At 59.5% G+C, this 104384-nt stretch overlaps 2 protein-coding genes and 1 long non-coding RNA gene across 8 annotated transcripts; all 3 read right to left on the reverse strand.

Annotated features, from left to right (window-relative positions):
• Positions 1–2951: 2951 nt before the first annotated feature.
• On the reverse strand, positions 2952–8919 carry LOC120615980 (uncharacterized). 4 transcript variants are annotated; one of them, XR_005656409.1, is made up of 6 exons: positions 8394–8919; positions 5623–5699; positions 5265–5469; positions 4922–5010; positions 3116–3298; positions 2974–2994 (listed from the first exon to the last, which is right to left on the reverse strand). It is a non-coding gene; the product is annotated as an uncharacterized LOC120615980 (long non-coding RNA). The 4 variants fall into 4 exon arrangements; XR_005656408.1 differs by having other exon boundaries at positions 2952–3298; positions 8394–8918; XR_005656410.1 differs by lacking the exons at positions 2974–2994; positions 3116–3298 and adding an exon at positions 4335–4553 and having other exon boundaries at positions 8394–8918.
• A 2341-nt stretch (positions 8920–11260) lies between these two features.
• MMP17 (matrix metallopeptidase 17) lies at positions 11261–28661 on the reverse strand. Its single transcript, XM_039879484.1, has 10 exons — positions 28539–28661; positions 21428–21560; positions 20636–20765; positions 20108–20391; positions 19246–19422; positions 18514–18604; positions 17297–17379; positions 17057–17209; positions 13886–14143; positions 11261–13278 (listed from the first exon to the last, which is right to left on the reverse strand). The coding sequence occupies exons 1-10, from the start codon at positions 28659–28661 to the stop codon at positions 12953–12955; spliced, it is 1758 nt and encodes a 585-aa protein (XP_039735418.1). The 3' UTR covers positions 11261–12952.
• A 9895-nt stretch (positions 28662–38556) lies between these two features.
• Positions 38557–89755, reverse strand: SFSWAP (splicing factor SWAP). 3 transcript variants are annotated; one of them, XM_039879208.1, is made up of 18 exons: positions 89386–89755; positions 86869–87038; positions 86156–86287; positions 82270–82355; positions 78397–78622; positions 77303–77415; positions 76261–76396; positions 63836–64079; positions 62943–63074; positions 62295–62388; positions 61182–61353; positions 59999–60229; positions 58826–59016; positions 49462–49727; positions 46165–46290; positions 39938–40099; positions 39071–39143; positions 38557–38861 (listed from the first exon to the last, which is right to left on the reverse strand). In XM_039879208.1, exons 1-18 carry the CDS (start codon positions 89601–89603, stop codon positions 38796–38798), a joined length of 2838 nt encoding a protein of 945 aa, XP_039735142.1. In that variant the 5' UTR covers positions 89604–89755; the 3' UTR covers positions 38557–38795. The 3 variants fall into 3 exon arrangements, with proteins under 3 accessions (XP_039735142.1, XP_039735141.1, XP_039735143.1); XM_039879207.1 differs by having other exon boundaries at positions 39938–40102; XM_039879209.1 differs by having other exon boundaries at positions 39938–40102; positions 86916–87038; positions 89386–89754.
• Positions 89756–104384: the final 14629 nt, after the last annotated feature.

A 104384-nucleotide genomic window follows, 5' to 3' on the forward strand; every position in this document is an offset into this window, starting at 1 on the left:
TTGGGGTTGGGGCGGGGCCCGTAGCGCGCCCTCCGGGCGGAGGTGGGGAGCAGGGAGAGCCCTGAGTCCCTTAGGGTCTGCGCATCCGGGGACGCACATTTGCCACCACTAATACCTGGGACGTGGCATGGATGCCCCAGGGCTGGGGACTGGAGAGAATATATTCTTAGGAAGAGAACAGCTGTATTAGAGATCATGCATCTAAGATTGTGTTCCATAGTAATAAATTGTCTGCCACATTGCACCGAAACCTAGGAAATAGCCCACAGGTCCCTCAGAGAGGAAAGGTCAGATAATCACGGTGCTTCCTTTCTACGGAATAATACACAGCGGATCCTCACATGCGGAGTTAGCTATTATACGCGTGCTTGGATGGGAACCACTCCAAAACTTATAATTAAGTGACAACAAAATGCACAACGGTGAGCTGGGCTACTATTTGTCACTTAGAAAGTCACTAGAGAGGGGCGTGTATAACACCTACATGTGTGTATAGTTTCTCACGTGTGTATACATTTGTATGGTACATAGTACGATGATATATAGGCGTATGTCGCATATGATGTAACGGCTAATCCGCTGCTCGCCGTGTGCCAGGCACGGGTCTTTCCATGTATTAACTCATTTATTCCTCACAGTGAGTCCAGGAGGCACTTGCTGTTACATCCCCGCTCACAGGTACGAAAACGGGTCCAGAGAGGCTAGGTAAAGTGCCCGAAGTCACACAGCTGGCAAAAGAAAGAGCCTGGGTACCCCTCACACGAGCACTCCCGGGCCGTGATTGGTTTGGAAGCGTCTGCTCTTTCCACCTTACACCTTGAGTACTGATGTAAATGGTTCTGGCCACGGTCAAGCATTGCTGTTGCAAATGCAGGATGCTGACCGGTCCTGCCACCGCCAGCCTTCAGCGACAATCCTGGATGGCGCACCAGCCTTCAGGACAGGCTGCCTGGCCAGGGCCCAGCCAACGCACTGCCCTCTAGGAGGGACCGGAAGCCCTTCGCCTGCCCGGTCCCTCCTCTGGACTGGGGCCAGAGGCCATCAGAGCCAGAAGGGACAAGGGGTCTCTTGGCCCTCTACCCTTGGGTTCTGAGTTGGTGGCTGACCATGGCTGGCCATACACCCTCACATCTGCATCTTCCTTTCTTCCTTTAACCTGGAGTTGCTTCAGGGAGAAAAAAGGAAGCACCACCCCCCCCCCAAGCTTCCAGTGCGGTGTAAGGTGGGGGCGCGATGGTGGTACTGGCACAGAAGGCCCTAAAATTACAACCGAGGGTAGTGCGGGGAAGCAGAGGGCAGGCAGGTGGTGGGGCCGGGACTTCTGGGGGGGGTGCCTGGTTCCCAGAAACCCTCCTGCAGAACCCAGCCCCACCCAGAAGGAACCCGCACCCTAAGCTCAAGGGCAGGGCGGCCTTGGAGGCGAAGGAGATGGGATTTGCGTTTGGGAATGTCACTGGGCCTGGCAGGGAGGGGCAGGCAGGAGGCCCAACCCCATGCCCTTGGGCCCTGCCAGGTCCACCCCAGGTCTCCCGCCCTCTGGGGACTGCCAGCTCACGCTGCAGTCCATCCTCATCACTCAGATCCCGCATTTGCGAATCTGCCTACTCACAAAGCCTTTGCATGCACAGCCGTCCACGAGCGTGCACAGAGGCAAAAAATCTGAGTCTCACGAGGTGTGCACCCCAGCCGGCGGAGCCCAGCACCCCAACACGGCGAGCACCCATCCTCGCCACCTGTCTGGCGCCATGTTTTTGGTGTTTGTGCTTTTGGTTGGTGATTTTGCTGTTTAAATCATCCCCAAGCCGAAGTGCCATCGTGTGCCTAACCAGAGGGGACTCTGCGAACCGCGGGGCACGTGGAGGTCGCGTCTTTTGGGGGACCTCAGCCGAGCTGACTTCCCGCCAGCTGCACCGCCTTCCATTCCTGCCATCGATGCTCGGTTTCTCGCGACACTCTGACAGCCGCCCTAGTGGGTGCGGAGTGGTGTCTCCCTCGGGTTTCAATTTGCATTTCCCTAAAGACTGAGGACAAGGAGGGTCCTCCCAGGTGCTTATTGGCCATTCGTGTGTCTCCTTTGGAGAGAAGTCTGTTCAGGTCCCTTGACCAGGTTTTAATCGGGTGGAGTTGTATGTCCTTTATACATCCGATCTTACCTGCTTGTTTTGGTAAGTGAAGTTTTACAGAAACCCGGCCACATCCACTTGCTTATTATTTGTCCGTCTGCTTTCCAGCCGCACCTGCGGCGTGAGCAGTGGCAGCTGTGGCTCTGTGGCCTGCAAAGTCATGTCTGCCAGCCGGCCCTTTACAGAACATGTTTGCAACCCTGACCTTGAATTATTAAGAATTCCTCGGTGTGTGTGTGGGGCAGGGGGCGGGCTATTAAATGATGGTCCGATGACAATGGCAGAAGGGCAGAGCCCGTGGTCCTTCCGTGCAAGTTCTGGGTCATTTTTCCAGCTAGAGGTCATGGACATAAGTAAAACCCCAGGAGTCCCTTCTGCCCTGCTCCGACACCATAGTGCAGATGCCTGCGGGCGGATCTGCCCCTCAAACACTGCTGGCGGGGACACTGGCCTGGGGAGAGGGTCCTCTCCCGCAGCCTCTGGCTCCACTCACCCTTTCTATCCCCAAGCCCAGAGGGACAGGCTGCATCTGTGTCCCCCAAGGCTATGTCTGAGGCAGGGAACACTAAACACCTTACAACCCACCAATCCCATTCCTAGTTGTTTACGCAGAGTCGCGGGCAGTGGGAAGTGTTCACTGCAGCTTTATTCAAAGCAGCCAGGAGCCGGAAACAGGCGTCCGTCACCGGGCGATGGAGAAGCAAACACCTCTTTCCTGCTACCACGTGGACAAACTCAGAACTCTGGGCAAAGCGGAAGAGCAGGACGCGAAGGCCCCCACTAAAGAGATCCATTCTCCCGCAGCTGGAAGCCGCTGATCCACTGGCTGGTGGTCTGGGGTGGGGGTCCGCTGGGAAAGGACAGGAGGGGACTTTGGGGGAGACAGAAATGTTCGATGGTGATTGTGGGCGGTGGGCACGTGGCTTTTTAGTTGTCGAAACTCCCCGAACTGTCTTCTCAAATGCGTGCATCTAATCGCCTGTGGCTCATACCTCAAAAAAGTTGATTTTAGAAGCGGCGCCGACGCAGGCCACAGTGTGGGTGAATGTGACACACCGTCTGCAAAGTGAGAGAAGCCACACACCGAAGGCCACACCGCGTGGGCCCCGTCTCTGTGAGAGGCCCACTGCTGGCAGACCCACAGACACGGAACGCAGATTAGTGGTCGGCAGGGCCTGTGGGGACAGGAATGGCACCTGACTGCTTATGGGGACAGGTCTGCCACCGTGGCCAAGGGCGCCGTGGTGGGGGCCGGCGGATGTGGCCCTGAGAGGCTCTCCTGTGGCCAGCGTCCCACCGCAGAGGAGGGGAGCCCTTCGTGAGGGTGTGGAGGGATGGGGAGAGACTGCCAGTCCAGGGACCCCAGGCTTTGCCAGCACCCTCCCAGCCCCAGAGGGCTTTCGTCCTTGAACTTCAGCCACTCCTGAGGGAGGCCCAAGCTGGCCCGGGGCCTGCGCCAGCCAGACTGGTTCCTGCAGAAGTCATCAGCGGAGTGCGCAAGCCCTTGCGCTCTGCCGAGCGGGTGACTCAGCCTGACATGGACGGTAGCCACCCTGCCGATGGATGACAAGCAGTCACGAGCGTTGCAGGGCATCCGAAAGGCACGCGGCAGCCCCTGCCAGGCTGTGTCACCGCAGGGACCAGGGCCTGTGGCTTCGTCGAGTTCCAGGTGCCCCTCCGGGCCTCTGCCCCCACTCCAGAGTCTAGGATAGCCTGCCCTCCCAACCTGGCAAACCTGTTCTCCCTCCCGTCCGGCCGTCTCGAGTGGCAGCCAGGTGCCAGGTGCGTCTCCCGACGGCCATGACACTCTCGTCTTCTCCCCACCACGATCTGCTTCGCGCTGCCGCCCCCAGTTCCGTCTGCTCGCCGCCCCCGGCCTGAGCCACCGGAGCCTGGAACCTGGAGCCTGGGGCACCCCTGCGCCCCTGGGTGGTGTTGCCACCTCTGGTATCGGCTGAGCTCCTCCAGGCAGCCCCGGCTTCTCCCCACGGCCTGGCACCCCGCCGAGCTCCAGCCGTCCCAGCCACAGGGCCTTTGCACGGACACGCCGGTTTCCGCTCCAAACTCATGCCCTCGGAAGGCCTTCCGACCGCCTTCGAGGGAGCCCCTCACCGCCGCCGCAATGGCGGGGCCTCTGGACCAGGGAGGACAGCCGGGGCCCGTGAGCCTGGGCCAGGGGCAGTGCAGGCTTCCTGAGCTCCAGCATCCTCTCCAGGGCCAGGTCGACCCCGCCGGCAGGACCCAGTGCCCGGCAGGACCCGGTGCCGGTACCACGTCGCTTGCACCTTTCCTCCGTACCCCTCAGGCCGGCTCTCTTCGTGTCGGCTCCTGTGTGTCCATCCCTCCCCGGGGATGCGGGGGAGGCTCCAAGGCCGGACGCACACCCGTTATCATCTCGAAGAGACTCAGGAGGCCTTCGACAGGCTAATGCTGAACGGGCGAGAATCAGTGAATGAATGAATGGCGGGGCAGGCGCCGGGCGTGTCCAGGCACCCAACTTCCCATCCATCCTTTGAGACCCTCCTCGCTGCCTGCCTTCTGCCAAAGCCCCCGCCTGGCCAAGCCCTCTTTTATAAGGAGACACACACACACACACACACACACACACACACACACACACACGCTCAGACGTACTCATAAAAGACCATTTATGCTGTTCACTGCAGAAGTACTTACAAAGGACAAACCGGCACACCCCAGGACCCCAGTTACGAGGCGAGTCTGTCGTGGAATATCACATGGCAGTGACAAAGGAGTGGCCTCCGCCTCGCGCCACAGCAAGGACGCAGCTCACTGACCCGACGCGGCGTGGGACACTGTGGGTCCCAGGAGATGACAGAGCGTGACGCCCTTTCTGCAAAGCCAAAGACGCTTGAAGCTGGGCATCCTGTTGTGACGAACAGATGGGCTACTGTCCATTTGTGCTAAACCCACAGTCCAAGCGAGGCAAGGGGAAGTGGAGAGCAAACTCAGGAGGAGGCCTGCGTGGGAGGGGCCCGCCGGGGCCACCCCGCGAGCCAGCGGAGTGAATGAACACACGCACGAACGCTCCGGCTGGCTGGCCGCCAGCACCCGAGTCACCGCAGGGCACGTGCTACGTGCCGGGCACCATTCTAAACATGTCACACCCTCAACGCTCACCACGGCCCCGTGACCTCCTGCCTCCCGGTCCGGATGGGCAGGTGTTGCTGCAGCAGCAAACGGCCCCACAAGCCGCGGAGACTCCAGACTACACAGCTGTGTCTGGCTCCTGCTCCTGGTGCCTGCTCCGTGGCCTGGGGCTCTCAGGGGTCCGGGCTCCAGTAAGGAGTCTGCGACGGGCCGTTCCCGGGTGACATTTCAAGAGCTGTTAAAAGTCCGTTCTGAGAGCTTCCACTATGGACGCAGAGGGGTTCTATGGAAAGTAACCTCCCAGGGTGACCTGACTGTGAACCCCTGGCTGGGCAGGTCACGGTGGGCGTACAACCCCAGGCACAAAACTTCTTACGGAGAGGCTCACCTTGCCTTCAGCCAGCGCCGTCCACTGTTTCTGGGCATCCAGGTTCCCACGCCCTTGGAGTGCCTGAAGTCGTAGGCCTGCGAGATGAGACCCCCCTCAAGAGAGCAGGTCCTGTAACCCAGTCCCACCTGGCTGCCCCACCTCCAGGTGATCAATCACCATACTTCCCTCCTTAATCTCAAATGCATAAAGAAACCACGGAGCTGTCCTTCTCCAGAGCATCTGACATCTCTCTTCCTGGCAATTGTCCTCGGCCTTGGCTCAAGCGAGTTCTTCTAAAAATTTGCTACAGGTTTGGACGTTCCGTTCCTTACGTCCACACTGCTGACAACTTCTCTAACCACAAGAAGGGCAGGAGGTGTGTGCCCACCAGGAGCCCAGGAGCTGGGGGCTGGAAGCCGCCCAGCAGCACGAAGCCCCGTCTCAGAGGAGGACGCCAGTTTAGAAAGGGTGCGATGCTGGGAAGGCAGGGAGGGCTGGTCCCCGACAACGCCCCTTTTGATGACAGAGGCCATGGGAGGCCATGGCAGGGGGACGGCGATGGGTGTGGTGGGTGTGGCAGCTCAGAGAGCCTGTCCTCCCGCCTGCCCGGTGACCCAGGGCAGAAGAGTGTTATCCCTTGTCTCAGAAACAAACTGGAATCTGCCCCCGGCCACTTGCTCCCTAGCCTGGAGGCCACCAAGTCCCTGGGGGGCCGTGCAGTTGGATGAGGTACCGACCAGAAGCCACAAGGCCCCGTCTGAGCCCCCGCCCTGCCGAAACGCGTGTGTGTGTGTGTGGGGACGGCCAAAGTCTAGGGTTCTGTGTGCCACTGAGCATAAGCTGTTATCAGCTTAACATGCGCTTTAATAAGATAGTTTATGTAAGTCCCAAAGTGGCCACACAGAAGAAAAAGAGGGAGGAGCCGAGGCCGGTTAACATTTAAAAAATCAGCAAAGGAAAGGCAGGGAGGGGACCAGGTCCACAAGAAGGTGAACAAGATGGTGCCGGGTAATCATGGGGTGTAGCTGGGGTTACGACCACGTAAATGAACGTCCACAAACGCAAGGGACTGAACTCCCTGTGGAGAGCCACGGAGGAGTGGAGAAGCGGCGCCCACCACGTGCAGCCTGCCAGAAACGCTCCGGGACTCAGCGGCTCACCAGCTGACGCTGGCAAACTCTGCACCCTGCCACGCACGCCACCATGTAGCCCACCACGCTCCGCACCCCGCCACGCAGCCCCCCACGCAGCCTGTCACACAGCCTGCCACGCCCAGATCTCACCACGCCTGCGACCTCGGCCACGCACTTTGCCACACAGCCTGCCACGCCCGTACACCACTCACTGCACTCGCCACGCAACCTGCCACAGGCCCGCCACACAGCCCGCCACACAGCCGCGAGCTCCGGGCTGCAGGCTACGCCGGCGCCAGCGTCGTCCGCGTGAGCCGCTCGTAACCGAATCCCTTCTCGCCCGCGAGGCCCAGTCGCCTTCCCTCCACCCCACGGAGAACGCGTGGTCTTCCTGCGGGCACGTGTCACGTCGGTGCTCCTCACGCATGTGCTCGTGGGCCTCTTGACACCTGCCCGCCCCCCGTTCTCATGGCTCCGTGGGCCCCGGTTCGCCTCGTCTGAGCACCTTCCAGCAGCAGCACGTGGTGTCTCTGAGCCTCGCTCCCCTCCTTGAACTGCCGGTGAGAAGCGTTCTGAGCCCCCCCTCCCTGCCGCCCAGGCGCCCAGACCCCCACTGCCCCGAGCACCAGCACCGACGGGCCCTCCACGAGCAGCTGCGTGGCGAACGGACGTCAGGCGACTGTCTCCTGCGTGCACGCAGCCCGCGTCCCCCACGCCCCGGGCGCCTCTGTGCTGTTCCGGGCAGGTAGGAGGGCAAAGCCAAGGGGACCCTGGGCCGCTGGACGTCTCCGGCTTGGGCTGGGGGCAGAAGGGTGTCCCCACTGTCCCTCCCAAGTTCCTCCTGCTCTCGTCTGTCCTCCGCCTTGCCCAGAGCGGGCGTCCACCACCCGCTCACAAGGACCCCTTGGTGTGACCGGGGTAGGAAATTGGGAGCCGGATCTCCTGCTCGGCGTCTGGGGGTGTCTGGGGAGTGCCTCCCCCCGTGCTCTCTGAGTGGCACCTGCGGGGGACTCAGCCTTCCTGCTGAGGGCTCCTCCACAGACTGGCACTAGTTTGCTCGATGCGTCTGGGGAGATGGCCTTGGGTGCTCCTGCCCTGATGACTTCGCCCACTGAGGACGAGGGTGTGGCATCTTCAGGCCCCGTGGAATTAAACGGGCATCTGCACCGGTCAGCTGCGCACGGAAACGAACATTCTGCGTCCCCAATCTGACATCCTTTTTCCAAACCTTCCCTTATCTCCTGCTGGGTCCCTTGCTGACCAGTGATAAGCTTTGGCAAGCTCCCAATCCATTTGCCTCAGCGTGCTCTCTGTCTCGGGGGTGATTATGAAGCCTGGGGAGGTCTCACACCTGGATGCCCTCAGGGGCAGGGAGGCTTCTGTGGGACCCTGGCGAGCAGGGAGCCAGGCCCGGTGGGCAGTCTTCTGAGCTGATGGGTGGGATTCCTCCGCTCTGGCCTGGAGGTCAAACCCAGTCAGCCCGCCCACTCCCCAGGCATGGCTGCCAGGGCCTGAGACGAAGCCTAGGGTGGTGGTGGGGGGGGGCTGTGGGGCGGTGGGGAGCAGCCCCCGGCCAGATGAATGAATGACGCCCCGCTCCCGCACTCCAGCGCTGCCCAGGTGTGCTCGGACCTTCAGGTGCAGTTGCTCGTTTACCTGGCTCGGCGGGCAGGTGTGTTTACCTCCGTTTCGCGGATGAAGCTGTTGAGTAATTTGTGGGAGTCACGGGGTTAGGGAGCACGGAGCAGACAGACATGGCCTGGCTGGGAGCATCCACCTGGCCTCATGCCCACAGGGTCACTGAGGTGGGACAGGGGGGCTCAGAGACCGGAAGTGACTTGCTGGGCACCACACAGCAGCGGGCGGCAGCAGCCCGGCCACCGACAAGGGGAGCCCAGGAGGGCAGAGTCCGGGCAGGGCAGGGCGGCCGTGCCGCAAGGTGGCCCGCGATTGCATCAGGCTCACATTGCGTGTCCTGGAGCTCGGGACCTTCCTGGGGTGACGCAACCCTGGCCTATGGCCACCTCCCCGGCTGTGGCGAGGGCCAGCCTGACGCTCCAGACTCCGTGGGACGGTCCCAAAGCGGCTCCCAGCCCTGGCTGCCCACGCAGACCCCCGGGGGCTCCCTTCCTTCTGGAACCTTCCACCCCGGGTCCTACCAGGCGGTCACACTCATGTCTCTACTCACTTGCCCCACAACCCATGTAACCCTCCTCACGTCGACCTGCTGGCCTCCGTGTGCCCTGGGAGCTGAGTGACGACGTACGCCCCTGCCCCCTGCGTCCTGCGTCCTGCCTCCGAGGCGTGTGTGCTGCGAGGGGTGGCCCGTGCTCCCCACGTGGCCGGTCAGTCTCCAGGAGGCCGGGGCTCTGCGGAAGCAGCGTGTGGTCTGGTGCCCTTGGCTGCAGCATGGTTCTGTATGGTCACGTGGACGGCGGCCCCATTCAAGGAAGCCTCGTGAACGGACGGGCTGCTGGGTGCCACCTACTGCGCCTGCCCATCTCCCTGCATCTGGCATTTTCGCCTGCACCCTGGGGGCCTGTGTCACTGGGCGCACGTCCCTAGGTGGCCTCTCGCACAGCACTAGCCTCTGGTCTCCCAAAAGCTGGCTACGAGGGCTCCTGACGTCTCCCCCGACGTCAGCGCCGGGTGCAGTGAAGTGCCGTCCAGGCTGGGCCCCCAGAGCCGGGCGTCAGGCCCCGGCCCGGAGCCCATGCCCCGGGGTTCATGGCTGGGGGCCGCTCGTGCAGGCCCGGGGCCCGTCCTGGTTCTTGCCACTGTCCCCACGTCACCGTCACCGCCTCCTGGCCCTCTCAAGTGTCCTGTCAGATGGCCCCTTGCTGGGCCGTCCCCCAAAGCTGCTCCTGGGCCGAGGGGAAGAAAGCCTGGGATGGCAGTGCAGGAGGTGGCCTGGCCCCGACACCCGCAGGCTGTCCCTGTCACTCGCTCTGCAGATGTCGAGAGCCCGGCACTGTCCCAGGCACAGGCTGCAGCCCAAACCCTCATGGTCCAGTGGGGAGGAGAGGACCAGCGAGACGCAGGTTGGCCTGGCAGCTGCCTGTGGTCGGAGGTCACGGGTGCCACGGAGAGGAACAGAGGGGGCGGTTTGGAGTGTTTGTGGGGAGTCACAGCCGTTTGTGACTTCAGGTGGCGGGGGGTATGTGTGTGTCAGGGACGTGCTGCTGTGCAGCTGACACTGGACAGACCCGGAGGCCTGTGCGAGGGCCCCAGGCAGGACCCCCACCACGGTCTGGGGAGGCAGAGGAAAGGGGGAAGCAGGGGCCAGCCCTAGACTTTTCCCTAGAAGCTACGGGACCCTGGGAGGGTACTGGTGGGGGGACCGTTTCACAGGACCCGGGAGGGGCCAGGCAGAAGGTGGCTGGCGTGCCCCAGGCCAGGCCGTGGTGGCTGGGACAGGGCTGAGGCGGGAGGCACATTCGGGGTGTGTCTGGAAGGCGGAGCCGTGGGCCTGGCAGGAGGTCTGAGAGGAAAGGGGACGGGGTCTCTGCCTGAGCTGAGCATGGCCTCGGTCTCCCCGCCTGTGAAGTGGGGACCAGAGCAGACGTGTTCTGGCCCGAGGTCACCTGTGTACATGTGTTTTGTAAACTTGACACCCACACACACGGGAACACGAGTGTGTGGTCACAAGGCTGGGTCACACGGGGGGCAGCCAGCAGCCAGCACCGGGCCAGGCGTGCGCTGAGCGGGCCTCCACGCTGACCGTGCCCTCCGACCTCCTCCTGAGGGGTCTCTGGGTCTGTCGCCACAGCTGCAGCCATCCCCGCCCCGGGGCGGCCAAAGCTTGTCCAAGCAGAGGCAGCACTGCCCGGGATAAAGCTAGACTTCGGCTGAAAATCCAGAATTTCACGTGAAACCTCCAGGTATTTAAAGAGTGACTCGCCTAAAATTGAAAGACCGCGCATGCAGCACCCTTCTGTGCCATTCCTGCCCGAGACGCGGAGCCAGGAACCGTGGGGGCGCTTCGGGCCGCTGACGCCGAGGGCGCAGTCCCCAGGCTGGCCAGCCTGTGACCTTTGGACCTTCGCGAGTCCCAAGGTCGTGGCGGTCAGGGAGCTGTGCCAGAGCAGAGCCCGGGGCAGCGGGGCCACCGCGAGGCTGGGCCGGGTCCTGCTGACAGAGGATGCTGGCGGTAAAGGCCGAAACCCAGCCAGGGTCTGCTGTGTCCCGTATTCCTGACTGACCTTGGGAGAAAACCCTGGTTTGCAGGGAATACACAGAAAAGTGACTCAGAGCCGTCATTGTTCCCACGATTTAGGTTAAAAAAAAAGAAGAAAACCGGTTCTCGTCCTCTACCGGTGACGTCTCTGTACGAAATTGCTTCAGAACGTATGTGTGCGTGTGTAAAAAGATGGGGGGCCGCAGAGTATTTCGTGGGTCCTCGCGGGTGCCCAGGCCCTGCTCTGCAGCCCCCGGGGAAGCCGCTGCTGTCACCAGTAACTTGTCCCCGACGACCAGGCACGAGGGCCCACCGCTGGTGCCCACTGACCACTGCTGCAGTCCAGGCGGGTTGGTGGGAAGCTTTATACAAGTGTTTGGCTTTCGCACACGAGTGAGACCGCCTGCCCTGACGGCTGGGGTCTTGCAGACCCAGGCCACTCTGTCCCCTGGGCCGAGCACCCAGGGGACCCCCCGCCCCAAACGCACGAGGCTCCCAAGGCCACCAGCGATGATGTGGGGTGCGTGTGGGGGCGTCCTCCATGAGCGGGAGGGACCCGGCCTCCGTCTGGTGTGACAGGCAGAGCGCCCAGGGCCAGATGGTGCACAGTGGATGCGGGACGTGGCCCGGCGGGGGTCAGTGAGCAGCGGGCCTGCTGCCCGGCGGCTGTGATGGCAAGCATCGGGTTCCAGGGCCTGGACGGCAGGACGTCAGGCCGAGCCCCCACTGAGAATGGCAGCGTTCCCGCCCCTCCCTGGGGCTAGCGAGGGGGTCAGTGGTCACCTCCGGACACACACACGGCCTGGCCTATGAGGCCCTCGCCCCCTCCAGACAAGCCACTCCTCCTCCCTTTCTGCTCACCACCCCCGCAGATAGCCTTTTCCGACCCCCAGAAAGCAGTGGTCCCCGCTTCCCTGTGCCTCACACCTCCAGGTGGGGGGCTGACACAGGGGCCCCCCACGACTAGTGCTCGGGTCAGCAGGTCCAGGCAGGGCGGGCTGCAGGTGATGCTGCTGCTGGCTAACACCTGCCGGGGCCCTGCTCTAAAGCCCCTCTGGTGGCTCTCTGCACCAACTTGCGGCTCCAGGAAGGGGACAGTGACTCGTCTTGGCCAGAGGTCCGCCCCCCAGGAACACAGCGCGGCCTGGGCTCCTGGCCGGGCGAGCAGAGGCGGGGCGGCCGCCCGGACTGGCCGGCAGGGCTGCTCCTGCATCTCCGGCGGGCGGCCGTCTGCGTTGGCAGCTGAGCCCAGGTGCCGCCCAGGAGGGAGGATGGGGTGTCGCGTTCTGCATGTCCCTCACGTGCAGGCAGGTGCTGTCGAGTGTGTCAGCCTGCGGGCAGGGGCCTCCTGATATGGGCGTGACACCCAGGAGGCACGCAGTCCCGGAGGGGGTGCTGAGAGGGCGGTGCTGGTGAACGAGGCGGGGAGGGACCACCGTGCAGCCCTCCCCGGCGCAGGTGGGTCTGGGGTCACGGCCCCCACCCGGGAGTGGCAGGAGCGGAGCCCGAGCCTCAGGAAGCAGGGAGAGGTCATGTTTGTTGGCAAATGTCACAGGGAGACTTGTGGTGGCCCCAGCTCGGGGCTCATCTGAGTGGGGGGCTGCCCTGAGCAAGGCGACTGGCGGGCCCACTGGGACTGGGACAAAAGCCCCCACGGGAAGACGGAAGCACCAGGGGCGGCGGTGTGGCCGGGACGAGGGTGGCCAGGGCCCCAGGGGCTGGGGGGAGGCCTGCGTGGTCGCCCCCAGCCCCGCCCGCCGTCAACGATGTGTGACCCAGTCCTGCGGCGGGAAGGATGGCTCCTGTTGTCCGGCAGCATCGGTGCTGACTGCTGAGGGGCAGCGCCCAGGGCTGCCACCATCCGGCCTGGGAGGCTGGACCGGGGCTTTGCTCGGGAGCTGCAAGGCCGGGCCCCCCAGCCGCACACGTCGGTCTCCTCGGGGGTTCTGGCTCCGGGTGCTGGAGGGTTGGGGGCACGAGTCCTGCCCTGTGTGGCTCCAGGCTGTCACCCATGGGTCTTGCAAGCCGGCACTGGCTATCACAGCAGTGGGGCCCCGGCTGCTGTCCACAGCACGCTTGGCGGCAGCAGCAGCATGGCGGCCAGCAGCCGGCCGGAGGCCCCCAGGGGGTGGGGAGCCAGGGAGCTGCAGGAGCACACCTGGTAGCCGTCCTCGGCGCGGCTCTGGCCGCGCTGCCCCGGCCGGGCATGGGCCCCCGCCGCTCCGTCCGCGCCCTCGGAGCTGGGCTGTGCGTCCCTGCAGACGAGCCAGTCCTCGGCCGTGGGCCGCGGGAACCCGGGCGCCACTGCCCCCTCGCCGTCCAGCACCTTCCAGTACTCACTGCCGCGGAAGAAGTAGGCGGCCCCTGGGGACATGGGGAAGGCAGGCTGAGCTCTGGCCGCTGGACACAGGACGAGTGGCCGAGCTGCGGGCCCCGGGGAGGAGGGGAAGAGACCTTCCGATAAGAGGGTCGGTCCCATCCCAGCTCCCGGGGCAGCTGCGGGCAAGGGGGACAGCGAGACACCCTCGCAGCTTCCTGACCACTGGCTGCCCCAAGGGCCCGCTGTGTCCAGGCCGCTGGGTGCTGGGGACGCAGCTTTGAAAACAAAACCACCAACTTCTGTGCCCACGCATCATTTCTGCACAGCAGGCTTGGGGCCCTGCGGGTGTCCAGGAGGACACGGGGCAGGTGTAGAGTCCCCAGGGAGTGACCCGGGCAGCAGGGGGCAGAGGCTGATGCTGCTGGAGGAGGGCGGGGCGAGGGGCGGGGGCGGGGCGAGGGGCGGGGCCAGCGCCAGGCGGCCACGGGCCGGTCCTTGGAGGATCCGGGCGCCGAGCACATGGGTGCCTCGGGTGCCTCGCGTGCCTCTTGCAGGTTCGGGCTCCTCTCTCCTGGCCACCCTCTCGACCCCACCTCACAGGCGGGGACACAGCTGCACCCGCTCGCCCGCCCTTGGCGCCCAGGAGCTCACCGTCGGACCAGCGCATGGCGTCGTCCAGCGTGCTGGGGACGCCCGTCCACGGGGGGCTCCGGGCGGGGTGGCCGGGGTCCATGCGCCGAGTGTGCTCATCGTAGCGCCAGTACAGCTGGTCCTTAAAGAAATAAGTCTTGTCACTGTGGGCCCAGGAGAAGGCAGCATCGACACCGCCAGGCGGGAGGCCGAAGTCGGACACGGGCCGCGGGGACCCTTCCTCTGCGTTATTGTCCTTAAACACCCAGTACCTGTCTCCTGAGGAGAGAAAGACGGCAGGGCTCAGCCCGCGCTTGCCCCCAGCCAGCCCCCCTGTGCCACCACCCGCGTCACGGTGCCCGCCAGTCCCAGCAGGGGGTTACTGAGCACCTGCTGCGTCCCTGACCACCTACTATGTGCCGGCCGACCCCTGCCCTGCGCCTGGCACGGGCGCCTTCCACGCGCCGGCAGCCTGAGCACCCGGGGCAGGGGAGGCGACCGCTCGGCAGACCGGGGAGCGAGACGCAGTCCACTCACGCCCTGGAGACGCCTTTACCATCCCGCCTCGTCCGCTCCCACGGGACTCGGGGCTGGGACCGTCCTGCCTCAGCTCTGCTGCCTGGGCCGGACGGGCTGGAGGGCCGGGCTCTGCGGGGGCTGAGTCGGGAGTGGGGAGTCGGGGTCTGGGCAGACGCGCATGCGCGCCTGTCAGGCCACCCGGAGGCAAGATGCTTAGCGATCCCCCAGAATGTCACGTGGGAGGTCATACTCCCAGGCGGCAGCCTGGGTGCCCTGGGCGCACCTCGACCACGCTCGGGAAGACCGTGCAGGCGCTCTGCCAGATGAGAGTGACTGCGAGGATGAGGTTCGGGAGGTCCTCGGGTCCCCCCGGCTCAGCACCGACCAGCCTGTGATTTACAGGAAGAAAGGAAGAAACAGCAAAACGTTTAAAAATCCTTTGCTGGACAGAGGACAGGAATAGACGCTTCACCAAAGACGATATTCGAGTGGCCAAGAGTCACGTGGAAGGACGCTGGACACCTTCGCTCGTGAGAGCGAGGCGCACCAAGGCCACCACGGTGCCCGCCGCACGCCGGCAGGTGGCCGCCAGCACCAGGGCGGAAAATGCCAGCAGCTGGTGAGGGTGTGCTGGGGCGAACACAGACTGCTCAGCCTCCAGGGGAAACAGCACGGGTGAACGTGGGACCGGCCCCCAGCTCTGGGCCCGTGGCCACGTGCACACACGTGGTAGTCACCACAGCTGAGAGGCAGAAGCCACCCAAGTGTCCATCATGGGTGACACACACGATGGGGGCCACCCACACAGTGGAGTATCACTCAGCCTTAAAAAGGAGGGACATTCTGACACCTGCTACAACGTGGAGGAACCTCGAGGATGTTACACTCAGTTACGGAAGCCGCGTGGCCTGACTTACGTAGGGGCCGGACTCATGGAGACGGGTCTCAGGTGGTGCCGAGGCGGGGGAGGAGGAGTCACCGTTTACTGGCGACAGTATCAGTTTGGGAAGACGGAAAGTTCTGAAGATGACGGTGGTGACGGCTGTGAACGTGCCCAGTGCCACTGAGCTGTGCTCTTAACAGTGGTTAAACGGGTAACTTTTATGCGTTGTTTTTTTTTTTTTTTACCTCCATTAAAAATAAAAATAATTTTAAGAAACTCTATGCTGGAAAAGGCTGTTCAGACCCTGGAAAACCAGTTTCAGCTGCTGCTCGTGGACCTAAGGAAGAGGTGGCCGCAGAGGCTGAGCCCCGCCTGTGCTCTGGGGGCGCTGGGGCTCAGGCCCGCCACGCTAGCTGAACTCGCCCGCCCGAGTTCCGCCCCGGCGAAAACTCCAGGCGTCGCTGCCCCAGAGGGCGGTCCTCCTGGCATCTTGGAGGAACTGGTCGTCCAGCCTGTCGGTCCCAGTTGGGGCACTGACTTTAGCAGTGGGGACCGTCCGGAGCATCTGAACGTCAAGGACGTGGTGGATACTCGCTGACCGGGCCACGCGGACCACGCGTCTGGACCGGAAGTTGGCTCGCGGCTGCGCCTCGGTCGAGATTCCTCCGCTTGTCCTTCCGGTTCGCGTTTGCTTGAAATCGTATTGACACGATTTAATGGAAATATTAAATATTTGGTCTCAAGAAATAAAAACCTTTGTCCGAGAGTGGAAACAGCTGAACCTTGGTGAGTCGGGCGGGGGGGATGAAGGGACGAGGCCCTGACAGGCAGCCACGCAGACGCAGAAGGGCCTTGGGCTGGGGTGGGGTGACCTGGATGGGGCAGCCAACCTGGTCCCGCTGCCAAGCGTAAGTGCAGGCCCCAGGGAGCCACGCTGCCCCACGCCTCAAAGCTGCAGAGGGGACTCTGCCGGGGAAATCTCCTGGTTTTTGTGTCGAGAAATTATCCAAACCCAGGAGACATAGCTGTGCAGGCCGCCGTGGCTGCAGCTGGGCCTGGACCGCGAGGCTGGGAGGCGGGGACTCCGCCATCAGTGGGGGCCCCCGGTGAGTGGGGGGGCCGGGCTGGAGAAGGGTCACGGCTGCAGGGTGCTGCAGTCCAGGGAGTCACAGACCCTGCCACCCCAAAACGCAGCTGCACACAATGTGAGGGAAGAAAGCCTTCTCCCCAGACCAACGGCGACCTCCCCCGGAGCAGGAACCACCTCCCCCGCCTCCCCCAGCCCCCTCAGGAGTGGGCTGTGAGGCTGGAGTGACGTCCCTCCTCCAGGAGACCTGTCATCCTGGACTGAGACGGGACCCGCCCGTGGTTCCCACTGCACCTAGACTAAACCCAGCCCTTCCCGCGCTCTTCCCACACTGACGGGCACTTCTGTCCTCTGCCTCACCCCACGCACTGGCCTGGCCACGGTGCCCTCCCCGCACTCGGCAGGGTCTTTCCTGCCCTGGGGCCTTTGCACTGACAGTTCCCTGAGGTCCGCCGGCATTAATTTCCTCGTTACTTGAGGGTGCTAATCGTGTGTCCCCCAGAGCGAGGGATTTTGTGTCTTGGCCTGTGTCCCTGCAGAGCCTCACGGCACAGGTGGGACACAGCAGGTGCTCAGTAAACACGCCTGCTGGACGCAGGCACAGACACGCTCCAGCCCTGTGCTTGGAGCAAACCACAGGGCCGGCCTCCTGTGCAGACCCAAGCTCAGGGGGCCTGGAGCGTGGCCAGGTGGGGGCAGCCACCTTTGAAGAAGATGATCTTGTGGTCGCTGGTGCGCTCGTACACGGCGTCCACGCTGTCCAGGTGCAGCGGCAGGCCCCGCCAGAAGCGGTGCACCTGTGCCGGCTGCAGCGACACCAAATGCCGGTCCCGGGTCAGCCGCCAGAAGTACTTGCCTGGGAGGACAGGAGCGTGGCTGCTGGTGGCGGGTCTGGGACCCAGGGCCACCGCTCCGCCCATGGCCCAGACCCCGCCGGGGTTACCTTTGAAGAAAAAGGCCTCGCCGCGGATCTGGGCCACCGCGTCAAAGTGCGTGCTGCACCTGTGAGGCACGTCCTTTCTGGGCCTGGGGACAGAGAGAGCCGCTGGGCCGGGCAGCCTCCCATCCTGAGCCACCGCGGGGTTGTCCCTGAGGGAGCCCCCACGCCATGCCTGCAGCTCTGAGACACACACGGTGGCGTCGAGAGAGAAAAGCGAGTTAGAATGAACCCCTATCCAGTGGGCAAAGATGGAACCCTAAGTGAACACAGTGTCAGGCGCGTTTGGACCGATGGCGCCCTCACGCGGTCGGCACGGCCTCTGCAAGCCGACTGGGCACCGCCCCGCGAAATGCAGTGGGTGGGAGCCGGGAGGGGGGGGGGCCTGCTGCGAGCTGCAGCTCTGCCCCAGAGGGGACACAGACCACGTGACCGTGACGGTGAAAGGTCAGGGCCTAAAACCTCTGCCCCTCCACCTGACGCACGACGTGGAGTGTGGAGGGCAAGAAGCCAGCGCACAGTGTGCCCGCTGCTCAGGTGGGTGCGCATCACGTGCCCGTGGGGCATCTCTCGGGGGACGTGCACGCACGTGCACGCACGCACACGCGGTGGGGCTGGTGGCGGGGACCGCCTTTAGAACTGCACCGTTGGCACATGTCACTTATTCAACAAGCAAATGCGATGAAGAACCATCAAAAAGCTGGAGCGACACCTTTGACCTTGACGGATATTCGGGACGTCCACAGCTAAGTGGGGAACCATAGACCCGTCTGGAACACAGAGACGAAACCACGTAGAGCCGAAGAGCCTAAGTGTGTGTGGTTTCGTATTCGGCATGCTGCGAGCACAAGGTGACGGGCAGGTGTGCCAGGCGGGGGTGGGGACGGGACGGCCCTCCACGGTCTGTGACCCTTGTCTCACTGACAGGGGTCTCCCCCAGCTTCGAAGAGGTGGTGCTTTGACGCTCTGGGGGATTAGGGCTTGTTTCACAGCAGCAGGTGACAGGGCAGAGGCTGGAAGGAACCCCTCCTTGGAAACCCAACACCCCCACAGGTCCCGGCTGGGGGAGCAACTGTCCCCCACAGCCTGCAGGGTCTAAGGGACACAGCGGCACTTGGTGCTCAGCCCACAGAGTTTTCCTCAGGACATCCTGGTGCTCAGGATGCTGAGCTGGTGTTGGGGATGCTGCTGGCCACAGCGTGGGGGCAGGGGCCCAAGCTTACAGTGTGCTGGACCGATTGTTGGGGGGCTCCGGCAGGAGGGGGGGCTCCTCAGTGTCCGGCTGTGCCGTGGGGGACACGGACTCCCGCACGCCTGCAGAGACAAGTTGCTGCGTGGAATCCAGCAGCCCAGCTCCCTGCGAAGCCCCCTGCCCTTCCCGGACCCCAGGGTGGACAGACAGGCCAGACTCGCAGCCCACGGACAGCGAAGAGGCGGGGCCACGGGGCCTGGACATGCCGGCCGCGTCCACGCCCCTGGCGGCCCCTCCTGGCCGCAGACCCCAGAGGACAAAAGATGTGCGCTTGGTCACGAGGCCAGACGGTGGCGGCACCCACATGCCCAGCAACGCCGGACGGAGAGAGGGAGTTCTCCTGCCCTGAAATGGGACGCTCCAGGCACGGAGCCGGCCTGAGGGCCTCGTGCGGCATGGTTCCGCTGACATGAAATGTCCACAACGGGCAAACCCTCGGGGACGGACACAGTGACTGCAGGGGCTGGGGGCGGGGGGGTGCCGACCGCGGCCGGGGATGGGGCTGCTCAGGTGGCCGGGGGGCGGGACAGGCCCGGAACCAGACGGAGGCCCTGGCTGCACAACGTTGTAGCTGTGCTGAGTGTCATTGGAGCGTGAGCTCTGAAACCGTCAAAGTGGTGAATTTCATCACGGCGACCCCGAGGAGCGGGTGCTGGAGGGGGGCCCGGGCTCAGTGTGTGACCCCACCCTCAGGGCCACTCACCGTACAGCTGCCAGACGCGCACCCGGTCCTCGTAGGGGAGCCTGTAGTGCAGAGGGTCGCCCACCGGGCCCTGGTAGTAGGGCCGCATGATGGAGTGTGGGGCTGCCACGTGGCTCAGCCCGATGGCGTGGCCAAACTCGTGGACGGCCACCGCAAACAGGTCCATGCCGTGGGCATCTGGGGACGTGGTGAGCCAGTGAGCCACTGGTTCTGTGGTCCCTCAGGGGCCGTCTGGGCTCCGACCGCGGCCCCATGGGGTCACCAGAGTCCCTCAGTGTCCCCCAGCTACAAGTCACTCGTGGTGGGGGTCGGCAACCTCTCTTTGCCGGCTGCCGGGACCCCAAGGGGCTGGGGTAGGGTCCCCGTGCCCCACCGATGGGCCGGGGCTCCCGTCATCGGCTCACGGTGCTACAGGCCGCTGTGTGAACCGACTCCACGTGGCCCCGCCGCCCCTCACCTTCGCACCCTGTGTCACGGGGCTCTGCCCTGGTCCCCCAGAAGCCGGGCCTGTGACCTCTCTGCCAGCAGGACGTGGCAGAAGTGACGAGGTGCCCAGGCCCGTCTGGAGGCGGGGACAAGGACGAGGACGAGCCCGGCTCAGCCAGAGGAAGCACACACAGTGGTGTTACCCGTCGTCCCAGGCCTGTGAGTCCGGCTAAGACTGGCCAGGCGGGTGTCCCTGCCAGAGACAGCGGAGTGGGACCAGCCTAGCTAGAAGCGCCCGCCCGTCCTCGTGAGCTGACAGACAGGCACCGCAGTCTGCACTGCTAGCGGTCCCTTCATCCTTATGGGGTCGGTGTGGCTGCCCGTGACGTCACGGGGTCTGTTGGGGTCCCCGGGCTCGGCCTTAGCCCCGACGCACCTGCGGAGCGGAAGGTCCAGGCCTCGTCATCGTCGAAGTGGGCGTCCCCTGCAGTGAGGCGGTCACCGGGAAGGAAGGCGTGGGCCACCGTGCCACCCGGGCCGTCAAAGGGGTAGCGGTCAGCATGGTCGGCCTTGGAGAAGTCTATCTGGATGTCGGCGGTGCTGCCTGCCACCTCGTGGAAGTCCAGGGGCGCGATGTCGCTCCAGACCTTGAGCGCGTAGTGCATGAGCGCCCGCACGGTGTCGCGGCCCAGGGGTGAGTCCCGTGGGAAGGTTCGGACCCTGGGCCGGTGGGAGGGGGAGGGGCCGGTCACGGGGACAGGCCGTGTGCCCCCCAGGCCGCGCCGTCCCCCCTGGAGCATCCTTCCCGGGGTTGGGCACTGGGACACGATTTGGGAATAGTTTGCAGACGTGACTGAGCTGAGGGCTGCGGTGGCACCACTGGGACCGGGGGCCCCTGCACCTGGGGTCTGCTCAGGCAGCCCCCCACTGAGTCTGCGAGGGGCCAGGTGGCACCCTCCCCCACCTCCACGACAGGTTCCTCTTGTTCCACTTGGCGGGGGCAGCGGCCTGGCGCCGCCTTCGAGCTGGGGCCTCGGCTGGGAGGTCAGGGAGGGAGCAGCGTGGGGTCCTCATCAGCGCCAGGGTGGCTTCATCTGCAGGGGCGGGCAGGGGTGAGGAGCCAGGCCCAGCTCACCCCCGACCTGGGGTCCCCAGCAGCCCGAGGGCCGTCCCTCGGCTCCCGCACCAGGTCTGGGGTGGGGGGGGCTATGAGGCCCAGGCCTCCAGCTACGGGGCACCACTAGGACACGGCTGCCAGTGCCGCCTGCACTTTATGTGACACACACGTGTCTCCCCTGAGGCCTGGGGCAGATGTGTCTCTTATCAGCCAGCCCTGAAGACGGTCTTGACAAAATTGACATTCCTTGCCAACATTTGGAAAGTGGGGTGCTCACATAAAGCCCTGATTTCTGGCTTCCTGGAAAGCTGGGGGTTTGGGCAGCACAGGCTGGCACTCCGTAGGGCAGGACCAGGCCGGGCCCTGGGTGGCCGCCTGGCCCCGTGAGTGCAGTTCGAGCCCCTGCTGTCCAGTGGAGACGGGGCCTGACACGCTGGCACACAGTTGCCTCTGCCGTGCCCACACCTGGGGGAGCCGAGGGTGACCACGAGGGGCTCCCGCTGGCGGGAATCTGTGGTCCTGCCCCAGGGACAGCAGGCCCGCCCCCCCCCGCACCCCACGGGCAGGCCGGAGCGGGCAACCAGGCTTTCGGAGGTCGGGCTTGGGGAGCACATCTCCAGCTGCCCCCGGAGGACTGACCCAGCACTCCGGTGGCCTCCAGGCCCCCAAAGCGCTGCATGGCGGCGACGGCCTTGGACAGCTCCTCCTGCGTCTGCAGCTGCCCGGTTGCCAGGTTCGGTGGGGACAGGTAGCCGAACCTGCTCAGCCACTCCTGCGGGCACAGGGGTGCAGGTGAGGCCCCGGCATGGAACTTGGCCTCTCCCTGCCCCAACCAATGCCTCCCAGCCCCCCATCAGGCCACAAGTCGCCCCCTGCCCCTCCCTTAAGTGGCTTCACAGGCGGCTCCTCGAGAGGTGTCTTAAGGGACTTGATGCCCGGGGTGGGTGGGCTTGGGCACTGCACAACCGGCACCCTCCTTCTGAGGCAGCGAAGAGCCCAGGGGACGCTCAAGAAATCAAATCTAGAAACAGGTCATCCTAAGTGGCACGTGCCAACCAGGCCCTGGGCGGACGTGTGAAGCAGCGAGCGGTCTGGGACCCGAGGTCTGAAAGCCACGCCGCCACTGTGATGGTGACGGCTCAGGCCCTGGCTTGCGGGGTCCGGTCACAAGCTGCACACACACAGCCATTAGCAGCCCGGACTCCAGCCCGTTCAAATGCTGTTCGGCCACCTCCTTGCTGTGCAACCGAGGCAGGTCACTCAGCCCCTCTGGGCTGTTCCCCGTCTGTAAGCTCAGGTAACAGCCGGGGGTTCGCACTGAGCAGCCCCCGCCCTCAGCCTGCCCCCACCATCCAGGGCTCTGGTGGCCTGGCCAGGAGGCCACACGTGGCTGCAGCCTTCAGAGGCCTTGAAAGCACTTGAAATGTGCGCCAACCCTGAAAACAGGTTTCAGCCACAGGTCGGGGCGTCTGACCTCGGCGTCGGCTTGCAGAACAGGGAGCCACAGTGCTGAGGCGCATGCTGCCCGTGACGGGCACTGCTCCCCCCCGCCAGCAGCTGCTGGCACCTGCCCGGGCCGTGGGGGCACCGCTGCATAAACGTAAGAAGGCACCGAAGCCGAAGGGCTGGCGGGGTGCATGCCTGGGGCCTCCCACCTGCCTTGGGGTCTGCACCCCCAGTCTGACATCCCAGCCACTGCAGTGCAGACCTCCCAACATAGCATCATGAAGCCAGTCCCCTCCAGCCCCCTTGACCATGGACCCCCCCTGGTAGGCCCCTGGCCAGAGGGGGAGTGAAAACGACTCGCCAGCTCTCCAGGGGAGACCCCAGTCGCATCAGGACGAGCCCCTGGAGGGTCTGGGGGTGCAGGCAGCAGGGCCCTCTGGTGACACAGGACGCCAAGGAGGGTGTGCAGCGCCCATGGGCCCTGCCCAGCCCTGAGTCTTGGGGGCAGGCCAGGTGTCTGGAACAAGAAGCCCCATTCCTTCTGGAGGGGTGTGTGGGGAGGGGGCGTCTAAAACAGCCCCCCAGCTCATCTCAGCCTCGAGAGGACACAAACTGTCAAATGGCCGGGCTTAACATTTTTTTTCTGGTAGTTAATACATTTTGAAACATCAGAGGAGACTAAGGGGGTGAGAGGTAGGGGTGTCAACGAAGGGTACAGGGAGCCAGCGAGAACTTGTCCTGAAGGCTGCGGTCTCTGCCAGGGCGACGCTGCCAGACCCGGCTCGGCCCGGCGCCCCCGACCCCAGCACGCCGGGGCTCGCGGCAGGACGGCTGGCTGCGGGGCGCACATGCGGTAGCGCGGGAGGGGCGCGGGCTGACGGCTCCTTCCTGCACGCCCACCCGACCCGGCGCCGTCGCCACAGCGACACTGTCTCCAGGGCAACAGGCTGCGCTGGGGGAGGGCGGCCCTGAACCTTCCAGAAGGCCCGAGAGGGGGCGGGGCCGCCGGCAGGGGGAGGGGCGCCCAGCCAGCGGCGGCCAAGGAGACGCTGCCCTGCAAGGGCCACGGCCGGTACACGGACGGGAAAACTGAGGCCCGGGAAGGGGCGCCCTGCATCGGCCAACCCCCCACCCCGCCCCCAGGCGCTGCCAGACCCCCCACCTCCACCCGCTCCACGTTTGTCGCCGGGGGCACCACGTGCGTCTCTTCCAGGATGCCCCTCGCTGACTTTTAGAGCATTTACCGGGTGCAGCCACCGCCCCAGCAGCACTTAAAGATCCGCCTGTCGCTGAGCCCACAGGTCGCCAGTCCCGCAGGCACCTGGTCCGTTTGTCCCGTGGTCCCAGCCCTGACTCCGGACCCGCAAACGCGGGGTTGGACGGTGGGCTGGGGCGCGGGGGCGCTGTGACGTGCGACACGACGCGGGTGAACTGGAAGCTCTCGCTGCGCGCGCTGTCTCATGCAGCCCTCCCCACTGCGAGCCACTGTCCTCACTTATAGGGGGGAGCAGGACTCAATGCTGTCCCCTGGGGCGGGGGCGGGGGGGGCGCCCTTCCTGTGGCCCTCCCCCGACCCTGCACCAGGTGTGGTGCGCACTGCGGTGCCTCGGGCTGGCTGGGGCTGGGCTTTGGCAGCTCTGGGGGACCATGGGGACAGATGGCCAAACTGTCATTCCCACCATCACATTCCAGCTCTGATGACCCCACCAACCCCACGGGGGCAATGTCATTAACATTAGCCTCCTGTACAGCCGAGGAAACTGAGGCCCACGTCTCACGGAGCCCCAGCCTCCAAGGGCCCCACAGGGAAGCCAGCTGGTGGGGCGTCGGCCAGGACGACGGGAAGAGGTGTCCTATCTTCCTGTGGGAGCTGACTCTGGGTCACAGTGTCTTTCCCAGGGGACGGTCCCAGATCCTTCTCCCGGACAGTACCGCCTTCCCACCTGACACCCTCACGGACTGCTCGCTGTGCCGGGCACGGGGGGGACAGTGGAGACCTGGGGAGACAGTGCCCTGTTGTCCATCATCAGGAGGGGACAGTCTCGTGGACAGACCCACGATAAACAAGCGACCACGGAACCGAGTGAATTGGACGGTGATTACGTCACGAACGGTGATTACGTCACGAACCGTGATTACGAGGGATCCCGGCAGCTGACAGTTGCGGACGCCTCCCATTCACCAACCTGCTTCTGGCTCACAGCACGTGTGTCTGGTCCCCACTCAGGCCTGGCACACAGTAGATGCTCAGGCACTGCTGAGTTAGTAGCACGAGGACACTGTTATTCTCATTTTACAGGTGGGGAAACCGAGGCACACAGCGGTTAGGACGCCTGCCTGAGGTCACACACTGAGGTGCTGCCAGGGGCAGGGCTCTTGAGCTCGTGCTCAGGGGAAGAGGTCCCTGGAGGTGACACTGGGCTGGGACCTGAGGGGTGCGCAGGAGCTGGCCAGGTGCCCAGCGGCTTGGGCAATGGCCCTGGGGCAGGACCAGCCGCAAGTTCAGGGAGAAAAAGGGGCCTGGGGCTGGGGCGGGGGGAGGGGCGGGAGAAGCAGGCGGGCAGCTCTGCGTCCCGCCCAGACGGCCCCTTCCGTCCCTCTGAGGGCTGGACGGAGCGGGGGGAGCGGCCCAGCGGCTGTCAGCTAATGTGTGACAGATGCGTCACCCTTTGCGTGCACCTGCAGCATCTCACTGGAAGCCCAGGTCACCATGCACAGAGACAAGTCACGGCCGCTCAAGCACCCTGGGCGTCCCTGAGGACAGCACTGCCTCCGAACACTGCTGACCTCCCAGATCCTCGGGCTTTGCCCACCTTCCCCTGCTCCGGAGGCGGAGGCAGTTCATTCCCGCCAGACGCTGCCCGGAGCCATTCGGGGCACCACCAGCTAATGCCCCACTGCCCTGTTCTCGTGACCCCATTTTACAGACCAGCAGACTGACGTCCGGTGCTTAGGCCACAGGCCGGTGAGCAGCAGCCTGGGCCTCGCACCATGAAAGCAGCTGTGCACTGTCCTGGGCTCAGCCACAGGCGACCAGTGTGGACCTGCCCAGGCCAGACTGGCCAGCACACAAGGCCCACAGAGACTTCTCAGTCACCCCCAGCTGGCTGCAAGCCCAGAGCCTGCATGCACTTGTTGATGGCATATCTGCTGGGGGGATGGGAGGGGGCCGGGGGTCTTGAGACCTGCACATTTAAACTCAAGTCCCCTGGGATGTGCGGAGGGGCCCTCGGAGGACAGGGCCACGCTCTCCTCCTGTCCCCCGTAGCCTTCCCGGCTGCCTGGCTCTGGGCCGAGGGCACGTGTCTGGGTGTCCCCACTGCAGCAGCTGGGAGGGCTGCTCCTGGCCCCTGCCAGGTCTGTGACGCAGCCCTGAGCCCACCGAGGGCCCGCAACTCACTTCAGCACTGCACTGAGGAGCGGGGACCAGAGGCCACAGGCAGAGGCCACGGTAAAGAGGGTGACTGTCACCCATGCCACCCCTATTCCATGCCCCAGGAGGAGGACAAGGTGCTCACCTGTGCTCCTGGGGACGTCCTGGCTCCCACCCGCCATCGCCGCCCTGCCCTGCCCAGCCCAGCCCAGCCTGGCGCCTCCTGGGCCTCTGAGGCTGCTCTCACGCCGGCCACCCTCACTCAGGCTCAGCCACAAACCGCTGTCACCATGTGGTGTCAGAGAGCAATGTCCCGCCAGCCAGCACACTGCGTGGGGGGTGGGGGGCGAGGAGGGGGATCGGCCGTTGTGCAGTGTTCAAGTCGGGCCTGTCCCCTGGGCCTCCCGCACAGCCTGGATCCTCGCCCACGCACACCACGCCGCCGTGACCGGGAGCTTCTGGCTGTGCTTCTGGCCACAGCGGAATAGCAGGAGCGGCCCGCACAGCCGTGCTGCCCGGCTAAAGGAGGTGACACTGTGCAGTGAGATACGACGGGCGGACAGAGACGCCCCGACACGGACTGTTCCAGGACAGACTGCGGGGGCAGCGGGCCTCCATCCATAATGTGACGGGGCTGAGGTCCCCATGTCCCTTCATGTGCCCAGACTGCTCTGGAAGGAACCTCGGGAAACGGGAGGAGGGAGACTGTGCTTCCCCTGCTGGCCCCTGTGGACACCAGAACCTTATGCTCCGGACCTTACCTACTCAGAAATAAAATAAGGAAAGTCCTGGCCACAACCCCAGGGGACACCGCATGCTCCGTCTTTTGTCTCCTCCACTGGGCCTGAAAGCCCAGCACTAGGCAGGCGCAGCAGGCCTCAATCCGGCGCTTTGTTCCCCAGCTGGAGCTGAGCGGGGCTGGGCTGGGCCAGCCCCTCCCGGGGGCCAGCCACTGCTCACGACCCACTGGGCTCAGCTCTGTCTGGCTGAAGCTGGGTCACCCTTACAAAGGGGCCCTTCTCCTCGCTGGTGGCCGCAGACCTGAGTGTCCAGTCCCTGGGCCCCCAAGGCGGTCTACAGGGGGTTGGAAAGGAGTCCCCCTCACCCCATCAATCCTGGCTAGTCTGGCAGCCTTCCTGCACCTCTGGATCAGGCTGAGGTGTCATTCCGCCGAAGGCCACGAGAGGCCGCCCTCTGCCAACAAACCAGGGACGAGAGGCAGGCGGCCTCTCCCACACCGGGTCCCAGAACACCCCCCTTCCTGGGGTGGGGGCTCCCTTGGCGAAGGCAGCACCCTCTGCTCTCCCCACTGGGCGGGACTCCAGAGTCCTGCTGTCTTTGGGCTCCAGACTGGGGAGCCACGTCCCCTGCCCAGTGCGTCCCACAGGGGGTGCCTGGGCCGGGTGGCCCCTGGGTGCTGGGGAACCTTGGGGAGCAGGGGGAGGAGACACAGGCCGAGAAGAATGCCTGATGGTTCTCCCGGCGGCAGCGGTGGCGGCAGGCCCCCAGAAACTTCAGAGCTGCACGGGGCCTGAGGAGCGAACTTGGCGGGGCTGCAGCTCTGTCCCCTGACTGTGTGGCAGGACCCCATTAGCCTCCAGGCCAGTCCCTCGGAACTAGAAGGTGGGGCCTGGGTTCTGTTGACTCTTAGCCCAGCTCCGGGGACACATGTACTCAGAGTGTGCACCCCAGGAGGGGACCCGGGAACCCCCAGCTGCAAAGGGGCCAGAGGAGGTGGATAAAGGCACCTCGTTTCAGAAGTGATTTCGCTGGGAGGAAGCTGGCGGTGGGGTCCCGCAAACGTCTGAATGTAGGGACCTGGCTGCGCCCTCCCTGATGGCTTTGAGGGCTGTGGCAGCTAGGTGGCAGGGACCAGAGTCTTTCTCATCCAGAACCTGTGGCCAAGTCCTGCTAACCCCAGGGCTGCAGATGTCCCCCAAGTACCTCCCCTGCTTGAAATCCCGGGGTGTCCAAGCACCAATGGCGCTGGGAGGAGGGGAGCACCCCTTTAGGGGGCTGCCAAGGACGTGGGCTGTGCGGGCGGAGGAGGCTGTGGCGCGTCCCTGCGTCTGAGCGCAGCGAGGGCAGCTGCAGGGGCGGAAACCTCAGAAGGAACCTGCTAATGCACCGGCCCCTCCCGGCCTCGCCTGGGCCTGGCCTCCGCGGGGGCCAGGGGTGACAGACCCACAAACTCATCTAAATTTTCCAGGTCCACTGGCGGGCTGAACCGGGGAGGGGTGGTGGGAAGAGGTCACTTATCGCCACTCCTAGTACTGTTCCGGAGCCAGTGGGACAGCTGGTTTTGGGGAACGGGAAAGGGGGCGCTGGGGAAGGCGGTGGAGCTGCATTCGAGCCTGGGAATGGGAGGGGACTCCGTCATGCTCAGGACAGGGTCACGGGGGAGGCAGGGCAAGGCTGGCCGCCCTGGCGGTGGAAGTGGAGGGGGACAGGGCCAGATCCATGCCTAGCGAGGGGCTGGGGGCCGGCTCCCTTGCTCCCCAACACCCCCATCAGCGCAAACTCGAGAACTACCGGCGTTCCGGGCGCCCACACTCCGCAGCCCTGGCCTCTCTTCGGTTGTGGGTGCGCGCCCTTCCCCCGCCCCTCCCCTGGGAACGCACTCGGGGCGCACTGCTCCCGGTGGCTGCGACGTCTGTCCCACCGCCTGGGGACCCCATTAGGGGCCGCTCCAAGCCGGCGAAGGGGGCTCCCGCCAGGCAGCCCCTCGCCTCCGCGGGCTCCTGCGGCTGCGGCGCGCTCGGAGCGCACGGGGCCGGGAAGGGACCCGGCGTGTCTTTCCCAGACCCGGGTGCGCGCGCGTCAGGCACTCAGCCCGCGCCCCCGCCTCAGCTTTCCTGACCAGGCAATGGGTCCAGGGCGCGCTGATGGGGTCCTCCCGCCCGGGACCCCGTCTCCCGGCCGCGCACTCACCACCCCCAGACTGAGGTCCTCGGCGCGCGGCGCGGGCGCGGCGCAGCCCCCGCGGGCCGCCAGCACGAGCAGCAGCAGCGGCAGCGGCGGGACCCGGGCCCGGGGCCGCGGCGGGCCGGGCATCGCGCTCACAGGGCGGGCGGCGCGGCGTGGACGTCCCCGCGCCCCGCGCCGCGAGAGCCCAGCGCGCCGCTCCCGGCCGACTGAGCCACCCGGCGGCGGGGCGGGGCGGGGCATGCTAATGTATGCTAATGACCGCCGGCCGCGCGCCCCGCCCGCCGCCTTAAAGGGCCAGCGCCCCTCGCCCGGCGGGGATGCTCGGACCCCACCCGCGCCGCCGCGCGAATCCAGGGGGACCGGGGCTGCGGCGGTCCGAAGGAAGGCGCTTGTCCAGTGTCCCCAGCCGGTCGCGGACGGCGGGGGTGAGCGGGCGGGTGGGCGGGCGCAGAGTCCAGTGGTCCGGGCCGCTCCCCGGGGAGCTGACCCCGGCTTCCGCTCGTGTGCGCGCGCGGACCAGCCGGTGCCGAGATTGGCGGTCACTGCTGGGACTCCGCACAGCAGCCGCAGCGCCCGGCGGACGCTTGGTGGAGCCTGCTGCACCGCAGTAGAAAGGGGTGGGGGCTGGGGGGGTGACAGCGTGGGAGGGGCCGGGGGCATCGTCAGGAGTACGAGTCTCCTGTGGGGTCAGCGAGGGCCGAGGGACTGTGGTCACCGTGGGTTTGGGGAGGGGAATGTTAACATCTGACTGGGGAGTTGGTGTGCACAGGGCGCATGCTCAGCGTCTCCCTCGTATAATCTCGTTCACTTTTCACAGTATCTTATGGAATAGAAACTCTTATTCCCATTTCAAACGAGGGAACTGAGGCCCAGAGAAATTAAGTAACTGCAAGAGGTCACAGAAGGTCACAGAGCCGAAGGATCTTGGGCAGGGCGTGGTGGGCCGCGAGGTTCTAATGCAGACGCCCCGACAGCGTCTTATGTTGGCTTTCTATCCCCGCGGGCTCCAGCTGCTCCTGCTCACCGCCCGCTCACCGCCCTTGGCCCAGCCGTGTCAGGATCCAGGGCCGGTTCCACAGACAGGGAGGCTGAGGCCCAGGCACTTCCGCTGAATCCACGTGCCCCTTCTGTCTGCCAGCCCCGGGGTCCAGGCAGAGCCCCCTCCTGGGTGGTGGTCCTGCTCATCCTACTCCCCACCTCCACATTGCTCCCAGAGCCCCCGGCCCTTCCGCAGATCTGCACCTGCTTTAGAAGTCACCATGGTGAAAGGGTGAGGTCTCGGGGAGCGAGGCACCCTGGCATCCATCCGTGACCCCTCCCAGGCACACTCCTGACGTGTGCTCAAGGGTGTCAGGACCACTTGGCTGCCCGTGGCAGAAACCCAGCTCAAACTGGCTGTAGCCAAAGAAAAGACGTTTATGGGCTTGTTAAACTGGGACGTCCCAGAGCAGGTGGATGTCAGTCGAGGCTGGATCAAGTCGCACGGGACGTGATCAGGATACAGTCTCTCCATCTCTGTGTGGGCTTCTTGCTCAGGCAAGATTTCTCCAAATGGCAGCAAAGACCGTGCAGGTGGCTCCACCGATAACCTTGCATCTCGGCCAGCCCAGCCGCAGACACTTTCTCCAGCCACAGACCCATCTGTCACTGGATGACATGGATCATGTGTCTCTCCTTGCACCAACCATGTGGCTGGGGGTGGAGTGAGCGGAGCTGCCTGTGCTGACCGTGGGAAGGAAGGGGTCTGTGGGGGGTTCCGGGGGTTGGGTCAGGAAGTCAGGAAGGGAGGTGGCAGCAGGGGGGGCTGGATCAAGGGGGCTCGGAGGATTTTCAGGCAGGCGGCAGCCGGCCCCACTGTGAAACTGAGTTCGGAATGCTGGCTGAGGGCTGTCGGAGGCACAGTGCAGTGACTAACACCAAAGGAGGGAGTGACAAGAGCAGCTTGCAGACAGTGTCCTGAGGTCCCCAGCATAGGAAGGGCCTACGGACAGGCCATGAGTCTCCCTAGACAGACCCAGGGGGTGGCTGGTGAGTGGTGGAGGACCCAAGACGGTTGGGGGACACGCCCTTCACGGGGGGGTCTGTGTGGTGCCATGGCTGCTGCGCTCCCTTCAGGCCTGCTACTGAATGCTGGCACTTGAAGGCGGCCAGGATCCAAGCGGCAACGAGAGGCCACTTTTCACCCATCAGACCGGCAACTTGTGTGTCATCAGGAGCCCAGCAGGGCGTGGGAAGTGAGGACTCTGCCAGCAGAGGGAGTGCCAGCTGGTGCAGCCTCGCTGGAGGGCCATTGGGGAGCAACGATTAAAATTTAAAAAGTGCATTTTCTATGGCCTAGTGCTTCTGGTGTCTTAGAAAAACAGTCCTGTCTTTGCACCGGTCCGCCGATGCAGGCTGACCAGAAGCTGCCCAATGTCCGCCCAGGACTCGTTGGCTGAACCAGGGCCTTGTGGACGGTGGTGCTGGCTGTGGCCAAGGACGTGGGTGAGGGCGGGAGTCCCACCTGTGCCCTGTTTGCCCAGCCGTGACTCCTGGATTGGGTCGTGTCCCTTTGGAGAAACCCACAGGCACTACGTCAGTCGGTGGCTGCCCTGGACTGAGCACACCGGGAGAAGCCGGAGCAACAGAACACCCCCCAAAGCCGGAAAGAAGGGCCAGGGCCGGGGCGCCAGAGGGCTACGCCGACACGGAGCGGAGCAAACCTCGCAGCACAATTGCATATTTACATTTGCCACATGTACACGTGCGTGCGCACACACGCACGCACGCAGACACGCACCTGCATCGTCCATGGGCCCCTCCACCCAGTCCCGCCTGCCCTCCGCCCTCCCCCTCTCTGCTCAGCCCCTCCCGTTTCCTTGAGAAAAGGCCCCCTTTGTCCCTGCGGCCCGTGGAGCACAGAAGCCAGGTTGGGCCGCTGTCTCTGTCTTGTTCCACCCTCGGCCACATGGTTGGTTCAGGGAAGGACATGCCACCCACATCCTGCAATGAGAGACGGCCTGGGCTGTGACTTGAGCTGAGAGTCTGCAGGCCGGGCCGGCTAAGCTGGGTGCGGGCCGCAGCCCTCCTGGGCCGTGTGTGCGTGTGCGTGCGTGTGTGCGTGCGCGTGTGCGTGCAGCAGAGGAAAAGGCCTGCAGGACATGCATTAAAGCACAGGCCATGACCTCAGGCGAGAGGGAAGGCGGGTAGCCATGGCCGGAGCTGGCCCTGACCCCCGGAGCCCTGAGCACTCCCTCCCACACACTCCAGGACCCCAGGGTCCCCGCCCCCCCTGCTGCTCCTCGTCCCGAGCCTCGGGCTGTGGGACATCCGTCCTGGGCAGCTCTGAGCTGTGACTGATGGCAGGACACGTTCCTGGGCCTCGGCTGTGACCCGCAGGTCTGCGGGCACTGGCCCGTGCAGCAGGATCCCGCCCTGCCCAGTCCTGCTGCCCCGCTGGGTTCTCCCGGGAGAGCCGCCTCGTAAGTCACTGTCACTGGGACGCTCACTCTCTCAGCGGGCGGGCCAGGACGTGGCCAGGGCCTTCGGCTTCTCAGCTGTCTCACATTTGCAGTGGGAGCAGCTGCTCCTGGTTCGCTCGTGTCCCTGAAAGTCAGTAACAGTGAGAACAAGGAAGTGTGAGCACGTGTGGGTGCAGACGGGTGACTTGTCAAGCAGGGTTCCTTCAGGCTGGCGGGGTCCCGGGCCCCTGGGGGGACGGGTGAGTCAAGTGTGCAGAGTGTGGGACAGTGGCCCCAGGGACGTCCAGGGGAGAGGAGGGAGACGGGGTGCAGGAGGGGCCTTGCTGGTTGAGCCAGGCCTTTGCGTGTCCCCAGGGCAGAGCCACTTCATGGGCGAGGAAGCCCTCGAGATGGGAGCAGCCACAGCCGGCACCCAAGGTGGCTGCAGGGACCCGTGGGCCGGAGCAGGGAGATGCAATCTGGGTGAGCGAGGGCTGTTCCGTGTCATTATACTGGGATGTTTTTGTGAGTATCTAGCGGTAGATACAGTATCTGCCAGCTGGGACTGAGTGACAAAAGCCACAGACGGCGGCTTACACCACAGACATTTCCTGTCCCCCGTCCTGGAGGCCGGATGTCCAAGATCCAGGGCAGGCTCCTCCCGGCGTGCAGACAGCCGTGTCCTCCTCGTGTCCCCACAGGGTCATCACTCTGTGTGTCTGTGTCCTGAGGACCCCACTCATCTGGGGTTAGGGCCCCCGGGGCCACTCACCTCAATCCCGTCTGTAACGGCCCACCTCCAAACACGGCTGCACTCGAGGTGCTGGGGTCAGGGATCCCGCACACGGGGTGGGGTTCCTGGTGACCTTGGACTCAGCCTCTCCTGGAGGAGGTGGCCTGAATGCCCCACCCCACCACGGGGGAGCTCTTTCTTAGGGTTCAGGGAGGGTCTCGGGATTGTCTCCGGGGCTCACTGGGTGCTGACCCCAACCCTGAGCCCGGCACTGGGCCAAGCGGAGGTGAGCTGTGATTGGCCAGCCTGGGCCCCAAGTGTGTCAGCCCCACTGCCACCGCCTGGGCCAATTTTCCAAGAGGAAAATTGGGGTGCACACCTTCAGGCGTGTCAAGTGCTTGCACTCTAAGGGCACATAGGTCAGGCTCATTCTGCGGCCGCCGGGGGAGGCGCTGAGTGGGTCCTGGCCTGGAGCCCGGAGCTGTGAGCCTGCGTCCACGCAGCGTGCGCGAGTGCCCACAGCAGCATCTTCTAGTGGCCCAGAGTCGAATTGACCCAAGTCCACAGACCGATGAAGGTGTGTCCACTGCTCGGCGCTGAAAAGGGGGTCACTGCGCCCGCTACAGCGTGAACTCTGCAAACACCACGCCAAGCAGGAGCAGCCATGGCCCCAGCCTGTGGGGTCCTATTCATGGGGACTGCCCCGACAGCAAGCCCGTGGATGGGGGGGTGACTGGCAGCCGCCAGGCAGGGGGAGGGGAGGGGCACGGGCGATGAGCAGGTGGCTTGTTCTGGGGAGACACGGGCATCCTGGGGTCTGACGCTAGTGACCTGATGGTTGCACATCCACGAGTGCCGGAGCCACTGCCGAAGCGTGTGAGAGGGTGAGTCCTGTGGGGCGTGAGCCACAGCTTAGCGCAGGGGAGAAGGCACCCGGGGACCGGGGTGGAGGAGCCAGGCTCGTGACAGCGCTGCTCGGCTGGCTGCGTGGAGGCCAGCTGCTGGGGCACAAGCCCAGGTCCTGCCCGTCACCAGGTGTGGCCACACGAGCAAGTGCTGCCCAGCAAACACGGCCCATCGTGTGTGGTTTGCTCCAGCTTGCCACGAGGGCACTCTTGGACCCAGGCCGAGGTCCCTGCTGGGTGCCCGTCAGACACGGCACAGGGGGGACTCAGGCTGAGGTCCCTGCCCCGGGTACAGAGGCGACTCAGGCTTAGGTTCTTGCCTAGGGGCCCATCAGACACACGGTCCAGGGGGAACCCGGGGGGGACCCGGGGGGGCGCCCCAGCGAGGGGCTGCGTGGCTGGTTCTGTAGCCTCCCGGCCGAGCATCCTAGAAGCTGAAGCTGCTCCGATGGCCCCGGCAGGGGGATGTGGTGTCCCTCACACTCGCATCCACCCACAAAGGGTCCTGGCAGATGAAGTAAAAGGAGAGTCTCGAGGTCAGCTCCCCCGTGTGACCCCGTGGGCCCTGGACAGTGGCCAGCGTCCTGGGAGGGAAGGAAGGGGAGAAACACATGAAGGCCACGGGACCCGGGGCAGTCCTAGGAGGCCCCCACCTCCAGAACGGAGAGGACCAACTCCCGATGTCCCCAGCCCGCGCTGGTGGCCGGTCGGACACACCAGCTGCCTTCCTCCAGGCCGCTCCCGAAGCAGTGGGGCCACAGCCTCCCCTCACGTGGGTTTGAGACGCCTCCTTGCCCCACCTGCTTGTTTTGCCTCCTGGCAATGTCACCAGCTGCCACCCCGTGTCCTCGCCTGTCCCCTACGGTCTCACCTCAAAGCGGGGTCTTGCTGTCCCTCCCGGGTTTGGGCCTGGTCACTCCCTGCTCCGGGCGCTCAGTTACCAGCAACAGACATGCCTCCGGCCGGCAGCCCCGAGCGCCCCAAACTCCCCGCCATCGCCCCTCCCCGCCCCGAGTACATGGTGGAGTGGCCGTCAGCCCCGAAGGCCAGGCCACCAGCACTGCCATCAGGGTGTTTTAGAGCAGCCTGGCATGTCCTCACAAGCTCGTTACGGGCAACGGGAGAGGGAAGAACCTCTCGTCTGGGCCTTGCCGAAGCCCACAAACGTTTCCTTTGGGCACTGTCGGTTCCCTGGTTTCAGCTGCCTGCTGTGGAGGGCGCTGTCCACTCTCCGTCCAGGACACCTGGAGGTCGGACGGCAGGCTGGGAGCGCGGGAGGTCTGCCAGGGACGCCGCTCGACCACGTGTGACCCGCGTGTCACCTAGGCCACGAGGGCCCAGCAGGCCAGGTGCCCGTCCTCCACGCTGGCCACACCAATAGGCGCTCCCAGGTCACGGCTGGAGAAGGCATTGTTTCTGCGTTTGAGTTTCTTTTTCTTTTTTAATAAAATGACAACAGTTTTGCATCGACGGAAAACTGTAAAGATGGTCTAGAAAGCTCCCAGGTCCCTCGCGCGGTGCACTTTCCTCTATCGGGGTCTCACGTCTGTCACCAAAATGCTCCAATAGCGACAGGCTGTCGAGCGCTGGCGGCCACGCTGCCGGACTTCCTGTTCCCCGAAAGCCTTTCCTGTCCCAGGGCCTCACGTTCCGTCGCTTTGCCTCCTTGGCTCTTTCCTGGCTGAACTTTCTCAGACCGTCCTTGTTTTGATGCCCTTGACTTTGGGAAGAGCCCAGTCAGGTGGTCGCACTGGGGTGATGGGTTTGCAGAGGCGACGTGTCCTTCTCGTCCTGTCATGTCCGGAGACCTGCTGCTGGCACGACGCGTCACCGCTGGTGTCGACCTTGGTCACCCGGCCAAAGCGGGTCTGCGGGTCCCCGCCGCCCAGATCCCGCCGCGTTTCCACGGTCCTCGCAGAGGGAAGCCGCCCAGCTGCCGGGGCGGGGCCGCGCCTGTGCCCAGGCGTGTCCGCGCTGGCATTTATTTACATTTATTTACCTGTGTCCGTGTGAGCTCACGGGCACTTAGGCTTCGGGGCACAGCCCAGTGTGACACGACTTACTTAGTTGCCGAGTGTCCCCGCTTCGCCTGGGCGGCCTGTTCGGTTTGCCCGGGGTCCCCTCCACGGGGGCCTTTGTGGTTGGGCGTCGGCGCACGCCCCTCCCTCCCGGCCTCGCGAGGCGCTCCGGGCGCCCCTGGGACCAGGTGTTCCTCCAGGGGCCCCGGCGCCCTTACCGGCAGGTGGAAGCAGAAGCCACAGCCGGCCCCGTGTGCGTGTTGCTGCCGGGGCCTCCTTGGTCGGCGGAGGGAGAGGTGTGTGCCGCGTGCCGACTCACGTCCGAGGGCTGAGACAGATGTTCCTTCCCAGTGTCAGGTGGTGACAGCCGGTGCTGGCATTTGGGGACGTTCTCTGCTGTCCTCACTTATAAGGAACACAGGAGCTCCCTGCGTGCAGACGAGGGTGTGCGGTGACGGCAAACGCGTTCGCGGCGGCAGGCGCACCCCGCTTTCTGAGCAGACGCGCACGCGGGCGGGGGGGGCGTGCGTTTCCATTTGCTTCTCTCTGTGAGAAGGAACTTGGCAGGGTGCACACAAAGCGGGAGTCACCCCGGGGAAGAATCGCCTACGCAGCACGGATGAACCCCAGCGTTGCGGAGGCCTGTGGGGAGCCCACGGGTGGAGCCTCCAGCCTTCCCACGCCACCCCCGTCAGTTCTCGCCTCGTCCCTGTCCCTGTGTTCCCAGAATCTGGGCCCTCACAGCTCACAGGAGGTCACGGCGTTTAATGACTGGGTCGCAGGTGACATCCGAGAGTGGGCACGTGGTCTGAGCAGCACAGCCTGGGCTCGAGGCTCAGAAGCGACTTTTGCCGAGACAGTGGCCTCGGAGCGTGATCAGTGCGTAGAGCCCGGAGCCGACCCGTAGGAGCGCTGCGAAGGGGCCAGGAGCAAAGAACCTTCGCGACGGCTCACCATCGAGGCGCCGATGGCAGTGCCCTCTGTGACGCGGGGGCACGGCAGGCATCCAGGGCCCGATTGGGTGCTCCACCACGGGGCCAAACCCGGCGGGAGGGTCACGCGTAGTGTGGGATGACATGTCACACATGGGGTGAAGTCCCATTTCCCAGCATTTCTAGTGGCAGGAAGTTGAGCATGCTGTGTGAACCAAGGGTCCGGCAGCCGAGGGGGCGTGGGGACCGACACCGATACCCCCGCATGCCACAGGGCTGAGGGGTCGACCCTCCATCGCCCGTGGTGGTGACGGTGGTCCCTGGTCTCGTGGACCCCAAGCAGCACACCTGCGCCATGTCTGTGACCTGCCAAGCTCTCTAGAGCTTGCCCCTAGAATGTCACCTGCCGCTCTCAGGACCCCTCAGAGAGGGCTCCATGAGGCCGAGTGACATCGCCCCAGCTGCCTAGCTGCCTGGCTGCAAATGCCCAGCGCTTCAGCCGAGTGGAGGTCTGATGGACCGTGTGCCCAACGCTGCCAGTTTACACCACAGCCACATCTTGGGGGGACAAGCTTGGCAGCAGCCACCCAGGGCGCTCGATGGCCTCCTGCTGGTGCTCGGTCCCCGTAGCCACTTCCCCATCTGGACTCGTTTCTGGTTGCACCCAGATCCTTCCCAGTGAGAACAAAAGCCTACACAGCCTGCCCGCAGACTGGGAGTGCACAGTCTCCACTGCTAAGGCACGGGTCCCAGAAGCCGTGAGAATAGTGGACAACTACAGAAAAAAGCAATTTCTGCATGTAAAAGCCAACCATACAGAAAAAAGGCAAATCGGGAGAATTATTTATAAAATGAATAACACGGAAAAGGCTTATCTCTTTAATATGCAGAGTTCTCATGATGCAGGAAGAAACTCGACAGTACAAACAGCCAAAGGGCAAGGTCGCTTTGCGGAAATACAGGTGGCTCGTGACCACGTTTGCTGCCGCCTCACTCGTGATGCGAGAAGTCAGTGAGAGCCGTCTGTCCGTCCGTCCATCCGACTCGGCAGAGGTGGGAATGCCTGGCCCGCGGCGTCCGGTGCTGGCGGAGGCCTCACCTTCCGTCCGCAGGAGCCCTTCACGGAGGGGCTCCCGCGTCAAGGTTACAGCATCCGCACCTTGCAGCCCGGGGCGCCTTCTGCAGACTCAGTGGTACTGCTGGGCAGAGACAAGCTGCTTGGGGACAGTGAATGTGGCCGGCCGTCACTGGGGCCGGGGACTGAGCCACGTGTGACCAAGTGGCAGGAGACTCCAGGAGGTGCCTCGACAGGCAGGCGTGTGGTGTGTGTACGCCCCGGGTGTTTGTCAACTGGATAGTGAGGGTTGTTATGAGGGTGAGGTGGGTCCCTAACTGCTGACGTGGCGCCGTCTCAAAGGTGAACACGTCAAACCACGTGCGGCAGGTGCCGAGGACGGATCGGATGTGCACACGCACACATCTGCAGGACAGCCGGTGGCCGGCTTCCCGGGCAGCTCTGCACCCGAGCACGGCCCTGGCCAGGCCTGCCTCTCGGCTCCCACCCCCCAGGGCCTCCAGAAAGGGTCGGCTTTCTACACAGGGAAACCGAGAAGTCCCACCGTGGTCCTGGTGACCCAGCAGAACTGCAAACGGACTCTGCGGGCACAGAGGGGCTCTAGGCGCTGGCATGGCATGGCGCACGCACTGCTGATCCTTGCCCGCCACGTGGCTGAACCCACAGGGTCACAAGGTCACTGCAGCCCCGGGAGTCGGCGGGGAACGGTTGTTTGGCACGATCCATCCATGGTGGACCCATCCGAGGTCTGAGGACGCCGTGGATGCGAAGGAAAACCCACAGACGGCCTAGTGCCTGGGCGATGCCAAGCCCAGCCCCACCGCTGTCCATGTGACAGAGCATGCTAGCCCCACGACAGACGGCAGGCAGTAAAGACACACTCAGAAGCCACAGAAAAAAGAAACGGCCCACAGTGGCTAGCTAAAAAAGGTGTTTTCCTCCCATTTTATTTGATAATACATTTTCACAGAAACATGATATTATTTACAAATATACAGATAAGAGACTGCTGGTCAAAAATCTGAAGCTGAAAATGTCATCTACAATAAATTTACAAAACCACCGTTGTCCATGGACGCCCCGGAGACCCGCACGGTGCCGAGGTCCCCGCAGAAGCGAGCTTCTGGCCCTGGCCAGGCCCGCCGAGCAGCGTGGTCTCAGGAGGCACTGGTCTGCATGTTTTTGGAAGCTGCGAGCATCGCTCTGACTTTGGCCATGAGGTCCTGTGGGTGGAGACGCGGGTTCCGTGAGCTCCCCGCTGGGACTTGGGGAGTGTGCGGGCTGGCACGGGGTTCAGTTGCAGACCCCCCACGGCTGGGTGCATGCCGGCTCCCAGGCTCTCGGACCTGCCGATGGCTCCAGCCCCACGGGTGAGCAGCCCAGGACCCGACAGTGCGGGTGAGGGGCGGGGCAGGCTGAGGGCCCCCCTTACCTGGGTTATCTTGCTCTGGACGGAAGACACAATCGCTGAGGAGATCTGGCCGTCCTTTTCCTGAGAAACGCCCCTGATACCGGGAGAGGGCGAGGGCTTAAAACACCAGAGACAGTGCAACAGGAGGGACGACTCCCAGGAAGAACCCCGACCCAGGGCCCTGACCCCTGAGACCCCGACCCCTGAAGAGACCCCCCAGCCCTGGGGAGACCCCCCGACCCCTAGGAACCCCCCCAGAGCCCTGCTCCGGCGAGGATGGCAGGTGGGTCTGGTGTGAAGAGAAGGTGGGGGCATCTGCAAGAAAGCTTACCCCACCCCACAACCACCTGTGACATGTGAGCCACTCTCGCCATGGTGCAGGGATGGCTGAATCTCGCTACTTGACCAGGGTGACAGGTCTGTCAGTGGGGAGGACATAGGTGTGGCAGCAGCTGTTCCGTCAGAAAGTGACTTTTTGGCAGTTAAACCCCACCTGCTGTGGCCCGGTGTGAGTCGATATTGAGGTCGGGGTCACTGCCACCTAGTGGACCCCAGTGCCGTGCCCTCCCCAGGCGGCCTGTGGACAAGGGGCACTGTCTGCGGACGGGAGGGGTGGGAAGTGCAGTTTGGAGGGCGGCTGCTGTCACATGGAGGAGCGGAGGGGCGGGGCGGGGCGGGGCGTCCCCTCCCTGGCATCTGACACCTGTCTCCAGCGGAGGTGCAACTCCTGCCCTCCCATCTGCCGCACTGGGAATCCCAGCGGGCAGAGGCCGCCCCGACCGCCTCCGCCCAGGGATGGAGGTGGCTTCTGCTTCCAGGCGGTGTCCGCCCTCAGCTCCCAGGGACACGGGAGCGGGTGGGGCGCAGGGCCCTGGCCAGGCCGCTTACCTGGAGCGCTCCTGGCTGGAGCCCCGGCTCTCCACGGGAGAGATGCTGGCCGAGTGGGCCGAGTGCCGGCGCGCGGCCTGCTTGCTCGGGGATGCTGGCCGGGACCCGGCCTTGGCTGCGGTGCGTGACCGGGATCGCCTCTTCTTCTTCTTCTCGTGGGGGCTTCTGGAAAGAAGGCATGCTTAGCTAAGGGCACGGGCAGCCCTGAGGCCCGGCTTCCGGGCGGGGACACTTCTGCCCGCATGCGCGCTCTCCTCTGCGGGGGCGCCGAATCCAGTCCCCAGGGCCCACCGCCCCCGTGCGTCGCCTGTACCTAGAACGCTCACAAAGCGAACGCGTGCTGTTGTGCAGTGTCTCATGTCAGCGCCTCCCTGCTGTGACCCGTCGCCGAGGCCTGCACGTCCACGTCACACAGGTCCCAGCCCCCCTTGCCATTCTGGGCACCTTGATGTCCAGGCAGGCGCGCAGTCCGGGGCGCACGCCTGGGATCCCGCCATTTGGCCCGCGCCCCTGTGGCTGCCCGCGCCCCGCAGGCTCCGGCCCGCCGCGGTGCAATCTCACGGGACCACACGCTCCGAGCCTGCGCTTAAGGAATCGTGCATGAGTCGGAGGGGGACTTGCTCCCCGACGCCCCACGGGATCGGGGAACCACAGACAGCTCCTGGGACGCGCGGCAGCGTCCACGCCGCGGGAAACCATGGTGGCTGCCCAGTGCCGCTGCCGTTTTCAGCCTAGCATCTTGGGGTTCTGAACCGCGTTCCCCTGGGAGACGCCGAGTGCCTTTCCGGGTGCTGTCTGACGGGTGTTTATTTCAGTACATTCTTCCACGGAAGGTCCTCCCAGCCACCGGCCCCCGTCGTAGTCGCATATGGCCACTGCTTCTCCCGGTCTGGGGCCTGCCTGGCCACTTCTTAATTGTGCAGTTGTGCCTTTTGTGTGGAGCTTTCAACTTCACAGAAATCAGGCTTATTATTTCTTCTCTGTGTGGGGTTTCCACACCCTCAGGCGCCTTCGCCACCCCGAGGTGGTGGTGGTGCTCTCCGGTTTTCAGGCTGGGGTCCCGGCCCGCATGGGCCTTGGGCTCGGGCGTCAGGCCTGCGTGTTCCGCCATCAGGCGCATTCTGAGCACTTCCCTCACTGATGGCTTTGGCCTCTTTGACTCCGAGGCACCCACCGCACGCTGTCTCTGCTGCTGTGGCGTTCTGGGGAGTCTCGCGTCGCTAGAAACCGTCCCCCAGCCTCATGTCTCGAGGCTGTTTGGGCTGCGTTGGCCCTTGGCAGGGCCACACGGGTCACAGGCTGTTTGCCTAGGCCCGTGAGAAGCCGTGGGAACTGTCCCCGGGATGCAGGGCGTCTGCAGAGCCATGCGGGGACACCGGCCTGAGCGACATCCCGCCGTCCAGCCCAAGAACGCGGGCTGTCTCCCCTGTTTGTTTCCTTATGTGTTTCTCTGAAACGTCTCGTGGTTTTCAGGGAACAGAGTCTTCCACGTGTTTCTTCCTATTTATCCTGAAGTGGTTTTTTTTTGGTATTGGCACGAATGGTATTGTTTTTAACTTCATTTTTCAATTGTCCTGGCCTAGCACACAGAAATAAACTTAAGAGATGCCTTAAGAGTTTACATTATTATGTAAAAAAGACGGTTCAGTTTTTCCTTTCCAACTTTAGGCATTTTAGCTCTCTGCCTCGCTGCCGTGGCACGAACCGGCGGCCCGTCGGCCCCACTCGGCCCCCGGGAAGAGCACCCGGCTCTCCTTCGTGTGTTTGCCAAAAGCTCTGCCCCCTTTCTTGTTTGAGGAGTGATGAACTGTGTCAAATGCTTCCTCCGCATCCACAGAGCTGCCACACGACTTTCCCCACTTACCCTGTGAATGCAGTGAATCGCGACAGCTGGTTCTGACCGCCAAGGAGCCCCGGACTCCCGAGGGAAACCCCAGCTGGCCACGATGTACCTACCGCCCTTTCCATAAACTGCTAGACTCGAGTCAGCTAACGCTTTAAGGGCTCCTCTATGTCCTCCAGGGTACAGGCCTGTGCACACACGCCCGTGCACACACTCCACGCCCGCCACCCCGCACGTGCTGCCCATCTGCTTCGGGGGTCGGCTGTGACGGCCACCTGAGGAGGGCTGGGCAGCGCTCTCTCCCTCTCCTGTTTTCTTTCAGGGGTGTCTATAAACCGGTGCCCTTCTGTCTTGAAGGCTGCGGGAATTGACTGATGTCCATTTCACCTAAGCTGTAAATTATCCAAAACAAGATTTATTTCCACTACCCTTGTAACGTCTGTAGGCCCTCGTTCTTGATCAATGTAAATAAAGATTTATCAAATTTTTAATCATTTTCAAAGAACCATCTTTGCTTTTACTATTTCCCTGTTCTCTGTTGATTTCTGGTATTTTTACTATTTCCTTGCTTCTATGTCTTTCGGGTTCAATTTGTTCTTCTTTTTCCAGCTTCTCAAGACAGAAGAGTAGGTTACTGTTCTTACATCTTTCTTCTTTGCATAAACACGTAAAGCTACTGACTCACTCAGTCTGAGCACAGCTCCCCCATCCCGAGATGTCAATGTTATATTTTCATTATCGTTTATTTCAAAACATTTTCTTTCTTCTGTGATTTCTTCTTTGATCCACGGGCAATTTAAAAATGTGGTAACTCCAAACGTTTGAGGGTTTTCTACGTCTCCTTACAGTTACACTCACTGCCACGTGGTAAGGGAGCACGCCCTGCATCCCCCGCGTCCTGGGGACTCCCAGGGTGGCACAGGGCTCTGTCCAGCCGCTGGCTGTCTCGCGCGCATGAGGATGTGCGTTCTCCAGCTGTGGGCTGTGGCGCTCGGCTGGCTGGCAGCGCTGTTCGCATTTTCTGGATCCGCAGGCTTTTGTTCTCAACCCGCTCCTTCAATTCTGTCAGTTTGTGCTTCAAGCATGTTAAGCTCTTTCATCCCATGTACTCATTTTAAAACTCACGTCCTCATGAAGGACTGACCCCTCGGTCACTCTGAAATGGCCCATAATCGTTATGTCTGGCACTTCCGGCCCACACTGTCCCCCGCTGATGGGGCCATGCCGCCTTCCTTCTTGCTGGCACCGTACGGCGCCTGTGTGTTTATACCCGAAGCGCCTCTCACAAGCAGCAGGCTGCAGGTGTCGCTTCTGATGCCGGCGCAGACCGCAGCCTCTTGGCCAGCCGAGTCGCCTAACAGGATTTCCTGCACGGACGGCGTGAAGTCTGCGTCCCGCTTTCCAGCCAACCATGCGTTCGTCCTCTCCCTCTCCTCCCCGCTCTTCTGCTTTCTTTTGAGTTAATAAAGCATTTTTAAGGCTCTATTCTATATCCTGTTGGCTTTTTAGCTACTTTTTTGGTGGCTGCTCTAGGGTATCATGAGATGCACCCTTCAAAGATCAGAGTCGACCCTGAACCAACAAGGCAGGTAAACGCCGGAGCCACAGCACAGTCCTGTCGCTGACTGCCGTGCCGAGTGCAGTGCTAAGAGCAGGAATTCGTTGGCCAATCCCAAAAGAACCTTCTGTTTTCACCCTGCTGACGTGTGCTCTCATACGGTTTGGCCCAACAGTCTTACGAATTTTACTCTTAAAAAAGATTCAATATGCTCAGATCTCGATTTCCAAATACTCTCCGAAGGAGCTGGGTTTGCTGCAGAAGGGGCTGATCCTGGGGAGCGCGTGGGGAAGCAGCAGCTGAGCCTGGAAACTCATGCCCAAAGCAACAAGTAAGTGCTCAAAGAACAACGGGGCTGAAGGTGACACCCTCAAACAGAACGATGGCGATGGATTATTGCGCAACTAATAAAAGTCCCCTCCTAAGTCCATAGTCACGCTAAAACAAAGGGGGCAGAATTAGACGGTCATGGCTGGGCCGTCACCAGGGCGAGAACTGACACAGGCATTGGAGGCGCTAAGACCAACGAGAAGAGGCTGCTGCCAACAGGAATGCACACTGTCTCGGTGCCGTCCCCGTCACTCGTTAGTTCAAAGAGAAAGAGGCACCATTACGTGCGGTGGCATCTCTGCCCAGCGGACAAACCCAGCATCACCGGTGATGGACTAACAGACGCTTGGGTCTCCTGGGGTGATGCAATGGGAAGTCGCACACTACCACCTCACATTTTTATTGCCAAAGATAGTACCAGGAACCTGAGCGTGAGACCACAGTAAGACACACCTGGACTGCAGGACCTTCTGTGACGCAGCTGGCCCAGACTTGTCACGGTCATGAAATATACAAAGTGGTGGTGGTGGGGGGAGGGGACAGAGAGAAAAGCAGTATATGGCAAAATAGTAGACTGCAGCATCGAGCTAGAGATTATGTGCACACGGCTGTTCACTGTACTATTCTTAAACAGTGAGTTTAAAATTTTCTGGTAAGGTAAGTTTTCAAAATAAGTCAGTAAAGCAGCACTTAATGACCAGCTGGCAAAGATAATCCTTCATGCCCCTGGTCTGGGCGGAGACAGCGTCAGGGACTCAGTGGGGGAGCTGCAGACCACCCACCACCTGACGCAGACGCCCACACCTATGCTGACTGCCGCGGTGACACGGCTGCAGACCACTCACCACCTGACACAGACGCCCACACCTATGCTGACTGCCGCGGTGACACGGCTGCAGACCACTCACCACCTGACACAGACGCCTACGCCGACTGCCGCGGTGACACGGCTCGACTGGTAACAGAACGCACTCTGGCCTTAGAGACGACTCGGGTTTGCAGTCAAGACCACGAAGTCGCCAGTGACCGCACACGCCGCCTGCACTGCCCCCGATGCAGCCCCTCCGAGTCCCTCCGCCGGGCAGGGCAGCCCACTCTGCAGAGAATCAAATTTTACCTTCTTCTCCGTGACTTATCAACGTTCCGAGACAGGCCCTGGTGACTCCTGACACACTCGCGTCTCCCCCGCTCCTCTCTGAATAGAAAGGTGACTTCGAGGGCATGATGAGAACTCTTGAGAGAGGTCTTTTGTTAAAAGGAATTAATTTTAGACCCTGCCCTTCACACGTACAAGGTGATGATGAATTTTTACTGTTAAACAATGGCTTACTTTAGGAACAAAACTGAAAATGGGCTTCAGTTTTCAACGCATTATGCTGGAATAGTCGTGTATGCCTGGCGTGGGACCACCAAGGCACAGGAGTTTGCGTGGGACACTTCTGCTGAAACCTACCAGCGTTACAGCTTTGCTGATCTGTTTTAAGAAAAAGAGATTATACTGCATCACACTCGATGGGACCGTCACATAACCAGCCAAAGTGCAGGGGGCGTTTCCCATGAGAAACGCCTTGCAGGTCTGCTCCTGTCCAGGTGACGAAGGGGCGTCTCTGAGGCTGCTTGCCTCGTGTCTTTTGTGGATGAGCAGCAGTGGGTAGAGACTGGGCTCTTTTGTCCAAAAGCAGTAATCTTTACACTTATAATTCAGGATCTGACCTCTGGAAGGTTCTAGAATGCTGAGTGTCTAGACTGGCACTCGCCATCACAGTATCACGACGTCAAGGCTACAACGCACAACTGCACGTGGGGACGCAAGAACAAGAACCCACCGTTTTTGGGGACGATGAAAACACACAGGCCAAGTGATGCACCCCCACTGGACAGGATGGTCCCCAGACAGCACCCCTCGGCAGAGTCGGAAATGCCCGCTGATGGCGCTGACAGAAACCACTGTCCAGCGCCATGTTCCTGGGCCCCCGAGGGGCAGATGGCCCGGCAAGTCCTCTCATGGCAGGCACCTCGGAGCCCTCCGGGGAGCAGGAGCCGGGACGCCACCTGCTGGGCGTCAGAGGCCCGGACCAGGTGTGCCCGTCACAGGCTCTACTTGGCCAAACAGGTCTCTCCCAGTGGTCAAGTGGTCAGAGGACAAACTCTCTCCTTGCCCTTGGACCGCACGAGGACTCTGGCTCTGCCTGGGAGCTGCAGCGGTGGCCTGGTCACAGTCACCGTGGGGATTTACCTGAGACCGGAAGTGTGACTTTCCTTGTCACTGTCCGTACACTGGCTTTGCCTGTCAGCAGGGAGGGGTAAGTGCCTGTCTGGGTCTAGGACAGCTGGACATGGGGACGAGAGCTCCAGGGGGTCACCACGTGACCCCAGCCCTTCACCTGCTGTGTCTGGCAGCAACGGAAGCTGTGAAAGGGCCTGGCTTCCCCGACGGCCGGGGCCTGGCTTTAGAAACGGGCCAGTCTGCGACTCCCCTCCAGCGCGGGCGCCTACCTGGACCGCGTCCGCTTCCTGCTGACCCCAGGGCTGTTGCTCATCCGGTAGGCGGTGGGGACACTTCTTTCTTCCCTCCGTCTCTCGGGAGAGTGAGCTCTTCTGCGAGGGGACCGTGATCGTGACCTGGGAGAGGGAGACAGGTGTTTCAGTCCCGCTGGCCAGACGACACCTCCACTGCTGAGGCTGTCAGTCCTCGGCCAACTGTGCGGGGTGACAGGCGCCCATCTGTCCCGCCACAGAGGCAGATGCGCTCCCCCCATTCCAGAGCACCTACCACACAACACCAAACTAGAACCGGCATGCGACCCACTCTGAGGGTGGGCTCTGTGTCGCTGGCCACGCGGCCACAGCAACCAACTCTCCATGACATGGGGTCTGACCCCGCACGTGGCTGGTGGCTACACCCGGCCCACAGCTTCCCTCTGGCCTCTCGCCTCTGCCTTCACGTCCCTGGTGCCCTTGCCGACTTCCGGTGAGGGAAGGCGACAGGGTCCGAGCCCGCGTCCGTGCTCTGACGGCTGCCAGCGGGAAGGAGCTGAGCGTGCAGGCTTGAGGGTGACATCTCTTGCTCGCAGGGACCTCGTGGCCTCTGAGCACAAAGCGTGGAGAACAGGCTGCAGGTCTGTGGGCATGAAGCCTAAGCCTTCGGGTCGATTCCGACACACTATTCTCATCATAATTTAGGAGAAACAACTTAAGTTGATGACATTTCTTGGATGCAAAACCACCCATAATATTTTATTCTTCCTTTTCATGTGCCTGAAGAAAGATTCATCCTGTTCCTGCAGTGACATAATCCACATGTGACCATCAAGCTGCAGGGACAGTCGGTGCCAGGGCTCTGACGCAGGACCCCCACCCCTGGGGGCGCGTCTGGAATGGAGCCTCCTCAACCACGGGTTTAGGGCTCTTCTTTTAGCCTTTGCTCATTCAGTGAATTGCTGTTTTGGGAAGACTTTCGATAAACAGAAATCTAAAAAAAGCCCAATTTCTTTTTGTTCTGTTTCTATGACAACCCACTCAAAAACAAAATAAAGAGCAGTTTGATTCTGCCGTTAAAAAATTCTACATTGAATCATTTTAATTACAATAAAATGAAAAACAACACACGCTGTTGTTGCAGAGATCAGTTTGTCATCACGGTTCACTCTCTTGTGTCACAGAGAAAACCCGGAGTCATTCCCGGAAAAATGTCACAGCCACGGAATGAACCTGCCCCAGGATAAAGTGCCACCGGCCTCGGGGTCTTCTCTAGCGTAGCTGCTCCATAGCGTATCACACGGCTGCATTTCCCCCGACCTTCCCTGAGATTCGATAACGGTGACAAGGGCGAGGCCTGTCAGACACCTCCACGACGTACCAGGTTTTCCCTCAAAAGAGCTCCAGGAGTTAGACCTGGTGGTGGGAAGCTCTGACAGGGCTCCGTGCTCAGTGTCCCCAGGGTGGCCATGGGGCTGTGACAAGGGGCACACGTGTCACATTCAGAATGAAATGTGCCGGGCTGGGTGCTGCTCGGACCCAGAGGGGGCCGCTTAGCTGCAGCACCCCGGCACGCACACTTCAGCCCGGAGCTCACGACGCACTCTACGCGCAGGAAAAACAAGGCGGTTCTCAATGCCTGCAAATTCATAACTTCGCATCACAATGCCATTTGCCAGTGGCTGTTAACATTAGATTTTTTTAAAGTGAAGTGACTGTTACCGGACGTCAAGTTATCTGGGAAAAAAGCCCATCTTGGAATCGGGGCAGGAAGCTGTAGCAGGTAACACGTCGTCTTATTTTAATTAAAGAAACTCTAATGTTTTTATTCTGCTAATTAGGCTCTTAACATCGCCACATAACAGCGCAGGAAATGGGAGTCCCATTTTGTCAGCAAATCGTCTGCGCACGTGACCAGAGGTCCTCTTAGAAGACACGATGGTCTGAATTAGAACGTTCAAGCACAGTGCGACGGAGGAATTTTTGCTTGAATTACCCTGACGGTTCCCTTTCAAATAAGGGAGAGCTGTCCTCTGAGCGACAGGGACCCTGAAACAGCCTCTCTCACCACAGGTCCTCGGCGCACTCCTGCGGGCCGGGCCCCCTGCTCCTGGAGAGCAGAGGGAGGAGGTGTGGAGCTCCGGCGTTGGAGGGACACCCCCAGCCCCACACGGCGGCCTGGGGTGCGCGTGGCCACAGCTTCGCCCTCCTCACAGCTGACTCGGCGTCTATGGCACTTGCTCAAGACTGGACATTAAAGCGAAGCCCGTTTTACAAACCGCAGACGGCGCGAGTGGCCTTCAGGTTACCAGCCCCCGACGGGGCTCACGAGTGAACTACCCCTCCTTGTTTGAGCCGCGTAATAAAGAACAAGTGGGGAGAAGTTCCGGGCATGTTACCACCCAGACGGCCTCACATTATTTCCGCTGTATAATGTCATGAGGAGTCTCTCCAACTGAGAAACTTTCAATATTCGGAGAGGCAGGTACGTCTGAGCCAGTTTGCTTAAACATAAAAGGCACAGGGCATCCGCTTCCGCCCTTCGGGGAGGAACGAGCCACTCCGGTTCCAGAAGCCAAGCTGGGCCGAGAGGCAGGAGCTGCACTGGGAGCGGGTGGAGCGGCCGCCCCCCCTACCCCCGTGGGGATCAAAGACAGGACGCAGTCTCACTACCAGAGCGCTGCTTTTCTGCACCTCCCCAAGCCAGCTGCAAACAAGCAAAACGTGCTTTGCAGGGAGCGAGTTCTGGGGCTTAAAGGTTTCCAGTTTACGATTTCTGTGGCGGGAACGCTGAGCGCCTTCTCCAAGCCTGGCTCTTCGGAAGGCGGCTCTTGGCCAACAGCGACTCTCAGCCGGCCTGGAGGCAAACGCGGGGAGGAAGCAGGGGCTCCGCCGGGTGTCCCTCCTCCCAGCATGGGGGTGCAGGCTGACGCCAAGTGGCCGAGGCTGCTGCTGTTCTGACAGTCACAGCTCAGAGGCATGAAGGCAGGAAAGTCCACTCACCCAAACCCAACAAAGGACCCCCACCCTGAGGATTTTTCACACATTCAGCGAATGCGAATGCGCTGGGCTTGCTCCCAAGACCTGTTAAAATTTAAACAAGTCTATTTTTAAAAAGTCTGGCAGTGCTCATGAGCTTTAGAGAGGTAAGTAAAACGTAAAAAATACTTTGAAGAGCTGTCGCTTGGGCCGAAAGGATGCATCTCTGTGCACGCGCATGTGCACACACACATGCACACATACACCCCCACATACACGCTCACACACCCTCACACGCACACGCACAGCGCGCGTGGGGCTGCACCATGCACCCACCTGGAGCGCCGTGCCGTCCGGTAGGCGCTGGGGAGGCAGTGCTTCGCCTTCGGGTGGGATCTCGACCGGGACTTGGATGACGAGTGGCACTTGGGGGACCGCGACCTGGTCCGAGACCGCTTTCTGTGCTTCTTCTTCTTCTTCTCCTTCTCCTGCTCCCTGGGTGGGTCCCTGCTTTGGCCCGAGGGCCCTTCCAGGGGCTTGAGCTCTGAGGTCGGCAGAGGCCGGCCTCCACCCGGCACAGGACAGGCCACGGCACTGGCTTCCTGGGGACAGAACCGAACATCTGGTGTTAACAGAGAAAATAGGACATTTAAAAATGGAAGTCCACAGAACTTCAACTTTGGGGCCCTCACACCCATGACGTGCCAGTGTATCCTAGGGGGACTCTGGCACCTCAGGGACCCATGGTCTCCGGGGTGGCTGGGTGTCAGGAGAGCCACACTCGCTCCTTCATAAGCGACTGGCTTTCCAGTGCAGAGGGCTTCTTCAAACCTCCAGCACCTGGATCTTACGAACGTCTGCACCACCCTAAAAATAATTTCTAAAGAAGGCTGAAATGAAAGAGGTTCCTGTTTGACGTTTAAAAAACTATCACGAGAGGAAAAACCTTCCTTCCTTCCTTGCATTTGTGTGAGGTGATGGGTGTTAACTAAACGTGCTGTGAGAACCGCCTCGCGATCACATACGTGAGCCCACTTATCACTCTGCAGGCCTCACACACACACAGAGCTGGAGACGCCCTCGTGAGGCCGCGGGAGAAACAGCAAGGCCGACGCCGGGCCCTGAACCACGTGCCCGCGCCAGCCCCGTCGGGCTCGCTCTGCGTGGTCGAGCCAGCACGGCGCTGCGCTTGAACCCTCGTCCACCCCGAAAACCTCGTCGCCGCGATGCACACGCAGAGAAGCGCCGACGTTAAACGTGCTGCCCACGGAGTTCTCGAAGCTGCGACACCGCCAGCCTCGGCCGTGTGCGGCGCCCAGAGTAACCCCATTTCTAGAAATTCATCCTGAAGAGATGTTCGCCTAAGTGTGTGACACGCACACCGAAGGACCCACGCCGCAAAGCCCTGCAGCACCCTGAGCGGCGGCCAGAAAGGCCGCGGTGTGATAGGTGCGTCCACACAGCGAAGCGGCACCCGACTCCGGACAACGACGCGGCAATCCGGGTTTCTCCCACGCGAACATCTGCTCACATCGCACTGTACAGAACAAGTTTACAAACCAAACCCAGCCCAGCCCACAAGACCCAGCACTCCCATTTTATGTCTGCAGCTGAGCCAGCCGCGTCGGCCCTCCCCTTTGTCCCCAAGGAAGACCATCGCCCCCTCACTGTAAACGGCTGGTGACTATGGCCTGACCATGCCGCTCGGGACTCGCTGTGAACGCTGCTCCCTGCTCTGCCATGGGGCCTGCGGGGACCAGCGTGGTGGGCTCCAGCCGCCCCGTCCCGGGTCCGTGTGCACAAGGCAAAGGACGAGGACATGAACACTCCGCCGATGCCCCCTGTCGAGTCCTGCCTCGCGCTGGCTCCGGGAGCAGCAGCACTGAGGAACTGAAGCCCAGAGCCCCCGCGGCCGTGGCTACGGGGCAGTCAGCAGCTCTGTGCCCTGGGGGCGCCGCCTCTGCCCCCACCCTCTGTGAGCGGAGGCTCGGGGTGGGAAGAGGGGCAGCAAGGCGAGAACCCCAACCACAGTGGCTCCCACAGCAGCTTCCCCTCACCAGCACGGCCCAGCACAGGAGCAGCTGTGGGGGGAAGGGCGTGCCTGGGCCCCCATCGGTCTCCACGCGCCCGGTTCATTTCCGAGGCTGTGCCTGAGCCACGTCCAGGGAGCCACCCGATTGTGGGACAGGTCTTTTTATCATGAGGTCGTTCTCACTTCAAATTCTTACAGCATAATCACAGTTTCCAGGTTAAATCTCAAAATAAATCTGTTGTCGTGAAAACAATTCTAACACGTGAGCCCTCACCGGGAGGGCACCTCTCCCGTGGCCGCGAGCTCAGTCCAGGAGCTCACGCTGACTAGCATTTTAAACCAAGAACAGAAGAACTGAAACGTAGTAAGTTTTATAACTGTAGAGGCTGAAAAAGAGGAAATGCCAGCCAAGCACCAGGCCCTCCCCACTGCCCCCTCACAACGACCGAGGACCAGGTGAGCCCCAGGGTGGGCCGGTGTGAACGCACGTCCCAGCGTGTGGCACTGCTCCGATGTGCTGGCTAACGAGACCGCCGCTGCTGCCCGCCAGAAAAACCAGCTGTTAAAGCACTTAAAACCCGTAAGCGTGGCCTGTAAGTTAGGGATGCACAGCACGTGGAAAACGAGGCCACAGTCGGGGCTGACGGCTGGCACCAGAACCGCGGTGCGGGCGTGAGGCCTCACGAATGCCGAGCTGGCGGGCAGGGCCCCGTCCCCTGCAGTCAGAGCTGCTGCCAATCCTTTCTGGAACCAGGCAGGTGACTTCCCAGGGGGACTGAGAGCCCGTTCTGGGGAGAAGAGACTCAGTCCCCATGCTACACAGCAGCCTGTGACGGGGCGAGGGGACAAGGCCAGGGTTCCCATCCTTTCCCAGGGTCCCTGTTCCCTCCACGCGCACACAAAGCACTGCACTCGTCAGTGTGACAGCATGCTTCATCAAAGGGGAGAGACGGGGCGGCGTGGCCTCTGGTGGACGTCTGTGAGACGGGGACACGGACCCAATGGCCGAGGGAGCCCAAGGCGGTGGGAGTGGGCCTGGCGGCCCCCGTGCCACGTCTGTCTTCACCCTCACGGACGCAGTCGTTAGCGACACGCATTTCACCACTGCAGTTAAAATCTGGCACACCGCTTTGAAGCGAGGGATAATCAAACCATTATTTCCAAAACATAACCTGCCATCAAGTCACGGGACCGAATTATTCTAATAAAATGACTGCCCTTCACCATTAAGATGAAAACCAGCAACCTCGGTGGTCTTTGCCAGGGTGAATTCAGATGATTGACCGTGATGGTCTCACTGCTTTTTTTCAGCTTAAAATTACAAAAGGATGTTTACAAACCCAAAGATGGCAGACAGTGTGCACCCGTGTCCTGACAGTTGCCACCCCCGCAGGCCCGCCTGTCCCACGGACGTCCCCTTGCGCTTCGCCTGACCCCCAGGCGATCCCATTTGCCATCGCCATCCCCGCGGACATCCCCGCTGCGCGCTTCCGCCTGTCCCAGCCAAGCGCCCCCGCTGACGCTCCTGCACGCCCGCCTGTCCCACGCTGACGCCCCCGCACGCCTGCCTGTCCCACGCTGACGCCGCTGTGCACTCAGGGTTGGCTGGCAGAGCTCGCCTTCAACAGAGAGACAGCAGTCCCCTTCTGTGGTCTGTCACCTGCGGTCAACCATAGTCCAAAAATATTAAGTGGAAAATTTCAGAAAGGAACAATCTCTAAGTTTTAAATCACCTGCTGTGAGCACCTCGTGCCACCTCCTCACGCAGGCACGGCATCGTCATCGCAGGGCGAGCACAGTACAAGACACTTTGAGAAAAGCAGGCCCTGTCACATAACTTCTATTACAGTGCACTGTTACGAATGTTCTCTTAACTGTGCCTAATTTGCATGCTAGACTGTATCGCAGGCGGGTATGTGCAAGAACACACGTGGGACGTGTAAGAACACACGTGGGACGTGCAGAGCTCGGCACCACCACAGCTTCGCACACCGCCCGGGGTCTCGGGTAAGGGGGATGACTGCACTCAGGACACACACCCCCAACCTGGGACACGGGCTCGCACGACAGTCAGCACCACGGCCACTGGTGTTTGCAGGGGAGGAAGCTGGCCTGGGTCACGCCCTCGCACAGGGTCCCCAGCGGCCTGGGGAGGAACCGAGTTCAGCCCACGGCCTGTGGCTCACCTGGAGAGCAGGTGCCAGCGGACAGTCTGCAAAACACACTGTCTGGAGACTTTGGGACCACAGCACTTTTGGGGCAGGTGGGGGTGACGGCAGCTGTGGGAGCTCTGGTGGGGCTGGGGAACTTCGACCAAACAGGCGGACGGGCAGGGGCCACTGAGGCCCACATAGGGTGCTCAGAGTTAGGGTTCCATTACTGCCAGTCTCGGGGTATAGCACAGCATTTGGGGTTCCAAAAGGTAGGAGCGTCCCACCGGCCTCTCCAACAATCTTCAAGTTGCTGCGGTCACAGCAAGAGAAAGGACGGGGTGGCTTCAAGCATGGCCGGAGGGACAGGCTGGACTGCAGGACAGGGCGTTCGCGGGTACTTATGGCATGAGCCTGGGGTAACACTTAGCAAGGCTGTGTGGACAGGCGCTGGGCACCCGCTACCCCAAACACTGCAGTGGATGACGCCCTTCCTGCCCCCTCCGCCCACAAACTCCGGATGGAGCTTGGTCCATCTGGAGCGGGAGACGGACCAGAACCGCCACGTCGCTGGTGAGGCCTGTCCTCTGTGTGGCACGCTGCCCCACGGACGCCGGGCGTCTGGGCAGAGAGGAAGCCCTTTGGGGGTCTCCCACGTGCACTCACAGCACCGACAGGCACGGCAAGCGGGCTGGGAGGAGGAGGAGAAACACCCAGGCGGAGTTAACCCGGCTTGCTGCAGCCATGTCTGTGTTACCCACCACGCTGGAAACGGGGCGGCCACGGCCGCGGGCCTGAGCCGTGGATGTCACGCACTTCTAATTAAGTTAAATTTAAATTGCCATGTGTGGCTGTGGCTACCAGTGCAAATCTCAAAAAATTATAACTTTCGACGTAAAGGCTATTTCTGGCTTCACGAGAAAGAGGTGCCTGCTAATTTAAACGGACATATGAACAACCGGGACAAGCGAAGCCACTGCTGAGTCGAGACCTCACCCTCCCGTTTGTTTGCGAAGGCGCCCGGCCGAGCCCTCTGCCCAAGGTGGCCGTCCATCAAGAAGTGCCGCAGGAGGCACGGTGACAGCTCCATGCGGCGGCCAGTGCCCGCCGAGCAGCAGCGCTGCCTTTTCGAGACGGAATACTGATGTTCCAGCAAGTGACCAAAGCACAACTCACCGTGGACGAGGGAGGCAGGGGGGGAGAGTGTAACAGAATCTGGGTGAAATCAAGGGGGGATCTTTTGGAAAATGAGTCATTTATCGGACCCTGTGAAGCCCCGCCGCCCCACGTGAGCAGCCCCGAGCAGTGATGCTGATGAGCTCTGCGAGCACCGCGCGGCATCTGCCGCCCGCAAACCAGCACACAAACCGACTGCGACTACTTCCTGCCGTGGGGAAACGACCTGGCTGAAAGCCAATGAACGCGTATTTAAAATAAAACCTTATTTGTGAAGGAACACCACATTAACTAGAAAATGAGGTAATCATACACAAGACTCAAGGTTTTTTCTAAGTCTGAGATCGCAGACTTTGAAATGCAGCCTCTCAGAGGTGCGTTTCCAAACGCCGGTCCACTGCCCGCCTCTCAGGTTGCTCGCCCCCGAGGGAGGGAGGGCACGGCCGCCTGTCCAGGACCACGGTGCCGCCTGCCCTGCTGGCACGACTCCTCTCCCTCCCTCTGCAGCGCCTGCCACGGGAGCGCCCTCCCTGGCCCTGCCTCTGCCCCCTGCCCGACAAACAGACCATGGCCCTCGTCTCCCCGTGCAACTGCTGTGCCCACCTTACTCCCAAGGTCAGGCCCCCCCAAATCCGACTTGCACCCCACACCAGCTCCGTCTGACCCTCGGCAGGCCCTTCGTGCTGACCCGCTGCCTGAGCAGGCGCCACCTGCGTCTGCCACCTGGGGGTCTCCGGCCCACGAAGGGGTTGAGCGGGCTGCTCGGGGCCCCGCGGTGGTCCTGGTGGGGGTGCTCGCGTGCACCCGCATGAATGTGGTTTCATGGTCACTGGGTGAGAAACAGGCTTCCAATTCACATCCCAAAGAGCCTCGGACGTGACAGGCTCAGTGAACGGGCTGGTTTCACTTTCCTTTCCGAACTCTTCCTGCACCTGTGACCTTGGCAGGATCGTTAACTTGAAAAAATTACATTATCTAAACGCGTCCTGAAGCCCGTCGGTACGTGAATGAGCACATGACGACTCAAAAGGGTGTAATTCAAGACTCTGATCTCTCCTCATTTTTTATAACGCCCCCCCCATACGGTAATAGCACATATGCGGATTTCTAAGTACTCCTCACATACATGCCTTTATAAACTCACGCACTGCTTAGAAACTTAACCTACTGCCATCGCGTGCCCGCGTCAGTAAACGCACTTCAGACACCAATTAAATAAAACCATGCCCAACGCGTCAGCTCCTCCTCCCAACACACCCATCAACGGGACCAAGCAAACAGCAGTGCAGAAGCTGAGCCAGTGCGCGTGGGGGTCTGGGGTTTAGCAAAGGGGGCCCCGTAGATCAGCAGGAAACCATGGGTGATGTAGTGAATTGTGCTGTGTCTAGCTATATGCTCCTCAAGCTGGAGTAAACGACAAGTGGGCCGATTAAAGTGGACAAAGAGAAAAAACGTTGGGATGCTGGTGACAAAAAGCTAACACAGACTAGCAGAGTCAGGGACAGAGAGCCAGGGAAAATGAGCCGCAAAGGTGGTTTGCGGGGGCAGGCGTGTGTGTGTGCACAGTGCCATGAAACCTACGAAGTTACTCAGCCTCAGTTATAATTAAAACATGTACGTTAGACCGAACAGATACTGTTTTCCACTAACCAGACCGACAAGAATTAAAGGCTGCTGCTAAGTGAATAGAAGGGGCGCGGGGAAAGTCATTTTCACACCCCCGTGGAGGTGAACAAAAGCTAACTTAGTGGTATCTGAAATCAAAAGGCAACGCAGATCAGCATTCCGCCCCTGAAGGGCGTGCACAGGCCTGGGAAGCGGCATTGCTGAGCAGCCCGGTTACCACAGCAACCCAGGCACCCTGCACTTCCGCCAGCAGGGGACAGGTGACCAAGTCACGGCACACGCAGACCGGCTCCATCTAAGGGCTGACGTCTGAAAGGACTGATGGTCACACACCCAGTGAGTGTCTGACACCACGGACCACGCTGAGTGGGGGGCCCCACTGTGAGCGAGCACCTGAGGTGCCAGCGTGACGCAGAGGGTGCGGTCCCACTACTGATGCCTTAGTCCACCCTGGATACATCCACACAGGAATGGATGCGGCAGGTGCACACGTGGAACGTTATTCGCTTTACAAAGGAAGGACGGCCTTCGAAGTGAGACGAGCCGGCCAGGAGGACCAACACTGCGTGCCCTCCATACCTCGGGGACCTAGCGTCAGCCATCGACAGAGCAGAGGGGCTGGGGAGGGCTGGGTGTTCAGTGAGGGGAGTGTCACTTTGGGAACGTGAAGCGGTCTGGGGGTGGACGGTGGTGACGGCCTTGTGTGCTTAAGGAAGGTGAAAAGCGCGTCTGTGATACACGAATAAAAAACAATACAACATTGGCACTTCCCTAGGAGTGGAAAGAACAGAACACGCGAGCAGGAAGCGGTCTGCCCGTCATCTCATGCCGCCCGACATCTGGCCTTTCTGCAATCGCACAAGCACGGCGTCTTACAAAGCAAAGCGAAGGTGGACGCCCTCTCTAAGGCAGGCCCGCTCTGGGACCAGCAGGCTCGCCAGGCTCCCAGCCAGGCTTCTCAACACTCCCCACGCCGCCTGCCTGCGTCTGCTGGGACGGGCCTGGGGTGCCGCCTGCCTTCTGGGCAGGGCCAATCCCCTCTTTTCCTCACCCGAGGCGTGAGGGAGCGCCAAGTCTCAATCCCTCCAGACGCCAAAATTCTGCACTGGTGACGTGGGGTCAGGATGTGCCAGTGCCCACGGAACTCATTTATGACAACCGCCAACTCAAGTGTTTCTGTTCCAGAGCAATTAAGGACATCTGTCGCCATCTGCTACCAGCACCACGCTTCGGGGGGGATTGTGCAGCGGCCACCATCTCCCCCACCAGACCCTTGGGAACAGGGATCCGGCGATCGAAACTCGAAGCGTGAGCAGTCATTTCCATGTGTCACTCAGAATACACCCTGACAGGGAAGGTGGGCGACGCCGTGCAGGAAGGTGACGGGAAAAGCAGCCACCTTGTGCTTACAAGGACAGAATTCCAGTGGCTGTGACAAGGTGACACCCAGACTGGGAAACTGTGGATTACTGACGAATGATTGTGGCTATGACTGAATTTTCATTAAAACACAACTGGAAAGTATAGATGCAGCCATGTAACATAACCAGTTACAGCATCTACGTACGCAGATGTCCTCTAATGAAGCCCTTCGCTGCATAAATGACATCGAAACAGGAACAGAAACGAACACAGCCCACGCCCCGCTCCCCGCAGCAGCCCGGCTTTCTCGGGCTCCCCAACCACAGAGGAGACGTTTGCCTCCCCCGCCCCCACACCGCACCTCACAGGCGTGTCAGTGGCCACCTCTGGCTGCTGCGTATTTAACTCCCGTGGTGGCGCAGAGGCCTCTCCCGAGCTAGGGAGTGACTGCAGGTGTTTTCGTGGCTGCAGAGAGGCCAATGCGGGCCGCCTGGGCGACACAGCGGTGCGGTGTCCCGTGGACTGGCACTCAAGCAGGACCTGGAGCAGCAATCAGGGCCCACGGCGCCACTCACAGTGGACATGAGCTGCCCACACGGACACTCACTGCTCTTCCTGGTGGGTGTCCAGCTATTATTTTTGAGGACTCCTGCCAGATTTGAGAATCTCGGACTGACTCTGGAGGCGAGAGCTAACTCGGCCTAGAGCAGAATGCTGAAAATCTGAGCCCCACGGAGCACCACGCCACGGTGCTACACACTGCACGATCAGCGTGGAAGAACAGCCCCAGGCTCTGAGAGATGGCGTCGTAACTACAGTACGAAAGCGTGGGGCCCGTGCTGGCCGAGGGCACGAGGCAGCTGCACAGGACACTGGGGACAGCTGGAAAAATGGCATGGGCACTGCTCCAAGAAGCCCTGACGGGCGGCCTGTTCTGACCCCATCTGAAGGGAGGGGACGGCTAGAGGGACTGTCCACTCACACAGCTTAGGAACGAGCCGAGAGGACCCGTCCCCTCTTGAGGGGAGGTGATGGGGACCACGCTGCCGTGTTTCCAGTGAAAGCACGTGGCCCCGCGTGAAACTGCCATGAGTGTGAGCTCGACGATGGGGCCTGCACGTCTCCCACAGGCCCTGCGAGGGAGCCCAGTGCGGGGCCTGCCAGCCCGGGGCCCAGAGGCCTGCGTCTCCAAAGCACCCAGGACTTGGGGCGGGGGAGTGTGCCAGAGCCCCCAACCCCAGCTGCAGGGTCAGAGGCGATTCCAAGCGGAGGAGGGCTCTGCCGACAGCCCGGCTCAGGCCACACGGCGTCCACCACCGTGTCCCCTCCCTGCTGCCCGCCTGCGTGAGCCCACCTCTGCGCTGAAAGGTGCCTCCTCGACTTTCCCGGCGTCTGCCTCCGGCAGAGGGTTTTTTAAGGTCTGTAAGAATAAAGCCGCTTTCCTTTTACGCTCTGCTTGAAGCTGCTTCTCCTTGGACTCCTTCGACGCCTGGGCCAGCTTTTCCCTGGCGGCAGCTGCCAGTCGGTCCTCCAGCTTTTGCTTTGCTTAAGGAATAAACAAAGTAAAAAGTGACGTTTACAGCAAGTAGTGTTTTGTAAATACATTGCTACCTTAATTTTCACAGGCAGTAATAGGATCACGAAAAACGAAATGATTTTAAAAGATAAACAAGATACAAATTTCAGAACAAACAAAATGGGCAAAACGAATTTTGAGAGTTGCTTGTAACGCTCATTATTAGTACTTTTACGTTTCACTTTCAAAGTCAAAGTCAGAAAGTCGCTGGGCTTCCTCCCACCCTAGTGGAAGCTGGGGCACCGGAAGCCTGGGAATGGCTGTCAGAAACAGGCACGAGGCATCCCTCCCAGGCGGGCGCTCCGGGCGTGTCCTACTGCAATGGCCTGACACGCCCGCTGCTGGCTGCGCCCAGCGAGTGCAGGCCCAGACGCGCGCGGTGAGCATAGCTCACTTTTGGGGCGGGAGGTGGGGGGGCGCAACCGCAGCACAAGGCCAGGTCTCGACAGGAAGGCATCCTGTGGTTGAAGATCGGCCTTTATAAACGCTGCCTGCTCTGCTGATGTCTACACAGAAAAGGCCATTTACGAAAACCACTCAGAATAAAGATGAGGAACGTACTCAGCAGTGAGCTCCTCAGAGTGGGGTGCGCGCTGTTTTAGAGTGGGGGGGCTGCGGGACGGCCCACACGCACCGCTGGCCGTGGGCAGAGGGGCGGTGGCCACGTCGTGACCCACGAGGATGAGCCCAGCAGCCTTGCATGGGGCGTCACCACGGCCGCACACCACACAAGGCCACCACCCACGCACGGAGGGCCCGCCCTCAGGCACTGGCATCCACTGCTCTTGAGCGCTGGGGACCCACAGCTCTGCCCCTTTAGGGCCCTGCAGGAAGAGGCGCACGGCTCCCACCCGGCTCTGACACCGGAGGCTGGCCGGCAGTCGCAGTGTTGCTGGCCGAGGGGTGGCCGTCATCGGCACGTTCCCTGCAGGGGCCGAGTGCCGGACAGACCTTGCTTCGCCTCCAGCTCCTCCGGGGTCAGCTGCGGCCGCTTCTCCTCCACCACCACGCAGGGCGGGGCCTCGGCCGGGGCGGCGCTGGGCGTCCCACTGGGGCCCTCCCGGCCCTCCCGGCCCTCCTCGTCGTCATCGCTGTCGTCGTCCAGCTTGACTCGGTTTTTCTCCAGGGGAAGCAGGTCGTTTTCTTTGGCCTTGATGGCAAAGCTTATAGGAGCGAACGACGCTGTTGAGAGAGAAGGAAGACGGTGACGCACTGCAGGGGACGGAGCCCCCGCCTCTCGGGCGTCACGCAGAGGGAGGCGCAGCCCGGCGGGTGGACCTCGGTTGAGGCGGGACCGAGGCACAAGCCGGGCAGGTGGCCATCCTCTGGGCTCGGCACAGCGGAGTCTGCACACGCTGGCACACGATGCGACTCCACGACAAAAAGGTATTTATAAAAAACCTCAACTCGCCTTTTCTCACAAAGTTACGGCATCTGTCCTTCACTTGGCAGACAGCTGGCGCGGTGCTGCCTGCCTCGTGCTGGGCACTGCCACTGTTCCCCACACCTGTGAGACCTTTGCAGGCTGTGCCCCACCTCGTCATCCAGCCACTTGGCCGGCGTGTCACCTCTGAACAAGCCTTGCCCTCAGATCCGAGGCCTCAGCTTGGGGTCGCAGCCCTGTCTCTGGGACTCCCATTTGACGCGACACCCGCTTAAACAGCAGCTCCTTGGTCCTGCCGGGGGCGCTGCCTGTTGCCCGTGAGTCCAAACACGCGGTCCTCTGCTAACGTGCCTGCCTCAGCTCTCGTTTCTCTGTTGGCTGCTGCCACGTCCGTCCGTCCGTCCTGGCTGAGCTAAAACTCCTTCCGCGAACGTAACAGGTAACAAAATGGAGCGAGCGGGTCCTGACTGGTGGAGGAGCTCAGGGACTCGCTTGGACAGATCAAACGGCCTTCAGCGGCACGGCAGCGCACGCGTAAACGCGTCCGGAGGTCTGAGGGATGCGAAGCGCTGCTTGGAGCACTCGCTGCATTTTCCCTACACTGCCAGAAGAGGCCGGTCGATAAACGCACAGCTATGAGGAGCTCACCTCCAGACGGCCTCGGATCCCAAGGCAGGGCGTGCTAGCAGCCCGGGCGCCCGCCCCCCCGCCCCCCCTGCAGGCCGTCGCCAAGGCCGACCGGCCACGCACCTTTTACCAGCTTCCCGTCCAGGACAGCTTTGCTGGACGGCGCCTCCTTCTTCGCCCCTGAGCCGCCTCTTCCTCCCGCGTCGGCCGCGTCCTCCGCCCCACCGTCCTCCCCAGCGTCACTCGGCTTTTCAGGAGCAGACTCTGCAGGAGCGTCTTCTGGTGTGGACACAGCCTGCAGGGACGGAACGTGACCATGAACTGTCCCGCAAGGAAACACGTGGCTGTCAGAAAAAAACACCCCCAGCACTGCAGCCCTGCCGCCTCGGTCACACGCACGGCCTGCTTTTCCGTCCGCGTCACTGGTCCCTGACACCGCAGAGTGGACGGGGGCGGGCAGAGCGGCTTCCCCCTGGAAGCACATCGAGCGCCCCACAGCCCTGCACTGCTGGGAACCAGTGCCCACTGGCCATCCTTCGGGGGTCGATGAATGAGCAAACTTTGGAGCAAATTACGCACCTCGCCTGAGAATGGCTCAGTTTTCTTTCATTTGAACAGTCAGAGATGGAAATGTGCAGAAACCCACTGACAAGCAAGGCCCCTCTCTGCCTTGCCATCGCTACCGAGACAAGTTTAAAAGCGTCAGGGGGTCCACGTGACTGTGGACAGGCGAGGGGAGGCAGAAGGGGACAGGGCGGGAACAGACGCTCCCTACAGGCCCGTGGACCACGTGTGGGTGGGACGCCCGCAAGAAGAGCAGAGGGAGCGGCCGGCAGGCAGTGCCGGGGGACAAAGGTGCCCGCCGTGGACAGCAGCCGTGCGAGCACCCCGCAGACACTGATGTGTGTTCACACAGCAGCGTGGTGTGCGGCTACCAGCAAAAGCAGCTAACACAGCCAACCCAAACGTCGGTGCCTGCAAAGACGAGTTTTTCTTAGAACACGGACAAATGATCGTCAATGAACTATGAAAACGGGTGACAGTTCTCAGCAGATTTAAAAAGAGTTTCGATTCTGAGAGAAGGGAAAAGTTGAAGGCGGCACAGGCTAGGGTGCGTCGCACCTGAAAGCAGGCATAAAACCAGCAGCCCGTTACGCCGAGAGCGAGCGGTCCCCTCCGTGCCCAGAGTGGGGAGGGGACTACGCCCCTGAGGGCTGCGCCCCTGTGCACAGGTACCTGCGCGCTGTCGCCCCCCTCCTTCTGCACGAAGAACTGCTTCTTGAACTCGTAGTAGGCGTTGTACTGGTGCCACGGCTGCAGGAACTCGAACCTGGGGACACGAAAGGTGGACAAGGCATCAACAGGACAACGCGCAGGCGGCAGAGGCGGCCCTTGCTGACCAGACACTGCTCTGTATGCTGCACAACGACTGCAGAATGACCGCGACAGCTCCTCGCAGGAGCGAGGGTGAACCACGCCCCCGTGACACAGATGGAACCGCAGACGCCACCTCACGTCCTCGTTTTACTCCCCGAGGCACAGAACGTTACGTGGTTCAAAAACAACAGAAAGAAGATGTGTCTAAATTTCCACAGCAGGTTGCTGAAGAGCACAAACCCCGGCCTTTTATTTCAAGTAGCTTCAACACTGTTACTTAAAAAATCAAAACAAACTGAAACAAACTAAACGAACAAAAAACAGGGAATGCAATAAAAAACCCACTCCGACTCTAAGTAATTTAGCCAAGTAATCACAAGACGTGTTTATCTGAACACATGAGAATTAAAAACATTAAAAAGAATCGTGTGTCTAGATTTAAAAAAAAAAAGCAGCTGAGCGTAACCTCCAACAGCACCTACGTAAGCTACATAAAGTTCGCCTCACCTTTGATCATTCTTGGCACGAACGCTGGTCTCAAACTTGAGGCCGTTCCTAGCCACGTACTCGGCCAGCTTGTCGATGACGGGCTGGATGTCAGGGGGCGGAGGGATGATGGCGGCCACGGGAGCAAGTGCACTGCAGACAAGAGCCCCGTCACTCACGGTCAGACCGCCTCCGTGACATCGCCCGCACGTGCTCGGCTCACAGCATGCAGGAGCTGCTTATCCACGGGTGGCTTGTCCCACAGAACGTGCACGAACCCGGTGAAAGCGGACAAAACGTCACTGTCGACGGTGACAGCGGGGCTGCACCGAAAAGGACACCGAAGCCATACAGACGGGTCCTGTCCCTGACACTTCCCTGCAGCACGCACTGTTCTCAGAAGCGACCGAGAACAAGCGTGGGTTTTGTTAAAGAGACAGCGGCTGGCTCGGCTCAGCACCCTTCCCTGCGCGTCCGCCTGTCCTGGCGGGATCAGGAAGTGGTCACTTCCGTGGAACACCTGAGAGTTTCGTCAGGTCTCCAGGGGGCCCCTTCCCAGCCTGTGCTCCCCAGTGCCTCCCACTACGTGCCGGGGACACGGGTGCTCCTCGGTCCGCGGCATGGGGCCACGACGCACGCCCCATGACGGTCACCGCCCTGCCATCTCTGTTATCCTTCCACCTGCCAACGGCTTTGAGAGTCACTTCCGTCAGTGGCACGGAATCTGCGGCCTCACTCCCTTCCCGGGGCTGGTGGCGTGGGGGTCCCTGCGGGCTCTCCTCCAAGTGCTCGGGCTGCACCGAGGCCCGTTTGCCACGACGGCCTCCGCCGCCCCGGCCACCCTGCACCCTTGGGACGTGCTCGGAGAACGGACCCCCCTTGTGACCCAGGGGGCCTGCGGGAGGGGAGCGCACCTTGTGGTGATGGTGGTGGTGGCGGTCACCCCACTACTCGTCTCCGCCGTGGTTGGGGGTGGTGGCGGCGTGGTCCCGGGGGGCGGCGGGGCGGTGGCCGCCACTCCACTGGTGCTGGACACGGCCACCCCGGCCGGCAGGGTGCTGTAGTAGGTGGCTACGTCGACGCCCGGCGGGGGCGGTGCCAGGCAGTAGGTGCCGTCCGGCAGCATGTAGTAGCTGTAGTACATGGCTGCCACCGTCGCTGTGGAAAGACACGGTTTGCCGAGTGAGGGGGCAAAGGACAGGCTGCTTGGCGAGGGTCCAGGACGCAGGAAGAAAGGGACCCCTTCCAAATGCAAGGTCGCCTCTGGCCACTTTCGACCACATCGTTTTCTGTATTTTTCTGATACGAGAAAGGCTGCCCAGTGACACGCATCGGGAGAACCAGGCGGCACCCACACGGCCAGACAGCCGCCCAGCAGGGGCCTTCCGAGACAAGCCTTGTTTCCCCCGGCTTCGGGGGCACAGCAATGAGAGCCGTCTCCCTGAGCGGCCAAGGCAACCTGCAGTGCGAGCAGGCGCGGCGGACCCCCTGCTTGTCTCCCCGCTGACACGGGCCCTCCTGCCTTCCTCTTGGGCCCTTGCTTTCCCCAGGAGGCTTTCACGGTGGGCTGGCTGCATCCGCGACGAGGGGCGGTGCTCTCTAGTCACTGCCCCCTCCCCCCCCCGCCAGCTGTAACTTCTGTAGGGGGTTCCGCGGGTCGAGGGTGTTTGGGGCTCCGCTATCACGTACTGTACAGTAGCTTCCTAGACGCTCTGGGCACATGCGCAAATATCTGTAGGACGGCCGCCCACTGTTTCAACAATGAAAGGCCCTGTACGTTTATTCATTTTTGGGGGTGGAGAGACATTCAAAACCAGTAAAACCACAGAAAATTCAATGATCTCATTAAGAATTTTAATTTCTAGTCCTGTTGCAGTTAGGTCATTGGTTCTAATTATATAAACAATTTGCTCGTCATTAGGGATAGGGAGATTTTTGTAATTTAGAAATTTTATTTTGACTTTCAATTCACTTTAAAACAAAAACATTCACGAATAGTGAAAGCTTTACATCCACCACAGTCTCCAGCACCGTATGCTCCACAGGAAAACGCCAGCGGCCTCCGGCATCAGGTCGCAAGGCCGGCGTGCCCACGCGTGCTGCGGGCGCCCCGCCGCAGTTAGCGACTCCGTGTTTATCAGTTATATGCGGACGGACCCCCAAGTCGCTGCTCCTACCTGACGGTGCACACCAACCACGGCCACACGTTAGCACCCCACATTTCTACACCAAGAGATGTGGCCCCAATATTCTCCCCCGTAACCTTCAGCACAGAAACATTCAAGTGACCCATCTGAGGAAGTGGGGAGAGCGCGATGAGACTGTCTGATGTGGGCGCAGAGCAGGGCCTGATGCTGGGGGCGGGGAGGTGTTGGCTCCATAATCCCAGCACTTAGCACACGGCATCTGTCAGATGGACAGGCAAATATGGTAGTTCAAATGTAACCTTTCCTAACCAATGAGGGGTCCGAATACATCACGTGCTGCTTATAAGACACAACAATGCCCCTGACAGAATGACACCCCCAGGTCACCAGACTACTCAGGTCCTTCTTCACCCCCTGGGCAGAGTGCCACTGAGGGGAAAATGACGTGGCATCAGTGACACCAGAGCATAAGCCCAGCCTCCCACAGGGAACGCCCCCGGTGCAGCCCCAAGTCTCTGGGTGGCAAGACAGCTACTGCCCACTCCACAGTGTCAGCTCTCAACGAAAGACCCTGTGTCCTGTCCTGGATGGTCGGGCTCTTGCCTTCGAAAAGCCAAAACACACTGTAAATTGTAGCCACGACCAATGAGACATGAATTCATAGAAGCAAGTGTACAATTAAGTTTTAACTTGCAGTACATGTTATGCAATTGCAACTTAATCCATTCTTTATGTGACAAACAGATTGTTCTTGAATTCGGCAAGGAATCCACAGGGTTTAGTGAGGTGACCATGTGCCTAATTTGCTGGCACTTGAGGGCACGAGGACCTGGTGCCAGTGCTGCCTCCTTTGGGTGCCCCTATGGCAGATGGCACCTCCTGCAGTGTCTTCTGCCCGCCCTGAACCCCTTAGGCTGTACCTCCTTGTACCACCCCCACCCAGGGAGGCCCCTGCTCGGCTTTCCTGTGCACCTGCCACCTCGGGGCTGCTGGCACAGGTGAGGACCAGAGAGATCAAGGCGGTAACAGCAGGGACAGGCCGCCCGCAGCTCGGGGTGCACAGCAGGCACTTGACAAGCACGTGCCGAGTGGGGCCGGCTGATGGCCAGGCCCAGCGGGGCTGGGCTGATGCATGGTGAGCGAGAAGCCCGGGTTCCCGGCGCCCGCCACCACAGGGTCGTGAGCTGAGACGCCTTCGAGCAAGCGCCGGCTCAGGGATTCTCACCGCCAATGACCGTTGCGCCTCACTGACCAGGCCACGGGGAGAACGCACAGGGCTGGTGCGCTGATCCCCGGGCCCTGAGCGTCAAAGGGCGCCCACTGGTCGGGCAGCGCTGGGCTCCCAGGACACCGCGCTCCTCACTGGGCTCGCTGCTGTCCAGCGTTTGCTCCTGGAGTTTCCAAGAGGGGACTGGGCTTCACGGAACGTCAAGCGCTGATGTGACTTAACTAATGAACAAACATCAGCGCACCACGATCACCTACTGCCAGGAATTTCGATGGGCACCGACTTTTCCTAAGGGCAAGTGCGGGAAAATCTGCTGCCTCAGGAGGAAGGCGCGCCCTTAAGTGGCCTCAGAGATGTGCGGCGACCGCCCACCCACAAGCTGAGGGCTCTGCCTGATTGCCCCCCACCAGCCTCTAGTTGGCTGGCTTCTGGCCACAACCTTAGCCACTCACTATGGTTCCACGTGAGCTTCATCTCAGCACCTCTTAAAATGGAACCTGAGCACCGAAGGGCTTCTTGGGGATCGGAGGCCGGTGTGTGACCCCACCATGGAGGAGCCCATACAGGGAAGGTGCATGACCCGTCTGTGTACAGACGGAAGGAGCTTCACCGAGGTCGAGACCACACTGGTATCGCACCGTGGCACCAGCTGGGCAGGCTCCCACCTGCCCCCCGCCGCCTGCTGCTACAGCACCCCACCCCGCTCCTGGCCAGCGGTCACCTGCACTGGACCACCAGTCTCCAGGGACGCGCGGCACCGCTTTCTGAGTTCCTGACTTTAGACCGTACGTGTACGTGGCCGGTGTCTGCTTGCTGTCTCGGGCGTCCCAGGACGGAAGGGACTTTGCTCGCTGCTGTTCCCACATGGCCTGGCCACGACGCCGACATGAAAGCACAGGTCGCACGCGAACGAATGAGACTGACATGCCTGAGGCTCCTCAGCGGCAACAAAGGCAGCTACGACGTGGTGGCCCAGAACCTTCCGAATCTTAAGGACAATATTCAACCACAATTCTAGCCCCTCCAAACTACCTACCAAATGGAAGAACAGAATTCGGGCATTTTCAGACAAGCCAGGAGTTTTTAAAAAATGTCTTCCCGGGTACCCTTTGTTAGCGAGCTACCAGAAGATGTGCTCCAGCATAAAAACAGGTGTAAACAAGCAAGCCAGGAGACACAGGCACGGACACGGACGGGGAAGCCCTGACGAGAAGTCACAGGAAAACACAGCCACTCCCAGCGGCAGCAGGGCCGCCACCTACAAACCATGCCATGGCCACTGCCAGAGGTAAGGGCGGGGCAGCCACGGCCAAGGCTTGCTCAGAGACGGCCACACTGCAGGCTCCCCACTGGGCACAGAAGCAGCTCTGCCTGGGGCTGCCGGGGACAGCGCCAGCTGGACGCCTGTCACGCAGGCTGTAAAGCGCGGCCGGGCCTAGAGGATGAGCACGCTCAGTCAGTCAGCCCGTCCTGTCCTGTGCCCTCTTGAGTTCTGATTACAAAATAGAAGTGTGAGTATATTAGTTAAAATCACAAAGTAACCAAAACAGAAACCTAACATGTAACATGGGTAAACTGGGGGAGTGAGAAGGGGTTTAATGGGGGCACAAGCGAGCTGAACTGTCATCTGTCGTAGTAGGAAGATGTCGCGGAAAATGGGCAGCTGACAAATCCAGAAACTGGTATTCAGAGGTGTGAAGGTAATCATCAAAAACTCAAAAACAAAAGTTAAAAATAAACATTTGAAACAGTATCTCTGAATTACCTTAAAACAATACTTTATCCTAATTATCATCAGAGATGAGGAGCATCTTCTATTTATCCCATTCTGGCTCAGGGCATGGAGTTTATTCACGTCACTTGGTCTGTCTGCCCGTCCGCCTCGTACGCCAAGGACAGACCCACAGTCAAACAACCCAAACTCCTTAAAACGCCAGGTCCACAGCTGCTACGAGCAAGAACACTGCTCCCCCCGCCCCCAGCCCGTACACGCAAATCCGCTGCGCTCACCACACGCGGTCTAAGCACGCTCACAGTGAGGGAGAAACCCCGAGACCGTGAAGCACGGTGACCGGCGGCTCTGCTGACGGGCCTCACGGCCGAGGCGCATGACAAGACAGGGCTTCGCCCGTGGGTCACCATGGCCACCCTGTCCGACTCACCTCCTACGCCCCCACACCCCAGTGTGAATGAGAAAGTCCCACACAACAGGAGGCTCGTTTTGCTCCCAGCACACGGGGGCAGGGAGAGCGGCCTGGTTCTCAGTGACACAAGGACAGCACATCTGTAAAGCTGGAAAGCCACCTGACCACATGCCACTCAGGATTGTGGCCGGTGTTTAAAAGGGATCTCTCTGTAGCAAATAAACTTTCCTCGAGAAGAACCTGCCCCTCACCACGGCTTACAGACTTCGCCAGTGACCCTCATGCATAAAAGTTTGAACTTTTAATGCTGGGGTTTTGGGGGCTTGTCACATGGGTGACCAAAGCCGAGGCGTAAGCACGTGCCCAGCACCTCACCGTCGGGAGAAGCAGAGCTGCGGAGGCGCCGGGAGGGGCCTGGCAGGCGGGGCGGGGAAGTGGGCCTCGACCTCGCTGGAGGGCTGCCACGGGGCTCTGTCCCTGGCTGTGGAAGGGCGCCTGCTCTAGGACACGCCTGGAGCCTCGGAGGAGGGCAGAGGCCAGGTTTTCCGGAGCAGGCTGTGTTTGGAGGGCAGACAAGCGTCAGAGCCAGAGCAAGCACGGACGGTGGCGGGAGGACCGGGTCTTGGTGGGGCTGACTGTGTTGGCAGGGCAGCTGTGGGTACAGATGGCAAGGCAGCCGCTGGACAGGCACCTCGCTCGTAGGTGGCAAAGAACCGGGTCCAGACGGAAGCCACCCAGCGAGCTCGGGGCCTTCTGAGCCGCAGATGAACCTGGGCAAACTGGCGTTCAATCGAGCAAGGAGGAAGCAAAGGCGGTGGTGAGGTGGGGTCCTGCCCAGGGCTGTAACCGGGCCGGCCCCCCCACTCTGCCCTGCCCCCCCCTCCCGCCCAGCTGGGAGAGTTCACAATGGTTCTCACCGTCTCGAACGGTTGAAAGCTAAACAGAACAGTCCTGCTTCATGACGTCAACACTCTACAAAATTCCCACCTCGGAGCCATCGAGTACGTTCTGTTGAAGCCCCCTCCTTTAAGATGGCCTGGGCGGCTTCCACACCCCCCAGAGTAGCCCTGCGACAGAGGCGATGTGGCCCGTGCGCCTGGCCTCAGTGAAGGGCTGCTGACCCTGTTGTGACACTTGGAGAACAGGCTGAGGACCAAACAGCACCACTATAAAACCAGCATATTTTAAAACGCAACGAACAGAGTCTCTGGCTGAAACTATCACATCACCGACACAGGAGGCGTGACCACCAGAAGGTGGACATTATCACACTAGATGCCCAGAGAACCAAAGATCAGTACAGAAGAGAAAACGACAGGCGTGAAGAAAAAGATGATCCAAAGTAAGGAAATCGGTGTCTTTTAGGCAGAGAAGCCAACAAATAAAGCATTCAGAGGTACAACAGAAAATAACTTCCTGGAAACGAGAATTGGATCGAACGGGTATATGCCATATTCCAGGAAAATGGGAATGTAAGCTGGTGAAGTTACGAACCTTAAGAGCAAAAAGGAAATCTTGGGCACCCAGTCGGGTAGCCGCTGACCCCGGGGCTGATGGTGGGGAGAGATGAAGCTGCCCCCACTTTTCCCAGCAAAGTTCCCTCCGGAAAACACTCAGGAATGCCCCTCGGCCCTAAGCAAGCGTGACTAAACGTATTATTTTTGCCAAGCTGTTACGTATGGTAAAAGGCAGACATTTTCAAACATGAGATCGCAGAGAACAGCACCCAGGAGCTGTGACTAAAATCCAACCAAGCAACAAACCTACACAACCAGTCAGTGGCAGTCGTGGCCCACCTGGGTAGCTGGGTTAGAAGCACGCCAGACTCTGGCTTACGAAGACAGCAGAGAAAGAAAATGCGCCCCGAGGCTGTTCTACTGGACGAGCTTGCCCATCTCCACTGGGGTTGGAGGCCGGCATCTCTCAGGTATGCAGGACCCACGAAACAGAACTCGGGCAGAAACCTGTTTGTGCGATCTGAACTCCCAAGAGACGAGTCAGGAAGAACCTGACCGGGGAGGCTGTGAACGCGTGAATCCACTGAACTGCGGCACTGAGCCTCGCGGCAGGCGGGGACGGCCACCGCCACTGTCACCGCAGACCTTCGCGAGGGCAGCACTATACTCGTGCAGGAGACGGCACTGAGGGCACAGGTGAAGGGAGAGCGTCCTGCGAGCGCTTAATTTCCTCTCATTTAATAACAACATTTAAGACAGGAGCAAAAGCTTAAAAAATCCTGTAATTCCGACCTCCTTACTTTTCTCTTCTTCAGAACTGAATTCTTGATGTACAAGAAACTTTTATCTACAGTTCAGCAATTACTTCACTTTGATTGCTGATTATAGGTTGTTAAATTCAAGTGAAATTAAAGAACTTAATTTCCACTTTAACACAAATATTTCTAGCAGCACAACCATACCTTTGAATAAAGATTGTATCTGTGTTCTATAGACATGAGCTTCTGTTTTTCTTTTTTACTTATCACAATTATCTGTTTCCTCCACTGTGTCAATGATGTTCGCTTAATACTAAAAATGACTACCTTTGGGTGGTGGAGCCTTGGGTAATATTTTTGCTTTTACTTTTCTCAAACTAAAATAAAACCATTAAAAAAAAAAAGGTTTAGAAGGTAAGCAAAGCACTTCAAGGTCATGGTTTTGCAGAAAAACAAAAAACAGCCGCCAAGCCACATTTAAAAAATGAACAGAATCAAGAAAATCACTAGTCTAGCCACATGATGTGGTTTAATTTCACTTAAGCTATTTATAGGATGAAACATTAAAAAAAGAGAGCTGGCGTTTTATTTTTAAAAAGCTGTGTGCTATATAATATTGGGCAGTATTTCAGTATTATTGCTTCTTGTATAATTAATTTTACTTATTGGAGTCTTCTGCAAGGATTTATGGCTAAGAAGCAGAAAACAACTAAGTAACGACAGAAAATAAAGAGCATGAAAAACATTCACTGTCAGACTAAAAAGTAAAAGGAATTGTTAGTTTTACTTATCTATATTTAAAGAGTTTCTAGAAAAAGTTCTTTCAAAATAAAAAAATTATTTTACTTTTTAATTTTTGCTTTTCCTCCTAGGCTGCCAGAACCTAGGGAATCTCTGACCAGTTGACAGTAAACGACGAGGAAGGACCACGCACGTCTTCAGGGGACACTGAACAGCTGGCGACGTAACAGGATGGACAGCCTGAGCTGTCCCCAAGAGCTGGCAGACTGAAACCACAGAAGAGCGAAGCAGCGTTTACCAGTTTAGTTTCAAAACGAGCATCACAGACCTGTATTTTTCTGACAGGGAAAAGCCTCGACGGTACAAGGGACGGGGACAAGCTTCGTCCTGTCCCAAGACTTAACCCTCTGAGTGCGCAGCTGTGTGTTTCTGGCTGGCCAGAGGACATCCCGTCTCTTTACGGCTAACACAGTGGTCTCACGCTCATGCCGCCCCCTCCCTCGCCAGCGACAGGCCGGCCTCAGGCAGCATTCCCAGGCCTGCACCAGTGCCCCCGGGGGCCACTCCCGTGTCCCCGAGGCCCCATTGAAGAGCAGAGGGCGCCTCGGCCTGGCTACGGCGAAATGTCTTCCCTAGTGAGCACTCCTGCAGCTGACTTTACAGTGCACTTGAGGTCAAGTGCAAACGCTGCGTCAGGGGTCTGCAGTGCAGGTTCCGATACACGCTGCCAACCTGTGCTCCACACCGGCGGACGCACCTACACCTGCAGTTGTGAGCACCTGTCAGCCTTTCCTGTCTTTGCTTACGTAACGGCGGAGAAACGGCGCGTCACCGTAGGCAGCACCCTTACTTCTATTTACCCCCTGTAATTATTAAGAAATTCAGACTTGTGTATGTAAATAACATTTCCGACAGCCTAGAAACCTCGGTTTTGCCCTTGAACTTACAGTCCCAAACTATTCTCACGTGCCGGGGGCCGGTGGGGGCAGGGTGGCCCTTCCTGCCGGAGTCCCAGGCCCCAACACTTGTTAGGGGGGCCCCGGAGGTCATTTCCTCTGGAGGGTAGGTCCTGAAGTCAGCAGACACAGTGCCATCTGAGTGGGGGGCAAGGGCAGACCTTTAAAAAAATGTTCTGCCGTTATCACCGTTATGAATTATTCACACTGCAGTTCATTTTCCTACTGAACTATTTGTTTGTTTTTCCAATTTCACTGTAAAAGCTGTTTGCATGTTAAGGCACTTTTTTCTGCTTTCTCAACATTTTTATTTTTCCTATTAGCAGAATATAATGTCTATTGCCTTAAAATAGATGATTCGTTATCCGTTACAGTGGCCTCGCTTCCTGAGAATTTTCGCATCTGGCACTCACATCTGGAAGTGACTCTGCTGTTGGATAGAAGGCGAGGCTCTAAGGAGATGTTTCTCAAACGGCTTCCTCCTCCCGGGCCCCTGAGCGGCGGCCTGGGGCCTCCCTCGCTCCCGCCCGAGTCCCTGGGGCCCGTGCTGGGTGACCACCGCACGCGGGGCGCAGCGTCTCCTCTGCTGACGCAGGGGCCTTTTTGTTTGTACCTGTGGTTTTTCTCTTAAACTGTTTTTTCCAGTTAACCTGACTGTAATTATGTACGTGATGGAAATTTATGCCAACAGATGAACTCTGAGAAAAGAGAATTATTATTCCAGTGAACACGATACTGAATCCCCTGGAAAGCTCAGATAAAAGGCCACCTGCTTGAAAACCTGCTGTGGAACTAGCTGGCCCAGCAAGAAACAGCCTTGAAAACCCCGAGCAAGACCGAGTCCACCCCGAGCCCAGCTCCAGCCTCAGCCCGCCCGCCGGTGGTGCGGGAGGGAGCGGGCCCGGGAGGCGCTCGCGCTCACTTTCCGGCTTCAAGCTGGAACACAGCAGTCTGAGACCTGCTCTCTGGCCCGAGGAGCAGGGCCACACCGCGGGTGAGCAGCGGGCGAGCAGTGGGCGAGCGAAGCTTCATCTGTATCTGCAGCCGCTCCCAGCGCCAGCAACCCCGCCTCAGCTCCGCCTCGGATCCTCGGGCGTGATCAGATGCTCAGAGGAGCACTGGTCCCTGGTGCCACAGAGGCTGGGGACCGCTAGTAAATCACCCACGACTCAGGCCGAGATGTGGTCTACGGTGATGTCTCCCCCTACCATGTCTTTCTTGTTTTCCTGTTCTTGCTCACTTTTTTTTAGATAACCATAGAATCTAACCACAGATAAAACCGACACCTTTGCAAACCCGAACACAGGCGATTACATTTATTTTTGTTGGGTGTTCCTCGGAGCTGGAGCCCAAGTTCTACCTCATGGCTTCTCCTGGAAACTGGGACCAGTCCAGCCAACCATCCAGACCACCTCTGCCCTATGGCCCCTGGATCCCACAGGCGGTTGCCATGGCGACCCCAGGAGCATGTGCTAAGGGGGCTCTCACAGGATCTGCCAGGTAGGGCCCCTCCCTTCTTCACAGCCAGGTTTATTAAGGGGTCCAAGCGTGCGGCTCCACGGTGACACCAGCCGTTCACCTCCCTCCCCTCAGAGTCCAGCTGCTCAACTCCCCGCCCCTCCCAGCCTGAGCAGCGCTGCCACTGCTGAGCATGGCCTCCATGGAGAAGCCCTGTGAGACCCCTGTCCCACTGCCCCTACGCCCGTGACCCCTTCTGCATCCACAGCAGAGGCTGGACGCAGGTGGGTGCCTACGAGTACCACCTGGCCTGCCTTATGTTTTGCTGGACTGTCTTCTATTTGTACAAAATATGAACTTACTGCTGATACTTGTAGACTGAGATGGCTCACCTCAGCATCCGGAACCTCCTGTGCCTCTGGCGTGGCCAACCCACGTCTAACCCACCGCGCCCGTCTGCAGACGCCTCGCCTCCGCCAGGCCGGAGCTCAGGCTGAGGCTGGCCCACCACGCGGCGCCTGTGTCCGGAACCCAAAGTGTCACAGCGGGCGTGCTCTCCACCCGCCCTGTCACCCCCCCACTGCGTGCGGGAGACGACAGCCGTCCAAACAACCACTTTATGGAGAGCAGAGGCGGTTACTAGCTGGTGCCCCTGGCTGGAGCTCCTCTGGTTGGGGATCATGGGGCAGGCAGGGAGCTGGGAGGTCACAGCCATGAGCAGGCATGCGGGATCTGCATAAAGCCAGCGCAGGAGTCTCCCATGGCTCATCTCAGCCTCTGGCCCCCCCGTGGGCCACCGGAGGGACTGCAGTGAGCCCCCTGGGGCCCACCCACCCTTTGATCTTCACATGGCCATCACTGGGCCTGGGCCATTGTCACCCATCAGACTGTGGGGTCTCACAGTAACGCCGGGTGTCACGCAGGAGCCATCTTCAGCCTGGCCCACTGTCGGCCCTGTCCCCTCTCCCGCCCGGCCCTGGGTCTGTAGACACACGGCACCATCACTGAGCTCAGCGTTCAGCTGCACACACACTAGTGCGAGCAGGACAGTCAGGAAAGGCCACCCGCTCCCAGATTCTGTCCCTTTCCATGGGACAAAGTACCAGCCTCAGGAATCGGGTAGAAGTGCGCGGGCACTGCATTTGACCCGTGAGCGTCAGACAGGATTGAGAAAAGATGCGAGGAGGCCGGAGAGACGTCCCGCTCAGTGACCGCGTACCTGACGGACAGAAGGTGGAGAATCTCTGGATCCCTCCGTGTGGGCCGTTTACAAGGACCCGCCGTGAGCAGGGGCCTCACGAGTGACTTACAGAAGCCTCGGGGACACTGCCGCCTCTGACACTCATGTCAGGCTCCGGCGTGGAACGTAACCGAGGTGCACGTGCGTGATGTGAGCCCCGCACCGTGGCTCGAACGTTCCAAGAAACGCGGTTTGACTTGATTTAATCATCTGAGAAAATTGCCTAAGTTCTTTAAGAGGCTTTTTTTTTTTCTTTTAAAAGAACACATGCATTCAGTTCACTCAGATAACTTATTTTTAGAGTCTGAAAATGTTAATTTAGCACATCAAAATGACACGCTAGTGAAGCCGGCGCTGGAAGGGAAGTGCCAAAGGACAAAAGGACACGGCCACCATCCGAACACAAGCTCGGGCCCGAGCAACAAGCAGCTTGCATTTTAAGGGAGAATTAATCTCAGGCTGGCTTTCCAACCCCTGCCTGAGAGTGACAAGCGTTACAGATGGACTCACTGGACCCACGTCCACATGAAGCAGACTCTGCAAATGGTTCTTTTTTCACCTAATACTTAATCTCTGAAGGAAGCAACTTTAAATAACCTGATAGTAAGACCGAAGTCAAATACTCTCAAATGATTTCCTGAATAGAACTTCAAGATGTCTCCTTCTAATAATCTTTAAGTAATCAGACGGAAGGCTAGCGGTCAGGGAGAGGAGGTGGGAACCGCAACTGGGTCTGAGGTACGCACTGCACGCTGTCCCAGGCTGTGTGTCTTCAAGACAACGACAGTGGCAGACAACACTGCACATCGACCAACGTCCATTCCTCCCATTCTTAACAGAACTTGGGCGCCAGGCAGCAATGCGTCCACGAAACCCGTTTTTCAGCCTCTGCTACAGGACGGGGCGACCACGTGACACCATCCCGGTCTGTAAGAGTTAGGGGAGTCACCAGGCATGGCTTCTGGGGAGGTCTCTGAAGAGGGGCCGAGCCACTAGGACCTGCTCTCTGCCCCTGCCCTTTCTTGAATGCAGAGCTGATGCCGCAGACGTCTGAGCACAGGATGGGGCCGCATACTAAGGATGGCTAAGCACGAAGACCCGAGGGACTGAGCTCCACAGGGCATCTCTGCCAGACCCACCTCCCACCTGTGGGGCTCCCCTGCTGGCTGAGCCCTGCAGGTGCAGGCTGGGCGCATGGAGAGGTACTCACAGTCAGCGGCGTACTCCACCTGGGAGGGCTGCCCAGCAGCGCCGTCGGCCACAGGTGGGGTGGGGGCGGGGCTGTCGGCCTGGGCCTTCCGGACCAGCATGGCGAGGGGGTGATCCGGGTCCACCACCTTCAGAGGCTGCAGACAGAGAAGGCACAGTCACACCACTTCCTGTCTTCTGTCACATGGAACTCGTCCGTGGCAACTCTAGAACAGCACGTGCACTTCGGCGAGTCTGCAGCGCGCCCACGCAAGCAGGTCCTGGCACAGTGGCCGAGCGCGCTGGCGGGCCACGAGTGCCAGAGAACTGAGCAGACGGTGGCCTCCCTCTGCCTCACGAGCGGAGCGCCCCCGAGCCGGGACTGCGGCCGCGGAGTGCGAGCGTCCTGCTCACTCTCAGCCTGAAGCCTCGCCCTTCCTTAGAGCAACCCCTGACTTTTAATCGCCACTAGCTTTTCAAGTCACATTGATCAGCTGTCACCCCCCCCAACCCGCCCCCAATCAGCCACACCACACGGCACTGAGATGCATGCTGAGTCTGGGGGCTCCCGCTTCCACACCCCAAATGCTGCCCGAGTGTGTCACCTGACCACATGACGCCGAGCGACTCCTTTACAGCAAGGAGAGGGAAATCGAGAGAATTATTCATGTTTTTAGGTAGCATACTGTTACTGTGACAGTAACACGCCCCTTCTGACAGCACATACTCTGGATTCCTATAAAATCCAATCTATTGTGACAAAATCTGCACAAAACAATTCCCGAGTCTTAACCGACATTCTGCTTATGCGAAAGAGGTAAATTTACCCAAAAGGTAAATTATAATAAAACGAAAATAATCTGCTCAATTTTACAAAACGGGATATGTAAGAAATAAAGGAACTAAATCCTCCGCCACCAAACAGAAAAGTGCACAGTAGACCTCAACGACGGATCAAGGAGATGCAGCTGTCACACGAAGCAAACGCGCACTTAATTGCGTTCGGCAACTACACTAGCAGAAGTTTCGTCATGGCCAGAAACAGTGCGACAGAGAGAGAAAACCTTCATCAGCTCCTCCAGGCGGCTGCACTTCTTGGAGGCGAAGAGGGACGGGTGCAGGTAACTCCCATCGCCCTCGTCATCGTCGTCCTCGTTGTCAGAGCTGACTCCCGACTCTGAAAGCAAAAGCACACCTCAAGATCCTGGTGCTGGTGACAGGAAAGGTACAAATGAGCTATGCAAACACCGAGAAGCGGACAGAGGCACAGCTGTATGGAGTCATTTCTTGGTCATCCGCCGCCCCCAAAACATCTTTGGACATATCCAGGACACTGCCGCCCAAGGGGTTCAGCAGGAAGCCAGGCAGGAGGCCCGACCCCGCCCGCTGGCAGCCCCCCGCCCGTGCCTGGCGTTTGCTAGTCTAGATCCATTATGTATTTAAATTATCTAGAAGACAAAATCTTACTGATTTGTAAAATGTAAAACAACAACAGGTACTTCTAAAAACTACAATAAACACACAAGGATGGTGAGCTCTGTCGTAAGGCTTATACAACTGAGTTTGGGAATCATGTTTCAGCTGCACAGAAAAAAATTCAATGGCAGAAACACAGAGACTGTCGTCTTTGAATGTTATTCAAAATAAGAGTTAATTGGCCTCCGTAGTAAGAATTCCGAATGTAGACACTGTTATGAGAACGAGAGCTTGCAGCGGAAACAACTGAAAAGGACTGGGTGAAACTGGCCTTGTCATTTTTGTGGACAGGGGTCATTTAAGCTCAGGTCCTAACCAGTGCAATGCAGTGTGGGTGAGCTAGGGAGCAGAGCCACTGCTTTCCCCAAAAACGTCAGCCGGTCAAAACGGGAGGGCAAACCTCCAACCTGGATGGCGGCGTTCCAAGCGCACCCACGTTCCGCGTTTCGCTCGTCCATAAGCACACCCAGGATCTACCTCCATGACCTAAGGTGAGCCGCACCCGACACCGTGGGCGCAGCGGCGGGCCTAGTCCTCATCCTCAGTGGCAGACCTCGCAGATGCTGGCCGCCCTGAGATTCTGGGGAGCACCTCTGCCCAGCCAGCAGCCCCGCCCTGGCCCCGCCCCCGCAGCCGTCTGGACAGGACAGAGGCGGCCTGCACGCGGCCTCGCACAGCGTACTCTGCTTCTCGGCGCGCTGGTCCCCCGCCAGCACCGGGTAGCGGCCCTCCTTCATGGCTTTCTGGATGAACTTGTAGTAGGGGTTGAGGTAGTGGTCGAAGCGCAGGAAGTCGAACTGGGAGTTCCGGGCCTGCTTGGCTTTCAGCATTATCTCGAACTGCGCGCCCTGCTTGCACACGAAGTTGGCTGTGCGCTCGATGATAGCGTGCATTTTGGCTGTCGGTGGCTAGGAGAAAACACACATTCACGTTATCAATTCTTTCACTTTGCCACTGACCACATGACCTAAAACACAGAAACAACCCTGGGTTTTCTGTCGAGCAGAACAGAGACATTTCAATCGGAATGGACCAGTCTGAAGATTGGCACCGCCACGGTGACAAGCCACTCCGTCTATTTCTGAATTTCATGTTTTGTGGGGCGGAAACTCACCTACCAAGGCAGGACACTCCGGCTTTGTGCAGGACTGATAGGAGGCGATCTTTTTTTGCACCAAATCAACACATTCCCACATAACCGGGGTCCTCGCCCTGGGGTCTGTGATGGGGCTCGGGGGTGGTGAGTCCTCAGACGCTGAATGCCAATACCGCCCCGCTACGTGCACATTCCCCCGAGCTCCTCAAAGGGCTAAGGGTCCCTCCCGCTTCCCTTCCTTAGCCGGGATGAGGTATCACGGCTCGCAAAGCAGCCCTTTTGAAGACAGGAAGGCAGCCACACACTCACGCCAGGCCCTCCACATGTGCTTCCTTCCCGTCCCTGCGAGACAGCCACGCGGCTCCAGGCGGCCACCATCCCCGCCCGCAGCACACAGTCCCACACGCGCCCACGTGGGTGTGGTCTGGCCGGAACCAGCGGGGTGCGCCCACATTAAGGGGCAACTCCGTGCTGCCTTCGGTGAGTTCACTGCTAGGAACCAAACCCTCTTCCCCGCAGGCTCAGCTGCTCTCAGCACCTCCTGCCGCAGGGGCTCGCCAGACCCAGAGCTGGAAGCCACACGTCTAAGTACCTCCAACATCAGTGAGGAGGTTAACACCAGGAAGCGACATGCACAGAAAGTGGGACCTTGTTCTCATTAGCAATGGGCAATTCGAAATGAAGATGCTTACTGCAATTTCAGAGCGGCATCCTTCATAACATGTAAACGCCTTAATTCTCAAATTTAATTCCTGAACTAACAATGTCCTTCACACTTAAGCAGGATAAACATCTATAACTGAAGTTATCTGCTGATCCCAAAATAAACTAGACTCTGTGTTAAAGACCCACTCACTGTGCACAGAAGCACAGTTCCTGGCACAGGTTTTCACTGGCTTTGGCCAAAGAGGAAGATTAACTTTTGAAATGGTGCATCCTATGTACATGGCAATTATTAACGATCACTTCAAAATATGATCCTTGCGTAAATGAAAATTTGATCCCCCACCTCCCAGTAGAGATGTACTCTGGTGACCAAACCAACTTTTTGGTCTGAAGTTTCTTAAAAGCGGGCCCACTTATGACGCACTAGTACGGCCAAAGTGGTTAAAAAGCAACAGATGGGTGATTTTCCAAAGCAACGATGATCACAGAACGCGAAGCACTCTGTGAACACCCTTCCAGATCTACTGCCCGAGCAGATGGCTACGCGTGAAAGCCCCTGGTCTGGGGCAAGGCCCTCTTTCGGCTCTCCACCTGCCACGCACGCTCTAGATAAACCCGTTCCCGGCTGAGAATGCCGCGGTTATTCCCACTGCAAATGGGCTTCCGGGTGTGGGCAGCTGGGAGCAGGCGCCACCGTGAGCATCCCAGGCTGCCGGGCTCCTGGCCACTCCTCGCTGTGCCCACGCCCCCTCGGAGAGCCTGCCACTGCTAGGCTCCCACCCAAAGCCCAGTTTAGGAAGAACCGAGACCCCTCTCCCCGAGCACCTGCTTTCTTCACCGAGTGCCCTGCCTGCCAGGACCAGCGAGCGAGAGCAACCTCTACCCACGGAGGCCATGATCGTCCACCACACACAGTCCCGCGATCTCGGCGTTTAGTCACCAACACAGAACTTACATGGTGACACCCTTGTCTTCTACATTCTCCCCACAAACACGGACACCGCAGTGTCTGATTTACACAAGGACCCGCGGCTCCCAGATCACAACTGCTGTGAAGAACAAGCACCGGCACCAGGGGAAGGGAGAGCGGGCCGCACGCCGGCGACCCAGCGCGCACCGGCGGCGCCACGCGGTCAAAGTGGCTCCTGCTGCGGACACTTTCTCCAGCGGCGCCGGGGGCAGCGCTGCGGCTCTAAGCGCCCGCCAGTGCGAGGCTGGCTTCGCCCTCCACGGGCGGTGGGCACTTCAGTTTAGCGATGCCTCTCTGGCTGACACAGACATCACGCATTTCAACAGAAGTGAAACCAGGCTACATCTATCATGCCTCTGTATTCATGTTCGCATAAAAGTCAAAACCACCTTTCCTATCAAAAGTTAGTAAAATTCAATATAGTTAACCTTAAATAAAAGCTTTTGGTATTAAATACAGATAAAAGGGCAACCCATTTTTAACGGGTCTCTCACATAGGATCGTATGTCCCAGAACGAGTAGAAGTACAATACGTAGAAAACGTGCTAGTACGAGTCTTAGGGTGCCGGATCCTCAGATAACAATTTCAGCTTTAACTACAGCAAAACGATCAATGGTAGACACCGGGGGAAGCAAACATAAGCCAGCATTCCGCTCAGAAAAATCAGAAGAAATTTTTACTCACGTCTGTAGGAAAAGAGACCGAGAGGAGACGACATGCGAAGGGGCGAGCGGAGGAAGGGGCGGCGTGGGGGCGGGCGCAGGGGCAGTGGCAGCGGGCGGTGCGGGCTCCTAGCTCCCGCCGCCACACAGGAATGAAGCGCAAGGCAAAACCGCGGCGAGGGCCATTGAATCCACGCCGAGGGGGAGCGCGCGAGCGGCTCGTTCTCGGCACCGTGGCGCCTGCAGGACACCGCGAGAACCTGGAGGCCCGCGGCCAGGGGCGGCAACCCAGGCTGGAACGCGTCAGGGAAAGGCACGAACCTCTCTCCCAAACGCGGGCAGGCAACGCAACGAACATAAACACCCCTAAATATAAACATCCCCATAAACACAGGAACAGACCAATAAACATATAAACAGCCCATAAACACCTCACGCGGCACAGCGACTCGTGGTGACAGAATAGTTAGGACCAGGGGCTCTGGTCCTGCCTGCCACTTCCTAGCCACTTGTGGAAGGGAGACAGTAACAGTAGCTCCCTTGCGGGTAATTAACGTGGAGATGAGCAGAAAGCCCTCAGTGAGGCCGTTACAATGTAACCCCGACGAACGGAGCTGCAGACGCTCAGGCGCAAGGAACTCCACCCAGGTTTCCTCCGGGCGCAAGGGCAGCTGGGAGATGTCACCGGAGGGAGCGGGAGAGCTGGGTGGAGGAGTGCCTACAAGGTGCAGCGCAAACACATCTAGGGAGCCCACAAAACCACCCGGGAAAAGGTCGGAATGAAGTAACTTTACAGAAGGCCACTCCCTCGAGCAAGACTGTCTTTCCGCCTCAATGTGGCCAACAGCCTGCGCCCCCTACCTCTGTGCCTCCTACCTCTGCCTTGGCTTTCCCACACTGGTAAAACTGGTAAAACCGCACGGCCCCGGAGGGCACGATTTCCCCGAACCCCTGACGCTCTGGGCCGGTCCCTTTGCTGTGACGTCCTCCCTCTTTCTTTAGAGGAAGGCAGGTGGGGCGAGTTTTTTTTCTCCGTTGGCTCCCAGCTAACTCTAGGGCAGCGTGTACCTACACACAGATGCGATGCTGCCCGGGCCCCCACACTAGCTGCGGTAAACACCAATGGTGAGGGCAGGACTGTGAGGCAGACACACACATACCAGCTCCACATCGGGCGGCACGCTCAACCCCAAAGGGGCAACGAAAGGCTCCTCATTCTCCTCCGCGTTCTCAGCCTCATGTTTTTCTGTATAAAGAGAAAACACAGCACTTTGAGAAGAGCCATCAGGCAGGAAGGCGCCCGCCAACAGCAAGCAACGTGGCCTTGGCTGGTTCTTGATCTTTTTTCTATCGTTTCTTCCAGAAACACTTCGCAGTTTTCTGTTCCATGCCACCACCTGCAAGCAAAATCACTTTAGCACACCCGAAAGTGGTGGGGGTGGGGCAGCAGGAGAGCTGAGACCCTGGCACGTGCCCTGACTCAGTTTCCCCCTCTCCCAGAGCTGGGGGAGGTTTTGGCAGACGATGTACATGAGCGTCTCCACCACAATGCTCCACACTTAGCACGCACTCCATACGCACTCTGCGATCTGCGTGTTTACCTGGTGCTGACACTTCCTGCCACGTGGCTTCTGTGAGCTCCCCAGGGTGTCAGGCACAGAACACGGCACTCAGTGCCGAGAACTGATTTGTAAAGTTTTACCTCGATGTCACTGCCAAGACTTCTCCAGACAAGCCAACTATCTCTTTCGTAAGTAGTCAGATGTATCTTTTCCATTCCCACTTATCCACTAATGGCTCACTTAATAAACATTTACCTACTGTGTGTTAGACAAGGCGGTACACATTATAATTTCCTGAGTTACAAGGTATCTATATACATCTCAACTGCTCAGATGATCATCAGTTTGTATATGAAACTGATAAAAAGTAACATTCTTAAGAATTTAAAATCCACTTAGGTTTTTCTTTTAAAACAGATGTTAAATAAGCAAACACTAAAGCCCTCAGGGCAGTTTCCCTCTCAGATGGTGAGGCTCCTGAATAGATGGGAAGTGTCAGAGGTGTCCTGTTGGACGCGGTTCTGGGACGCCGAGCGGGTTCCCAAACAGGCTTCTGACATGACCTGCTAGGGTGCAGGCTGACATGAAGCCCAGTGCGTAAGAGCAAGCTGGCTCCGTGTCCACTTAGGCACCCTTGTTCTCTCCCGAGAGCCTGACAGTTACTGCCTGAAACCCCGCCATCAGCAGCCAGTGTCCAGCTTTAGTCACCAAGGACACAGCGGGGCTGGAAGGCAGCAGCATGGCCGGTCTGCACCTGCCGAGCAGCAAGTTAAAATCTCAACTCTCTCAGGGAACGAGGCTAAACGTGGACATGTGTAGAAGTCCGACTCTCGCTGTCCCTCTACCTCCCTACGGTGACGATGTGAGGGGCTGTCTCTCTGACACTGACCCTCAGTGCCAAGCTATTGACAGGAAAAGGCTCTGGGGCTGAAAGCACTGTCCAGGTCGGGGGCCACCGACCCGTTGTTCCCACACGTTCCCGTGTCCGCAGAATGGCTTTAGTGACACGAAATGAAAACCAGCATGTGACAATGACTTGGACGCCAATAAATCTCAATAATCTCTTGTTTAAAAAAATGGATACGTAACAGTGACAAAAAGCTACTAAAATCTAAATGATAGGAACCAGGCTGAAAACGGAGCCGTGACATGGGAGAAGAGTTAAATTCCAGGAAAAAAGGTGCCATCGAAATGCTTCTGGTCAACGTCACGAGGCTTGAAAATATTAAAAGATGCCAGGACAAAATAGGCATTTTGAAAATCAAAGAATATGTAGTCACGTTGATGGCTCAGGAAAACAAAAACTATATTTTTTATTTATGTAATGCAACACTAAAGCAAAATTTGGTTGTCAGAAGTATAAGTACACATGCAGCACACAGGCGGGTGAGTATGTCTGGGTGTTGTGCATACATGTGTGGTGTCTTACTTATATTAGTGTAAGTTAAACATAATAAGTCAAGCTAAGTTTTACGTGGGACCGACCGCCATTAAAAACTTAATCAGCAGAGCCAGAAAAAGTTTTTTCTCTTATTTCACTCACTTGTTCCCATTTACTTATTCATTTTTATCCAAGAAAATTTTTAAAAATCACATAAAACAAAATTCTGAGAATTTTGAATTCTCAGAATACAAAGAAAAAACATTATAAAATAAGAAAGAGAACTTTGCGATAAAGAGAAAGCATACCAAAACTTTGAAGAGAAATTAAGTCACCTTTAAGTTCTTAAAAGTCAGTGGTCGTAACCACGTTTAAGAGCAGTCGGCCCAATAACCACACCGAGACGATAGGCCAACACCTAGAGCCAGGGCTGGGGACCTCTCCTGTGAGATGCCGGAGAGCGGGTCCCTCTGCCTCGGGGCCACCTGGGCTCCGTCTCGACCGTTCAGCTCTGCCGCAGAAGTACAAAGGCTGCACAGACAACTTGTGAGCAGGTGAGCATGGCTGTGCTCCAACAAAGCGTCACAGAATCATGCCCACTGAGCCTTTGGCCAGGGTTTGCTGACCCATAAGTGGAATGGTAAGAAATTAATAGTACGGATTCTTCGGAAGACAGTCACTTGATCCTGCAAAAGACGCTTGGCCTTCATAAAAGCCAGTCCTTCACTTGTGAAACGGTGGCGGGACGCACTCCTCCGTCCCGACCCCAAACACTACCTGCTCACAGCACATGGCATGTCGATGGTGCAGAGATGAGACAAAACCCAACTACTCGGAGCCCTAAAGTCACCGATCTGGACAGAGGGGTGTGTTGCTTCTCAAGCTGCAAGAGCGTTTTAGTGCATCGTGACTTCTGGGGTACAGTTAGAGCCAAAAGTCAACGCAAAAGGTGTGAAAAACATTAGCAAGGCCCTAACAGGTAACATTACACGTGAAATCTCTGTAGAAGCTCACGGAACAGGGCTGTGCACCAGTGGTTCTTCTGCCACGAGGCCACGAGGACAAAGGGCAGCGAGGCACGTGTCTGCAAAAATTTGTCCCTACGGCCTGCTGCTCCACCGTGATCACGCCCCTTGCTGAAGGGGCGGGAAACCCCAGGACAGCTGCACCATGCAGGGCGGACGGTATTTTGTTTTACTGTTAAACTGCCATCATACTTGTTAGGTTTGTTACATAAGGAAAAATCAACTAAGTCTGAAATGGCGGATTCGGTGAACTCTAAAATTAAACCCCCGTGTGACGTGACTCCAGTTTTTCATTCCATACATGTGCGTTTCTGCAGTTAAAGCTCTCCTCTTTCAACAGGATGTCCTGAACACAGTGATGCGCCCTTACTGCTTCAGGTCTGTGCTGTCACTAGTGGTGACGAGTGACTGATCATCGTGCAGGGCAGTGATGCCGGGGGCTCACAGGGCTCACCGGAGTGACTAAAGATACCTGTTCCTGTACTACATGAGTCCCGATTCCTCAACAGCACTGGATTTTTTTTTAATATGCAAAGTTCCCAGAGTTGATTCAGAAAAGCATAAACTTAAAATCTTTACTCTTACGTAACTACTAAACGCTATGGTAGCCATGCGTCTAGGGCCTATCGAGCCTAGTCAGGGTGTCTCGCGCTGTTCTGTCTGGTAATAATTGGACCCACAGGTGTCTTTCCACTGGATATTTGTCATGATTTCAGGTGTGGAAGGGACATAGAGCATGAAGGCAGTTAATGCCCCAAGAACAAATCACTGTGGATGTCAACGCACGTACCATCAACCTACACAGACTCCTGAGTGCGCTTCTAGAATCCAGGCGATCACCCGAATCAAAGAGAAGTGTAAACGCTAGACCCAGTGCAGATAACGGAAGTCTGAATTCGCTTTCCTCCTCTATTCACAAGTCGTCTTCCGGCCTCTGGCTTTGTCTGGCCCCAAGAAGGAACCGAGCAACACTCTCCCGGTGTCACAGTGACGTCCGTGACTGCCCGGGGCTGCGGGCTTTGCCGCCGTGCCCGCAGCGCCCTGCCCGGCAGGGCCGTCCCGGGCGCTGCCTGCTCACCTCTCTGTCTCGAAGGCTCCTCCTCCTCCGTCGGCTCGGACGGGTCGTAATAGTCACTGCCGTACGTGAAGCCCACCGCGCTGTAGTTTCCATCCTCCGCCAGCGCTTCGCTCAGCCGCTTGTATTCTTCCTCTTGAATAAAAACGAGAATTTTATTAACAAAAACGGAAACTTACTGAGAAAAAGTTCATATATTTCTAAAGTCGTAGCTATCAGTAGAGCGAACAACACACTTTTTTTAACCTCTTTTTGAGGCGAGAATGTTTTTAAAAATTCGCACTTCACATCTACCAGTATGCACTGCTGCCGGCATGTGTTTACCACAGACAGCAGAATACATGTCTATTGTGGAAACTTTCTTCCTGCTGAGAAATTTGGGAATTAAGAACCGCATTAAAGATCGTTAAAGCAAAGACAAGAACATCGATTTTAGTTTATACGATACTGTTAAAGAAGAACAGTTAAAGAGTTTGGTTTTTGTTTTTTCAAATCCCAGTCTGCCCTCAAAAGCTGGGAAAATTCTCTGTGGCTCTATATATAAACTATCCTGAGGTCCTCTCAGAACGCAAAGACTCCTGTTTTTCCAATCCACTGGGTACTGTCAAGATAATATCAGAAAGAGTGAGTATAAAAAAATGAATGGGAGTAAATTTTTAAATACTTAAAAAATTTTAAAACGTTTGTTGCTTAAGTAAGTTTTTCTTGAGCAGTACCTTGCCTCGCCTCCTCCTCAAGCAAGTCCGTATGCAAGGCTAAATACCTCTCTTCATCACACAGGGCCTCTACTCGCGCCTCCTCCTCAGAGAGCTGGTAGTCTCTGTTCCACGTGGAGTGCTCAGCGTCGTACTCAGAAAGGTCATGCAGGTGACCGCGCCCATCGTATCTGGAATAGGAACGCGCTGGTCAGCGGGAGGGAGCCACCGCCCAGGCGGGTGTGCGTGTGATGTTTTATACTCACCGATTAAAGTAAAGAAATAAAAATATTATGACAAACATAAAAGCTTCGGATTTATATTTAATTTGGCCAGTTACATCTCACCTACTTTTACACTCAAGTTATCTTAGCAAAGTCTAAATTCTTTTCTACAATATGTTAAAACTCATAATTAACGGTAAACAATCCTTTAATAGCATAAATGGTGGTATCCACTTCACTGGCAGTTCTTACCGTTTATGGTTTGGTCAACTATTCAATGCCATTCGCAAAAAAAAAAGTTTTTCTGTAAAGTCAAATATCATAGCTCACATTCACACAAACCGAATACATAAATACCTATCCGTAAGAACCAAACGGTCGCAATTTCCTCGCTTCTCTCTGCTAGTCCCGAACTCTCAGGAGAGATCTTCACCAAGAAAGCTGCGTCCAATGGAGGTAAAGTCTTGGCTAGGCTCGCCCCCTAGCCACTTGGCTGAGGAAATAAGTGCTGGGTTACGTGATAGAGAGACACACATACATAGGAACAGTGACATATACGTGCAGTTTAAGGAGGTTCACTGGAAACAGAGCCAAACCCATAGAAGATGCAGGATAAACGCTCCCTTCTAAACTGCGTACCCCCAGGGAATACCACGCATGACGACATGCCCGGGTGTACTGCATGGACCCGCGGGTACTTGAGCCACATTAAGAAGAGCGCTTTCTGCTACGCTTGTCACATAAACGATTCGATGACGATGCTGTCGATAATGAGTTAGTGAATTTTACTTAAAACACTCATATCGTGTAGCAAAAACAAATGTAGAGACAAACAAGTCTGCCTGATTTCTTAACGCTGACTTTTGTAATGAGGGACAAAAACAAAAACAAAAAAAGACATTTACAAGAAAAAAGGCCCACAATTCCAGGGTAGCGAAGTCATTGCATTTTATTAAATTTCAAAATTCTTTTAATTTTGCCGTAAACCTCCTTAACTTACAGATGCAGTTCGTCATTTAAAATATCACACACGCACATGCGTAGCGTTTGCTCCCCACGAGTTTTGGAAGACCCAAGTCAAATCGTGTACAGACTGATACGGAAAACCGTGTGAGAACTCAGGCTTCAGCGCTTACCAAACTTTAATGATAAACATCACAAGTGACGCTTTGGAAAGGCAAGCTGCCTGACAACTCCGGCGACGTCAGCCAGTCAACAGAGACCGCGGTACAAAGGCCCACGTGAGAGCACACAGGTCCAGACCTGAGCCAGCAACCCTCCCTCGACGTGTCCTTGTCTAGATCTAACTCCGACGGAAACGTCAGGATGAAAATGGCCTACTGGGTGGTTAGCGTGTCCATCTGGCCAGCTCAGAGGTCACCCCTATAGTCCTGCTCCAGGGCTTTGTAGAATCCAGTTTTAATTGTCTCAAACGACGGGCTTCGGTCACTACTCCAGTTTAATGGTTGGTCACAGTTAGCTTTTCAGTCCGGCCCCAGGGGTGGAGTTGCCAAACCCCCAAAAAAAATCAACCGACTGGAAAAAAAAAACCCAAGGAAGGAGAAGTGGGGCGCTGAAAACGTGAGAAGGGAGGGGAGCAAACGACCTACATCATGTACCGTCATCCTTTTCAAATCAAACATCTTTAGAAATCGCTGGACCCTCTGCCCAAAGCGGCTGACCACCCTGCGGCTGATTTCCCAAAGCGGGTCTGATTTGAAAAGCAGCGCATCGGCACCCCAGGTCCACCCTGGCGTCAGCGAAACCAGCCCTAAGGACACTGCCTCTCGGAGCTAAGCCAGGGTCTGCACGAGGCCGACTGGCCTCCCAGCCGCGCGCATCTGTCAAACTCGTGGATTTCACGGGGCGGGGGGGACGGGGGAATCACATGTCATGCCGCACAGAGGGGCGCTCCAAAGAGGGAGGCGCTGGGGGCACGAAAGGTTCAAGGCTAACTCGGGGGGACCCAGCGGCTTCTAGCCGCGGCCTCGGGAGCGCGGCGTTTCGGGCCCCCCGCCCCCCATCCCGAGCTGTGCGCGCGGCGCCTCCACCGGAAGCCGGCGACAGGGTGAGGGATCGCGAGGGGCTGCGGGGCGGAGACGATCCCTCCGGCGACAGACGCGGGAGCGACTCCGGCCAGTGCTTTAGGGCAGGTTTCGCCGTCCCCCTCCTCCCCAAACCAGGGCAGTGTGGGGACAGGGGAGGGGGTCCCCCGGATCCCCGCTGGCTCCAGAAAGCCCCTTTTCAGTCCTGGCCATCAGGTCAACGTCAGACGGAATCGGGCAGGCGCGGGGAGGGGAGGGGAGGAACCGACCTGTCGATGAGGATCTTGTGGTCCCCCATCCAGGGGATGAGGTGCTGTCCCTGCTCCTGCGCCAGGGCCCGCTCGTCGTCCCGGAACAGCTTGCAGGCATAGCCGAAGACCAGCAGCTCCACTCGCGTCCCCCCGCCGCCGGCGGCGCCCGGCCCGGCCTCCTCCTTCGCGCCACTTTTCCTCTCGGCTTTGGCGCGGCCTCCGCTCGCGCCGTACATGACAGCGTCCCCGGCGTCCAGGCTGGCCCTGTCGTGCGCCGCGCCGATGTCCCCGAAGCTTCCGCCTGGCCTACGCCCTCAGTCACAAGCGCCGCATCCCGGGCCCAACCTCGACACCGCCGCCATAGCGGGCAACAAAATGGAGGAAGCGCGACTTCCGGCGGCGGGCGGCCCCACTTCCGGCGAGCGGGTCCTGCAGATTCGCGACCCCTCGGAGCCGCTCGTGCCGCCAGAAAAATCTCTGGGCCCCGGCCCTTCGCATTCGGAGGCGCCGCCGCGGTAGGAGCTTTCGTGTTCGGGGAGCGCGCGTCCGAGCGCCGTTTTCTCGGGCGGCCGCCCGCGGAGTGGCGAAAGCGCGGCGCCGGATCGCGCGCCGCCTGCGCCGGGCCGGGCGGGCGCGGCGTGGGCAGGCGCCGGGGGGGCCGGGGGCCGTGGGGTCGCGTGAACCCGCGGGTGGGGACCGGGGCCTGGGGGATCAGAGGTCGTAGTCCGGGGTGGGGACCGCTGGAGTCGGGGGTCGTAACGGGGGACCACATGGATCGGGGGTCAAAAATAAGACCATGGAGTCGGGAACGGCGGGGCTGGGGGACCGCGGGGTCGGGGACCGTGAGCCGGGGAACCGCGGGTGGGGGCATCGCGCGGGGGGACCATGGAGTCGGGGTCGGGTCAGTGACCACATGAGCTCGCGGAACGAGCGGGTCAGAACCGCGGCCTGGGGTGACCGTGAGCTCAGGAACCGCGGGGTGGGGACCGGGTGGAGTCGGGGATCCTGCAGCAGCGGGGAGTCGGGGGTCGTGGGTCGGGGACCGCGGAGTCGGGGAACCGCGGGTGGGGACCGTGACCGGAGGGAATGCGCAGTCGGGGGTCGCGGGGTCGGGGGACCATGGGAGTCGGGGGTCACGGGGTGGGGGACCATGGAGTCGGGGAACGGGCGGGCTGGGGGGGGGACCAAGGGGTCGGGGGGACCGCGGGAGTCGGGAATCGCGGAGGGGAGGACCGCGATCGGGGGGACTGTGCAGTCGGGGTCGTGGACCATGGGAGTCGTGGGGAACCGCGGGATCAGGGAACCGTGGGGTTGGGCGGACCGTGGGGCCTGGGAGAGCCGTGGGGTGGGGGGACTGTGGGGCTCGGGGTACCATGAGGTTGCGGAGCCTGCTGCTTGGGAACTGCGTGGCCGCTGCCAAGGAGGAGGCCGTGCTGTATCCGTCTGTACCTTACCTGTACTCTAGACATCCCATTGGTCACTCCCGGCCTGTGCTGCTCTGCTGGGCTCGCTTTGAACTGTCCCTTGGGATGCGGGAGCAGGGTAAGGCCAACACCTTTAGCCAGAGCCCGCTGCTACTCGAAGCTCCGCCGTCTGGACGGACAGCCCTCATACCCTGTGCAGATGGCTCGGGCCTTAGAAGACCAGGTCACACCCCTGTCTGGTTAAATTCCAGTGGAGCTCTGAGCTAGTGCTGTTCTTCGCGACCTTCAGTTTCTTCACCTGTAAAATGACCAAAGGACAGTACTGTCTCCCTCAGAAAGCCGCTGGAGGTCTTAGAGCCTAGCCTCAGGTGGGCATCGCTCTGCCTTGTGTGATTTCACTCCAAAGTGTGAGAGGCTGAAGGAGGGAGTGAGCTGGGTCTGAAGATGGGGCGGATGACTGGCTGACACTGTGTCAGCAGCTGGGGAGCAGTGGAGAGGGCCAGGCCAAAGGTGGCTGAGTCCCAGGCGGAGGCCGGAGGTGGGATGAAGCAGAGTCCTTTCAACTCGAAAGGGCAGTCGAGTGCGGCTGTGGTGCATCCTGCAGCGGAGTAAGGGAGTGCTGGCAAAACCACGTGTGGGTCACAGTCCACCAGTGGTCGTGAGGCCGGTTCAGAGGCTCCTAAGAACGTGAACACATGTAAGGAAGAGAAAATATCCAGGATGGCTCTTTGCATTTCCAGATGAATTTTAGGGTTGGCTGGTCAAGTTCTTCTCAAAAGCTGTCATGTGTTTTGATTGAGACTGCTTAGTGACAGTTGACCTCTTCGCAACATTTGCTCTTCCCATCTGCTAGGTGTACATCTGTTTAAAAGTCTCATAAAGTTTCCCAATTTCTCCATAAAGGTCTTAGGCATGTTTCGTTAGGTTTATTCCTAGATTTTTTTTTTTTGGTGCCATGTTAACCTTTTTAAATGCCACTTGCAAATTTTTGTTGCTGGGAGCAGTTTTTAAAAACTGATTTCTGTATTCAGCTGCTTTGCTCAACTTCATTTCCAGTTATTTATCTGTAGATGCGTTTGGATTTTAAACATATGCCATCAGACGCCCTGTAAGTGATGCCTGGTCTACTTCTTCCTTTCTGATCCTCACACCTTCTGTTTCTTCCTTTCCCGCAGACTCCTTTCCTGTTTCCCCTCTTCTGCACCGTTCACACCTCTGGTCGGAGGGAGGGCACGCCGGGTGGTCGTGGGCGCCCTCGGCTTCCTGGTCTGGGAGTGGAAGGGCTTCTCTGTCCCCCACTGAGTGTGGCCTGGGGTGTGGAGTCTAGGAGAGCACCGTTTATCAGAAAGACGCTCCCTCGTAGTCCTAGTTTGCTAGAGGTTTTTGTTGTTGTTAATTATGAAATGTTGAATTTTATCAAATGTTCTTTAGGCATTAGTTGAGATGATTATTTGACATATCTTTTAATTTGTTAGGTGCATTACATTAATTTCCTAATGTTAAGGTAACGTTGAATTTTTCAGATGCTCCTAACTTAGTCATGAGAGTTTATTTTTTTAAATACATTATTGGATTACGTTTTTAGGGTTATTTTTTGTTTGTGTGTGTGTGTATGTGTTACCCAAAATGCTTCATCGAAAAGAGTGAAAAAGAAAGTTACAGAGTGGGAGAAGATACATAAAATTGATAAATGTCAACTGTCCAGAATATGTAAGAAAATCAGAAAAAAGATTTTAAAAATGTAATAAAAAAGGAAATGTAAATGACAATAAACTTATGAAAAGGAGCTTAATCTCATTCGTTATCAATTCGTGCAAATTAAAACTGCAGTGTGATACCATTTTGACACCAGAAAACATGGGGCACAGATGGAAGTCTGACATCATGAGCGGGGACACGGGCGGTGCACCCTTTGATAAGCTGTTGGCGGGTGGGGTGCACGTTCGTATGGCCCCTTTTTGGTTTGCTTCATTTCTCAGACTGTTCATTTAGTTTGTTTGTTGGTACAACCATTTAGGAAAACTTGGTATCTAGTGAAATTCAACATTCTTCCCCAGACCCATCACTTCTCCTTGTCCCTGGCTTCCCTGTGGGCACCCCAGGGTGAGCCCAAACGCAGTGGCACCTGGACACGCGTGTTTACAGCCCCAACCTGGAGTCAACCCAAGTGCCCGTCAACAGGGGGGATAAATGTAGTGGTTTACATACGCAGTGGGACACTTACGGTTCCAGTCACAAAGTTCAAACGGGTACAATTAAGCTGTTACGTTTAGGGATGCACACGTAGGTGCTAACAGGTGGAAGGGGAGCAAAGCAATGTTAGTGGGTGATTACCTGGGCTGGGAGAGGGGAGGGAAAGAGGATGTGATCAGGACAGGCCACCCGAGGCTCTAGGGTGTTGCACACACTACTCGCCGAGCTGGGTGGTAGCTACTGGGTGTTCATAACTACTGAGCACGTTTCTTTTCCAGTGTTTTTAAAATCCGAGGAAAGGGCATCTCGGGTGTAAGCTAACGTTTTCTGATTTTTATTTCAGCTATGCACATGCACACAGTCAAAACGTTTTTCTTATTGTGGATCACAATAAAAAAACATTTGAAAGCGGCTTATATTATCTGGATGACTCCTTCCGGTTCTGTGATTTGGAACGGGGCCGACAGCTTACATTAGTGTTCGTCCCACACAGGAGCACGTGCTTTTTAGCACACCTGGTGTCCTAAGCGAGGCTGGAGTTTAGGGTAGGACAGGCAGCCTTCTCCGTTGCTGCGTGATGTTGGCTCGGAGCAGCCAAACTGGAACTCTCTGATTGCCAGTTACTTCCTTTGTAGGACTAAGAACCTAGCCAGGTCCCCGCCGAAACACTCCCCAAGTCACTGTGCTAGAGTCACCCCGCACTGGCGGGCAGGGGCTGCGAGAGATGACCCATGTGGGGTGGTGAGCAGTCACAGAGATGCGTCTGAATGGTCTAGGTTTCCAGGTCAGTCCATCTTCTTGCAATATTGTCCTTTTCAGATAAATGTGACTCGATTTGTACGATTGCAAGTGTTCCTATGAATAATGCAGTAAGTGAGGAAAACAAGTCTTCTGTTGGGCCATAGGTCCCAGTTTGGATTGAGGGATGTGAAGAAGCCTATCAGTCAGCCCATCTCTCCTGAGCACGTGCTGTGTCAGGGACTACAGGACTGGACTCCTGGGTGACAGAACACGTGTTCTTGTCCCCAAATCACAAATGAAAGATGACGCCTTGTCTTCTGGTTGGGAATTTTGTTCAGTGGCAAACAACATGGCGGTCTCCAGTGAGACAGGCTGGAGAGTACCGTATTTCCCTAACGGGAAGACTGGGCGTTGGGTGGATCCTGCTCTTGATGCATTATCAACGCCATGTGTGTGTGTGTGTGTGTGTGTGTGTGTGTGTGTGTGTGTGTGTGTGTGTAAGAGAGAGAGAGAGAGAGAGCAGCTGTAAAGGGGCGTAAAATCTGTCCACCCGTCTGGAAATCTCAATGTAAACATAATCACTCCCATCACAGAGCCCTTTACCAACCAGGGTTCAATGAGGAGAACAAACGGTCCCTCAGAGGGACGTCAGTGCCCCGTACTGGGAGCGAAGGCCTGGCTAGAGCTGGGAACGGTCCCACGGGGACCAGCAGCGGGAAGCCCCTGATGCGCTGGGGGCCGGAGGGGCAGGCCGGAGTGGGAGCTGGGGTGGCCGCCCGCTGCAGCTGGGGGCCGGGACAGAGGGAGGGCCCGTCCAGAGAGCTGGAACCAGGGCGAAGCTGCAGAAAATGCAGCGGGCTAGACGCCTTCCACGGCGGAGGAGAGAAGTACTCCTGCTTCCCGCTCCAACGCCCGAACAGTGCCACCGCTGGCAAGACCGGGGGGAAGCCAGCCTGGTGACTGCAACCGCAGGCCGAGCCCCTCGGGACAGGAGCGGGAAGGGGCGCCAGTGGAGGTGAGGACCCACAGGAGCCCCCCTGGCTCTGGTTAACCCCTTCCGCTCTCACAAGGCCCTGGTAAGGACGAGACAAGGGGCCCCCAAGGAGTCGTTTACGCTAAGCCCTGTGTCACCAAATGAGACCTACCTCAGTCACAGTCTGGGCTCTCCCAGAGGTGGAACCCTGACCAGTCGGCCAGGCGTTGCCTGGGCAGCACAGATAGCTTGACTGCCTGGTAGGCCCCTGGCCCCTGCGGTTCCCTAAGGGACGTGACCTGCCTAAGTGGCTTCCGTCAGCTCGGCCTCGGCCCGGTGGACCTGCAGACCCGAGGCCGCTGTCCTCGGACTGCGGAACACACCAGCGAGATCCGTAAAATTTGCTCGGTTGAGTGTGGGTTTTTAACGGCTCCTTCCTGAGGAAGGCGCTGCGTGACCTCAGTCTTACATAGAGGTGCTCCCTAACTTGTCCGGGGTCACTGGCCCCCAGCCACCGCGGCGGCCATCCTGCCCGCGGCCGACCGCCGCGCCAGCGCTGGCAGAGGGAGTCGGCGGCTCCGTCTTTGAGAGGTTCGGCGTCAACTTGGGGAGACCGACGTCTAAACCGTAAACGTGTTCTTTCTGTAGGGACATCTTCTAAGTGGCACTTTCTCAGGAACGTGTGCTGTCATCTGTGGACGGGGCCCTTGCAGCTTTCGTCCAGCGCTTTGCTCTAGACACGACAGCGTCCTGGCCGCAGTGCGACCCACGCCGGTCCCCTTCACCTTGGACCACCTAGTTTGGAGGCGAGAAACAGAACCGGGCCGGTCTCAGCGGCGTGTGCACCGGTCGGTAAAGGCAATTGTGTTTTTCGTCGTAAAGGTGAACGGTGCCTCCCACGGTCGCCCCCCGCCCCGCATTCTGTTATTTCCGGAAGCTTCGAAACCTCAGGCAGGGAAAGCACTTGCAGCAAAAGAGTAAAAACAACGAAAGCCGAACTCAGACAGCTCCTCCCGGGGTCCCCTTCGCTCCGCCGGCACCGTCCTTCAGGTTCAGGAATAACCGCGAAGTAGAGCGAGCCGCACGCTCGCCGACGCCCCCGCTCGCCCGGCCTGTTTCATACCCGACACGTTGCTTCATCTCGTCTTTCTCCTGCGTTTCTCTGAAACCAAGCTCACATTTCTCTCCCACCTGGGCCACGGCTCGACTCAGGTGTGTGCACCCGGTCACCTCTGTTCCTGATCCCAGTGCCCCGGACAGGTGGGCCTCTGGGCCTCCTGCGACTCAGCCATGTCGCGCCCGAGGCTGTGGGCGCACCTTCGTTTACCAGCCGCCCGGACTCGCCGCGTCCGAATGGGACGATCCGCATCGCGTCCTGCCCGGTTGTCGTCTCCCTTGGCGCCGGCGTCACCTTGTGATTTGATCCGAGTACCGCTCAGTAGCTCGTTCCTGTGAAGGGGCCGTCGAGGTGAACCGGGATCAGGTGCGGCCTGAGGGGCACCCTAAGAGTTAAGAGAAGGAGAGTGGCCACATTGGTACTCTCCGTCGACGGCTGGTCACGGGCTGTCCGTGTCCTCTGTCATCTTTCAGTGTGAATGTGGCCTTGTATGGCCAAAGGGACTCTGCAGCTGTGACTAAGAAAGAGTCTTCAGATGGGGAGATGAGCCTGGTGACCTGGGCAGGCCTGGTGCCATCGCAAGCACCCCGTGAGAGGACGGCGGGGCGGCTGGTCAGGGGGAGGGGCCTGGACGTGGACAGTGGGGGAAATGGACTGTCCCCTGCGGCCTCCAGACGCACCCAGCCGATGCCTCGACACCAAGCTCCTTCAAGACTCGCTGTGGAACCCCGGCCTGCAGAGCTGTGGGGACGACCCTCGGTCGTTCACGGCCCCGAGGTTTGTGGTCATCTGCCACTGCAGCCGCAGGAAGCCAGCACCCACGGTGACGGCATTCGCCTTTCCGCGGACACGCCGCGCTCTTCCGAGGCCGCAGCGTCTCGCGTGCCAGCACGGGCGGTGACCTTGCGGCGTAGACGTCCCAGTGTCTGCACGTCCCGCTGTGGGTGGCGCTCACATTCCCCGATGGCTAATAACGTGCAGTGTCTCTTCATGCGCGCGTCAGCCACCCGGCGCCGCCTTTGGTGAGGTGTCTGTGAAAATCTTTTACCCATCGAGAGATTACGGTCGTACCGATTTGCTGCCTTGACGGTGACTGCCGCCCGAGGGATCAGTTTTGCCTGTTTCTGAACTCGCCGGGGACTGCGTGTCCGCACCAGCTCTTCCACACCAGCGTCTCCCCGCAGCGTCCACGACAGCCACGCACACCGCACGCGTCATTTCTGGTGTCCTCGTTCACGGTGCTGAGCGACGCCCACAGTGACCGCCACTTCTGCATCCTCCCGTGACGGGCACTCGAGTGGCTTTGTCCGGGGCTGCCGCAGGCAGCGAGAGGCTCACCACACGCTGGCACCGGCCTGTGCCTGCCGTGCTGGACGGTGGGAGGGAGGGCTCGTGTTCAGCTCCAGCGGGTCCTGCCAAACTTTTCCTGCGGGGTCCGACCTGACCGTGTTGCTTTGTCACCGGGCGTTTCCGCTTGTGGGAGCCACACCCAGGTGACGCTGGTGCTGATTGGTGACGTCACATTGTCGTCTCAGAGCTGCAGAGGCACAGGTGGGTATCCAGGTTGGAGACCAGGGACGGCGTAGAGATGAGCTGTAGACATCCGTTCAGTGCCTACTGTGGGTCCTGCACCAGTGCAAAAGCGCTGGCCTCGCATGTGTGGGGCACTTAAGTCAGGGGCGCACGCTCCTCTGAGTGTGCGGTGCGCTGGTGGTCTGTGGGAGAGCTGCGGGGCATGTAGCGTTTCTGCTGTCGCCAAGTTACGTCCTTTGCCACCTGTCAGGTGGGCCTGAAAGGACCCAGTGGGATGGAGGCGTCACAATGCCCCTCTCCAGGGACACCCCCTCCCCCCAGCCCTGTCCTGTGGGAAGAGCACAGTGGGAAAGCGTTTTCTTGCCCTGAGACACGGAACAGGAGCTCTTGGCAGCCGAGTTATCACCTCGCCAGCCTCCCTCTCTGCGCCTCAAATTCCTGCGTCCTCTTAAAAGTAATCAGATTCTTGAGTCCCAGAATAGCGTCTTCCTCTAAACCGGGAGTCTTAAACTCACTTGCCTACAGGGGCCGGCACGTAAGGCAGATGAGGGCGCCTGCGCCGGGAGCTGTCTCCCTAGAGGGGACACTGCTGCGCCTGGCGGAGCGGCCCAGAAACTGGAAGTCTAGATTTTCATGGGACGCTGCCCCCGTCCCAATAAGCGGGGAGAAAACCCCGGAGGAGCAGAATGCCTCGGTGCAGGGCCTCTGGGACCCGGGATGCGGCACCTGCCCGCCCACGTCCCACGTCCCACGTCGCGTCGCGGGGTCTGCGGGACAGCGCTTCCCCCAGCACCTGCCTCCCACGCGGCGCTGGGAGCGCGCCCTCCTGCGGCCGCTCCGGGTACTGCGTCCAGTCCACCGCGCTGCCCGCGCCCCGGCCTGGCCCTCTCTAAATGCAGGCCTGGTGCTCCAGGACGCTCCCCAGACGCTTCGCCTCGCAGGCACGTCACCTTCCCTCACCGGCCTGTGCGGCTGCCCGTCAGGGGAACCTGGGGAGCAGAGCGCTGGAGACGACCCAGGGGGCACACCCAGGAGGCTGGCGCGCTGGGCCGGGGCGCCCCAGCATGTCCCTGGGGGCTGGCCGGGACTTCTGAGCCAGTGGCGATTTCCAGCGACAGCACCCACCCGATCGCCCTCGGGCGGAGCCCCCCAGTGCCTGCAGGCCACCCAAGTGCCCCGCTGTAAGTAAATGAGAACTAAGGGCCTTCAGAGCCTGTGAAGCCGCTGAGAGGGGCTCGCAGCATTTTGCAGGCGGGGACGTGGGTGAGTTTGGAGTGGAAACGTCTGTGTGCAATGTCTCTGTCACCCGCGCTCTGTGCTCATTGGGGATGTGTCAAGCTTAGTCCACAGAGGCTTTTTAAAAAACCTGAAGCAATATTTAAATATTTGGAAATTTCTCTCAAAGAATCACAATATCTGGACCTTTGGGCCACCATCCTAGTGTGGGGACACTGTCTAGGGCCGAGGAGCAGCTGGCCCTGTGGGCTAAGCACGTCCCTCCCCCTCCTCTCTGCCACTCGGCCTTGCCAGGTGTTAGCTCCTTAGTCACTGGGTCCCCAGGGCCCTGTGGGGGAGCCCAGGAGAGGGCTGGGCACAGGCCTTGTGGGTCCCCTGGGGCACCTGTTCACTAACCGTTACAGACACATGCTGCACCAGTCGTCACAGCTGGAGGCCACAGGCTGGGAGGGCAGTGGCAGCTGCCTGGGCCGTAAGCCCCCCCAGCTCTGGTCTCTCTGAGCATCTGATGACAGGGACGAGCCATTAGGAATGCTTCGTGTCGCTGGAGCAGACGCTGCCCCTCCCTCTCCTCCCTCCCGCCTCTGCCTGGCTCTGGTTCCAGGTCTCTGCAGGGGCGGGAAGTCGAATGATGCTAGATCACCCCCTGGGCAGACCGGCCTCAGGACAAGAGGGTGGGATCCTGCCCTGAACCCCCAATCCTGAGGCTCTTTGCTCTCTCTCTCTCTCTCTGAGGCACTGAGCTGACAGGGCCAAGGGTGGTCATTAAAAGCCCATAACCTCAAAGGACACTTCGTACCCGAGCAGGGCTTTGGGTCAGTGCAGGGCTTTGGGTCAGTGCATTAGTCCCAGGCAGAGCGCTAAGCGCCCAGCCCCCACTGCTGGCTGCGTGACGGTGGCTCCGCCCCTCCCGGTTCAGGTCCGGCTGGATGCTGCCTCGGAACATTGTCATAGGAGAGAGTTACACTGAGCTTGTTTCCACCCACTGGTCGCTCTATTGATCGAGATGACCGCGTCATTCTTTGTGGATGGAGGCTGTCCCTTTGCCAGGGCTTCACAGTAAAGCATAATTGTGAAAGTCCTGGGGACTTCCCCTGAGAGCTCGCCCGTGGCAGAGGCGCCAGGGCAGAGGCGCCGGCAGCCTGGGCTGGGCGGGAAGAGCGTTGTCTGCACAGGCCCAGGCCCAGCCTCCGGGACCGGAGGTTCCCCAGGCACCCAGTTGGACCCCCTCCCTCACCCGCCGCCACATCCTCCCTCCGCCTCTGTCTGCGGAGGCGCGCGTGTCCTGTGGCGCTGGACGTAAGGGCGTGGGGCAGCCGTGGACTGGCGCGGAGGGAGCCCTAGGGTCCATTCACCCCCCGCCAGGTGCAGGGGCCTCCGTTCCCCCGCCCCCGTCCTTTGGGCCGTCCAGGCCGCCACCCTCCTCTCAGATTCACAGGCCCCCAGGGCCGTGGGTCAGACCCAGACGGCCTCACTCAGCTGGCGACCTGCGGGGGACTTGGAGTTGGCTGCTGGTGGATGGTCCTGGGGGTGGTGACAGAGGAAGACCGCTCTGCCCCTCACCCTGGCGATGCGCCAGGCCATCCGAATGAGACTGAGCAGTCGGGCGCAGCCACTCCCTGGCGCTCTGGTGCCTGCGGGGTGTGGGGGGGTCTTGCTTGGGCCTCCGCTGACCTCAGGCTCCTCCTCTGACAGCTCGGCCAGGGCCCTGGCAGCCCCCTCAGTGCCTTTGTGCAGGCGAGAAAAGGCCCCTACCCCAGGGAACACCAGGATTCCCGCCCCCCCCAGCACCCCTCTGCCCAGCAGCTGCACCCTGCAGCACCCCGCAGGGCAGCCCTGACTCCGCCGGCAGCTTTACGGTTAAAATATGTTTGCCCAGCACTTCCAGAAATGCATTCCAGGTAAGTAAGCAGACGCGTGTGCGAGGTCCCAGCGCTGCTGTTTGTAGCGGCGGAAAATGGAGACGGTAGATAAATGCCGGTCCTCACAGCATTCCCAGCGAGCATCGACGTCAGTCGAGCTCAGTGTGCGCGGGGGCGTCGGTCGCAGGCTTCTTCGTTGTAACCGCAGACAGAGCTAAATGCGTCGATAGGAACCGCTGAAGGGAACCGTGGCCTCTCTGGGAAGGGACACCGCCGCCTTTAGCAGAACGAGGCTGTCACCGTAACGACTGGAAGGACCCTGAAGAGATTTGCTCATCTCAAAAGGACGGCAGTATGATATGTAAAGATGTGTGTGAGCGTGCTACCATTAGCGGAAAACCGTGGGTGTATACGGACACGCACGTGCGTGCACGAGCTTGTCCGCGTTCGGACGACTCTGGAGAACCTGGCCAGGCGACTTTGTGGTCAAAGTAACGAAGAAGAACCAGCTTTTCCGGCCACCGGATCCCGTTTATACTCTACACACCGCTGCACGAGTCTTAATTCGGGGAGGAAGTGAACAAAATATGACCTAATATGTAAACGTGTGATATTGGCGTGAGGGCATCTTTGTTTTAAAATGCTCATCGTCGCTAACCCCGCTGTGCCTCCGCAGCCTTCCGGTGCTTTCCACGGTCCCCCAAAGTAAGCTCCGCCATGTTTTTTAATAAAGGGCCCCCAGAATTCAGAATTCTCTACAACGTGTTGCAAGCTCATATTTCTAGCCTCATTTCCCATGGTTCTGTTGTACAGCAAGCATTTTAATTACCATCATTTTACATATTAACGATTCATTTAAGTTCCATTATCTGAAAGATAACAAAGGATTTTTTTGAAAAAGATTATTCCATATTTGGTACGAGGCTGAGTGGGCAATTCCGAGGACGTGAAGGGAGAGAATGTGTTTATTCTCCGGCCTCTCAGTATGTGCTTATAAGATCAAATTCGGAAAAATGTGCACATCGGAGAATGCACAAGCACAAAAAAGATTGTGTTTTAAGCCAGTCAGCCTGCCTCGAAACCTTGAAAATTAGATGTGTTCTATCTAAGAAAAAGCTTGTGGGAGAACCTGGCCAGTTCAGGGTGATTTAAGAGTCACCTAGTAGAAATGTTTTTTCCCCCCTTAGGTCTTATTATTTTTATTTTCTTAAAACGACGTGGATTTTAAAAATTTTACCTCATTTTGTACTCTCCACTCTGTCACTATTGCATGCGTCTATTTTTTTATAGTAAAACAAAATATTTATATCTTCAATTTTTTTTTACAGTACATTGGTTAGACATCTATATTCATAAGACGATCCTCCCCATTGCTTTGGAGAGGAAGCAAACAAACCATGAGCTACCACTCAAATAATAATGGGTGAGAGCGTCCATTACCTTGGAGACTAGTCGGCCCTGCCAGGCCCGGGGTTCTCTGTCATCGACACTTAGCTAGCAATGGAATGCAAGGACCCGGTTCTGACTCTAGAACCTGGAGCCCATTCTGTATGCATTCATGCCACTTCAATAAGCTTTTCATTACAGTTGTTTTAGATTGACAGAATTATTGCAGACATGGTACAGATGGCTTCCATATACTCCCAACCCAGTCTGTGCCATTACCGATGTCTTGTGTTTGTCACCATAGTGCTCCGATAGTGACATGCTGCCATGAACTGGAGGCCACACTGCCGGACTTCCTGTTTCTCCCTAAGGTCCTTTCCTGTCCCAGGACCTCACCCAGGGACCACGCCTGGTTCGGTCGCCGTGTCTCTCTGGCTTCATCCTGGCTGTGACCTTTCTCAGACCATCCTTGTTTTGATGACCTTGACCGTGGGAGGAGCCCAGTCAGGTGTTAGTAGGGTGTCCTCTGTTGGGATGTCTGTTTTTCTCATGGTCGGTCGCCCTGGGGTGATGGGTTTGCAGAGGCGACGTGTCCTTCTCATCCCATCGTGTCCAGGGACCTGCTGTCGGCATGGCATCACTGTGTTGACCTTGGTCACCTGGCCAAAGCGGCTGTGCCTGCGCCCGGGAGGCGGGACTCCCCAGGGAGGGGGCGGGACTCCCCATCCAGTACTGCGCTGCTCAGCCTCACGCTGCGCGCCACCCTGCGTTACAGCCAGTCCCGCCCGGCTCATCTGGCTGCTCAGATCGCTCCCGTTTGGCCACCGGGGCTCCTTCTGATGGTCCCCGCGCCCTGTCCGGGCATCGCGCACACGTGCGCCCACACTTCCCTGACCCCTGGCACCTGATCACACTCCCACTTGGTGCGTTTCCACCCAGCCCTAGACGAGCTGCTGCCCGGACAGGGAGTCGGGGACAGGGCAGGACGCGGAGGCGCCACAGCCGTGGCGTCAGAGCCCGCCCACGGGTCGCCCCTCTACGTTCTCATCCGAGGCGCTGAACACGCCATGGTGTCACCGTCGTTTCTGTGGGGGTCTTGCCAGCAGTTTCTTAAATAGCGAAGCGCCGAGTTGGGAAGTTTCTGTAGTGTGGCGCCCGGCACCCTCATTCCCGGGGGCTGTCTCGTGGCGGGGGGGGCGGCCGGCGTGGCAGCTCCCCGCCCTCCCCAGGCCAACAGCCCAGCGCAGAGCGCGCGGGCCGGGCCGGGCCGGCGTCTGCGGGAACGGCAGAACCCGGACCGCTCTGTGCGTCGGGGCGCCCCGGGCCTCCGAGGTGCCATGGGGTCCCCCCTCTCTCCCTCGTAGCTCCGCCCTCCTCTGTGGGCTCCATCCTCAGGCCTCGCGTGGTGGCCCCCGGCAGCCCCTCCGGCTGTGACGTCACCAGTGACGTCACACGTTCCCCGCACGTTCTCAGGGAAAAGACCACAACTTCCCCAAGAGCCACCGCCGCCGCCATGAGCGGACCCCGGATGGTCCCCGTGAGGTCACACACCAATCCCAGTAATGCTGTGGCCGGGACGCTCGCATTTATTATGCAGACCAGGCCACATGACTCACACGGGGGACAAGGCAAGGGCCCCACCTGGACCCCCGACAGTGGTCTGACAGTGCAGAGGGGGTCAGTCCCCAAGCGGAGCGGGACAGCGGCACTGAGCACGGAAACCTCCGTGTCCTGTGGAGGGTGACCTCACCGGAAGATCACCTGGGCCAGGAACCGCTGATTCTGCCAGCCCCCCGCAAGCCCTTCCGGGCCTGTCGGGTTCTAGGTGAGCCCGGAGAGTGTCTGCTGTTTGGACAGCACCATCGCGTGCACGCCGTGGAGGGGGTGCACAGCCCCGCTCTGTGTCATACCTGAGTGACGAATTAAGTCTTCGTACCCACGAGGCCTCCGGCTGCGGACGATCACACAGCTGCCTGTGCCGTTGCTCAGGACCCGCGTCCCCGAGCCCGAGACGTGGCCGGCCCTCGGTTCCCTGCAGTCCACTCGCTGTAACTGACGGTCCCAGGATCGCTGCCGAGCCGTCTCCAGCCCGGGATTCGGAGCGTGCAGGGGGACCGCGGCGAGCTGCCGGGTGTCCTCCAAGGTGGCCGTGTGCAGCGTCACCGGCTGCTGGGCCTGGGCCTGTGCTCCTGGGGAGGAGGCAGAGGCCGGTCTCGGCCAGGCCCGTGGGAGAGAGCCGGGGGCTCGGGGAGGGTGGCCGGCGGCCTCCATGTGGCGGGCTTCCAGGGGAGGACAGCAGGGCTCCGTCCTGGGGCAGGAGGGGAGGAGGGCGCTGGCTCGGAGGCGGACGCGTCTGAGCTGGCCCTCTGCCCTCACAGCGCGTGGCTGGGGGCGCGGACGCAGCTCGCCCGCCTGCGACGTGGGGCCAGCTGCCACGCCGACATCGCTGGGCGCGTGAGGACTGAAGGGCCGACCCCCCGAGCAGCACAGGCGCGTCGCGGCTTCGGTAGCTGCATGTCCTTTGTCTCGCACCTCTGGTCCACCCCTCCCAG

The sequence above is a fragment of the Pteropus medius genome, unplaced genomic scaffold (genome assembly GCF_902729225.1).
Source record: "Pteropus medius unplaced genomic scaffold, Ma_sr-lr_union100, whole genome shotgun sequence".
Taxonomy (NCBI): Eukaryota; Metazoa; Chordata; class Mammalia; order Chiroptera; family Pteropodidae; genus Pteropus; species Pteropus medius.

What these genes read in the sequence shown, in the direction of transcription:
- MMP17 (XM_039879484.1), bottom strand. Translation starts at nt 28,661, where the DNA reads ATGCCCGGCCCGCCGCGGCCCCGGGCCCGGGTCCCGCCGCTGCCGCTG. An exon ending in CTGGACCTTCCGCTCCGCAG is followed by an intron (nt 19,423 to 20,107) that starts GTGCGTCGGGGC and finishes CCACGTCCCCAG; the next exon opens with ATGCCCACGGCATGGACCTG. An exon ending in CGAGGCCTTTTTCTTCAAAG is followed by an intron (nt 17,210 to 17,296) that starts GTAACCCCGGCG and finishes CTGTCCTCCCAG; the next exon opens with GCAAGTACTTCTGGCGGCTG.
- SFSWAP (XM_039879207.1), bottom strand. Translation starts at nt 89,603, where the DNA reads ATGTACGGCGCGAGCGGAGGCCGCGCCAAAGCCGAGAGGAAAAGTGGC. An exon ending in ACCACCACCATCACCACAAG is followed by an intron (nt 63,075 to 63,835) that starts GTGCGCTCCCCT and finishes TCTTGTCTGCAG; the next exon opens with TGCACTTGCTCCCGTGGCCG. An exon ending in CGGACGGCACGGCGCTCCAG is followed by an intron (nt 46,291 to 49,461) that starts GTGGGTGCATGG and finishes TCCCTCTCCCAG; the next exon opens with GTCACGATCACGGTCCCCTC.